Below are 120,384 nucleotides of genomic sequence, written 5' to 3'. Positions count from 1 at the left end.
TCCTGTTTGTTGCGTTTGTTATGTTCCTGTTGCACATCAAAAGCTCTAGTAGTTAGGAAACAAAGTTGGCATAGAAATACAGGTTAGAAATGGATTAATGCTATTATTTTCCTAACAGGATTTTCTCCTTTTTCCTCTTTAATTCTATACATAATGAATGCTTCTATGTTTAATTATTCTGTCTTAGAAGGAACAGTTATTAGTAAAGGTCATCTTGAGTTTAAGAAAGTTTGTACAGAGTGTTGCAGTGTGCTTCAGCTACCAAATAGAAGGAAATCTCTTAATTATATTGTCAGATTTCATGGGATGTGAAAATTGGACCATTCATGTAATCAGTTTAATCAGTTTAACTTCTAGTATCTTCTATATTGTTAGCAACGAGTATCTCCAAAGTAAACTGTTTCTCAAGTGTTGCATGTGACATCTCAGCCCATCAAGTTGTCACCTGATCTCATGGTTTTTTAAATGTTGTATCTCAGCTCTGTGGAATACACTGTCCTAGAAACTCCAGCTTGGACTCTAGTTAACAGCTGCCAAGTGGAATTTGAGTCTGCAAATGTTGGAATACAATTGCATAAGCATTTATTAAGATGCAAACTTCAGCTCTGAACTTGTGCAATTCATGTCTTAAGGGAAGAAAGGGCAGTTGGCAAGAACCAGAATGTATTTAATAGGGAAATTAGAAAATATTCCATAGTGCTTGGTAAAAGAATCAGTAGAGGCAGGGGTAGATTCAACAGAGATACTCAAGTTGTGTGTGGAGAGGGATTTTCATACTTAGGGACAAATTTTGGGAATATTATCAGTGTACTTATGGGACTTATATCAAAACAAGTCATGTGACTACTTTAGGCTTTAAATATGTCCTTCTTTGGTTCTTATTCTTTATGGAACATTTCAGGGTTTTTTAAAGCTATGTAACTGTATATATGTCATTGTACTGATAACAGGCTAAAGGAGGAAGGTCATGCATTTCTTTTTAATCTTGTATTTTCAAAATAGTGTTATCTGTATATTTTAACTGGTTCCAAAGGTTTTGACTACGGCATAATATTAATCTATAATGCAAAGTAATTGGCAAGCACTACGGCTCCTTCAAATCAAAGAACCACAGAATCAAAGAATGGTTGATGTTGAAAGGCACCTCTGGAGGCCATCTGGTCCAACCCTCCTGCTCAAGCAGGGATACTTAGAGCAGGCTGCCCAGGACCAGAGGGGTTTTGAATATCTCCAAGGATGGAGACTCCACAAGCTCTCTGGGCAACTGAAGTCAGTGCTCAGTCACCATCACAGTAAAAAAAAGAAAGTGTTTCCTGATGTTCAGAGGGAGCCTCCTGTGTTTCAATGTGGGCCCATTGTCCTGGTTGTGTCACTGGGCACCACTGAGAAGAACCTGACTCCATCCTCTATGCACCTTCCCTTCAGGTATTTATACACATTGATGAGATCCTCTCTGAGCCTTCTCTGCTCCAGGCTGAAGGGTCCCAGATCTTGGAGACTTTCCTCAGGAGAGATGCTCCAGTCCCTTCATCACCTTGGCGGCCCTTTGTTGGACTGTCTCCGGTAAGTCCATATCTCTCTTGTACTCTCTTGTACAGAATAGATATTGAATGTAAGAAATGTCTCTTTGAGAACTTTTAGGACATTATTACTTAGATGAACAAGTCCTGTTGACTAAAACACTTTAATGCTAGTTTTAAGATTTACTTTTTCAGTTTGACCTCATTGAACCTTAAGGGCCTACAATGACAGTAATGGTTAGCACTGTTTTCTGGATCCTGCAGAAAACTGGGGTTTTTTTCAAAGAACTGTATTTAAAGAAACAGAAATAGTGTTCTAAATAGCATGTAGTCAAAACAGTTTCAAATTTACATTTAAAAGAAAGTATGCTTCAGATTTCTTTTAGGAAAAAATACGCTTAATTGCTGTTAGTCAGCAAGTTTACAACAGTTTAAACTTTGCTCCACTATGAAAATGAGCCAAGAAAAGAATCTTTTGGTAATAACAGTTCTTGCAAGCACAGTTCTGTGGAAAGTTGACTTGAAGGACGGGATCTGAATTCGCACAAGTCTGAATGTAATTGCACAAAGGCAAGCAGTGCAGGACTGTTAGCAATTTTAATCTTGTTTTTAATTCATTATTCAATCAGTGGCCATCAAATAAGAAAGCAATCTTTACATTTATTCACCTGTATAAGCCTATTCAAATTTTTAAAGTTTCTTATGGAACTAGGTTAATTTTATCTTAATAAACATACATAAAACCAATACTGCGTATTTATACTATTCTACAATTTTGTACTGTTTTAACTAAATATTACACTTACTGTCATGTTTTGCTTGCTGTACTGTATAAAGAATTTAAACTAAAAGCTATACATTCCTATCCAAAAAATTAAAAAAAGTAAAATTTTGGGGTTTGTAGCTTTGTGTTACATCTTTACCATGTGTTGTTAAACCGCTAATGCAGATGATGTCGGTGGGAAATAAATTAGGATTTTTTCCTGATGTAATTCTAATGACATGAATGTACCTAATTTACTTACAGACAGACCTGAAAGCGGACTGTGAATTTACTGACTGTATTTATTTTCTCACTGTTTTCAAACTCCTTTCTTAACCTACTTGGTTTTAATTCCATGTTCTTGGTTATGTAAACTGCATAAAATTTGTGATCTCTATGTGGGCTTAGATAGTTTCTTTAAGCAGAAAGTTGGCTTAAACAAAAAACTGGAACTGAATTTCTTAGTAAGAAACAGCAGGAGGTTGGCTTGGTTTTCTTCATCTTTTCTCCTCCTTTTTTAGGCAACATAGGCAATGCCAGAGCCATCATTAATAGGAACACTGAGCTACTTTTAAGATTTCATAGCTGAATACAGATTTTTGATTACATTGCTGTCATCTTTGTTCAGTGTCTATACACATGTATATAGTCTTACAAGTCTGTTTTTTGGGTATGTCCAAACACCATGCAGATATATCTGAACAAGCTCTAAATGTCATTACTGCAACACAGAGCTCAGGTTGGGAAACATCTCAAATATTTGCCTTGGTCTAGGACAGATTTTGCAGCCTGCATGGATCTCTGTACTGCCACAGCTATTTCCTGTTAAGTCACAGAGACAGTTTTGAACTAGTTCAGGTATATTCTGACAAGCTCCTCATAGCTGTGCATAGCACAGCTGTACGCTTAAGCTGATAGCATAGATCTCTTTGTCTCTGTTGTCTCTCTTACAACTTAGATTAATTACCTTTGCTGTTCACAAGCATGGTTAATGCAGGAGACCATAGAAGTGAAGTAACATCATCTTCCAAAAAGGCATAGCTGTGCTTCAGACAAATTCAGTGAGCCAATGCTCACATTAGCAGCAGTTACAGCTTCTTCAGTTCCGCGCAGCGGTTTTTCAGGGAAAAAAAGAGCATAATGAGCTGCCACTGCAAGATGATTGCTTAGCCAATTTTGTGGAGTAAGCTATGAATCTAGAGGAAATGGTACGGAGTCCATAAATAAAGACTGAGGCAGTGTCTTGTCTTCAGAGTGCTTGTCTCTCAGAGCGGATTCTTCTTAAAAAGTTGTATTTCCACATAATGTGACACAAACTGGATTTTGTTATGAAGAATGAATGCAGAGGCTGCCAGTGTTTCACACAGGTGGCAGAGGAAGGTCTAACAGTGCGTAAGAAGCATCTGTGAAGTCCCACCTTTTCGGAGAGGTACGTGTACTTTGAGAGAAGTCAGTTCAAAGCAGAAGAATCACAGGAGTAAACACATCAGTGTGTATCAGTTTGAAGTTGTTTTCATTAAAACTAATTTGTCTCTTAAAAATCGATGAATTTATAACAATTTTTAAAAATCCTTTGTAAAATAATATAATCATTTAAATATTTGTGTGTAATGAACACTGATGGTGGACACTACCTAAAAAATCCCTAAATGTAAAAGCTGAGAAGTAACTAGAATTTTTTTAAAATTTATATGGCCTAGCTTTTTCAGTGTGTTTTCAGCTACAGATCTGATGTTAAACACCTGATCTTGACAGTTGCCAACATGTGCTGTTATGTAAACATACAGTGTTTAAAAACCAAAAAAATCCCCATATGGCTTTCAAGTTTCTGTTTAACAAGTGGGGTTGAATGGAATGTGCAGAAGTCAATCAGAGTCAATAAAAACAATGACAGTAAAGTTGAAATACAGAATAAAGAATGTAAATACAACAAACTGTGAAGGAATGTGGGAAATATGTGAGCAAATACCTCCAGTTAGAAAACAAAGAACAAGAAAACAATCCCCAAACCCTTGAGATATGTTGGGGGAAAAAAATAGAAGAAATGGTAGATAATATAGACTTCTGCAGGCTTAGTGCACTGAGAGTCAATACAGATGCAAGAAGAAATCCAATGCTGTTATGAAGTCTTATTTGGACAAGACATTTCCATTCTTATCTTGGCAATACTTGTCATTTTTGTAATAAAAGTAAGGTATGATTAAGTAGAAAACAGTTATAATATGTATTCCTTAGGGAAAAGGATATTCAATCCATTAATCCATTTATCTGAAAGCTATGTTGTTTTTAAATTGGTTGTATGCAAAAAAAAATCTCAACAGTTAAGGCCTTGATGCTCTCTGAAAATCATTTTGTAATAGAATTAGAAGAGGAAAGACCAAGTAACTCCATGCTCTTGCAGTGCCAATATTACTTTAAAGTATTAATTGCAGTGCATGGTTTCTGTCCTACAGGAAGAGGGGAGCTGAATATATATTCATGGTAAGTTACTGTTAGGTCATGAAGTCTAATGTTGTTGGCATTTCTCCTAACACTTATAACACAATATAAAAATCTATTGGAAAAAGATATAAAATGAAAATTGTCTTTTCAGTATCAAAATTACGCTGATCATTCAAATTAGATGTGCTGTGACACTGCCCTGCACAGCACTGACAATGGTTATGTTCTAAATAACTTTCAGTCTGTTCATCATTGTGTGTGTTATCCATATATAGAGCTCTTGAGCAGGCCTTATGCCCAAATTGATTTTCTTCTATATAAAATAAAGCTCTGTATAAATTACTTTATTAGGAACCACCCTTTTATTCTATGTTTGTGATGCAACTGCATTAAAAAACATAGTGTTACAGTGCTGTTGAGCTGTTACACTGGCTCCTTGTAATGCTAGCTTAGTCTCCTTTGAACATAAGTCAAAATATAAACAGAAACGGAGCAGAATATAACAGAAATGTTGTTAACCACCATATCATCAGCCAGACCTATCCAGCTGCAATGCTAACTCAGCCTAAATTCTATCTAAGGCCCAATGCCTTGAGTTTCCTATTGAGTAAGCATTCTGCATCTTGGTTCAAATGACTCTTCAAATGATTTTTAGAGGATTTATGATGTACATAGTTTTTACCTATTAGCTAGCCACATAAGCTTAGGTGGCATGTGAATATGACCACTTACCTCAACAGATACTTTGTTAAACGTGGAAAAAAAATGTTCTTTTTTCACTAGTCCCGCATGCTAGCAGTCAAACAACATTGTGTTCCACTCTTAGAATACAGTGTACTATTTCAGTTAGAGGCACTTGCCTAAATTTTATCCAGACGCACCTCAGGAACTAACAATGTGCAAAACATATAGTCAAAACTGTAATTAAAATTGCTCAAGTCTTTTCCATACTCTTGTTTTCAAAAGCATGTAGCTCTCTGGAAAAAATGCCTAGTTTAGTGAATCTGAGTGGAAGTGTCCATCAACATCTGAGCTGACCCAGGCCTCCAGTGGCAGAAAGGAAAAATAAATTTGGAGAAATAATCTTCAGTGGTGATTTCCTCTGAAACCAGCTTTTGTTCAATTGTGTGGGGTGTGTAGGTAACTTCAGGCATGATATTTCAGCATTCCTGCCAATTTTGAGACAAAAAAGGCAGTGCTATGTTTGAGTGTCTTAAATGCATTTGGGAATGTACAGAAGTGCTCTAAACAATCAGTTCACTAAGGGTTTGATGCTTCATGTGGTGATATGAGTTCAGCTAAATGAAAGGAGGAATCCTTATCTTGAAATATTTGTCAGCTGTGCTGCCCAGATTTATTCTACTACAGAGCAGTTAGCTCACCAGATGTTTGTATCAGATCCAGATATCTAGATATTTTTATAGTGAGTGGAGAAAAACAGGCATTTTCATGATGCAATTCATCTCATTTTAAGGTAAACACTCCTGGTCCTCTCACTGGGCACCACTGAAAAATGTCTGGCCACCTTTTCTTTATTCCCTCTGTTCAGGTATTTATACACATGGATGGGATCCTCCTCAGCCTCTCTTGTCCATGCCCAACTGTCTCAGCCTCGAGGAGTCAACAAGAAAATTTTCTTTCCTGGACTTGATACTTACAAACAAGGAAGAATTGGTCAGGGATATGAAAGTTGGAACAGCCTTGGCTGACTGGCCGTATGACCACTGGGGTCACATAATCAAAGAGAATACAGGAGGAGGAGTATCCAAAGAGGAGGAAACAGGGCAAAAATCAGGGCCACAAGTCTGCATTTCAGGAACTCAGACTCCAACTTCTTCAGAGAGCTTCTTGGAATAATCCCATAGGATATGACCCTGCAAAGAAGAAGGGTCCAGGAGAGCTGGTTGATATTCAAATATCACTTCCTTCAAGCTCAAGAAAGCTCCATCCCAGCAAGTAAGAGATCAAACAAAGGCAGCAGGAGACCTGCATGGATGAGCAAGGAGTTCCTACATTAATTCAGACATAAAAAGGAAGTGCACAAGATGAGGAAGATGATAAGTGACCCAAAGAGTAGTCAGAATGTATCTTTAATAAGGGTATATTTGTCAGAAAAATAGCAGAAGGTTCTTCATCTCGGTGCTGGAGCTCATTTTATTTTATTTTATTAGGATATCTCATTTGATTAGCCCCTTCTATCTGGAAAGTTGAGGAAAAGAATACTTAAGGGCTAATTTTACTCACCACATAATAAGTGGAAAGAGAAGAAAGAGGGAAAGAACATTTAAGGGTTTTATTCTAGGTATAGGAGACAAGCCTTCTGTACTTCTGGAACTTTATTCACATGACAGCCATATTCTCTTGGAGGTGAAAACCTTGCGGGCATCAACCACCGTGCAAGTTCTGCAGTGTGGCCGTAGCAGAAATAAAAAGAAACACAGACCAGGTGTGTATCTCAGAAAAAAGAACGACTGACTGAGGATCAGGACCATGGCATGTTACAGCCTTAAGCCTGTAATTACACTAATAAGAATTAAATGAGCTTATTTCTGTGACACTTGGAATCCTCTGCAGTGGGAGCTTGCAGGAGTGCTGGATTATGTGCTGACAATACTGTTATAAGGCTGTTTGCACTGACAAATATAACAAGAAGCAACATGGTGGGGACTGAAAATGGAAGCCTCTGTAAAATCTGTAGACAATATTAAGTCTCAGAAAGAAGAGAAGCCACCAGACAAGGAGAAACAGGTGAAAAAGAACTGGCAAGAACCTTTGGAAACTTAGAAACCAACAGATGGGAGAAACCATATTGCCTAAGATGCTGGCTGATACTTTGAGAGAGTTTGACCGGAACTAAGAAATATAGCCAAAACCAGGTATCTGATATATGTAGAACATACTGTACATAGTAGATTTTGACATAATATGAAATTTTGAACCAATGAATAAGGAGAAAGCAAACTGTGTTAGCAAGTACATAATAATGGCACTAAGCAGACCCAAGAGCAAGGAGGAGGAAACCATTGACACCAATATCCTATTTTCAGTAAAGAGAAGTAAAAAGCTGCCCTTATCACACCATGAATGATTTGCAATGACACCCTCCCCTCCTAAGCAGAAGCCATCAACCTTAGGACATGATCTCTCTGTCACCAGTGTGACAGTGGAAGGGTGAGCTTACCATAGAAAGGGACAATTACTATAAAGTTTGAATATTTTGATTTTCACTATATCATTACAGAGATGAGCTGTAATGTTTGGATTATTTGGAGTATAATTGATTTTATTGTTGTGTCTAGATTAATAATAATTCTTTGATTATACTATCAAGACTTTAATTAGACTAGCAGTAAATTCCCCGTTCTTCACCCACATAAACTTCACAGGTTGTATTGCACCAAATTGGCAGGGGTGACCTAAGCTGTAATTTAAATGTAACAAATTAGTAATAAGTTTATAGAAAACCTAGTTTGTGGGCAACCTAGGTTCTTAAGCCTTGGTGCAACTACAAACTCTTTTGATTTGATTTCCACAGACTCTAATGGGAGTTGGGGCAGCAATCTCATCTATAGGCATCTAGCTATGCCCTGTGCACCTACAGAAAGAAACCAAATGTGTGTTTTGACATTCTCATTGTATAACTGAAAAGATCCCGGGTACCAGCACTAAATTCATGGATGCTAAACGCAACAGTCAGCATCACAGAATCACAGCTTAGTCACAGAATCATAGTATGAGACATGCAGAAGTCAACCAGTTTAGAACTCTCTGCTCAAAGCAGGCCCAGTAAGGTTAGGTTACTCAGGCCTTGCCCAGTCAAATTTTGAATATCTCCAAGGATGGAAAGTCTGTTTCAACTGGAGTCCACATTAACTCTGTTCTCTTGGTTGCCCGTTAGAAGGACTTCTCTGCTAACTTTAGACAAGGGTTAATGAAACACTGAGGAACTCAATGTATAATCACTGTTGCGTGTGTCATCATATGTGAATCGGTGTCAGGGAGAGGATGCTGGTCTAAATGTTTGTGGGTTATTTTGTCTGACTCAGTCTAGTTATAATGCTTTTATACAACCTCAATTTTCTTCCTCCTTCAGCAGTTTTTGGAGATACAGTCATAACTCAGACGGAGGAAAGCTCCTCTCATATAAACTATTCATATATTTTTTAGCAGAAGAAGCCAATGGATGCAAAAAAAATTGGAATCATACCAAGGCATGCATATTTATAGCACCAGATGTTTGAATGAACTGGAGGACCCTTAACTCCATCTGAACCAGATGCTGATATGTGGTGGGTTGACCTTGGCTGGATGCCAGGTGCCCACCCAGCCACTCTATCACTCACCTTCCCAGCTGGACAGGGGAGAGAGTAAGATGGAAAACAACCCATGGTTGGGATAAGGCAGTTTATTTAAAACAAAACCAAAGCAAAAGCTTCTGCGTGCAAAAGCAAAGTGAAAGATAACACGGTTTATTCTCTACTTCCCATGAGCAGTGATGGTCACCCACTCGTGAGAAGCAAGGCTTCAGCACACATGGTGGTTCCTTAGCAGGCAGCCATTGGAGACAATGAATGCCTGTCTTCCTGCTCCTTGCCTTAGCTTTTATATCTGGTCAGTTTGGGTCAGCTGGTCTACCTGGGCCCCCCCTAGGATCTTACCCTCGATTAAGGAAGGAATGTTACAGTGCTAATGCTCAGCAGTAGCCAAAACACTGGTGTGTTATCAACAGCCTTCTAGCTACCAATGCAAAGCACAGCACTGTGAGGGCTTCTGGGGGGAAATGAACACCATCTCAGCCAGACACAGTACACCATAAGAACAAAGCAAAGAGGGGAAAAAAAGACAGCTTTTCAGGCTTTTTTTTTTTTTTTTTTTTTTTTCCAAAAAAAAAAAAAAAAAAAAGGTACTGCTTAAAGAGGAGATATTTGCATTGTGGGAGTTTAGGAATCTGTCACAGAATTATCTTCTACTAATTCTGAGAAGGCTGCTTATCACAAGGGTACAAAGTTCAGATTTAACAAAGGACAAAGCAGTATGGATTTCTGCTGTAACTTGTTACTTTGCTGTTTCTAAACATTATACCTGACTTATATTACTGAGAAATGTAGTGATTCATACATTAGAATAATAGCAAAGGAGTCAGAGAGAATAATAGTGAGGCAGTCAGTATTCAGGAATTCAGTGCTGGTATCCCCTATTTTTGAAATTGAAGAGGCTAATACCATAATCTCTTATACTACTTCTCTCCAAATCTGGCTGCCAAATTAATATTTCCAATAGATCAAGTTGCTAATTCATTTCACTATTAGTACTGTTGCCACTAAAGGTGAGTAATTATATTGAGTACCCTTTAGAATTGGTTTACGTGATCACCCTCTCACAACCAGGCTATAAGAGCTCTTAAATCTGAAAGACTTAGATTAAATACCTATATCAAGAAAAAAAAACCACTTCCAATGCAAAAAACAAGTCACTAAGGCAAAGATGACAATGAGTCAGTCTATCGATGGTCCCAATACTAAGTGACTGGCTTATTTTCCCACAGCATGAGTAGGAAAAAAACAAACCACTCTGTGGTGACTAGGCTTCTTGCATTCTTCATGTCTTCAGTACCAAAGTCTGGCAATATTGAGGACACAAGCACAGTCCCAACAGACACTGTTAACTAGAATATGTCTTAAATATGTGTACTATGCGCATCACAGCTGGAATATTCATAGACAAGTGCTCCAATATGGTTCTTCAGCAAAATAAACAACTATATGTTGACTTTGTATTGAATGTCATGCGTAGTTCAAGATTTGAAGAATCTGCCTCCAAATCCGTGACTTATTTATGTCCACAATAACCAGGAAAAGATGCAGATCTTAAATCACTCTGCTGTTTTCACAAAATGAAGCAAACAAAAATGACTGTAATGCTTGTGATTTTTGAATAATCCCTTCATGATTCAATATCTCTTTCAAAATCTAAAATCTGCTACAATTTAATCTTCTTTTTACTTCAAAGTGAAATCTAATTTTCTCTCATAGTAGCACACAAGCAATGATACAAACTGACCAACTTCCCATTATGAGACTGAAACAGAAAAGTATCCAATGTGGAGGCCCTCAGCACCAGTTATCTTGTCAAGAGGGTGGCAATGGGTGCAAAAAGTGCATAAATAGAAGTTATTTGGTGCTTTATGAAAGCACAGAGTTAGTTTACTAAGGCCATAGGAGAATCTTAAATGTCTGTCTTAATTTTAAGATAAATAAACACATGTTGTTGACAGCAATGAGAGATTAAGGTTATTTCTTAATTCCAGGTAAATACAGTGAAATTGCTATGAACTTTGCTATAGAAAATTCATAAATGCACAGGAATGAAATCTTCCTGAAAAACCATTTCCTTCCTGTAAACTCCTATGGAACAAAAGTGTAAATCCTGCAAAAGCTCTCATTCACCTGAATGGGGTACTTAAAAAGAAAAAAGGATAAAAACAAGGTTATGTAGCAGCTAACTTTAAGGGAAAGTATGTTTTCCCTGGCTACCTCAGAAGAGCTACTACATTGTCTGGCATTCTCCTGAAGCAGTGTCCTTGTCTGAACAGAGGCTGGATGAAAGCTCTGGCATTGCATTTTATCAGAGGGAGGCACAAATGCTGAAGATGTGCCAAAGTACACATTAGTATTTGATTTTTTAAAAATACCATTGTGTCCAAAGCTAAAGAGCAAATACAACTTTATATCTTGGTACAATAACATGTTGTCACTTCAGCAAAGTATGAATAATTGATCCAGTGAGTCATTATAATTTCTTTTTAAATTAATCTAGAGTAAAATAATAGTGCCTTTTGCAACTACAGCTAATACCACAGTAGTAGAACTTCCTATGCTTAAAACAAGCAAGGCTAAACTAAACACCTCTGAACCGTAAGGGCCAGATATGTCCCTGCGTGTCCCTAACTGCTTTCATATGCTCAAAGTCATGAAACAGCTTTAAAAACACGATTCATAAATACCAATGAAATAAATCCTCAGGTGTCATCGAGCTCCTATATTGCTCCAAACCTTTTTTTTTGGAATTATTATTTTCTGGAATAGAGTTTCTACCCCATGAATCAGAACACAGATTACTGGAGTTTAAAAAACATAGCCATAAAATAACTTGTGGCAGTTACTAGACTTGTCCCAGTTCCTGGGAAAGTAAGGCTGGATGACTGCAATTATTTCCTTTTATTGTCTCCCTCTGCCTAGTTGTGCTACACAGCTTACCAAACCAATTGGAAATAGTAGATTAGAAAGAGATAAACAAACAACCTCAGGCCCACCATTTTCCCATCATTTTAGTCTCTAGGTGAGGGTCATCTGAAATTCCCTGGGACGGTCAATGCATATCCCAGGGAATGGGATATGTCTTGGAATACAGGGCTGGCTGAACTTAAGGAATAGCTCAACTTTTTGTGGTGTCTGAGGGCATCTATCTGAGAAACCTGAGGGCCTTTGAAATGGCAGTTGAAAGTTAAGGAAAATGAACTGATCTTTTGTATCTTTTCTGTCTAATTCTCTTCCTTCTCCCCACCCAGCTCAGGAATCCCACAGAGCAACCTCATAAGAAATGAAGAAGGATATCACAGGATCAATTCATTTTTTTAATTGATAAAATGATCTTTCTGAAATAATTTTTTTAAAAGTTTTTAAAGTTTAAAAATGGATAGGCTAGCTTAAATTTTCACAGAAACAAATCATTAATAAGTGAAACAGAAACATGGTGACAACAAAGGCACAACAGATGAGTAAAATACTGTATAGATCCACTAAGAATGTGCTATAACAAGAAAAAAGACCAGACAAATAATGGGTGATTTTATCTTATGCAGATACAGGAGGAAAGGTGTGTAGGAAGGAAGAATATTCTGGAAAAAAGTCTGTTATGCCTGCCTTTTTCCCAGATCTAGCAGTTACCAAGTAAGTTAAAGTCTCTCTCCCACATGTTGAGAGACATTTGTCCCACACAAATAGAAATGTTGCCGCATTTCTATTTATGGGTGGATTGTCACGAAAATCATAACACTATTTCCACACATATTTTAAAAAAACAAACAAACAGTAAACTTTAGAGGAGATAGAGCAAAAGATCAAGAATACTGAGAACAGCCAGGACTTGAGCTGTCAGTCTCTTTTTTAGCCATTATCTTACTGTGTTGGAAAATAGCTTTTTTCCTGGGATTTTTTTGGACAATAAAGTATCAGAGAAACTTAGAATGGTTTTGGTTGGAAGGAACCTTAAAGATCATCTAGTTCCAACCCCCTTATTATGATCAGGGACACCTTCCACTAGACCAGGTTGTTCCAAGCACCATCCAACCTTGCCTTGAACACTTCCAAGAATGGGGCATCCACAACTTCTCTGGGCAACCTGTTCCAGTATCTTTCCACCTCTCTCAGTGAAGAATTTCTTCTTAATACCTAATCTAAACCTTCTCTCTCCCAGTTTAAAGCCATACCCCCTTGTCCTGTCACTACATCCCCTTCTAAAAAGACTCTCTCTGTCTTTCTTGTAGGCCTGTTTCAGGTGCTGGAAGGCTGCCCAGAGCCACCTTTTCTCCAGGCTGAACAACACCAATCCTCCCAAGCTCTCCTCACTGGAGAGGTGCTCTATCTCTCTGATAAACTTCATGCCCTCCCCACCCAGGACTTGCTCCAACCAGTCAATATCCTTCCTGTGGATAGAACTGGATGCAGTGCTCCAGGTGGGATCTCACCATAGCAGAGTAGAGGGGCAAAATCACCTCCCTTGCCCTGCTGGCCACGCTGCTTTTGATGCAGCCTGGGATACAACTGGCTTGCTGGGCTGCAAGTGCACTGTGCTGGATCGTGTCCAGCCTCTCATCCACCAGCACGCCCAAGTCCTTCCTGCAGGGCTGCTCTAAATCTGTTCATCCCCAGCCTGTATTGATACCAGGGATTGTCTTGACTAAGGTGCAGCACCCTGCCCTTGGCATATAATAACCTTGCATTTGGTCCTATAATATTTCTTCCTGGAATCTGACTGGGTTGCAATCAAGTATTACTGAAAATTAAACCCCATGGACAGTAATTACACTAGTCTAATAGCATCTACCTCCCAAGCATTTAATATTTAAGGAATATCCATAGCTTGCATTATTCATATTGACTTCTTTTCTATATTAGATATGTAGAGTTTACAGATGTGCTTTACATATTCAAAGTTATAAGTTCAAAAGTTACTTTGAAAAATTATGATGCCAGCTGGTGGCCACTTAACTTGTGTCTGTCAGAATACTAATAAGGGAAGTTAACTGTAAACCTGTGAAGCAGTAAAAGGGAGTGAAAAACAGCAACAACCAACCTTTGGCACAATAAAGAATGGGAACTTAACTGGGTTGCTCATAAAATATAGTGTTTTAGAGGAATTCCATTAAAGATAGGGATATCATAATAATATTAGTAAAATACACTTGTGGGGTTTAAAACTGTAGGAACATTATAGCTGATCTTGACACAAACAAGGAGGCCATCAGATGATATGTCAAGTGAAATGATAACAAGTAGCATTTTCATAAAGGCTGGAAAGAACAGCTGAGAACTGATATGCCTCACAGATCATATGTCTTTGGAAAAAGAATCTCTGGCAGATGAGAGGCCCAGGGTCAGCCTTGGGTTCGGGTTAGCCCTGGCCTCAAGGTTGCACAAAATGTCCCACTCCCTCCAGATCTTGCTCCCAAAATCTGCCAATAGTAGATGCTCAGAGAGGGGGGTAAGAACAAGATAAGCATATAGTGACACATCACAGGATAATTCCCCAAGTCCCAGCAGCCTGTTGCTTGCAAAACATATGCAAGTCTTTGTATTTAACAATTCCCATTGTTTTTCCTTCAATACATTTGTTCATTGCTTTTTGAACTCCTATGACATTTTAATATTCCAGTGCCACATGGCCAGGACTTCTACATTGTGTGAAGAAGTATTTCCTTTTCTGAAACCCTTTACTAGTTTTTTTCAAAATAGACAATCGGCAGTTGATCTCTACTCTCATTCTCCACCCTACTTATGTAGACTGCTATTATGTTTCTTTGAGTCTTCTTTTATTTTCAGAATATCACAAGTACAGAAGAGTTCCACCAGCTCTTTAGATATGTTAATAATATAGTTATGATGGAAGATATATAAGATGTGGAAAAAATAATTATTGGATTTGAACAAAAAATTTAAGATCAAAAAGTAGAAGAAACTTATTATTGTAAGCTGACAAATTATATTAGCCACCAGCCTGTAAACATAAATATCAGTAAGTTAAAAGTAACTTAAATGTCTACAAGCATTAACTGAGAATTCTTTGGGAACAGAGTAAACTAAGGCGTGGATGCAAAGGTAGAATGCTTATAATTATTCTTCAGATAATTTCAGCACCAAAAATTAATTTTTAAATACTTTCTATATAAAAGATACTTAAAAGCATTGGTTTTTACAGATGGAACATTTGAGTAAGAAAGATAATTCAATATATTATAAAATTTAGTATCTATTTATATTTGGGTTAGTGTATTTTGTTTTTCATTAAATTTATAGGGATGTAATTGTCATTTGAATTTTCCATCCCTTCTTTGAGAATACCTTGAAATAGTAAATAGGTTCAAAAGGAAGAATACACTCAAGTGTCATTTTCATAGGAAATAGGCTGGTTTCTCTTTCCCTAAACATTTTACACTTTGAGTTTTTGAAGGATCATCACCTCTCTAGGACCACTGAAGACTCTATGTTCTTTAATGGAACTAAAAATTTGAGACAGTTGTACCATCCAAAAAAACTAATGTAGCAGCATGTAATGCAATGCTGTACAATACCGATGCAGCTGTTTTTCTTACTGAAGCAATCTGAGGACTGATGAACATCAAAATACTGAGTTGCAAGTTATCCCTTTGATATTTTCACGGTTCATTGAAGCTGAAAGAAGCTGTGCACTTCAAGGAGTGAAATCTATGCAGTGTCTTTTTTTTTTTTTTCACCCTTTGAGCATTTAACATGAGGATATTTGCAGCCTGAAAGTTGTTAGTTTATCAACTAGTTTTTAGACATGACCTGCTTGAAAATGTATAACAAAGAGGGTAAAGGAATATAAGCAAACCAAGTCAAGTAATTTGTGTTGCTTTTTCTCAGAACTATTTGCTGATAGTTCTATGATAACCTAAGTCTTTTTGTGTGTATAAATTATATACAAATGGGCAATGGAAAGAGCATTTCTGGGCATTTACTGAGCAGACAGAGTAGGGGAAAGCCAGTACAGTCCTCAGGAATGATCCAACTGGCAGCTGGCATCTGGCATGTCTCCTAGCCATCAAGTTTCCTCCTGCATTAAGGAAGAACTCTTTGCCCTGCACTTATTCAGTTGTTCAAGCCAATGTATTTTTAAATATAGATCTATAATTAAGCCTAAATCCATACATTCAACTTGAAGAAATCAAACTTTCTAAATTATTAGGTATCTGGAAATTTCCCCATCATCTAGCTGGACTACATATTAAGAAATCAAACGTACCAAGGCTGTTCTCTGGAACTAAAGGCAATTGGCATGGAGCAGCCCCCACCCCCATAGCTGTGACACTGGGCTATCCAGAACAGGGTGGCCTGACCTAAATTGCTTGTTGGGAATGGTCCCTTACCCGTGGCATTACTCAAACCATGCCTGGAAACTGTTAAAAAGCTGGCAAAGTCCAGACTTCTCCAATGGATTGTACTTGCAGTTTAATGATATAAAGCATTAAATTAAAGTGCCTGAGTATTCTGTCCAGTGTTTTTCAATGGCTAGCACAGACATGGCTAGTAAGCACTCCAAGGCGATCAGGATTTCTAAAAACGGCTTCTTGTTTGGGTGGTTTTTTTTTTTTACTATTTACTATTTACTGTTCCTGTTTGGTAAAGCCTAAGCTACTTTGTTAAATTTCTAATATCGGTGAGAAATGACCTTCCATCATATCCTTTCCACTAGACTAGGATGTTCTTTCCAGCTTTTTAGCACCTCAGTTTCTCAGATATGGGGTTACACATTAGCCTGTGAAAGTTAAACTTTATGCAGTCCTGTGTAGATTCAGTCTTGTTGCATGTATTGTACTTTTTAGGCGGGCAGACTACAATCCTCTTGCTTGTATTAAACAACATCTTATTCTAAATAGTCCACTGGCATCAGTGTGGTTGCTTTTGGTGGATAACAATGGTGAAAAACACGGATACAAGTAGTTCCTTGGAGTCACTCCCCACCTGATTTTCCATGGGTTTATTATTTTTTCTGGTCTCTGTCACAGAGCAGTTGAAACTTGCAGCTTTCACAACATAGTAAATCAGTAAAGAAAAGGAAAAATTAATTACAGTGCTCGTTTAAAACTTAAATATTATTCACAGTTAGAGCGAAGCTATATAAAGAGGAAGAAAGATTAGACAGACAGGTATTTGCATCTCTTCATGCTTGTTTAAGCTTTCTAGCAAAAAAAAAAAAAAAAGAAAAAAAAAGGAAAAAAAAAAAAGGAGTTATTTGGTTTGAAAGACAAAACATCGTGAACTTTCCAAAGACAGATATGAGGACATGTCTGTTTATCCCATAGCTGACAATTACAATCTGAAAGTTGACTCAAACTGAGTTCAACAATTTTAAATCAAAATTTAATAAAAAAGCTTTCTTATCTTCTATTTGAATGAAAACTAAAAGGATTCGTAAAAGGATCTCCTATTCATCCTGGTTTGCTATTAAATAAAAATTTATTTTGTCAGAGATGTCTACTTCTGGTGTCAGTTTAAGGAGGGAATTACCTACACATGGGATCTTGAAACTAGTTTTTCTACTATAAAAGAGAGCAGCCATATAGCAACAAAAGCTAAGATTAAGGCATTAGTTTCCTCCATAAGAAAGTAAAAAGGCACTGCTTCCTATGGAGAGTATAGCAAGCCTTAGGATCCCTCAGAGAAAGGAAAAAAAAAATTGTGACAAAACTTTGAGGAGAAGATTTTAAACATCTGGTACAATTATTAGAGTGGCTTCCTATTGTGCTTACATCTCCGGTTGAGTTGCTTCAATACATCAGCTGTGCAAATACAGATAGAAAAGGAGGTGAAAAACATTTACTATATTTTTCTCTGTTCTTCAGAGAGGCTTTTGGTCTTTTTTTTTCTTTTCTTTTTTTTTTTTTCTTTTTTTTTTTTTTTTCCCCTGAGATGACAGGCAGGGTATAATTCATCCTTTCATTATGCAAGTGAAATAAAGAGAACTGGAGAACTGAACTGGAGATTATTTTTCCCAAAGCATGTAAATATTTATTGTTTATACTGAAAACTTCCTTATAAGATACAGTATGGTCAACTAGAATAATGAAGATATTTTATGTAATAAGAACTACAGAAATCTTGATTCTCATTTTTTTGTCTTCATGTTCAGGCTGGGCAAAGGACTGTACATTGATTTTGAGACTTCAAACCCCATTTGAAATATTATGTAATACTCAAAATGCATGTGTGACATCAGTGACGTAATTACAAAAAGAATGACATTACAAATAGGTCATAAACCTGTGAGGGGCTGGGAGCTGGACTCAATGATCCTTATGGGTCCCTTCCAACTTGGCATATTCTGTGATTCTGTAATTCTGTAAAATGGTTACATGTTCTCATATAACCACAATATTAATTTTATTTTTTTAATTATTTTTTATTTAGCCATCATCAAAACATGAAACATGTTATTAGGACCTCTTAATGGAAATTATAAATGACAATCAGAGTAATTATCTTTTCTTTTTCTGAAAAATGAAACAAGCAACAATCTGGTATGGTTTTTTTTATTGTCCATAGCCACATTAAAAAAAAAAAAAAAATCTGGCTAGTCACTCCAGATTACTGTTTAACGAGTTTTTACATGTAAATCAGGACTGAACTCCGTGTTTCTAAACATCTCTCCTCTCTCAAATAGTCACAGGACTTCAAGTGATAGTGCCCTGATCAAGGATTACTTTCTATTTTATCACAGCATATTTTCTGGAGGAGAGGTATAGCCATAATTGCTTACATATTTGAGCAGTGTCTTCTTCAATTACCAAGGACATGAACATCAGCTTTAACAATCAGGTCTTTAATGAAAAAATAAAGAAGACTTGTATGAGACCACATTTTAATAGTATTTATTTTCATTTTTGCCAGGTGCATTTCAAGCAGGTGATTATTCAGCATATATCCACAAAAAGTACTAACTGGTTCAATTTAATGGAAAGAGAAGTTTCAGAGTTCCATATCTAGAGATAGCTCAAAATTAATTACTGGAGTGAGTTCAGTAAAAATCTTGAGTAAAGACTGATCTGTAAATCTTAACAGTTTTCTCTGTCAATAAAAAGTTAAGAAAAATCTAAAGGAAGAAGAGAAGTATTTTAATCCTAAATGGATAATTATAACAATACCAGCATGAAAAAAGTAAACCTAGGCTAACAAGATCTGTCATAGGCCACTCATGTCAAAACTAGTATTTGAAAGAAAAATTCAGGTGATATAATAGTAGTTAATTTTGCTGAGTGATAAATACGGTTCCTACAGAGAAAATGTGACTCTCCTGCAGCAACCCTCAGGCAAAAAACTGAAGTCTGCTAGTACAGAAAGATTCCTGTGTATGGCAGATGTTCCAATGAAGACCTTGCAACAGTGACAGCATTAATGTTGTCAATTTTGAACAGTGTTTGCTTTCTATGACAGATCCATGGCATAACACAGAAGAGTTTCTTATGACATATAATAAAGCATGGATATTGAGTGAAGCAGGTAGGAGGGAAATTTGTAAAATATAACTCAAATATTCTTTCAGGTAATTCTTCATCAAGACTTTTCCTGCATATCTTTTCCCAAGAATGAATTTTACAGAATATTGAGATGTTTGAAATGTAAGAACATATATAAGTGTTTTCAAGGCTGAAGACAGAAAAATAGAATTATTTGACTTTTGAAGAATAGCATTTTCACAAAGTGAAAGTGAAGGCAACATTATTTGGATGGGTATTTGAGATGTAATTTTATCTACTAAGTTGTTAAAGGCTTGGGAGGGGTGTTTATGTTTACACTCGGTTTTAAAACAATTCTTTGCTAGCTTTATCTTTCTGTTCCTTTTTCTAATAATAAAAAATGGGTCCAAGCAAACAACTTTTATGCCTTTCAACCTAACCCAGGATAAAATACACTCTCATTCTAGAGACGTACCCATCTGAGTTCAAGTAGTATCCTAACTCTAAGGAAAGCTGAACACATCTTAAAGGTGCTAAGCATTCTCTGTTTCCTATGTACGTAACTAGTATTTAAAGCAATGCAAATACTCAAGCTAGCTAAATCTGAGACTTGGTAGGACTACTTGTATTCTTCAATTTAAGCACTCAGTTTCTGTGAAGTCACAGGAGTTACATATTTTCGTGGAATCACAGAATATTCTGAGTTGGAAGGGACCCACAAGGATCATTGAGTCCAGCTCATAAGTGAATGGACCCTACGGGGATCAAATCCACAACCTTGGCTTGTTAGCACTGTGCTTTACCCAGCTGAGCTAATCTCAGGTTTTCATCTGAAATACTGTTCATTTAATCTACATTATATATACCAACAAGCATGTTACTTCAATGGATATATTTTTTTTACCAGTTTTGTTATTTAGGAGGTATTTCCCTCACAATAGATTAGCAAAATAGATGCAAAGCAAAATAGATGCAAATCAGTCTCTAAATTAAAGTTTTCTATAATAGTCTAGTACAATACTAATCTGTCAACATGTATGAAGTCTACAATTTACAATAATCATGGAAACAAAATGTACATGTCTGTTGATAAGATGCTGAAATAAAAGACTGGTGATCAGTCCTTATTTCTGTGCTCAGGAATCCTGACTTTGCACCCTGTTGTGAATTAGCAATGCAATCAAAGTTCAAAAGGAAATACACATTCCCAAGTTTCAGCCACGTATGTGCCTTGGGGTGCTAATGTTTGAAGACACAATACACCACATAGAAACCAGAGACGTCTCAGGAAGACCTGCATTTTCAAATGCAGTATCACATTCTTGCTTTGAATTACTATGAGCAACGATGGTGTTCCTTCAATCACAAAGAAACATGGTACTAATGAGCAAAGTGATAGAAGAAAAGCAACATAAAATGTCATGGTATAATGAATATACATGAAAAACAAGTCAAAGCTCATAAAGCAGAGAACATTAAAAAGGCATGAAAAAACATGGTTATAATTAAGCTAAAGACAGGGTTTTGAAAAGTCTAGAAATCAGACTGGTATTGACACTCCATGGGATTTTTGGACTCTTTGTAATAAAAATAACCAAGAACAGCAAGGGTGCTTCTCGTAAGCTTAACTCTGGGATATTTTTCTCCTGTATCCACACAGTGAAATGGATAGAAAACTGCTGATCTTCTTCATACATATATAACCTGAATGGAGTATTCAAGGGAAAAATCAACAGTATTATCCCTATGATAATTTATTGATGTACTCAATTGTATTGTTTGTTGCCAACACATTTCTAGTAGCATAAATAAACATGCCAGTGTTTTTATGTCTATACTGACAGCTACAAAATGTACATATAAACAGGTTATGTTGACTTATTGTTACACTGGTAAAAAGAGCAAGGTGCTGTGGTAGCATGAATGTTATTTCTGCAGCTTATTTAAAAATTACATGAAGGAAGGTATATTTAAGCAATTTGATTTATAATTCAGGCTGTGTCTCTTTGCCAGAAATCAAAGTCCCAGCAGAAGCACCTAAATGAGCTATTTATAATTTTGTTGGTGTCAAGAAAAACTAGTAATAAGCTTCCTAGCAGTCATACATTTCCTGAGGAACAGGGAGAGCTGGTCCTGTGGTTTGTTCAGGAAGAAGCCATAGCTCCACAGAAGAGAGGGCAGAGGGCACAGCCCTGTGCAAGGCGTAAGGAGCCAGAGAAAGAAATGGTAAGAAAACAGTCAGAATTAACAGAGAGATGGAAAATTCTATGCTGTACATATTTATTAGTTTGGTATCAATGAGGTTTTGAATCAAAATATAAGAATTTGGGGAATGCAGTCCAGATTTCAGATATCTTTCATTTGGAGCAAGTGTTGTAACTGCTATAAGACTGTACAGAAATTACTTCTTCCTACCCTCCCTGGTATCTGAGTCCTTCAGGGAGCACATACACACAGATGAGATCCACCTGACCTAATTCTGGACACTTAACATGTTGATAATTAGATCTCAGTTAGCTGTCTGGACTACCTTCATAATGAAGAAACAGTTGTACAGCACCATTCCTCTCAGTTATAATAAATACTCATAATAAATAGGTCAAATTAATCACTTCCTAGAAATGTTGTTTGTCATAAAGGGAGACCAAAGTGACTAACAGAGACACAGATGATAAACACACAGGATCATTCAGGCTGTAAAGGACTTTAGTAAGGCGCCACTCCAACCTCCTGCTCACTGAAGTCAGATAAGGTTGCTCAGTGTTATGTCCAGTCCTATCTTGACCACCATGAAGGACAGAGATGGCACAACCTCCCTGGGCAGCCTGCTCCCCTACCCGACTGTCCTTGTGTGGAAAGAATTTTTTTTTATTTCCAGTCTGTTTCAGTTTGTGCTTGTTGTCTCTTATCATCTCACTGTGCGCTGCTGCGAGGAACAAGTGTTCATGTTGCTCACCTCCCACAGGCACTGGGGGCTGCTGTTAGGTGTCCCTGAATCTATCACTTCTGCAGGCTGAAATGAGCTCTGGTCCTCAGCATCTTCTGACAAGCCAAGTGCTTCAGCCCCAACTACTTTGGTGGCTTTCCACTGAACTCACCACACTTTCCTTCCAGTACCAGGGAGCCCAAAACTGGATACAGTACTCCTAAAATCATAAAATGTTTTGGGTTGGAGGGGACCTTTAAAGACATTCTGGACCAATGCCCCTGCCATGGGCAGGGACAATCTACACTAGAGAATGTTGCTTAAAGCCCCATCGAGCCTGGCTGTGAACACTTCCAGGGATGGGGCATCACAAATTCTCTGTTACCCACCAATCAGTGTGGGCAGCAGGAAGGGGTTAAACAGTAGTGGGAAAACTAAGGGACTTGAGGACTAAGTGATGACAGGAAAAGCCTCAGTTCAAAAAGTGTTTCTGCTTAGGATAAGGTTTAAGCAGCCATGTAAGTCCCTGTGTCTATGTCTAGCCTGACCGGCTGAGGAAAACCTGCATGGAGGTGGCCGTGGCTCTCTGGTTTCTGTTTAGTCTTAGTGCCTCTTTCTTTCCCTCAGAAATGAGTAAGATATGGATGCCACTATCTGCCTGTGCCTTGCAGCTGGCTGGCTGTAAACATCATCACTTCAGTCACATGCTGCTCAAGTGGTGAAAATGCTTCACCCAGTTTGGTTAGAGAAGAGAAATCCCTAGTACTGCCACCAGTGTGTCATGGCCAGCTAGGAATACACAACTGCCAGTCGCTACCAGGGAACCTGAACCACTCAATGGCCAAGTGATGGGCACAAAGCTTGTCTTGCACAGAAATTGCGAAATTGAGTTCAGGTCTCCTTGTATAACTTTGACCAACTGCTGCTCCTCACTTGGAAAATAGGGATGTTATTGGTATTTTCCGTTTAGCTTTTAAACTTTTCTGCTGCTATCTTTTGCTTTGCATTGACATTCTGACTGACAAAGTTCTCAGCATCAGCTGTAATATGTAGGTATTTTAAAAAATGGAAACAGTCAAGTAGAAAAACAGCAACGTAGCATTTGTTGCTGGCAACAACAGTGCTTCAATACTCGAGATGAAATGCTGACTAAAACAACAAAAAACTCGCTGCAGTATATAATTATTTTGAACGGCTGGAAGAATCCTCTTCTGATCCATTTGTCCATTACGCCAGGACCGTGACCTTGGATTTGCTTCACCCTGTGGACTTGCCTGGACATCATTGGATGGTGGCTGACCTTGGTTGCTGCCACAGGCACAATGCCCACCCACTCATCTGACTTCCCTTGACCCCAGACCTGCCTCATCCCCATGGACATGTCTAGCAGCCTGGATTGCTGGCTGACCTGGTTACCATCACCACCTTGTTTGGGTAATGGGGATTGCTGCCCTGCCAGCCCCAGCATTACTCACAGCTCCCAGCCCCACTGGCTTTGTGGAGTATCCACGGTTGATGCTCCCTGACAGAGCCTAGCTGTAAAGCAGGTAGCAAACACAGCTGTATATTGAGCACCAGGAGATGCATACGGGTAATCCTATTATAGGTTGTGCTACAGATGTTTAGTGAAGTGCTTGTAATTAATGCTATGAACCAAATAACCTTCCTTCCTCATCCAACTCTCTTCTTGTGTCTTCGTTGTGTCTCTCTCTCTTCCCCCAGTAAGGGCTTGTATTTTATTGTTTTGTGTATGTCTCAAAGTATAGTAGCTAATGTTGTGGATAATGTTTAGGCATGAACATGGCTACTTTCTATGTATTTGCACAAAACCAAACAGGCATTTGAGGATCAATAAATAACAGAGAAATATGACCTCTACCAACTAGAAAATGCCAGAACTACAGTGAAAAAAGGCCAAGTGTTGACGGTATATCTGGCCAACAGCTTTTTTCTTGTTTAACCACATGAAAGTCCTTTATCTTCTCTTCCTGCTCATTATCCTTTAATACAAGAATTATTGAATATATATTGGATTATTTTGGCTACATAGGTATTGGGCTATATATAGCCCAAATAATCTTGGGCTATACCCTTGAGAAAATCAATAGAAAATGTCTGCAGTTTTTGTTAAATGCTAAGATGTCACTTTAATTTCACTTATTAAAATGGTTTGTGTGTGTGTGTGTGTGTGTGTATTAACTGTACTCCACTTAAGTTGTAGTTTATTAGCTTTATACCTTTTGCTAAAGAAAAATTAGATTACCTCTTCCAAAGTCATATCGTGCCCTTAGCTAAAACTGCCCACTGACTCCATTTGCAAATTGACTTTAATAGGGCCATACATGAATTAATTTAACCCACTTAAATCTGGCTGGACTTCAAAGCCAGCTGGTATTTTCCTTGCAGGGCTTAGCTGAGACCTCCTCAGTCAGCAGAGCTGGGTCTTCTCTTGCTTCCTCCTAATTTGACATGGTATCTATCCACAGGCTTTCAAAACCCTCTTAAATAAACCAACAAGATTTTAATAAATGTTGACAGGAGTGGGATTCTGGTGCTGAAAGAAATCCCTTTCTCTGTTCCTGTGTCTATGCTTTCAGGGCAAGTAAATTTAAAGGAATTATTTCTGTAGAAGTTCTGTTATAATCTGTAAACTGCATTATTATCAGCACTTTTATACATACTTCCATCCTCAAAAATATTTTTAAAACTTCTGAAGTAATTTTTATGTGGGAGTTTTGCCAAAGCTATCTTATCTGACCATCCAGGAGCCACTCTGGCAGTCACACTCCCACCACCAGACTGTCAGTGCTGGGACCGAAGCCCCTTTGCTATGGGCGGCTCCTGTGAGCTATGGGTACCTCGCTTGACTCCCTACCCACCCCACACCGACACAGTCAGACCAGGTTTCTTCACTGGCTCAAACCCAGGTTTCCCACAGCAGAGTCCCAGACATCTGAATCCTTAAAATAATCACGGTGCAACAACACAGTAACAGCTCGAGCTGATGCCTCCGAGGAGGAACCCTGAACGAAGAGCTCCCTGGGCTTTAATACTCTCACAGTCTGTGCTGGTAAAGTCTGGTGTCTTCCAGCTGAGCTCTCGGCTCCTGCTGTCTCTGGGCGTCCGGTCCCCTGGCTGGGCCAGAGATCCCTGTGCCCTTTGTTATGCAAAGGGTCGGCAGTTCAGGGCTGCTTGCCTGGGCTTCCCAACACCCAGAGCTCAACCTTCAGCTCGCACTGCAACTGCAAACCGAGCTACCGGCACTACACACATTCCTCAACATGAATATCAAAATAATTTCCAACCATGATTTTCTGATTACAGATCAGCATGGAAACATAGAAAGGATTATAGCAAACAAATAAATTATTCTTTATAAAACATTCTTATCTCTAACTCCATCGTCTACATTTTAAAATGTCATCAGTTAGTTTGAATGAGTTTTTGGGAACCTCACCTGAATTATAAATGTGCCTGGTTTTGAGAAAATGCTACAATCAGAAAATACTAAGCAACCACACTCTGAAAATTTGCCCCTTTTCAAGTATCTCAGACAGAGAATTGAAATTTAAATACTTCAAATCAGAGGCTGATATTTGTAACTATTGGGAGAAATTCAATTCAGGTTCAAATTCTTCCTAAAATTGACTGACTTATGTAGGGATGGTATTGTACAAGTTCTTAATGTAACAGTTGCTCAACAAACAAGAAACTTTGTTGTTGACTTTTTTTTTTTTTCCCCAAGGCATAATATTAGGGAATTTAACTAGCAGAGAAGTTTCCCTTGAGCTTCCTTTTCTATTGATCCTACTTCCTCAATTCAAACCTCTGTCCTTTGGTTTGTTTATATATACTTCACTACATTAAACTAATCCACGTGCACCTTAGTATATTTATAGGAAATATCATTCCATCATGGATACCCCCTGCTGATGACAGTAATTTCTATTTTTAGTTGAACAACATTATTTACTGAGCGCTGGTGCAAGTGTTTGGCTTCAGATTTGTAACACAGTCGAGGTTTATTGAGCCAACAGTTTCGTGGACATATTACTACAGGTGATAATGAAGATACAAATACTTATGTACAAATTGTGTTTATTCTTACATTTCCAAAAATTATATATCTAAAATTTTGCCAGTTTCACTCCTCAGAGTGTGCATAAGGTGTTTTTTTTTAATATCCCCCCCCCAGTAAATATGTAACAAAAAAACCAAAACCAAACCAAACCAAAAAATAAAAGGGAAAAAAAGAGCAAATACCAATATCTAATTCTTTTTTTTTTCAAAACCTGACAGATATTTCATTTCATTTATTTAATTTTATTTATTTTATTTCACTTCAATTTATTTCACTTCATTGAAGGCTAGCCTTTACCATTGGCCCAAAACATTCCTATAAAGGCCTGTCTACAGCAGAAGAGTCTCTGTCCGTGGAACTATCTCCCATGAGCATTTTGGGAGAGCCCTCCCTCTAGTGGAAAAATAGGAGAGTTTTTGGAAGAGTTATTTTTCTGTCACACACATGACTGATATCCATGATGGGCTTGTGCTGCAATACAGGAAGAGGAAAGAAAAAAAGGCAATGTAATAAGACGTTAGTTGCAAAAAAAAAAAATCATTCTAGATCAAGTGCTCTATGGAACTGTATAAAAAGTGAATGTCATCTTCAGCTTTTCACAGAGGGGAAAGATAAAGCAACAAAAAAGCCAAACAAAACCAGGATTCTTGAATCAGATGTGCTGAATCTTTTCATTTTCTTTCAAATATATATATTTAGAAAAATCCTGCAGAACTTCGCATGAACAGCAGGTAGAAAATCCTTGTATAGTTATTGATTATTCTAGGAATTAGTCCAGTTTCAGGTAAACTCTGAGTAAATTCTGTGTTCTTGCTGTATCAGCATTTAGCATACAAGCCTTACTAAAATCTAGAAAAACTACATTAACTGCCTTCCCTTCACCCACTGTGATTCATCCATTCTGAGAGGCTTCATCCATTCTAATAAGCTAGATGCACCTTCCTCAGAGGCTGCAGAAGAAAATGTAAACATACTCTGGAAAAGGTGTTAAAAATGGGAAACCTTCATTTACTTCATATTACTATCCCAGCCATTCCCTACAACCCTTTGAGCCCTTCCGTTCAGCCAGTGCTTCACCCAGTGCACCATATACCTGCTCATCGCACAACTGGACAACTTGTCTAGAAGGATACTATGAGAGACAGTATCAAAAGCCTTACTAAAATCCAGAAAAACTACATCCACTGCATTCTCTTCATCCATGAGGTCAGTGACTTTGTCATAGAAGGATATCAAATTATAGTGAAACAGGACTTTCTCTTTGTGAGCTCTTGTTGATTGTGCCTGATGATTGTGTTATTTTTTAAATGACTTTCAGTAGCACTCAGCATGATCTTCGACATAATTTTTCCAGAAACTGCGGTTAGACTAAAAGGTGTCTAATTCCACGGGTCTTCCCTCACTCTCTTTTTGTTGATCAGAATAACTCTGTCCAATTTCCAGACATTAGGGACTTCCCCAGACTTCAAAGACCTTTGGTAGATGGTCAAGAGGGGTCCCGCCATAACATGCACCAGCACCTTCAGAACTCTGGGATTCATCCCACAGACTTGTGGATATTCTGCTGATACAGCTGGTCCCTTACAATTTTGGTGTCCGCAAATGGAGAGTCACTGTTCCTGCAGCCCTCTGACTCAGGTGAATGAGCATCCTGAAGTTTATCAGTAATATTAAAGACTAAGTAAAAAAAAAAGCATTAAGCAAAAACAAAAGGCCTCTGCCTTTTCTTTGTCACCATTTGTCATGTGACAGTCTTCATCAAGTATCAGCCCAGTACTTTCCTTAGACCTCTTCTTGCTAGGACTGTACTTTAAAAATCCCTTTTTATTGTCTTGACACATCAGTGGCCAGTTTCAACTCTTGGCCTTTGGTGTTTCCTCCCTACACGTGTGAGCTCTGAGATCCTCCTGCAAAGCCTGACCTCGCTTCCAAGAACATATGATTTCTTCTTCCACCTGAGTGGAAAAACAAGTTCCTGTTCAACCAAAACAGTTTTCTACCCCACTTGCTGGACTTATGATACCATGGCATTGCCTGCTCCTGTACTTTTAGAAGGTGGTTCTTCAAAACTGACCTGCTCTCATAGACAGTCCCTAAGCCCTCCTAAAGGGGGGGCACTGCAAATTAGCTGCCTGAGTAACTTAAAGTTTGTTCTCTTGTAATACAGGGTAGGGAGTCTGCTGACCTTTTTTTCTCATTACACTGAAAATTCTAAACTCCACCATTTTATGATTATTTTGTTACAGGGCATATCTGCATCCTAGAGTTCTCAATAGGCATTTACAAATCCTTTCCTGCAGGCTGAAGTTCCATTGGCTCCAACTATGCTAAGGCATAAACTTTTTGATTGGAGAATGTGACCATCCTGAGGTATCAGCACAGGAATATGTGCTCAAAATATAATACGTTCACTAGCATATCCAAAATATAGTGTAAGTAATATTCTCCCTATGTTATTTTGATGCCAACAAAAATAATTCTATTTGTGGAATTTTCTTGAGTTAATGCTTTTGGGACATCAAGTTCAAACCTAGTCAATAGGATCTATAAAATTAATTTAAAAAAAAATCATTACTAATCTGATCACCCATGTCAGTTCTGAAAAGAACACTGACATTAGGAATAAATTTGAAGGAACATGTATAGTACTATTTAAAAGACGGACATCAGCATGAAAGAAACCAAGAAAAAAAGCTGGCTTCATTTAAATCTAGAGCAAAATCTACTTACATTTCTGTGATGTCAAAACTCCATTCATTTACTAGGATGTAATTTATCTCATAGGGGTAATAAAAGGGCCAAAGTTTGAAGAGTAGCTGCATATTAAACTACATTTATTCAAGAGGACAGGACCAAGTTCATAATGCTACACTTTCCTTGCAAAGGTCTGCTCCCACAAATCCCACACAGAAGCTAGTTTAGGCAAAACCAAAGGCATAAGAATGGATCTTTTTTTCAGTACCACAGAGCCATCACAGAGATTATACACTTGATTTTTATTCAGGTAATTCTTAAAAAAAAACTTCACCCAAGTCCTGCTGCAGGAAAGCAATGCAACTCTCCTGTATCAACAGATTAAAGGCTAGAAATGACTGTCAGGGTGAAACAAAGCATTTTCTGATGACTTTCTCTATAAAGAACATTTAAGTGGTATGAGAAATTATAACTGAGAAATCTATGAAATTATGACAGGAGTGAGATATGGGAATTTCTAACAATGACTATTAAAAAGTTGGAGAGAATTTATGCACCTTTTGTATCTTTAATGTTTTTAATACCTGAAAATCCTGAGTAAATATATGAACCGAAGTTAGAATACAACCATAAAAACATGACATAAACCACTTTCTAATACTAGACTAAAATAAATCAAGTTTTTCTGCTATATTTGGATTCTAGTAAACTTCACCTTCTTTAGTGGCTGCAGAAGAAAATGCAAAAATACTCCTTAAAAATTTAAAAAAATTTTTATACCAGCCATTCATAAAATTGCAAACAGATTTTTTTGATTGATAGGAATTGATGAAAATATCAAGTTTACAATTTCCTCTAATTAAATAATATTAAAAAAGCTTGGGGGGAAGAAAGAGAGAAGGAAAAAAGGATTCCACAATGCCTCCTATAAAAACAAGTTTCGTGGTTTTCCTCTGGGATATAATCCAAATTGCCTCTACAGCACGACCAAGAAGCGGCAATGTTGTGCTCCCTCTACTGGTTCCACAACAACATTGACTTGAGCAAATCCTAACCAGGCTGACATCAGAGCTGAGGCCTGTGAAGAACAGAAAGAACAGGAGTGTAAAGCACCATGCTATTTCAGAGTCCTCAAAGACAAAAATTAAAATTAAAAGTTGCTTCAAATGGAAATCAAAGTAGTTTAAAAATATTTTATCTCCAAGCTTCCTGAAAGCTTTTTTCCAAGACCTGACAGTTGAAAAATACAAAAATGCCTTCCACAATGGACAACAGCACTTTTTGCAATATATGTAATACTGCAATAATTTTTAAGAATACATTCAGTTATAGAAATCCTTATCTCCCTGGTGGGAAATCTGAAAACTTTAGTAGTTTAGCTAATAAGTTGCTCACAAAGAAGATCTAAATCAACTTTTTAATGCTAAAATTAGAGCCTTTCTAAATGTGTAATTGTAAACTCCGTAACACCCTCAAAACCAAACAGTAACAGGAATAAAAAATAAATAGCCTCATCCTCTCAGGAGTAATTGATTTGTATATTTCTGTAGGAAGAACTCGTAGAACCAAGAATTTGTTGCTTCACCGTACATGATTCTCTATAGTCTATTGTGAAGAAGAATAGCGCCAACAATACAGCTTTCACCTCAAATATTACAGAAGGTATCCTTTAAAATGCTTTGCAGTGTTTCTACTACATCCAACATGGAGCTCTTACATCTGTAGTACCACGCTACCCGTGCTGGGTTAGTCAGAGCAGTCTTTAACATGGCTGGCATTCAGTTTTAACTGAAAAAATATTTATTTATAATTAAAACTAAATTAGTGGTTTCAAGATAAGTGGATAAAGTTAATTCTTGTGCTTATTGTATTCTTCATTTACTATGATTTTGATTATGATCTTAGATAGCTGAGCCATCTTGGAGAAAAAGGAGGTTCATACTGTGGCTCAGGAGTGCCTTATCTCCAGCACGGTGTACCCTGCACAAAACCTCAACAAAGCAATTCTCCTCTACCCTTTTTCAACAGGAAGGTGGTCTGGGCATACGGGGTAGCAGGAAGGGCAAAATCAAGACCCTGCTTTCTTCCTCCTGTGGTTTTTGTATTATTAACATCTGAAATGGAAAGGGTACCATGTCTTCTATTCCTGTGTAGGATTTGCAAAGCAAAATACACTAGACAGCAGCAACCCCAAATCTGCCACTCCAGGAATCAACTGTCCACATGCTGTGCAATGTGGCCCAAAACTGTACGCTTGTGACCAAAAATGGAACAAGGCATTAGGTGGCGTGTAAGACATACAGTTGACAGGACTTTGAAAATAACATTTGGGATGGACTGAGTTAATTACTACGAAGCCAGACTCTCTTCCCTAGCAGTAAATCCCACACACAGCACATGTGCTTCATGATATGAAAGCTGAGACCGCAGCACCATCAGCAGCATCATGGTTGCCTCCAGTCTGGCTCAGCCATCCCCTTCACAGCGATTTGCCCGGGGGAATCGGGGAACGTGGGCAGCCGCTTACCCCACATGCAGGTACAAATTCAGGTGTGGCTCTGCCCTGTAATCGTTTACTCGTGCAAACCATAATGACACGGATGGTAGCTGCTGACTGCCTTAAGAAGATTTCTGGAAGATGAAGTTCTGCTGGTTGGTGTGTGTCATAGGGGCAGAGTTATGAGCTATGTCCTTCCTTTCCTGCTCTACCACAATCTGGGAAGAAGAGGAAGTGTTAATTACAGTTGGGTCCTTTTCAAGTCATCCTTCCCATAGTCACAAGCAGGGACTAAGCTCAATTTTGCTGCCATTGGCAAAGTGGAGCAATCCTGCCCCTGTGTTAATACAGCTTAATGAGCAAGTACACAACAAGCTATCCTTGCATCAGTACAAATTAATGAGGTTCTACAACACCAGCATCTTGAATTACAAAACTGACCCTTTCTACTTTTCAGAACACAAGGCCATTTAGAGATACATGATACGGATTTAGCATAGTGTGTGCTATACATCAGAAGTGTGATGTATTCTGTTTAATACCCACTAAATATGCACTATTGGTCTCTATAGTTAAACAATAATTAAAACCACAGAGGTTGTATGTTTGACTTTTGACTGTAACAACTTGTTATGACTTTGGCTTTCAAGAAAACCTGTTGAACAACTGTTAGGTAATTTCAAAAAAGCAGTGCTCAATTCTATGACTTGCAATCTCAAGCTAAATGCTACATGCATCAGCTCCAAAAACTTCAAACACTTGTGGCTTTGAGACACTCTTCACAAAGCCTTTCACAGAACTGTGGCACGCTTGAGGTTGGAAGGGATCTCTGAAGGTCATCTGATCATCTGGAGGTCAACCCTGCTCAAGCAGGGCCATGTCAAGCCCTTTTCTCCAGCTATGTCACCTATCTGCTTCCTGCAGCAAGAGAAAGCAGAAGAGATACATAATCCCAAAGTTTAGGTCTGTTGTATAGAAAGACTATGGACAAGGAAAGCTGCCAAATGCCCACAGCTTATTTAATACTTAAATTTTTGTGGTTTCAAGATTAATGGAAGACACTGACATCTTACAGACCATCTGCTCTGAGAGCTTTTAAAGGCCCTGTTTATTAAGTGGCAATGGCTCTGTTTGATTCAATTCACTATGTAGGCATCAACGATAAAAAAGCAAAGGACTAAACATTCACATAAACATTGATCTTTTTGGGGCACAGTCAAGTAAGTGTAATAGAAAGCTGACCTGCCACTCTGTGGAAGCACCAGTAGGTGTATTTACCTATTACCTATTTACCAGTAGGTGTATAAGTGGAGCCCCTGGTGGTCTAGTGGTAAAGGCGCCGCGCTATCACCGCGGAGACCCGGGTTCGATTCCCGGTCAGGGCCACTCCCGGGCAGGTGGGGCTCGTTAGCCCTTAAAGGCAACCCACCTACGTCCTAAGGACCTCGCTGCCACCGTCCAAACTCGCTTGGCCCCGGCAGATGAACCTTAGGATTAAAGGGTGGGCTCAGTTCCGCGCACACTGTGTCTCACCTAAAAAAAAAATCCAATGCGCAGGCTGGAAGGTGGAAAGACCTTCCCCGGATCTTCGCACGCGAAGACTGGCCATTATTATATTTTTTATTTAGTAGGTGTATTTACGGGGAAAGGCAGAAATGTCTCCACTTTCAAGAACTGATAGACATTTGCTACACTGTGAAGGATGGAAGGGTGATTATTCAGGTCTTGGGGGAGAGGATCAATTCTGTGACATGATCCTCAAAACTCATACTGATGCCTTCTGAGGTGACACTCACTATAGACTAGTCAAGGAGTATCAGGAGGAATATCATTTGACCCTTTTACACAGAGCAAAGGCAGTACATCTACAGATGAGTGTCCATACATGTCTAAATAGCAACTAATAGCAAACCCCAAAACTCTATGAAAGCACAAACAAAAAATCTGAACAACATACAGGAATGTTTTTGTTCCATCAATCCATCCTGATGCCCTCCAGTTTCTCCGCCCTGCTGTTTTAGCCAGTGTGTTGATGCTAGGGACTGTGGGATGCTGCAAGGACATGGAGCCCTCTATGTCCACATCATCCACTGAGGTCTATAATGCTTAAATGCTTTTCCTGGTAGACACTAAGAGCCTCAAGTCTGGAACTGATGTATTATATCCACTGTGCCCAACCAGAATCACATTTAACACAGGAAGAAAATCTCCAATCAGAGATGAATGTTTAAATCCAATTTCAAATGCAATCACATTTTCCTAAATAGAAAGGTGAAGCGTTAGAAGGATAGATCGATGAATTTCATAATGCCATAGACCAATCTGGCAGCTTCAAAATAAAATTAAACTCACTTAAAATCAAAAATCCAACATCCAAAGCAAACAAACAAAAAAGAAGAATAATTAACCTTTCTTCCTGTATGACATAAACACTGAGTGATGAAGGTAGGATAGGTTTGGCAAAAAGATGAAAGTGCCTAAAAGTTACTCTCTTCTACAACTACTTCATGCATTAAAAAAAAAAAATTGAAGGGACAAATCTGAGTTAAAAAGACATCCAGGGACATTAAATACAATGTCATCTTTCAAAGAAAAATCTTTAACACTGGAAAACTGCAGCTTTACAAAGAAAATTGCAAATTGACAAAGATTGTTTATGAGCACAAGTACAGTGCCTTTACAGAGGATTCAGTGAAAATAAAATCTCAAGAAATGTAGGAAGGATCAATATCTCCCACTTTGCTGGCCACATTCAGCACTCACGTGAGCAGGTGATACAATAAAAATGTGGATAAGTACAACCCATTGTTTTTAGACATCAAAGGTCACTACACTGAGTTAGATAAGATTACTGCAAATTAAGTGCACACCAAACCTATGAACTTTGGGAGTTATATGTGAAAACATCCATCCTACTCTAAAGAACTCAGTAAAGTTTTCATAAACCGAAAGGGCTGTTAGGAATCTGTAACTGTGATGCCTGAATAAATAAGAGAATTAGATTTGTATTACTTTATTTACAAAACAATTTATTTATATTTTAATTTATTGATGTTAAAATGCACTTGTTATATTAATCCACAGAATATATATGTCTATTTTTGTAGTTTTGAAATTTCTATTATTTAGTTACTTAGTTCTTATGGAATGTTTGATATCCATAGATCATCCCATGATACAGAATATCACTATCATTTTTCAGCTGGAACTGATTTTTTAAGTGAAGGCATCAAATTGTTGAAACCTGAGGAAGTGTGTTCAGTTCTTATTTTGTTGCTTTCTAATCTTTTCAAAGATCCATTTTTTATCTTTGTTATCTTCTTCAGAGCTTTAATTGTACAGGTAGGGATAAAATCTAGGATCTGTTTTATTTTCCCCTGGACAGTTTTTGAGTTTTACATTGAACAGCTACAAGAGAAATAGATACTTATTTGTCTCACAGAAATATGACAATCACAGAAGCACAGAATATTGTGAGCTGGAAGGGACCCACAAGGATCATCGGTCCAACTCTTAACTGAAATAGCCCATATGGGGACCAAGCCCACAACCCTGGCATTATTAGCACCATGCTCTAACCAACTGAGGTAATCTCAGGGTTGTAGAAGTTAATAATTACTTAGACCCTTTGCACATATTCTCCATTATGTTGCATTAAATGAAACATGATCTTCATGATTTTATTTCAGTTAATGTCATGTGTGAGTACATTTTGATTTAAGTAAAGACTGTTCCTTTTCTTGTGTGTTTTAAAAACTGTTATTAAGAACCTAAAGAAGTTGTGTCTTAAATAGAAGCCACCTAATGCAGAGAAGCGACTTTATACTTCAGAGGAAATTATTTCCTCAGATACAATAAATGGTTTTATTTTGTACTCCTCTAATTCCAACTGTGAAATGAAATTAAATGAACCTCACTCGAAAAATGCTACAAAACATTGCAGTCACTTCTGAAGATGTGGGATGTAAATATTTATAAGGCTTTTAAGATTTCATGTCTGGAAACTCAAGAACTGGGAATATCAGCATTTATTTATTTATTTATTTGTTTATTTATTTCAGTTACTCTGAATATCACCACACAACTGTGCTAACAGCACACTTCTATAAAGACAGAAATGTTCAAAAATTACCACATGCAGACAATTCTTATCCACTGCATAAAATGTATTTGTGAAAACGTTTTAGTGATCACAAATTTAATTTGCTTACAGCTTTGTGCTTCTGAATGGATGAAAAGCAGTATAGAAAATAAAATATCAAACACAGAAAAGCTCTTGCTGTGATTATATCCACACATTTATATGAGGAAGTCTTAGAGGATGTGTTTTCTTGTTGCCTGTTGTATATTCAGGGATTGAAGGTAGTTACATGGATGCTAGTGGACTGATGCACTACTTGCTACAAATAATTATGTGCAGGCATCCTTAGCCCCCTCCAGCTCTCATTTAGCTATCTCTGATACTGGATTGCTTGGCAGACTCTCTGCTGAGGTCAAGTGGCTCTTGGGGACATGGAAAATTGGAAATAAGGGTCATAGTTACCAATGACCCTTGCTCCATTTCAGATGCAGCAAAGTTGAGCTTTTTCAAGCAGCAGTAAATACTAGTGGTGCATGGTGGGTTTCTGTGGGCAGGATGAAGCCAGAGAGAGACCTTGAAAGAGTTCCAATGCCCAAAGAACAGGCAGGTATCCTACCTTATATCCAAACACGACTTCTTGCCTTCATCCCTGTTCCCTTGGTCTCCTTCTGCTGTTATCCTGAAACGGCGTGACAATGGTTGGACTTCAGAATGCTCATAAATTGACAGGTCAGCCAAGACCATGGCTGCTATATAATCTAAGTGAATTACCTGAAGTTCCTCTCCTCTGAGAACACCAGGCAGGCAGCTTGAGAGTAATCCACTCTGCCCCAAGAAAGGCAGTGAATGATTTCCTTAAATACTTGCCTCTGTTCCCTGCCTATGTAGAATGTCTGGCTCAGGAGCTCAGGTGCGATGCAGGTCTTTCAGAAGTCCACCAAACAAACCGAGGTAAATTCACTGGGGATGTTTTCTTACAGCACTCAGTTAGCTCTGGGTACCAGTGAAAGCAGCAGAGTATGAAACTGGGACCCTCACATCAGGAAGACACGGGACTTCGCTGCCAACAATAATGGGGGAGGACTGGCTGTGCCTCCCTTTTGGATTGTGAAGGGTCCAGTTCCCTACAGCAGCAACTCCCCCAGTTACCCAGGAGGCTGGGGGGCCACTCTCCCATTGCAGGAAGGCACCGTGTCCTTGTGTTCAATAAGACCAATGGTATCCTGGACTGCATTAGGAAGAGCTTTGCCAGCACATTGAGGGAGGTAATCCTGCCCCTCTACTCAGCCTTGGCGATGCCACATCTGGAGTGCTGTGTCCAGCTCTGGGCTCTTCAGCACAAGAGAGACATGGAGCTCCTGGAGCAGGTCCAGCAGAGGGCTACAAAGATGATTAAGGGATTGGAACATCTCTCTTGTGAGGAAAGGATGAGGGAGCTGGGCCTATTCAGCCTCGAGAAGACACAACTGAGAAGGGACCTCATCACTGCTTCTAAGTATCTGAAGGGAGGGTTTCGAGAGGATGGAACCAGGCTCTTCTCGGTGGTGCCAAGCAATAGGACTAGAAGCAATGGGCGGGAACAGATGAACAGGAAGTTCCACCTTAACATGAGGATGAACTTCTTTACTGTACAGGTGACCATGCACTGTAACAGACTGCCCAGAGAGGTTGTGGAGTCTCCCTCATGGGAGATATTCAGGAACCTCTGGACAGATTCCTGTGCAATGGGCTCTAGGCTGATCCTGCTTGAGCAGGAGGTTGGACCAGACAACCCGCTGTGTTCCCTTCCAACCTGAACCATCCTGTGATTCTGTGACCACATAAGCAATGAGGGCTTGCAAGAAAACAAAAACAGCACATGCGCATCCCAGACACGAGCCGGTAAAACATAGTGTATTTTTATTGTTCTTTTGGCAGTGGAGCACCGTTCCGTCCACTCGCACACCCACAGACACCTCACTACGGACGGCACCGAGACCGCCCCCCTTCCCAGCCCCCCCTTTCCGGCCCAGCCCCGCCTCCCGACAGACCCCGCGCGCCGCCCGCCCTCGCGAGACTCCTGGTTCTCGCGACAGCGCGGTGCCGCCATCTTACCTGTTCGCTCTGCGCTCGCTCCGTCGGGCGCTGCGGCTCCGGCACCGCGGGGGCCGCTCCGGCCCGTCCTGTCCCGGCCCGCTCCGGCCCGCTCCGCACGCCCACCGCCCTCAGCCGCGCCGCCCTCCGGCGGGGGACACCCGCGCAGCGGCCGGGCGCGCTCCCTGGCGGAGGAGCGGCGAGCGCGGGGCCCGCGGGGAGCAGCCGCCGCTGGTGTGGTTCCGCCCCCTCGCTGTCGCTGGGCCTCCGGCCCCTGCCAGGCGGCTCTGCCGGACCGGGAGGCGGCCGCGGCCTCGGCGGGGGGTGCGGGGAGGCGCGGCGTGAGCCGGGGTGCCGGGCGGCGGGGCGGCGCGGACCCCGCCGCCGGTGCTGGTGCTGCTGCTGGCGGGGAGGTGGGGGGCCCGGGCCGCTCTGGATGGTGGTTAAAATGATCATAGAAAACTTCGAGGCGCTGAAATCCTGGCTCAGCAAAACCTTGGAGCCCATGTGAGTAACCGCGACCCTTCCTCCCCCTCCCGCTCCCTCGAAATAAACCTGCCCTTCGCAAAAGACAGGAACCCGCTGGGGAGGGGAAGGCGGTGCCGGAGGGTCCCTTGAGGACGCCCCGGGATGGTCCCCCCCCCAGCGCCCTTCTCCCCCGGCCCCTTCCGCGCGGGGCTGCGCCGCTCTCCCGCTCTCCCGTCGCCGTCCTCGGCCGGGAGGTAGGACCGTCTCCCTACGGAGGATGCATTTCCCCCCCCTAGCGACCGCGTTCCTGCTTCCCTTTGTAGCCCAGGGGAAGCGTGAGACGCTGTGTGTGTGTGTGTTGGGCTCGCTGTGCCCCCTCAGCCCCGGCAGAGGCGACTGTAATAACCACGACCCGCCCCCTGGCCGGGGACCTGCACCGAGACAGCTCAGGTGCCACTGGGACGTCCTGCAGGATGCTGGGATATTCCCGCTACTATTTGGTGTAGAGTCCTCGCACATCGTTGTCTGTTGTTTTGAGTATTTGGCGCTCTCTTGTTTTCCCTGCCCCCAAATAAAAATTGCATCATAAGAGAGCTTGGGAGTAGGAACTCCAGAGGATAATTTGGCTATTTGTGAATACCCGCGTGGCCTCTAAGCATAACATTCATGTGAGTAAGTGGGGCTCCTCTGCAAATAGTCTGCGTCTTCCTTCTCTGGATGATATTTTGGTTGAACTGAGGCGTGAACTTAAACGTAAAGGTTTCTTCTTCTGCAAGCATAGTGTCTGTAGACGTTTCAGATTAAAGCATTCAATTGTTTTGTCACTTTAACTGCTACTTTAACGTGTCTAAAATTGCTGGAGTTTGATTTAAGTCAAATGAATTAGAACTTCTAAATTCATTCTGCTGTTAACTTTCGCTCTGAGGTGTTTTCCCACATTCGGTTTTACTCTGATAAGTTTAAATGGGGGGAGGGGGGAAGTCTACTTTGTGCCATAGCCATTAGTTAAGTATATGTATGTACAGGTATAGTTTATATGGCTTATGCTAAAGTAACTTGAAAAAGTTGTAAAATGCTGTGATATTTTTAGAAGAGTTTTGCTTGGGTTGTTTTTTATTTGTTTGTTTGGGTGCTTTTTGGGTTGCTGGTGTTCTTTTGTTTTCATAGGGCCTCATCCAGACCACACTGAAATAGATGAATGTTAAAACTTAATTTCAGTGGACTTTGCCTGCAGCAAATTGCATTGAGTGTCTTTGTAATAAGAGGTTTGACTGTTAAGATTTTTATTTTGGGGGAATAAAAGAGCATCATCCTGTAAAGGTGTAGTCTTGGTAAGGTGAATTACTCTTCCTCTTGGGTCAATGTAATGTAATATTTGAATAACAGAGCATGTTGTGTTCTGGGATAGTAGATCCAGCTAGTCCTCTGCTGCATAATACTGACTGTTAGTCTCTGGATACTTTCTTGCATGATTATGGCAATCATCAGTTTGATGTCAGTATTTTAGAGTGTGCTGGTTAAGAGGCTTGGAACAGACTTGGGCTGTTCCAAGATTCTCTGTTTGAACATGAAACCATGAGATCTGCTAGCAATAGTCAGCAGTTAAAGGGTGCAATTGGAATTTTCAGCTGACTGGAATTTTCAGTGATCAGTGCAATTTTCTTTTTTTTTTTTTCCCTAAAAGGACCAACATGTTTCTGTTAAGTTAAATGTGGTTTATAAGCAGATCAAATGTGGTTCTTGTTCTCGAAAACTAGGAGGTGAGCTAGGGATTTGCTGGTCTGATGGATTTGGAGGTCTCTGAATTTTTAGGTTTGGGAGGAAACAAACCATCAGGGACTATTCGATTCAATTGTCATTCAATTTTCTTCAGTGTCCTATGTAACTGCATTATTGAATAAATGTTGGAATTGGTGGAGATGTACTGTATTTTGGAAACACCTCTTGGAGGTGTTTCTGATCTCAGTTATCTGATCTCAGCTTCTGAAATGTGCCTACAGTCATAGCTTCTGGCTGTATGTAAAGTTACTTCTGAAGAAGCAGCTGCTGTTGATACAGTACTGATACAGTGAGGCCCTAAGAGCTCATCCTCTGGAGGTATTGCCATAGCCTAAAAATGATTTTTGACTTGTGTTTTCCTGTTAATGAAACAAAAACAGGTGCCAGCTGTTTTTGTCTAGCAAGTCTTTCTGTAACCTTGAGCTGCAAGATATGCTACTTAATTTCGTAGCTAGACTAAGGAAGACACTACTGTATTAGATCATTATGGAGGTGGTGTCTGTGTAGTTTTAAGGGGAGAAGTGCATTTAAGAAGAAACATAACTAAATTCTCTACACACAGACATAGACCTGTAACTATGTGATAGTTATGTAGAGCTGAGTAGTTAGAACATGCACTTTCCAAGTTGTCCTCTCCAAGCAGCTACCATTTTTTAATCGAGATGTATAGCTTATTCCAAAGGCCATAACATATGTACTTCTGAAACATAATGTTTCAGATTAGAATATAGAAGTAGCCATAAAAATTGTTTCATTTTATATTTAAACTGTCTTAAAAATGCTGGCTTTTTGGTGTAATGAAACAAGTGTGTTACATAATTGTATGGACTGGACATCATTTGGTTGTTGGACTGCTTGCACATGGAGCCTCTGGGAAACTGTCCATAGACAAGAAGGGAGGAGAAGGGTGATGGAGGATTTAAGAATTGGAATTTTTTGTTTGTGGTGGGTTGTTGGGTTGGTTTGTTTGTTTTGGACTGCTCTAATGCCTGTGGCAAAGCCTTGGTGATCATCCATACAAAGAGGCCTTATCTGACTTTTGTCTTGTTGCAGTGAGGCAGAAACTACAAATGCTACCATGTTGGAGCATTTGCAGTCCAACTCTGCTTGAGGGGTGATGGGTCTCTAGTAACTTTCTACAGCTCTCCAAGGAGAGGCTGCTTTTTATTTTTGGAAATAACTTTTTGAGCAGCTTCATTGAGTGCCCAGAGAATTACTAAATATACACACAGAACCATTGCAGATACAGCTATGTAAATGCAGTACCAGTGTAAACAAAGTGGGAAGAGGCTTTTTTTTGTGCTGTGGCTACTCTGTGTTTTACTAGAACTATCTTGCATGTTCAACTCCAGTCAACTCTCTGTAAAGAAAGCATTTGTCACCAGTCGTCATCGTTGCTTGCAGATAGCAGTGCGTAGTTTCTAGTTTTACACACTTTCTTGTCGATGGCATGGTTTCTATCAAGTGTTGGAAAATAATGGTAGACTTGGAATATAACCATATGCCTGTTACCTCTTATTTCTGTGCTAACAAGGCACTCACTGAGCCATATCTACTGTGATGGGTTTCTTCTTTGCAAGTCCATTCCAGATACTATATAAACTGTGTACATTGTCCTTGCTGGAATATCAGGTTCTGGCTTGGCAAAGTTCCAAGTAGAGGTCTCTTCAGTTTGTTTTTTTTTCTTGAATTTGTTTGAATCTCTACTTGTGAAAAAACTAACTCTTTTGTACTAGTGCTGCACTCACACATTTTTGCTCTTAAGACATTTCAGTGTTCTCCCCCCTGCCCTAATTCTCTACATTGGAAAATTTTCTTGGTTTTAATTACTTTGTGTAAAATAAATTTAATGAATATCTTTCTGTGGCACACTGAATTTTACTTTCAACTTGATTAAGGCTCCTATATCTAATTTTTTCCACTTCACTGTATTTACAGGCTTGTTCCTCTACTAAATCAAACTTGCGAGGAAGATGAAATAATGTCTACAACAACGCGTATGCAGTATTTAGGCATACCTCATTGAAATGCAAAGGGTTTTTGCATTGGGTAATTCTTGAGGTGAACATGGTGTTGTAACTACTTACGTCAGATGGAATAGAATCAAAATTGTTTAAAGACTATTTTGAATATATTTAACACTGGAGTATTTTATGGCAAATGATCAGTGTTCTCTGGTGTTCAGTTATAGCTCCACTCACTATTCTATTTTTGTTTGTCGTGGTTTTCAACCCTTATTTTTTGGCTTGACACAGTTGCTGAAGAAAGGTAGCAAATAAAAAAGGTTTAATAGTGGTGTAAGGAATTATGCTAACAATCCAGGACATTGAGAGCATAGAGAAAAACTAAAATGAAAGCCTTGTCATTCCTTTATACAAACATGTCTCACACCATCCTAGCAATAACACTCGTTGGCCAATCAGGAAGTTTCTTTCATTTCCCATGAAACTTCCTAAGAAATTCAAAATCAATAGATGTTTCTCTTCATTTCACTTCCTGTGTTAACACTTTGCATGAACCTATTTATAACTAACATAAATAAAGCATAATACCCGTCACTGCTATTTTAACACTAGTTATTTTTCTACATTATGAAATTATGTAGTCTGTTCACTTCATTTATGTAGAGTTGCCATGTTTTAGAAATAGAGGTTCCTGGCTTAAAGTGCTGGTACTGCTAAGTTCTATGTAAAAATACTATGTAAGAATAAAATATTGGTATTTTGAGGTATACTTAAAAGCAGAAAATACAATGGAGAAAATTATTCCTGTTACAGGAAATGTTTCTTGTTCTTACAGTTGAACATCAGCAGTGAACTGGAACCCCTTGACTGCACTGCAAGTCATGAGATACTGTGATGAGTTTTATGTTCTACACTGAATGTGTGTTGGACAACCAGCAAGCTGACAGCTGTTCTGCCTCTCAAGAGCTGTCTTGAATCTGGGGGTGGCATTTTAGGCTGTCAGTTACTGGTTGCAGCTGTATGAATGTGTCAGATCTGAATATACTGTAACTTAGAACTGTTTTAACGACATCAGTAATTTACATAGCAGCATTGGAGGCTGTTGCATTCCTCAGTGTATTTCTGTTACATTAAGTACCGTTAGAGAGTTAATGCGAGTGAGCATCCTAAGAGTGGTCCTCATCCACAGTAGTGCCTCAAGATAAAAGATGGATCTTGCTGAATGAGTCTGTCACTCATTTTACTTACTGAATGTGGTAGCTTTTTATAGATTTTTTTTTAGTAGCAACACAACAGAATGGTACAACTGCCTAAATTAGATGAGCTGCACTGCCCAATACGCTGTATGTGTCTTTCTGCACCCACTCAGCCCTAAAAGTACAAAGCATTTCTCTCAGCCTTTAAACATAGCTGTGTCCACTTTGACTGATGTCAGGAACTGATCAGTATTTTAGCAATTAATCTTCAGGCAACAAAACCAGTCTCTGAAATTTAGGTTATTCATTCTCCAGATCAGAGTATGATAAATAATATGCTTCTGCATGTAATTTCCTTTACAGCAAGACCATTCACTGCCTAGAGGACTTCAGACATCCTTTTGAGGTTTCAGTGTGTTGTGGTAGTTAAAATTTGTCAAGGAACTAGTTTCAGGATTTGCAGCACCTCTTTGGTTTGCATATTAATTTTAAAACTGAAATAAAAAAATCCTTGTAGTTTTTTACTATCTTAAAGTTGTTTGTGCATACTAGCTGTGTCTAAAATGAAGTCTCAATTGAGAGTCTTTACATTAACTTGAAATAAAGAGGATGAAATATATCTGAAATGGACAAGCAGTGTTTTCATTACAAGGAAATTTTTTTGAAGTTTCTCTTTTGTCTTTAGTCTTCTCCTTCCTCCAAGCAGATTTTATCACCTAAGTTGAATAACTGTGTTCATTTTTTGGGAGCTATCAAGTTTACAGTTTACAGCTACAGCATGGGAATTTTTTTCCTTAGTGCTTCTCTTTCCCTGCCCCCTCTCCCCTCCCAAATTGTAAAATAGTTACATAATGTATAGTTAAATACTGCATTCGTGTGTTTCCCTTGGGGAATTTGCATACATTTTTCAGATATTTTCACCAGAGGGTAGACTTTGGAATACTAGATTTTTTTCATGGAAGAGACATGTAGAAAATTGGGAATTAGGTTACATTGCCCAAAACCTTTAAGTCAAATTCATTTTCTGTGTAATGGTTGAGTTGTTGTCTAATAACTGTAAAATGTAAGCAGCAGTTTGTTTTGTCATGTCACTGAGGTTTTTAGCAAAATAAAGGATTATCCTACTGTTAAACTGGCTTCTCTAGTGTTTGGTACAGCTCCATAGTACCAGATCTGCACCAAATATTGTAGATACTTCCCGGTCAGGGCCACTCCCGGGCAGGTGGAGCTCGTTAGCCCCATAGGCAACCCATCTACGTCCTGAGGACCTCGCTGCCACCGTCCAAGCTCGCTTGGCCCCGGTAGATGAACCTTAGGATTAAAGGGTGGGCTCAGTTCCGCGCACACTGTGTCTCACCTAAAAAATCCAATGCGCAGTCTGGAAGGTGTAAAGACCTTCCCCGGATCTTCGCTTGTGAAGACTGGCCATTATTATTACTGTAGATACTACTTTTTAAAAGATGAGCAGAAGTAATTACCCTTTTAAGGCTCCAGTTCAAAGTGACCAGTTCACTTATTCATCATCATCATGACTGGGCTTCACAAACAAAGATTTGGGAAGAACTCTACCCATGCTTGCTGCAAGCGCCGCTGATGGCTAAAAAGGCCAATGAATTGCAACACGAGGAACTTCACAGCACTGGAAATGTGGGTTTTTTCAGAGGAAAGTGTCTGGGCTTAGGTATATCAGACATTTCCTTAAGCTAATTATATAATACATTAGAAGACTTCAGCTTTGTATATATGTAGGAAATCTAGAATACATATGTTTACTCATTCTGTGCTTTGTCATGTTAACAAACATTTGAGGAAGGTAAAGGAGCAGTACAGGCAATGTTAGTAAGCTGTTTAAAAATGTGAGTTTTTCAACTATATTATAAACTTCACAACTATCAGTCTTGAGTCTGCTTGATGTTTTATAGTTCTTGGTATTTCTCTTGGTTTAAGAATTCATCACATGGTGTGGTGTTTTGTTTTTTGAGGAGAGGGTGTTTGGGGTTTTTTGTTTGGTGTTGGGTTTTTTTGTTTGGGATTTTTTTTGCTGTGGATCTGAGCATTCAAACAGGAGTTATAGTGGCCTTATATTCAGTATTTGTGTGCTGGAGAGTTCAGAGCCCTGCTGGGGAGACAGGCCCAAATGTTTCAGTTGATAGTGGAATGTTTAATCCAGCAGGTTTTCAGATCTCCCTTCCCTTTTCATACATTTTACATTGAAATTACTCAAACAGCATGCTGTGTCTTTCATTTGAATATGTTTCTGTAGTGATGCTGAAACACATTTTTGGGCACTAACCTGGCAAAATATGTCCTCGGCATACTGCATTAAAAGTTGGTCTTTATTCTCTCTTAAGGAGTGAGATGCTTCGATTCGCTATTTTTTAAAATAGTTCTTCTGCAGTATTTATGTACAAAGGTATTTTTTTAGCTGAGCTTATCTGCCTTTTAAGTTACTTTTAGCCAGGTCTTTCAGTTTAAGCTCTGTACTAATAAGGGCTTTTGTACGTACAGCTGTGCCAGTAACATTTTTTTGCAAACACCTTTAATATGCATTCCACATACACTGCCTTCTAAGTTAAGGCTGATGTCTGTAATTGCATAGTGATTACAAAAGTCAAAGTGTGTTGTCAGAACATATTTTTTGGTTTAAAATATGTAAATCTGAGTATTGGAAATGGATAGATTGACAAGTGTTTAATGAATTGCAAGGAGAATTCAAAGGAGAAGAAAAGACTGTATAGAGGTGAGTTTTCAGCCAAATTACTTTCCCCTTCTCAAATATTCATTATTAAAATATTTAAGACATAAAGTTACTTTGAGAGCTACAGCTTTTCTCTTCCAGTTTATCTTCTTTATTTGAAATGATAATTTCATATTATGACTGCAAAACTGGATGAGATCAGAAAAAAAGGATTTTGAACTTTCCTGTGAGCTTTGTTGCAACTGTGAACTCTTTGTCCTGTGATTGAGCAAGATACTTGATTGGATATTACTTTGCATTTTGAAGCTTTTATCTACTGCATAGCAGTTGGAGGTATCCATATAATTCTCTGATGAACATGTAGAGATCTAGCAAGAGAATTCTTCTTTCTTAAATATTGTTTATTAAAACAGGATTACATGAGCAATCTTCCTTGTTTAATAGACACTGTGTATTTTCTGAGTCAGAGTACAGACTTTGCAAAAAAGCATTACCAGAGTTAAAAACATTTAGCATTGCTAGTTATGATCATATATATTCAGAAAGTGGGTGTAAGAAAACATGTTATGGTGTTTAATGGTAGCACACACTGGGATGTACGTGCTGCAGTGCAAATGAATTCAGATTATTTGTGCCAGCTGGTGTTTGTTTGTTTGTTAAAGAAAACATGAAAGCAAAAACAGGAGGAGAAATGTGATTACAGATGCTTATTAGTGCTTGCAGCACATGGCTACAAAATGTTAAGGGGATGGAGAAATAGGAGTCAAAGTTGGGAAATGTTGTTTTACATGGTTCAGTGCATGGGAACATTTTCCTGGTAGCCAGATTTTAGCATAAGAATGAAGTTATGGATCAACTTCTGTCACACTTTTAATGCACTGATTGCATTTCTGATCAGGTCTGTGATGTACCACACCATGTTCAAGTTCAACTATGGATTCAAACCTGTATTTAACAATTGAAAATATGTATCATTCAGTGAGCACTAGAATCAAAATATAAATTTATTTTTAGTTTTGAGTGCAGCTTAGAGTATTTGAAATGTGTTGGTGGTATTCTGATTTTTCTGAGTTGTCAGTTATGGACTTTATCAATCTTGTAATTTGCAAGAATATAGTAAGGTATATAGTGTATGACAAATCCTTGTGCTACACAGCATATTTTGCTGGCATCAGCATGAGTGCCTTTCCTGTTTTCTTTAATCTCACATTAGTTGTTACAAAAAAATGTTGACTATAAGAGCATAAAATGCAAGACAAAGAGGTTTAGAATAACTGATAAAGGGATGAAAAATCCATATATGCACAACACAGATAGAGCAAGCATATTGCGTATTATTCACACACAAAGGCTGCTATTCTGTAAGAAAATACTGTCAACTAGAGAACATAAAAACTTGTTTATCAGAAGAACTCAAGGCCCTTGTAATCCAAACCAGCAGATTTTAACTAAACCAGTGGATGGAGAATTTATACACAATACATACGAATTCAGTTTGAATGAAAAAGTAGAAAGGAATTGCGTTTAAAAAAAAGCAACTCTCCCTCAAACAAAATAATTAAAATCCAGAACTCTAATAACTAAAGAACAGAAATTTTCAGGCAGACCTCCTGTATTCACAGTTTTGTAAACTTTAATTTTTTTTTTTTTTTTAACTTCATGAGACCAGTTACTCTTCTCTTTCACCACTTGAAGTTTCTAGCAATTTAATTTTAGCATCATCTGGAAAAAGGGCATTTTATAGGAGTTTGAAAAGGAGTAAAAGTCAGATTATAACCTTGCTAGATCTATCTAAAATACAGTTTCCAGAAACAGGCGTGGCCTTCACAGAAGTGTGGAGAAGACAGATCAATTGTTTGTGGGTTTTGTCAAGCTTTGAACAACAGCTATGGAAGAGGAGACTTCTTTTTTAAGTCAGTACTTGAGAAAGGAAGTCCGCCTATGTCTCTGTAAAGATTGTTTGCAGTTTAATTTTAAAAAGTAAAAAAACCAAATGAAATCATACTGTTGGTTTAAAAAAGCATCTTCTTCATCTCACTCTACCACAAAATGCATTGTATTCATTATTACTTAATTAGTATCAAATTGAAGTAATTAATCTGTTATTATTTTTTAAAAAAAATTTGTTGAATAACCAAAATAAAGAAAGAATTTTAACTTGAAAGCATATAAGTTCTTCCTGTTGTAGAAATTCCTCTGCACACATTGAAGAATAATAGTAGAATTCAGTACAGTTGTTTTCAGTTGTTCATACGCGGTTGTCCTGCATTCAGGCTGACAAATACTGCCACAGGAGAAGGTGATCGTGTATTTTGGTAATGAAAAGTATTTTTTCAGTGAGGATATTTTCTTGAGAGTGTTTTGGAAGTTGGTGGATGGATTCAAGACTGGGGTGGACAGTACTGGTAAGATTTCCAAAGTCATCAGGGCAGGGAGGGGTGAAAGCACTAATTGTTCATTATTTTTAAACAGTTTGTGTTTTGGAGTTTTGGTTGTTGGTTTTGTTTAGGTTTTGGGTTTTTTTGGGGGAATGGGGGTATTGTGAGGTTTTTTGTTGTTTTCTTTGTTTGTTTATCTTTGGGGGTGGTGATTTGTGGTTTGGATTTTTTTGTTATGTGTTTTGAAGGTTAGGTGGCTTTCCAGAGATTTGCCATTTTCTATCCTGCTAAGTAGAGAAGAATGGCTTTAAACTGAATATGAGTTTGCCATATAGTGAATACCGTAGGAGCTGGAGCATTAAAGTACATTGCAGTAACTAAAAACGGGGGTTTTACTTTCTAGATGACTTGTTTTTTTTCTTGTTTTGTTTTTTTTTCCTATTTCCCCTTCCCTACTAAATTTTGAGTGTACATGTGTCATTTAAATAAGTTGTAGCAGATTTTTTTGCAGTGACAGCTGACTGTATTATCAGATGAGAACCAAATTTGTGGAAATTGAAAAAAAAATTCAGCTTATAATTTTTTTTCCTGATTTTTGTGGAGAATAGAAAGGCAAAGAAAAACTGGGGATAATCACGTGAAAATAGTTCCCTTCCCAAAAATCGTTTTCATGTTATGATGAAAACAGCACACTAATTTTCCAAGGCGTGATTTTTTCTCCCAGCTTGAAACTGGGAGAGTACTGAAAATCTCCTGAAGTGCCACTGAGGTTGCATGAAGTAGCAGTAAAAAAAAGTTAGTAATTTTGCAAATTCAAGGATTGAGAAGTTATGAAATGCTGGTCTTAGGGCCTCCTGGGCGCTGTACTAAATGAAAACCCTCATTGTGGCCTGTCATGAAAACTGTTCAGCACTGGGCTTCCTGATAATCTGCTTGTCTGGTGTGCTCAGGTGCTTGTAGCGTTAAAGAGTCCCTGCAGTCCTTCTGCTCTCACTGTGGGAGGTTCTGTGCCTGCTTCCAAGATGAGTTAGTGGGTGCTTGGACAACATTTTCTTCTGGATAAAGAATTGTTAAATCTGAATGGAGCAAACCAGATGTGAAAAATTTCTCAAGAATTTTCAGTCCATGTGCAGTCTGTTTTTTTATTAATAGTATATATTTTCATTTTGTTTGTTCAGTGTGCGTGGGTTCTTTTGGAATGTAGACTGTGAACTCCCATAAATAATGTAGACTAATAGAGAATACTGTGGTACATCCACTAGCATCTCTAGTATCTTTTACAGCATGAAATTCTACTACTGCCTGCTTTCTAGAGGATGCTGAATTACGTTTGAAGCTCTGACCTTTAACTTCAGGGCACTGTGCTGGGCCCAGGCTGTCCATAAGGTCTCCTGAGGATGGATGCTGACAGATCAGCTTCTTTTGTGTAGTGGATATGTTTGCAGGGGGGATGTTGCTTGCTGTGCAGAAGATAAGTTTCTTTGGGGAGGGGAGTTAGGTGGTGTGATATGGTGATGGATCTGGTTTCTTCCAGTGTCCAAAACAATGATCAACATTCAGATTGATAATTGAGCTTCAGCATTTAAATTTTGTTTATTGTGGAAGAGATTTGGAAGTTCTGTTTTACTCCTTCATTGTGATGTTGGACATCTGTGCTATAACAGTATTTGTGTAATATTCATATTCAGTGCAACTCCATGACCACAGATTAATTGTGCCTATTTCTTGGTTATTTTTAGTAGAGAGAATGTGCAATTAGGATGCATCATTGCAGTTTTTTTCCTATAGTAGTTCTTTAAAACATTAGTACTAACTTTGATTACCACCCAAATAAGCTAGCTGTGTCTCTCACACAGCTGATGTGCATCCATTAAATCCTGCCTGATTTTATGAGGCCTGCAGTCTTCCTTTGGTTTATGCTAAATAGTGTATTCAGTGGTTTAAGACCAGTGTCTCACCATTTCATTAGTTACTGTCTTATGCAGCATGAAATGGTTTTCTGCAGTAGTCTCACTTGCCTTGGCAGGTTTTACTCTAAAGCACCGTTACAAAGTTCGTTGTAGATTACTATTTGTGAAACAGTATAAAAACTATGCCAATTATAGTAAATAATATTGTACTGAATGTGGATGTACGGCTTACTCCATTCTAAGGTCTTTGTTCACGTGCATGAGTCCATCAGCTTCAGCACTGAAGTGCTCTGTACTTAATTTTAGAATGAATTCAGATGTCAAATGGATAATGATCCCTTAATTTCCCTTTATTTTCAGAATCCTCTTATGGAGGTTTCTGTGATAATATATGAATTTGGGATTTTGAAACCAAGTTTTTTCAGTTAATCTACTCTTTATGGTGTTCATATGTAAGTAATAGTAATAGTAAGATTCTCTAGCATTCTCTATATTTGAGTCTTTTGAGAGACTGATTCCCCCCCCCCATTAACAGTCACTCAGTATTACATTTGGGATTGCTGATTTCATCTTTGGGAAATTATGGAAGTATTTGTTGTCTTTGTAATTGTTTTTAATACTATTAGGCAGTTGATACTGTTTCATTCATAATAGTTCATTCTAGTTTGCTCTGCTGTTCTCTGTGCAGTATTGTTAGGAAATATTCTAGGCAATTGTTCTCTTGAAAAGAAAAGTGGTATTTAACAGTCTTACATACCTGGATTCTGTTTTGAAAAACACTCCTGAGTATTTTTCTATTATTTTGTTAGGAAGTGTTTTTGCCCTGTATATGTACTGGTCATACCAGTTTCAGACATTGTTTCTATAATAAATTACCTTTTTTTTTTCCTAATTAATCTATTTGCAGATGTGATGCAGATCCATCTGCCCTGGCCAAATATGTTCTGGCTTTGGTAAAGAAGGATAAAAGTGAAAAGGAACTGAAGGCATTATGTGTTGATCAGCTGGATGTATTTCTTCAGAAAGGTATGGGCTTTGTCATAACAATTAAGATTGAGTTAAAATTTTTTTCTGTCTCATTCAGTTATTTCAAACAATCTTTTACCATGGAACTGTGCATTGACCTCTGTATTAGCTTTGTTGCATTGAAGAACGTGATGCAGTTTTCATGAAGCAATTACAAAAAAACCCAGGTGTATGGCTCATTATGCGTAGATTTACCTGTTTTGTGTCTGTTAGTAATCATGGAGGCATAGAATGGTTTGGGTTGAAGGAGCCCATAGAGATCATCCAGTTCCAACCCTCCTGCCATGGGCAGAGGTGCCACCCACTAGACCAGGTTCCTCAGGGCCTTGTCTAACCTGGCATTGAATGCTTCCATGAATGGGGCATCCACAACTTCTTTGGGCAAGTGTTTAAGCTCTGTATATATATTCCAGAACTATTCTTCCAAATGTTTTATTAGGAAACGTTAAATAATTCAAGAGTTGAAATAATTGAAGAGTTCAATGTTCACCTTTGTGAAACATTGTCATTATTGACATGTTTCTTGACTTTTTTAAAGTCGTTTTTTAAAATATAACATTAGGAACAGAGTATTTAAGGAAAATACTTTTCATTGTTTTAATTTTTTGCTGAATGCTGGTTTTGATTGATTGTTTTTTTAATTATTATTTTTATTTATTTATTTATTTAATGAAGAACAAGTGTTACTCATGGTTGTGGATAATGGATATTTTCACACTCTTTACTTGTAGAAACTCAGATATTTGTGGAAAAACTGTTTGATGCTGTGAATACAAAAAGCTACCTACCTCCACCAGAACAGCCATCGTCAGGAAGCCTGAAAGTAGAATTTTTTCAGCACCAAGAAAAAGAGTCAAAAAAAGAAGAGGTGGGCATTGATTTTCATTTAAATGTACATATTTTTTCTTCATTCATGTAATTTGCTTATGTGTTTCAATTTTATAATGTGTACTTGTTTATTACTAATAGTCCCATAAATTACATGACAGCATTAAAATATGTCAGAAGATTTGTGCCTGGCACACTGAACACTGCTACACAATTTTTCTCAACACAAATGGGTGCTTCAAAGTAAACCGAAGTGGTTTCAGCTAGCAAAGGTGAATGAAGTTACTGGGTAGTGTAGGAGTTGCAGTACAACCTAGATTAGTTCTCTGCTCAAGATTGCTGTTGTAGTTATGGTGCCCTTCAATTCACCATAAATCCAGACTGCAATTCTAAATGGTAATCCTCATTCCTTCAACTGCTTGATCCAGGCAAGCATCCTTCCATTGCAGGTGTTTACGTTATTCGCTGAGCCAGAAGAGTAGGTTTGTGCTTTTCGACAGCAACCTAGGTTTGCCTCCATGTAAGTGTTTAAGTGTGAACTAAACCAGATAACCTGCTGGTGAAGACAAGACTCTGCTGTCAATTTTTGGATATCCATGCCTTCCCATCCCAAAACATTAATAAGGTTTTTTGTCCACCTGTATCAAAAGCAGGTGTATTTTCAGTGCAACACTGTAAGGATGGATTATTCTACTTTATTTTCTCCCAAGCAGTGCTTTGAATATTCCTAGAAATAGAAATCTAATACATTATGAAGATTCTTTAAATATATTAAATGGTAAATGTTTCATTTCAGTGTTACTGCTGAATTTGCTTAGCATTTTGAGATTTTGGTTTTAGTACGCTTGCAGAAGTGTGGCTTTTAGTATACTTGTGTTTTGATCTAATGTATATGCTTTGAATTCAGATAGTTAAAGAGGAAGAGCGAGAGAAAAAGTTCTCTAGAAGATTAAATCACAGCCCTCCTCAGTCAAGTTCTCGCTACAGAGATACCAGGTAATAAATTTTGCTTAATCCCTTGTATGATATTAGTAGTCAGATGGATTTAGATTTTTATGATGTTACTAAATTAAATGTTTTGTTTCTTTATTGTCACCTAATAAACCCAAAAAGAAGACCTTAATTGCTCTTATGCATACATAGTTAAATGGCGAGTATATAAGTGACAATATAACCTGTCTCTTGAGTTGTGCACAGCTGTCACATGTGAGTTTTATAATTCATTTTAATGTCAGATTTGTGGTTTATATTACAGTACTTACTCTGCTCGATACTGAGGTTAAATTTTCATTTAGAAACTTTCCCTTCAATAACTCTTGGTGTTTTAAACTTGGGGAAGAAGCAGTATTGGGCAGAAACAGAAATTTATGTGTGTTTTAAAATCTTATGGATGGTAAAATGAATAAACCAAATTAATTTTAAAATTCTTCTGAGAAGAAGGGAATAGCCATAGTTAGATGAAATTTGTAGCTTTTCTCTAATTTTTTCACTGCCATTTCTTGAAGCTTTTAATGGTAGTTAAGATTTAAAACTACAGCTTTGTAATTCATGTAAATAATTTCATGTTTAGAAGCCGTGATGAAAGGAAAAAAGATGAACGTTCTCGGAAGAGAGATTATGACAGAAACCCTCCCAGAAGAGATTCCTATAGGGATCGATATAACAGACGAAGAGGGAGGAGTCGGAGCTACAGCAGGAGCAGAAGTAGGAGTTGGAGCAAAGAGAGATTGCGGGACCGTGATCGAGACCGAAGCAGAAGCCGGAGCCGAACACGAAGCAGAGGTACCAACAGTTGGTCTCTAAAATACGGTGAATGTTTCCTACAAAATTTAGACACTTAACTTAAAAACTGTGTAGAAGATGTACTAGAATTTCTTCTGTTGTTCTTGTTTTGTTCAGATTTAGCTGAGGAAATGAGGCATATGAGATTGTGTTCTCGAGGCTTGTTTTCCTCTCTTACTCTCCATTCTTCTTTAATACCTTTGTATTGAGATGACTATGCTGGCCATTTTTAAGCATTGTTGTCAGAGAGGCAGAAAAATACAGTGTAATTCCATTTCATTAAATTGTAGAGATTTTGGAGTCTGGTTTGGGGAGATATAGAAATTAATAGTCATCTACAGATGTACATCTGGCAGAGATTACATCTTTGGCAGCAAATGACTTGTCAAGTGGAACAGTAAAGCTCAATTCTTTTGGTCTCGTCCCCTCCTTGGTGTCATAGGGAGGGGCTGAAGTCATTACAGCAAATATTTGCATTTGTGCATATGTCTATAGGACTTAAGGCTTCAGTACAGTAGTTTTTAGAGGATGCTTTTTCCCTCAGTAGGTTTTAATGATAAATTGTAAAAGAGCATTGAGAGTGATTTTGTATCTTTTTCCTATCTTAGACATAACTGTTCTGTCTTAATCAGGACACTTACTGTTTATTTGGTGGTAAAATTAGAAAATTAAGAGAATAGTTATTATGTATTCAAAATAAAAGGTCGTTTTCCTTGCTGTATCTACCCAGGGGTGTTCCACACCTATCAGGCACTATTATTTCCCCTGTCGTGACCAAGTGTTGCATGCAATAAATATATGCATTTGCGTACCACATAAAATGAAGCTAAACAAAATTAAGATGTGACAATAACAGTGTCTTGAAACATTAAAGATTTGTAAGTTTTAAACTGTTTTCAGGTGATGGTTACCCTTTCCTGGTCAGTGCTTCCCCTTATTCAGAAAAACTTTCCATCTGAAGTTCTTAGAATATGTGCATCATTAAAAAAGATGTACTCTGCCTGAAATTAAATAGAGTATTTGCTCTACTCTGGATATAACTGTTATTAAAATACCCCAGTATCTGACTAGGTACTCCTCAGATTATTATTGTTCTGATTAAACCTTTGGAATGTAGAATCACAGAATATTTGAGGTTAGAGGAGACCTCTGAAACTCATGCAGTCCAACACCCTTTCTCAAAGCAAATAAACTGGAGCAGGTTGCTTAGGACCAGTTGGGTTATAAATAACTCCAAGAGTGGAGGCTCCACAGGCACTTTGGGCAACCTGTAAAACTTTTCAATTATCATATGTTTTGAGTTGATACAGAATAAAGATACTTACACAGGTTAGTGGCTGCTTCTGCTGAAAATGTGCAGAAGGGATTAACCAGTATAATTTTTATATTTTTGTTACAGAGAGAGATTTGGGAAAGCCAAAATACGACATGGATAGAACAGATCCGTTAGAGAACAATTATACTCCAGTTTCTTCTGTGACAAATATTTCATCTGGCCACTATCCTGTCCCTACACTGAGCAGTACTATTACTGTTATTGCTCCTGCTCATCATGGAAACAACACTACTGAAAGCTGGTCCGAGTTCCATGAAGAGCAACTGGACCACAACTCCTACGGAAGACCTCCCCTGCCAAAGAAACGCTGTAGAGATTATGACGGTATGCCCATAGTTTGTTAATTGTTTCCTGCAGCTATGATTTGCCCCTTTCTGAAAATATTGAGGTAATTTGCCTTTCTTTTCCTGATCTTCGCTGTTGTGGTGGGTGTTTTTTCTGGTACATAATTCTTGAATGCAAATTTTGTCCTGCTCCTTATTAAATTTAGGCAGCTTGCTTTGTTGGTGTTTGAATAATTTTTTATTTGCTAGAATTATTTTATAGAGCTGAAAAATACTATATTTATATTGAAAAGTTATTTAAAATGTCAGGTTTTTTCCAGGTTTTCCATCCTATGTCATGTTCCAGCCAAATTCTATATTTGATAGTTTTGACCTTACTGATCTCATCGTTTTTTATTCCATCTTACCTAAGAGACAATTTTCAGCTAGAAAGTTCTAGAACTGAAACTTTCTAGGCTCATGTTAACCAACTATTTTTTTCTGTGTAGGTGTTTCTTAAGACTGGCTTGGGATTTTTTTTTTTTGCTTATCTATATCTTACACTTTCATTTTGAGTGTCTTGTGCCAAAATCCACACAAGAGGCTGCTGCAACTAGCGGTGTCTTAGCTAAATTCAATCAGTCAACCTCTTAGCTTAGGAGAGCCTAAATTTCCCCATAAAGTTTTTTGTTGTTGTTGTATACCACAATGAGAAGTTTAAGATCTGGACCATTCGGTTTACATTCAGAACTCTGATAAGAATTTTTTTTTTTAAGTAAAGAAAACGAGAGACTGAAGTCTCAAGTGTTGGCAGAGTTATACTTGTGAAGAGTAGCTTTGTCAGTGTACAGTACAGCAATGCTGTAGAACAAGTTGGGTTGTAGAAGTGTAGTTTTGTTTTGAAGTTTCCTCTCTTCAGTAGCTAACTGGTTCCATCATACTGCTCTTCCTACCTGCACGTTCATGTTTTGAACTTCACCCTTTGCAGAACTTCTGTTTTGCTTTAACATTTCAATTTATGTGTTCTGTAACTCTTACTGAAGATGAGGTAATACATACTGCTTTCCACATCATATTTTGAGGAAGGAACACTCAGCTTTCTTCCTATTTTACCAGAGGGTGTTTTGACCTTTTCCCCTGTATTGAGTTGACTTGTATTTTGGTGTTTGTTTGTTTGTTTTTTGGGGGTTGTTGCTAAACAGGTAATCTAGATCAGTCTGGGTTAGAAGGACCCTTTAAAGGTCATCTAGTCTAGCACCCCTGCAATGAGCATGCTCATCTTCAGCTAGATGCTGTTGCTCAGAGCCCTGTCCAACCTGATCTTGAGTGTTTCCAGGTATGGGACATCTACCACTTCTCTGGGCAATCTATTCCAGTGTTTCTCCACCCTCATCATCATAATTTTTTTACTTATATCGAGTCTGAATCTACCCTCCTTTAATTTAAAACCATGATCCTTGTCCTATCACTACAGGCTCTACAAAAAAATTTCTTATAGTCCTCTTTTAAGTACTGAAAGGCTATAATGAGGTCTTTTGAGCCTTTTCTTCTTGAGACTGAACAACCTCAACTCTTTCAGCCTTTCTTTGTAGGGAGAGGTGCTTCAACCCCTCTGATCATTTTTGTGGCCCTTCTCTGGACTCACTTCAATGTTTTACTTGTGTGTAAAAGAAAAGAAGTCAATGTATATTAATTTTAATCATATATGTGTTTAATACATATGTATGCATATATACATGTAATACATACATCTGTAAATAAGGTTTTTTCTCTTACGTAATCGCATTGAACTATAGCAAAATATTCTAATTCTAATTGCAAAAGAGAAAAAATTAATTTTGTCTTGTTAGAATTTTATAACATTAGCTTTACAGAGGTTTCTCAATTCCAGTCTTTGCACTTATTACTTAGAAACAATGTGATTTTGTTGATGTGATGACATTTAGATTTCTTTCTTTGCTTTCCCAATTTGTTACAATTCAGAGTAGAATTTATTCTTCAAGAAAAATTGAACTGCTGTATTTATTCTGCTAGAATGTTGCTGCAATGTCCCTGAGTGCTGACTCTTAAGAATAAAGTTAAATGGTCAATTTCATTTTCTAATCTAAGTTTCTACTGGTATGTGAAACTCTTAATTTACAAACTGCTGCATTTTACATGGAAAGTCTTGTATCAACTCTGAATCAAGCTACAACTGTTGAATACTAACAACAATTCTTTTTGATGTTTCAGAAAAGGGTTTCTGTATGAGAGGAGACATGTGCCCTTTTGATCATGGAAGCGATCCAGTAGTGGTAGAAGATGTGAATCTTCCTGGCATTCTGCCTTTTCCAGCACAACCCCCTGTTGTCGAAGGACCACCTCCTCCTGGACTTCCTCCCCCTCCACCAATTCTGAGTCCTCCTCCTGTTAACCTTAGACCTCCAGTACCACCACCAGGCCCCTTACCACCCAGCCTTCCACCTGTAACAGGTAATTTAAAAAGATTAAACCTCATTTTTTAGTAGAAAAGCTTGGATGTTACTTGGGTTGTACACAGTGCAAAATGCTGTTTTCAAGAATGCAAACTCTACTTGAGAAAGTTGTACTGTGCTCTACTACGGTATAGCTTACCTCAAAATGATTCTTTTCGATGATAGTTGTTGCAGAGTTGGTTGTTGTAAAATTTGCATGCTAAATGTGAATCTTGAATATGGAGTAATATTTTAGTTGTATTTAAGCAGAAGCATGGCATGGCAAAACACAATTCCTTGAGTGTTATAGGAGAAGTTGTCTGAAATTGACTGCTGCTACAGAAGAAGGGAAAATCCTGGAAACAAAAGATACTGTTTCATTTGTACTGATAAATTTAAAGATAATTCATGGCCACATCAAATTTACACCTGAAAATGTCATTTGGGATTAATTTTGAAACTAAACTTCTAAAGTAACTAAGAAAAATTCTCCAGCTTGTTTATTCTTTCATTGGAAAGTACTTTAGCTGAAGCACTAAAAATTATGTGAAGACTTATGTGCCTGGCTCTCATTTATAAAATAGCAGTTGAGTATTCAGTTCCCTTGGGTGGTTTAAAAGCTGCTATGTTACTTTTATGTGATTATTCCTTTCTCTCTTTTTTTATTAACTTAGATGTCCCACTTGGTAAAATTATTCAGGAATAATTGATATTTGATATTGCTTGGAGGTTTCTTAAACTCTTTTAATTTCCTGCTGATAGTATATTTAAGTAAGATCTGAATATTTATTTCACTTAGTATAGAGTGTAACTTTGTTGGAGTGATCAGTTCTGCCTTGCATGCTATTTTCAGATCTGCTTGGCAAGTCCAAATATGTGACTGTGTATCTTTTTCCAAAACCTGATTTTGCCAATGGTTAAACTGAAAGTCAGGCTTGAATGCCGAGCTTTGAAAGTGTCACATTCCCTGTTGTAAAAAAAGTCAAACCAACCAAACAAAAAACCCTCAGTTTTAAGAAGAGTTCTACCAGAGTTGAAGGTTTCTTTTTTTGGTGTTTGGAAAAATAATTTCAGTCAAGTCATTGACTGGTTTTATAATATTAAAAATATTGATTTTATATTAAAAATAAGAATAGTGTCTTTGACGAGTTTTACAGGCCTTTAAAATTCTTCTGTTGGTAAAAATAAATACTGGGTTAGCAATCCAATTTTACTTGTAGAAAGAAGGTGTTTGGAGAAATGTTAAACGATTCAAATGCTTTTCTCTGTAATCCAGGCTCTGAGTCATTTGCTGATAGGATTGGTTTCATTTATGGTACAGCATCATGTCTGCACTTGTGCCCTTTTTTCTTAAATAACCTTAAAAACATTTCAGTTGAGTGTAGTGAAAATGTAGTGGATAATAAATGAGCGCAGTGTTTTCCTTTGTTTTTGACAGGACCACCCCCTCCACTTCCACCCTTACAGCCTGCTGGCATGGATGCTCCCCCAAACTCAGCAACTAGCTCAGTTCCTACTGTTGTTACAACGGGTATTCATCACCAGCCGCCTCCTGCTCCACCCTCTCTTTTTACAGCAGGTGTAGTACTGAGGCTTTGCCCACAAGGTTTGCTAAATAGAATATCATTGATCCATATTATACCGTACTTTATAGAGATTATAATTTCGTAGTGGGAGAATAAGTTTGTATTGTTTAAACTGTGACAGTAACTTACCATTCTTGTTTTTAAGACTTAGTTCAGGATGAAAGTAAAATTTACATATAAAATGTGAATCTTGACTGTAGAGTAGTATTTTCATTGTGTTTAAGCAGAAAACTTGGCACGACAGTTTTTTATCATAGTAGTTATACAGCTCTTTTATTGTAACTGTATCTTGTAATTAAATTAAATATTATATTTGAAACCTTAGGGGTTTTAACTGCAATTTATTTTAATTAGACAATTTCTTTGTTACCAGAAACGTATGACACAGATGGCTATAATCCAGAAGCTCCAAGTATAACAAATACTTCAAGACCTATGTATAGACATAGAGTACATGCCCAAAGACCAAATTTAATAGGACTCACATCAGGTGATATGGATCTACCACCCAGAGGTACGCTCTCAAGCTATACTTAGTTAGTTTAGCTGGTTTTCTTACATTAATGCAAATTGAGGGAGTTTTCAGAGAGTGTAATACTATACTGGAAAACATTGCATTTTTAAAAAAATCTTCTGGAATTGAGACATTTAATTGAATAGGGAAGTATATTTATAATTGCTTTGTGTGTGCATTTTTACAGCTAAAATTAAATCTCATGCTGGAGTATTGCATAGTTTACACTTAGCTGTACTAACTGGTCATTTGTGTATCTTTTGTACAGAAAAATGTTAAAGTTTCTGTAACAGAATCTTAGGATGATTTTTGCTGCAGAGAGAGAGTGTTTTTTATATGGTAGCAGACAGTTCTATGCATGAGTAATCTTAACCTCACAGTTCTGTGGCCCTGTGAAGAAGCAGCCGCATGCAGAATGGGAAAGGAAGAGGGATAAAACCATTTTTAATGTGGTTTTTATTTGCATTTGTATGTATTTCTGTTTAATCTTACTATGTTTCTGTTGGTGTATTTTCAGTGAGGAGTCCCCCAGTGTGATTCCTGTTCTTCAGCAAAAGTGACTCCTTTCCCACTCCATCCATAAATCTTGCTCCTAGGTCTTATGCCCCGGAGTATTGTGCATTTCTATCATGACTGTTTTTGTGTGTGCCATCTAATAGTAGAATGGAGGTGTTAGCAGAAGTGGTGTGAGCCTCAGAGTATTGCATGGGACATTGTGAATCATTGTGAATCAGAGTGCAGTCATCTTGAGGCAGATGCCTTCTGTCACACCTCTTTTGTTTTTCTTATGTGTGATGTTTCTGTGACAAAATGAATGCTATTAGCTATTTGGATCTGTCACAGCATCTGTTGATAGTTAAGAAGAAAAGTCTGTGACCAAGATTTGATTCAGACAGAACAAGGATCGTAGTAATTTCAAATGAACAGTTGTGCTTTTCAGTGCAAATTCAGTGTGAGCAGAATCCTTTTTTTGCAATCAGATACACAGGAATATACAAAATAAGAGTAAAATCTTCTCATCTATTTACAGAAAAACCTCCTAATAAAAGTAGTATGAGAATAGTGGTAGATGCTGAATCCAGGAAAAGAACAATTGGTGCAGGGGATGGTGGAATTCCTACAAAGAAGACTTGGTTTGACAAGTGAGTGATCATTAACACAAGGTTGGCGTAATAGTTGAAATTCTGTGAACCTCTTTACTGTAATCTGAAACGTTATGTGTATCTCTGTAAATGGCAAGCAAGTTAAACTGTGAGTATGCTGATGGTACTAAAATAAATCTCACACTAGTGTGATCTATATTTGACTGTCTTCTCTTAAAGGCTTTATTCAGATAGATGAAGTTGCTTTGGGTAGTGCTAAGATCTGTCCTGGAAAGCTGTAATGGTCTAAGAAACAGGAAAGCTGCAGTGTGATGGTTCTTAGAGATGACTGATTTTAGTTGTGAAATGTGAATTTTATCATTGCTATTTTGGTTTGAAATGCCATGTATGTTAGTGAGGAAAAACACAGGATGCAGTGCTTGGTGACCAGTTGTCACCTGACATGGTAAAAATTTGGAAGAGTTTTTAAGAGGTTGTGTGGACTGAGGAGAGCCTTGTAGTAAGTTATTTGAAACAGTAGTGGGAAGATTTCATGGAATAGCTAAGAATTAGTTTTTGGAGAGAAGCAATGTGGAAGTCAGGAATTACTGACATGAGCAAATAAATGTGAATTATCTCTCAGATTTATGTGCTGAGGTATGCGAGAATATCAGTGGGGAAGACAGCAGGTGTATGGGCCTATATGCTGTACTCTTCTACACTTTTCTAAGATGGCGTGTTTTTTAAGTTTGCAGATCTTTGTGGTTCATACACACGTGTTCCTGTGTAAGCGTATACAATTTAACATGTGTTTGCTAGCTTGCTATGGATTTCTGGCTTGATTTTTATTTGTTGCAGGCAAAATTTTAACAGAACAAATAGTCCAGGTTTCCAGAAGAAGGTACAGTTTGGAAATGAAAATACAAAGCTTGAATTGAGAAAAGTTCCCCCAGAACTTAACAATATCAGCAAACTTAATGAGCACTTCAGTAAGTTTGGAAACTTAGTCAACCTGCAGGTAAGAGTCAACAAAGAGAAAGCAGTATGTTTTGACTTAAAGACAGCAATAGTTACTAAAAGGATAATGCCAGTTGGTTTTTCCTGGTTCCCTAAAACTCTTCATTATTTTCCTAACTTGTTTCTTAAATATGATCTCATTGTTTTTAATGGAATTGCAGTTGAAGAAGCAGAAATGATTTTCAACAAATGTGTTTCTTACAGATAAGACTTTTAATGTACATTGTTTAAAAGATTGAAAATTGATTGCATTGTTTTTTCTTCACCCATTTTCTCAAGTTTGACTCTGATATCATAAACCCTTTGTAAATACGGAAAACCTGTATTTCTCATCCAGAAAGCAGTCCCTGTGATATAATTGCTTTCTAGTCCCATAGTAGTGGTAGTTTTTACTTTATAATTACTTTGTGGTTTGTTGGAATCACCCACAGAAATAAGCAAACAATTAAAGAAAGATAGGAAAGAGATAAAGGAACTAGGGCCTAACTTAGACTGATGTTAAATATTGCTGGCTGCATGTGTAATGCCAGTATTTCATACCCAGTCTCTAAAAGCTGCTCAGTCTGACCTTCCACTGTGCTTCATTATCAACAGGTTTGAGACAGTAGCTTGTGTTTTTCTGTACACTTTCCTGTTTGCAGTGAGAGCTGGAATGAAGACGCGTAACAGAATGGTTTTGTGCCTATCGATACAGTACAGAGTAAACCTTCTGTGCCTGTCCAAACACTAAGGGATTTTACATCTCTCTTAATTGCTATTAAATATTTCTTAAGCCTTTCTGTAGTTTACCTAAAAATATGGGTTTATTAGCAGACAGTACTATTCAGTAAGGCGAGTAAAATAGTGTTGTGGATGTGTAGAGAGAAACAAGATATGCATATAGATATTGCAAGCCCTGCTCTTCTTGCAAAGGGTATAATCTTGGCCTTTGGAGCTAAAATAATGTGCTAATGGTCAAAGGAGGAAAACCAAAATGAACTTTACTGTCTGGCTCTTGACAGTAGGTAGGACATTTTGACTAAATGACCCCTATATTTTTTGTAGCAGTTTTCTTCAGGGATGCTTCCTTTTGTCTTTCAAACAACTACTTATATTTGCAATTAGAAATACTGGTTGACTTTTGGGTATTTTGTTTTACTTTGTTTGTTAGCATTTTTTAAATGTTTTTAAAGTTTTATTAGCATAATGTCAAGGTGGCTTTTGACACCAGACTTTTCCAACAGAATCATGAATGGGAAGTATTTATCTAATGACCCATATTGGACTTAAATTGTAAGCTTTTAAGCCTAGAAAGTAATGATTTTATGATAATCTAGACAGAAATGAAAATCCTACATGTGTTAAGCTTTGTTCTTCTGTTTTAAATCTTAGGTTGCATATCAAGGTGATCCAGAAGGTGCCCTTATTCAGTTTGCCACACATGAGGAAGCAAAGAAAGCTATATCAAGTACAGAAGCAGTATTAAATAATCGTTTTATAAAAGTTTATTGGCATCGAGAAGGCAGTGCACCACAAATCCAAACTACCACACAGAAGGTGGAGGATCTAAGTCTGTTCTATTTAGAGTATTATGTAAAAGAGAATATTTTAAGCTTTTTAGAAAAGTGTTTATATCAAGTAAACTAAGTCCTTCTGAGATAATGAATACTTCATCTAGTTCATTTCCAAATGTTACTCTTTCATTGTAGGTTCTTTGACCTTAAATGGAGGGTTCAGGAATTGATTAGCAAGATAAGACCAAAGGCATTTAAAGAAAGCCCTTTGGTGACTTGGAGAATTTCACTCTGTCATCATCTCATGTGAAGCAAGATTTGATGCAACTCTGCTGAATAACATGTATTTTGCTTTAATTAGTATAGGCTTTTTTATTTCTTTTGGTGAGCGTAAGAAGGTTACATTTCTTCTCTTGAAAGATGATCTCATTTTTCTTCCAAAAGGTGTTGGTTTTTTTACTCTTTTACGTTAAGAGACTAATTTTGTGGGAGTGGACCAGGGATATTTTTAAGTAGGGAGGGAGTTGCTGATCTCCCTGGTATACAATAATGGAATGTGTGGGAATGGATTGAAGATGTATCTGAAGAGGTCCAGACTGGACATGAGGAAGCACTTCTTTGCTGAAAGACTGGTCAGACAGGGGAACAGGCTTCCTAGAGAGGTGGCTGATAGCCCCAAACCTGCCAGAGGTTTTAAGAGGTATTTGGGCAGTGCCAGATAGCAACATGCTTTAACTTTTGGTCAGCTGTGAAGTGACCAGCCAGTAGGACTAGATGATCACTGCAGGTTCCTTCCAACTGAAATACTCTGTTCTACATTTTTTGGTTGAATCACAGTGAAGCACTTATTGGTAGTTGTCATGTTTGTAGTAGCATTGGCAACACTTTAAAAAATAAAACAGCAATTACTGTTGTGAAGTGTAGATTCGTAACCTGTAGCAAGCCAGATCAGATTCGTGAGCAGGCACAGTGGCTCTGCTCAAACAGAAGAGGAACCTCAGGTTCTCCGAGGCTGTGTAGGTTGTTGCATACAGAGTCTTGTCAGCATCCAGTGTAGCAAGTCTTTGGAAATACTTGTGTATCCTGCTTTATTGGATTTGCTGTCAGTGTGGAACAATACATTCTGCATTTTTAAAATATGAGGCAGGCTTTGTAGAAGAAATGTTCACTTATTTATGTATGCTGATATAATGTATGAATGAGTTGTTAGAGGATTCTTTCAGTTACTACTCTAAGTTGAGAATTCCCTCTTTCTCCTGATGGTGTATGTCATCATTCAGAATCAGTGACCCAGTTTCCATAGCAATCCTGCTCTACAGCATTTTAAGTTTCCTTTCTCTCCTTTTGTAATAAATGCCCTGATTTTTACCTAAAAAATGCAGTTTTAATGACAGCTATCTCACTGTCTTAGTTACCATGCTTTAGGTTTTATAAATATCCTTGATGCTTGGTCAAAAAAGCTGCTTGCTACTCAAAATGGTATTTATTTTCGAAGCTTGATTTCCATCTCCTCAGCCAGAAGAGGGCAGTGGAGTACATACTTTGCATTCCCATAGATACTGCCTCTTGCTCGAAGGATAGCTTGGACTATGCTGTCATCTTATTTGCTGATTATACTGTCCAGCTTGGACTATTAACTGTGTATTTCCAAACAAATATCCAATTTATATATTTGCTATTTTAAATAGTACCATCACTTTTAGTGGTGTTACTAGCTTCCCAGCACACCACATTTAGCAAGTTAGCCTTGATGGTTTAAAAATTTTCTTCTTAGTACCAGGGAACAGTATTAAGTGTTCCTGCCTCACAAAAAACAACTGTTCAGCATGTGTCAGCAGACTAGTTTGAAGTCTGTTATCGGCAATAGAAGGCACACAGTGACAAGAAAAACTTGTAACAGGAAATTAAAGTTCCAAGTGCAGTGCTTCTACCCCAAAATCAGTTATCAAATTGTTAAATCAATAAACAATAAAAAAAATTTTTAGTTCATAAAGCTTTCAGGAACATGAATATTTACTTCCCTTTTCATTAAAATTAGTATCTGGTGTCATATCTACAAGTAGTATGGAAACTCTTCTTACAATTCTTCACATGCTATAAGTATGTGAATTTTTGTCAAGATTTCTGTTGTGTTAATTAATTACAGGTTAATTAATTTCACCTGTATTTATAATGGTTTCAACCAGATTTTGTCTGTCAGGCACTAAAGACAGGCTTTTGAATTTTCTTCAGTGTAAAGTCAGTTGGCTTTTAAGTTGTCCCTTCAGTAGTATACGGTCCAGCACCATTGCTTGAGCACTGCCTTTTCATCAGCAGGAGTACTTTGGAAAATATTTACTGTAGAATTTCTGAAAGGAGTAGAAGTACTTAGGTAAAGATGGTGGGAGTCAACCATAATAAATCATCGAATAAAAGGCTTCTGCCAAGAAGCTGAAATAATGTGCTCTCATCATCTGAAGTAGGTAAAACAGGAACTTCTGGGCTTAAAAGGCAGCATAAAGAGATTTAGGTTAAATATTAAAAAAATATTTTCTAATGCCAAAGGATACTAGAAACACTTTTGCCTAAAGAGGTGACAGGACCTCTTTCATCAGAAATCTGTAAGAACTAGATAGATAGATACTGTCAGTAGTGGCATAACTGACTTTGCTCTACAGTGGAGAAATGGATTAGGTGACCTCCTGAGGGTCATAAATATGACAGTAAGCTTGCTTGGAAGCATATTTTTACAGTCTTAAGTGTTTAATGTTTTTGTCAAAGAAAAAAGGAGAAGTTTTAGCTGTCAGGGTAGGTTCAAAGATTAGCTGCTTTATTTTCTTTTTCCTCAGTCCTGTGACTGCATGTTTCTATATGCTTTTTTTTTCTATTTTATCCAAATTAAGCACATAGGAGATGAAAAGTGATATATTGCTGTAAAAAGTGGGAGTCTTTGTAATTCAAGTTTGTATTCTGCCTTTTCATAAATAAATGGTTGATGATAAAAGAGTTGTAAGAGGAATCAGAAGACTGCTTCTTGTTTTTTATTCAGTTCTAACAGGTAGAATCTAAGTTAGTCTGAGTAGATGTGATTAATAGAAATAAAGCAGAGTTGTTTCATGACCTTTGTGAACTGCAAGTGCAAAATAGATGTTATGGCTGTTTCCACTGCACAAATATTCAGTATAGCATAATAAATCTCATCAAGTTTTTATTTTTCCTATCAGGTGAAAAAACCATTCAATGATAGAAAGGAAGATGTGCAAGTGTAAATGCCATTGCAGTAATTTTATCACGTACTTATTGAATGATAAATGTTGCAGTCTTTTGTTGTTAATATGATGATGCTTTCTGATGATGTTAATATGATGGTGCTTTCTTGGGGACGGGGTTGGTGTTACAGGTAATACAACCCTTAGTTCAGCAACCTAGTTTACCAGTAGTGAAGCAGTCGGTGAAGGAGCGACTAGGTCCAGTACCTGCAAGTAATATTGAACCTGCAGAAGCACAGAGTGCCAATACAGAAGTCACTCAGGTATGTATTATAGTAAGAAATTCAGTTGCCTGATGACTGTATCAGTTATAGTTACTCACGTAGTGCCAGTACACATTTACTACTTCTAAGTGTATCTAATTGTAATATGAATGGTGTTTTCATATTAAAGTTTTCATCAGTACATGATACTTGGCTTTTTTACCTGAGCACAGTACTTAATTTTTAAGTGTCCTGGCTTTTTACTTAGTTGAAAAACTGAAAGGCTCTGAATATATTTCAGTTTTGTTGTGTTTGATGTCTGGTTTCAGATTTCAAAGTGGATTTCTATCCAAAGGACTAAAAACTGTCTTTTTTTTTTTTAATATATTTTATCTGTTAAACAGCTAAAACCATTAGAGACCGATGGTCGGCATCTAGAAATGTTTTCAGAATTTGTGTGTCAACCCTAATACAAAGAAGAATGTAGCTGCAGTACCAGTGTGAATAATGACAGACTCTGACATGTTACTTCCCATTAGAAATAGCCTTTAATTTTTTACTGTGTTAGAAATATTTCATTATTAGCATTGTACCACTGCTATAGTTTTACTTCTGGAAAGTAAGACCACCACATTTCAGAACACATTTGTAGTCTAAATTCAAACAACTTTCTGCAGTTGATGCTTGCAAATAGCAGGTTACAAAACACAAAAACTGTAGTGTATTTTAAAGAGCTCATGCAGATAATCCTCTTCTAGCTGACATGTCTTTGACTTCTTGCAAACAATATATAGTATAATCTTTGATTCCAGATTTGGATTTACCTTTGTCTTGTCCAATCTGTAGGCTTATGTTAACTGCAAAATCAAATATCTAAATTTCATCAACTGCTTGAATATTTTTCTTGTATTGTTGCTTAAAAGTCCATAGTTTTATTAGTTAAATGTTTTTTCTAAATTGCTAATACTTGTAGTTACACAGGAAACAGTAAAGTATTCATAAAGTACATTTTAACTATAATTTTGCTTTGTTTTCTTAGAATGTGACTAAATTATCTGTGAAGGATAGACTGGGTTTTGTCTCAAAGCCAGTTACTCCAACAACTGAAAAGGTAAGAGAATGTCTCATATTCTCTTCTCTCATATTTAATTTCAATAGAATTAATTTTTTCATTGTGTCAATATTAAGTTTGTTTCGTAACTATGAATAAAGTCATTTGTTAATGATTAGTTTTAGGAAACATAATATATCAAAGCTCAGTGGATAGCTAAATGATTATAAGAAGAAGAAAACCTGCTAGGGCAGAAGCTGCTATTCTGTGGGTTCCTTTTATTAATTCATGAAAATAACTAGATATGTTCCATAATTCTGTGTTGTTTAGAAGTATACAGAAATAAATTTTAAAAATAAATAAGTTTTGACTATATATATAACACTATATATGAAACTATAGAAAGCAGTTCTATAAAAGTGTTTCTGGACTTCAGTGTCCCTTAAAAGGTGATGCTGTAAACATTTGTCCTCTTATTTAGTTTCACAATTCGCAGTACTTGTGAAAGGATAGAAGTGGAAATTAATCAGTATAGAAAGGACGAAGAGAGGTAAAGTGGGAAAGGTGTACCTGCATTGTGGCTATGAGTTATTTATTTTGCTCAGTGGTTCCAATTTTCAGAATATGAAGTTGTGGACATGTTTACTTTAGTAGCAAAGTTTGTAATACTTGTTTCCAAATCTGTTTAGCACTTAAGGGGACAGGCTTCCACAGGGGTTTTAGCGTTCATTTGAGAAGACTTGTAGTAGAAAGCAAGCAAGTTTTACTCTGTAACAGGATTCCTCTGTCTAGCTACATATCTCTTCTATTGGGAGTTGTCTTGACCTGAAATAAATGAAGCATCTGCTGCCTTTCCCCTGCACGCATCCCCCACCCTTTTTCAGAATGTTAGTTGATAGATTAGGTGTAATCTAACAAGTAAAATTCACTCCAGAGATACTGTACTGTACTTATGTACTAAGGTAACAATACTTAAAGTTGAGTTGTAATATTAGAGGACGTCTCTTTGATTCATTTCAAGGCAAGCAGTCTGCCTAAATGCAGTGATCTAGGCTTCTTGCCTGTATTTTGTTGTTGGTTTGATTAGTTCCATTCTTGTTGCCCAAAATTAGTTGCAGATAAATACCTTGCTGTGTATTCCTGAACTACATTTTACATACATACTCTCTGCTAACTTTAGAAATAGGAGGTCTCCTTGACTTCGCAGTTTGAGTGAAAATACTTTTTTTTTCTCATTCTGTAAGAGTTGAGTTATCCTGAAACACTTTTCTACTAAGAGTGAATTCATGCTAGAATGGTTTTCTGCTTTGTTGTCTTGCAGTATTTTGTTGTCTTATAATATTTTGATGAGCTCATAGATTTTGATGAGTTGCTGGGCTGTTTCTGAATTGGTTGTAAAACAACAGTTTCCTTTGACATTTTCAGTAGGGTTCTGAAGCTTGAATTGACCTGGGTTTACCTACTGCTGTCCCTTTACAAGGAAATAACTCGGTTAGTTTGCAGTGATTACATTCTACAACCATTAGAAATTAAATTATTTACAGCTGTCAGAAAACATAATGTCATGTCCTAGATTGTTTTTTGTTTCTGATGGAGTGCAAGAACTTTCTAATGAGAAAAGAGGTAACTGTGCTTCACAAAGAACAGGAGGAAAAGGAAATAATGTGATGCCTTTCAGGATCTATGTAATTGTATCTTACAATTCGTGAACTTATGAAGAGATTCGCACTATTCTTTCTCTTGAATAGTATTAAGAGATTTAGAAGACATTAGTGTAGTTTTTTACTTGTCTGTGTTAGCTGATGCAAGTACATCTGCTGTGGCATCTCTACTTATATTAGAAGAGATGGCGAAGTGTGGTTCACTCTGCCATGAAGACAGTTCTGGGCAAGAGGAGTGTGTCAATATTTTTGTCTTTGCTTCCCCTTTTGCTTGTTTGTGATGTAGCCTGTCCTAAAGCTACTTCACAATAGAAATGGTATGATTGGGACATGCATACTTTAATGTAAGTTTAGAAAAAATCCTTCATCTTTGTAATGGCCTTCTGAGGGCGTTTTATACCACCATTTATAGTACCCCTTAACATGTGTTGATTTTTTTTTTTTTGGCTTTTGTTTTCTCTGCAATGCCTACTCTAGAAAACACTTGAATGTGGGAAGAAATAGTATATATAGCACACTGAAGTGAAAAGGGTTTATATAAAGCATTCCTGTTGTAAATTCTTCTGATCTCTTGGTCTTCTCTGTCGTTCTGTTTCTTGGCTGTCTCTTTTTTTTTCCTTCTGTCGGTGGGCATTGTATCTGTTTTATGGAGTGCATGGTGACTAGTAGAATCTGCATGCATCTTTTAATTTTCTACATATATAGAAAATATTTTTAAACTCATGGAGATGATACCAATTGCATAATTTCTGTGTTTTGCTACAAGGTGAACAAGGTCATGCCTATATTATCTCTAGGACTTAGCCGTGGATTTTTCAATGCTAGCATGGCCAAAATGTTCTTTAAGGAACGTGCTAAGAAAACAAAGTAGTCCAAATCTTCAGGTGTTGTTGAGATGTACGTAGTATACTTTACAGAGATTGTAAAGCAGGCAACTATGTTCTCAGTAAGTCATGGAGAAATTTCATACCTCACTACAAATGTAGGAAAAAGAACAGAGAGACATAGGAGTCTCTTCCTTTGCTGTATGATGTTGGAGACTTCCCTGTACTTGAGTTACTTCTTGCTAATTGTGCAAACTCTACTTTCCACAAACTGCATTTGAAAAGGAAGTGTTATCTCTACTTTGGATCTTATTCTCTAAAATTATGTTGAATTATTACTTGGAGAATTCGTGCAGCCATAAAATACTGTATTTCAGAGTTCAAAACAAAAAAAAACCAGCAGTTATTCTTGTGAAAATCTCAATCTTCCATTTCCTTTATTATGCTCAAATACGTAAATTTTTATGTATTTGAAGCTTTGAAGTAGATATGAAATCTCAGTGGAGAGGATTTATAATCTGATTTTTATAACTTACATATCTGATATTGTGCTGCCTCTTCAAAAATTGTTTAACTTCAGCAACTCCAAATTGTTACACCAAATTTTTATATTCCATATCATCAAAACAGACAAAAGAAAAGACACTTACATATTTTAAGCACTCGTGGGTTTTTTTAAAAGATTGAAATTCACTGGCAAAAAAATAAAATGATTTCCTCCTATAGGTTTTATCCACTTCTACTGGCTTGACAAAAACTGTGTACAACCCTGCTGCTTTGAAGGCAGCACAGAAATCTTTGCCTGTTGTTTCCACTTCCGTGCTAGACTCTAATGAAGCACAGAAGAAAAAACAGGTAAATTAAATATGCTTCTTTATAAAATGGACCTAGGTTGGGAACTTGTGACTTAGAGATAGAACACTATGTATATTCGTCTCAAGAGCATAGATGAAACTAGTTGTAAGCTTAAATTCACTATGTTTTTTTTCCCACAAAGGACAAGAGACAGCATTGTGTTATTATTTTTTGGTGTATGTTCAGGCAGCGTAAACAGGTTTAATTGTAGAAATTAAAAATGTTAAACACTTTTTCCTGGAATCAGAGTCTCCATGTTGAGGTATGAATTGTCTGTTGTGAGTGAAAGGGAGCATAGTGTAGTCACTGTTCTTCTCTCTTAAACCTCTCTTCTCAGTGTATTCTGTACTTGTGACCAAAATTGCTTCTTCACTTGAGAGAACTGAGAATTGTATGACTTCAAATTTTGTTGTTTCCAAGCTATGGTTCTCTTGCACCCATTTTTATTTTTACATAGTATTAGACTTCCTCTTTTTTATTTGTATTAGAGAGGAAAGGCAACAAAAAAATATTTGGCCTTGAATAGATCGCTCAGTTGTAGTTTAGCTTGCTTAGAATTTTCAAAAGAGCCCAGCAAATGTTCTTTTTCAGGTTTATTCTCATCACTTAGAAACACTAAATATAGGACAATGTTTATCTTTCTGGTTTTGAACCACAATTTGAGAGTTCAGTACTAAGTTAGATACAAACATAAGTATTGAAAGCAATACACTTGTTAAACAAAGTTTTTGGTCTATTGGTAAATTTCTGTAATTCATGTCTAATATAATTTGAACCAGCAGTTTGTTAGCTGCTTGTCAGTTTTGGTATTGGTCCACGTTTAAAAGAAAATCAGTTCTAATTTTGGCATTTCATTTCATATTTGTCCCCTAATACATATTTTTCAGAATTAGAGCCTTTACCTTTCAAGTTAAAATGCTAAATGCCCGTAAAACGGCATTGGAATTTTATTACAAGGAAACTTGTAATAAAATTACTGACTTGTGATAACAGCTGTAGAGGTATTTTGAAAGAAGACACTGAAGATGTGCTAAGTGATTGTCTCATTTTTCATGTGATCTTGTGCTCCTACCTGCCTTCAGAGGTTTCTCACAATATATTAGCACTTGTGGAAAAACATGATTTTGTGGGACTCACTCTCTTCTTTTCCATCTGTCTCCCTAGTTTTTCTTAGCATTCATCCCCTTGTCACATCTTCCCTTTCCCTTCAGAAAAATTATTTGCCCCCTGTATTGCAAAACTAACGTTTCATGCAACAGATTTTGTCAGTATTTGGGTAGACACAGAAACTTTACTGTCTTTTTCTATGGCTTTTGTGCATTGACACTCTTTGTAGAAGATATTCCACTTGCAGTGATTCCAGTTGATCATCTTCTGCCTCTCCACTTTCATTCCATTAAATATGTGCATATCAAAACTCTGAATGGTTTTCTGCAAGTATCCTGCTGTCTAAGACTTCTTCATTCTGTATGCAAGAGCAAGAAGCAATTGCTGTCTCACAAGCAACATTTATAGGTGCTGAGCACAGCAGCGGTGGCATCTCCTCCTGCTTCTCCTTCCAAATGTAATATGTCACATACTGATCAGTTTCAGTTCATTCCGAGTAGCCCATTGCAATTCCAAGGTTCTGTTGTTGGCAGATTGAGTATTTGTCACTTCCCAGTTAAAGCAGTCAGATGCAAAAGAGGTGGTTTTCTTTGGCTAACTTTAGAAAAGTGTTAAGAAAATAGAATGTGTTTTCTTTTTGCTTGTAAGTGTTTCGGAGAATGTGTTTTAATTGATGGACTTGATTTACATTTGCTTTCAAGATAACTGTCCTTGCACATTTAAACTCTTGCATGCTGTACGTCTTGAGGTAGTGTAATATGTCGGCTTTCAGCTTTCATTGGGGTTGTGTAAGGTGTTACTTTGTATGTAAGCAATAATTAATCTTCCCAGCACAGATCTAACTGAGAAAGATAATTATAACTTTCAGTAAGTTGGTGACATGTTGTTTTCCAAAACAAAATTGGAAATATTGCCTATTAGTACCTTGAGTTTCTGTTACTATTTTTTCCCTGTTATTGTGAGTTACTACTGTGTAATTGCCAAGTATAATACATTATTATTCTGGCATTATGTTTCAAAGTCTAGAAATGTTCTGTAATCTTTTTATGCTTCTAGGAGGCATTACGACTTCAACAAGAGATGAGAAAAAAGAAGCAAGAAATCTTAGAAAAGCACATTGAAACACAGAAGGTAAAGTGTTAGCATTAAAGACAGTCAGAAATTCAGTTATAGAATCTCAGTTCTCTTCAAAATATTTCAGATTTTGTAAGCACAAGCTAAAAAAGGCCTATAAAATAAGCATTCTCTTAGAATGGCATTATCACATTATTTTAAGTTTAGAGTTTTAATCTGACTTATCTGGTTAGTTCACTTCAAAAAAACCCTACAAGCTTATACAATTTAGGTGTAATTTTAGTAGAAATTGCCTAATTTGGGTGCAACATGCATATGTTTATTGGAAGAAGGGAAAGTCTGAGTTCTGTTGGACAACAGCAGGAGAGGGTGATGTAGAAAAGTATATATGACTGCACTTAGACTTAGGAAGAGGAAAAAGGCCAAAATGTCATTTAAGTTGAATAAAAATTTTGAAATAATTGAAGTATGTTGAGCAAATGTGTCCAACTGAAATGGAAATACCAGATGTTAATTAGGAAACAAGAGATTCAGACAAAGAAATTAATGCAAGCTGCTAAAAACCCTATATGTTGAGTTTGTAGGTTATAGCAAAAGAAATGCAGTATTCAGTTTTCCCATTAGTTGTACTGAGTACTGGAAAACAGATCTGTATAGTAGTTGCTGAGTAAAAAGATGGTTTTTTTTAAATTGGACAGATGCTGATTTCAAAGCTGGAGAAGAATAAAGCCATGAAATCAGAAGACAAAGCAGAAATCATGAAAACACTGGAGATTTTGACTAATAGCATTACCAAGTTAAAGGATGAATTAAAAGGTGTATCACCCGGAGGAGGGACTCCTTTAAAAAGCATGAAAACTAAGACTCAGGTACTCAAGTTTTGATCAGCTTTTAATAAGATGACTTGATTTGTTTGTGTCAGCAGAATAAAAATATACAGTCACATCAGCAGTATTTAGAACCATTAGCAGTTTAATTTTCAAGTCTTCTTTGAAGTGGATTAGTTTTGCCTTCTCTTTAAAGGAACATAGTTAATTTTAAACCCATGCTGTTGTCTGAAAGGTTAATCTTTAGTTACACAAATACTGCATCATATGGAAAATCAAAAAAAATCAAAAGTTTATGCTATTTTTCTTTTGTCTTATTTAATTCTTTGTGTATAATCGATTACTTTCTTAAATTTTTAATTGAAATGATGAAAATGTTGTTTCTAACATGAAAGGATTATAGTTAGGCTACACAAATACCTTCTCTTCAGGTTTAATACATAAAACAAAAAACTCAGTACTCAGACCACATTTTTCACAACATAGTGTTCCTCTTGCTGCTGAGAGATGTACTGAAGCCCTTCTTCTTGTATCTGGCAAGGGGGGTGAGAAACAGCTCTTGGTGGGCTTTGGTTTTCCAAACCAGTGCCTGCATGCTCAGACAATTTCTCTATGTTCCCTTTGTACTCTCCAGTCCTTCCATCTCTTGTACAAGCTTGTTTTTTGATTTAAGTTTTGCCAGGATCTCCCTGTTCATCCAGGCAGGCATCTTGCTGCCTTTATTTCTTGCATGCCCTGGAACTTGGAGGATGCAATTCTTGAAAATCATCCTGCCTTTCCAGCAGATACCCAGACCCAGGGTATTGAAACAGGAGACCTCTTCCAGTTGTCTGAAGAAGGCCTCATCTACATCTTTTACCTGATTAGACAGTGTGTAGTACACACCCATTGCAACATCACCTGCAAAGGTCTGGCATCGTAAACATACTGACTCATAAACTTTCAGCTGGCTCATTGTCTGTCCCCAGGCAGAGCTCTGTGCACTCATACTGCACTCTCTAATAAAGGGCAACTCCTGCTCCTTGCCATCCTGGCTTGTCCTTCTGAAGAGACTCTGTCTGTCCACTGTACCACTCCAGTTGTGTCAGTTTTTCTGCGACGTTTCAGTAGTCCCAAGGAGATTGTAGCCCTGTAACTGCACACAGAAACCTAATGCCTTCTCTGTTTCACGTGTTGTGTGTACTCATGTATAAGCTCCTCAGAGAGGTACTGATTTCCCAGAAAAGAAAAGGAGATCTTCCCCCCCGATACTGTTCTGTAGGCCCTCCCTCATTTATATGGATTGGTATGTGTATGTTTGAGGTGGTCCCCCTTCAGCCCAGTTTTATTGGTCTGGAGGTCTCTTCTCCCCACATCACCCTTTGCTTACATGGTCCACCACTTCCTTACATGATTCTTGATTTTACTAAGCAAAAGTGAGGCAACATGCTAATTTTGAATTGCAGTTTTAATGAAGTTTTTTTGCTGCTTTTCTGTTTTCTTTGTAATATGGAAAATGAATAAACATTTACAGCAAACCCACTTCATAGTAGAGAAAGTATCCAAATTGTAGAAAAAATTGATTTTATTGACACCTTTCCTCTCAGGGATATTGTGCATTAACTGCGTGAGCATTGTTTTGTTAACATTTTGAGGAGAGAAAGCAATCAGTCCCATCTAACTTCTGTGAAAGTGAGGATTTTACAGAACCTTCGGTTAAAGTTTACAACTTCGACAGTTTTTTTAAAAAGCCTTTGCTCTAGGTTCTCTTTCATTTTCTTACTGTTTAAAAATGGGCATCTCTGAAGCTTGGAAGCAGTCTTGGAAGATGAGACCCATGTGACTGTACCTTTATCTTTACCTATTTTTGTCCTCTTCCGGTTCATTCAGATTACAAAATGCTCTTCCCCCTTGAATGAGAAACTTTTACTGCCTCTTGGTGTATCTTGAAGAAGGTATTTTCTTCTTGAGACCTGGCACTGCTCTATAAAATTCTTCATTAAGAGCAATAAAAGTAAACCTCAAAAGTCTTTATGACACCAGTGTCTGTCTCTGGCTGCTCTGTGAGTGCTAACTGCTGGTCATTATAAAACTCTGGAAGTGTTGTTTTGCGATGTCATTGATGTATTGCAACACAGTGTGTTTTGAGAGAAGCACTGGTTCCAATTTTGAAAACTTGGAAAACCATTATACAGGAGATAAAAGATTTTTTTCTATGGTTGCCATAGATAATCAGAAAATTGGGCTGAATGGGCTTGAGGTTGAAGTTGCCAGTTGAATAATCCAGCTTTTCTTCTTTTAAAGCTTTCAGGAAAAAAACAAAGAAACAAACCCACCCTTCTTTATCAGTGGTGATACTTGGTTTCCAACTGTCACAGCTGCAAAACCTTAATCTCTTGACATCCAACCTTTGAATATATTATGTTCTGTGCTTTTGAAACAATAGGTGTAAATGTAAACTGTTTCACAGTCATCTATAATTTTATCCTTTATTTGTGATGTCACTGGAACATTTAGGTGCTGCTTCTTCCATTAAAAAAAAAAAAAAAAGTCGTTTCAGTTTGGAACAAACTTCTAATTAAATTTTTGTGGTTGCCTCAAGTCTTTCCCTGCACCTCAGTGATTGTAAAGAACATGTTTAAATTGGGGTTCAGAGACACCTTTCAGTTTTCATATATATTTTACAAACTTTGTAATAATTTTTTTTAAGATTATGGAAGGCAACTACATCAGAGAGCAATTTTTTTTTTAGCAGATGTCTTATTACTTACTGTGTTCTTATTACTGTGGTCTGAACAGAACTATCATTTGTTCTTTTGCATTATGGAATTGTAATAAATTTAGATACACTTTCTCAGTACTGAATATAGATTTTGTATTCATTCATACTTGTACTGCCTTTTTTTTTTGTAGAATTCCTTGTATCTCATCATTCTTACCATATAATATCTTGCATTTTCTACTTAATGTATCTTCAGTTTAGAAAAAATTCCATTGGCTTCGGCTTTGCGTGGTAGTCCAAAAAGGTTTGACATCACAAAGCTCAGAGTATGCCATTGCACATGGAATTTTTATCTTGCCACAAAGGCTCCTAAGCTTGTACTTGGTTTCTTTTTGAAGGTGGAAATGCAGCGTACCTGCCAAGTTAGAGCTTTTTGCTGAAAAATTGTTTCGTTAGAAAATGTGAACTGTGGAACTAATAATCTACCATAATGGTTTCTTAGATGCAGAAAGAATTACTAGATACTGAACTGGATTTATACAAGAAGATGCAAGCTGGGGAGGAAGTTACTGAATTAAGGCGAAAATATACAGAACTACAGCTGGAAGTATGTTTGCCTCTTCTTTTTTAGCAATTAACTTTAAATCAAATATTTTCCTATATGTTTATTAACCTGTGTATTGTATCATAAACTGTTTTTTCTAGAGTGCAGTATTAATTACTCGTAGATGGAGACATGCAGTGATAATATTTAAGAAAAAACAGTTTCTCTACTTCAGTGGCATCCAGAAATAGTATTGTCTTTAATTTTGATTGCTAATCTATTTAAATTCTATAACTATTTAGGTGACGTGGTGTTTTATAGATCTGTGGTAGTAATGCTTCCTTGAGAGCATGCAGTGTTTTTTAATTGTTGCCTGTAGGTTGTGTTTAATATAGAAGAGTTAAATAACAGTGCCTGATCTTTTATTCTTAAGTGTTAGCATCCTCTTAGTGAGTTGTTAGCATCCTCCTAATGAGATTAATCAAAAAGCCAGATATGCCAAAAGTAATATTGTTGCGGCATTAGTTTCAAGAAAGACTTAACAAAAGCAAATACAATGTTCCAAGGAGTATTCAATGTATAGAAATACACTTTTTCTTCAAGTGCTTACTTTAAAAAAAATTGAGATGACTGTGCAAGATTCTTTATATCTGTGTCTAATTTTAAGAAATGATGGATGCTGTGGGTGCTATTCTGTGTTATATTGCACTGTCTTAAATCGCACGATAATCTCATCCTTTTTACTGTTAAGCAGGGTGCTGTGTCACTTAAGTCCCTCTTGTCTTAATGAAGTTTGGTCATGTCTTGTGTATAACTACATATGAATACAGCGCACATACGTGTGGTGAACTTGCATTAGCATCTTGCTTTAAAACTAGGTTGTTACACAGGTTTGGTAATTGTGAACATATTTCGTTAATAAACCAAACCAATTGAATAGAGATGACACAAAAGCTTATGTTAACAATATGTATGCTGATGGTGAGTAATATTTCATACTCAAGTGGACTGAAAGCTTATTCATAAATTCTGCGTTTCCGAAAATATGTGAATTGAATGACTTGTAAAATGGCAGTAGAAAGTGGGTGCTTGTTCAAGATAAAGTTACACCACAGTTGAGTGCGCTAATCCTACTTCATCTCTCATTATGTCTGTTTGTATTTTGAGTTGAGGGGAAAGAAAGGGTAGCTCTTTCAGGAAAGTAATATTTGCTAGTAAAATGAATTTTCTGAAGCCTTTAGCAAATACCAGGCAAAGTAGATGAAGAAAAACAGACTTATTAGTGATGCACATCGATATGTTTCAAGGAACAGCATGAAAATATATCCCTTATACAATTTATAAAAGGGTAGGGTTTTTTTCCTCCTTAATGTTTGTTTGATTCTTAAATATTCTTACAAATTCTTAAGAAAAATATTGATATTCACACATTGTGTTTGTGACTCTGACTTCCACAATATTTCATGTGTTTCCTCTTTGGCTCGTAATCTGGTGTTCTGTTCCAGGTAACCCTGATTTTGCTGTAAGAAAACCCAAATAAGTTACAGCTTGTTTGTAGAGTCAGCATACCTTGAATTATTCATTTAAATATTTTAAAGTGTTTAAAAAAACTGACAAAAAAATAAAAAACCCAACACCCCCCCCCCCCCAGGATTCTCTTTATAAAAAATAAAAAGTGAACTAGATACTATTGTAAAATTATCTGAATAATTTCATTAATAAAGCCATAACATATTGATCTCGTCATGGGTGCTACCACTGGCATGCATTAAAGCAGTGCCATCACTGCTTGAGTTGTAAACATAGTTATGGTGTTTTCATTTAATTTTTGATTCCTATGGCAGATTCACTTGAGTTTAAAAAGGAGTTTTTTCTAGTTAAAAGCATGGAAATTAAATACCTGACAGTGCTTTTTGAAACTCAAAGTAACTTTTGCAGATTATTTTTTAAATGCCTGTCAGTCACTGTCATTGTCCTTTTGACTGTTCTTGGAGAGTGCATGGCAGTTCTTTAGAAGGGATACACAGCTATTGCAGGAATGGAAATTACTGAGTGCATAGAACCAAGTGTTAGTGAATACTTGGTGCCTGTTAAAAGCCTGTGTTTCACACCTTGCAGTTCTTTGGCCAAAAACTCTTCTGCTGCATCAGAATAAAAGTCTTCCGTGAACTTTGAGACTAAATAAAGAAGTAAAAGCAAAGAGACAAATCAAGTAATTAGACACTGTATCAAGAAATTTTGCTAATGAAATTTCAGTTGTACTGCAAGTTGTACTGCAGTTACTTTTCCTTTTGACAAGTTAATGCTCACAGATAAGGGCTCTATTGATATCTGTGTTTAATACCTAATTCTTTTTTCCTATTTCCATCCTATTTTTAGTCTATTAATAATTAGCAATATTAGCTTTTGAATGGCATTAAAATGTTCACCTTTTGTTATTTTAAGACCTGCAAGCTGCTCTTTCTGGGGCTTTTTTGAGGATGTGTTTTTAGGTAGAAACAAAATATGTGTTTGCTGAATTTGTATAAATATGTAGATTATGAATTTTAATATATCAATATGTTATGTATAAACATCTTAGGCTGCCAAACGAGGGATTCTTTCTTCAGTTCGTGGTAGAGGGGTTCATGCAAGAGGTCGGGGTGCATCACGTAGCAGAGGTAGAGGAATACGAGGCCGGGGTAGAGGCAGAGGAGTTCCTGTGCATGCAGTTGTGGATCATCGACCTAGGGCATTAGAAATCTCTGCCTTTACAGAAAGTGATAGAGAAGATCTTCTTCCTCATTTTGCGGTATGTTGCAATTTCACCTTTTTTGTTCTTTGGATGACATACTCTATTGAATGACTTGTTTTCTCTTGATTCAGGTCATCTGGAAATATTATTTAGGAATGAATCTTTAACATGATATGCAGAGGATGCATCAGAAAAAGGTGTAACAGAAAAATTACACCATTGATTCAACTAGTTATAAGTGTAATCTTAGCATTTACAAGGCTTCTTGATTTTTTTTTTCTTAAAAGGAAAGGAAAACGACTCATAATATTTATTTTTTTCAGGATATATGTAAATTGTTTACAAATTTTTAGGTACAGAAGATAAAATAACTGAAGAGATAGTGAGAACATAGACTGTCAGTGCGATGGAAATATTCTGAGCTGTATTTCTGTTTCTGTGATACGATGCTGCAACTGGGCACATCAGCAGTGCAGTCCACTTGCACAGACGTGGTTGTTGGGCTTTACAGCTCACAGTGATGGTAGCACTAAAGGTAGTGATACCATAGCAGCCATTACTGGAATAGATGGGAATATTAAAATGCCAAGAATAGATGGGAATATTAAGATGCTGACATACAGTTAAGTTTTGAAACATTTTCTACAGTCCTTGCCTCTTAATAAACCTTTTGGTGGAAGAGTGTCACAATAGGCTAATGGAATAATCTTAGGATTCCTTCTTTCTAATAAAAAGAGAAATATTGAAGCAGAGCAACATCTTTCTGTCATAATTTTACTTCATACCTGTAGGAATTAGGAAACTCAGAGACGAGCACTTGGGTGTTTTAGAAATGCAAGTAGAAGGAGCTGTATTCTTGGCTAAGACAAGCACTCTGGCATTAAAACAGTGAAATATACACCATTCTAATTTTCTGTTGTTTTTTGAGGGCATTTGTTGTAGGACTGCATTTTTAGAGGTGGAGAATTATTTTACTGAACTTTTTTTTATTATTTATCAAAAGCAATATGGTGAAATTGAAGATTGCCAGATAGATGACTCTTCTCTCCATGCGGTGATTACTTTTAAAACAAGAGCAGAAGCCGAAGCTGTGAGTATAGACTTTCTTAAAAATATTCTGCAACATTCAAGTACTTTCTGGTTATGTTACACTTCTATATTTGATTAAATATAATACTACTAGCTATTTTAAAACTATTGACACAGAAACTTAATTCTAAATAAAACAAAGTTGTCACAATGCCATGTTACTGAAATATTTAGGAAATGAGGAAGTTTAGCAAAGTTAAGTGCGGGATGTAAGAGAGAAATTAAGAGAAACACTCAGGAATCAATAGTTTTATATCTTAGTTCATTTTCATTTAATTGCGAGGGTTTTTTACCTGAAGACTTGCTACCCTCACAGTCTTCCTGAAACGTCACTGATATCCTGTAGAGTGAACCTGTATATTTTGTTAGTCCTTGATTGGATTTACCTTTGCCTGAAAACCTGTGGTAGTGTAAATGTGATTTGATCTCTTGGGATCTCTTTGGATCTTTTTTTTTTCCTTTCCCACCCCCTTTTTTTTTTAGAAATTTATGAAACTACAGAAGCACAGAATTATAGAATTAAGACACTAAAATCCAGAGTTGACTTATGTTGTAATTCAACATCCTTACATTTGGATCATGAGGACTTTATACATTTATCTCAGTGGGACTCCTGCCTTAACCGGTCCGTAGTACAGTAAAGGCATAATGTGAACCTGCACAAATAATGAACATAGTTGTTCTGCAGATTATTTTGTTTCCTTTAAAATCCTTGCATCACTGTTGAGAGGGAGCATCCTGAAAATAACAGGGACTCCAGAAAGAATGTGTTCATATTTATGGTATGGTTGTTATGGAGAGCTTTCATTATATGTTTATATTTTGCACAGAGTTCATCTTGTGCAGTTTACCTGAACATGATTTTCATACCTGGCCAGACTATTCTCTTTCTCATCTTAAGACACCAGTGACTTGATTGACAGAAATACTTGTATTTGCAATGCAGATTAAACCAATGGGGACAATAGTTTTGAACACTTAGAATATCATTTATGGTTACATATTTTGAGAAATAGTTGGATCCATGTGCCAGAGATGTTTTACTGAAACTTAAAGTTTCGTTTGTGAAACTCTTTAGTTATAGCAGCAAAGCAATGCGCACTCACTGTATGGAGATTGTAATCATTCTGTAAAAAAGGAAGAGTAATTAAGGGTATGTCATGGATACTGACTGATGGGGAAAAACAGTATTGTACAGATGTATCGAAGGAACACAGTTCAACAGTTTTGTGGAGAACCAAAGTTTTGTGGAGAATGAGAAATACCTGTTCGCAAATAAAAGCAGTTGTAATTAGTATATTGTCAAGTAAACTGAAGTAAGGTTGGGATTTTAGCTTTGGTGCTTCCTGGCATGGGATACTTCATTTTGCAACTTCGTATTCTTTAACATTTTAGTTTAAAAGAAATACTCCTGGGTATTGAGGGGAATGTCTGCTTCTCTGAAAAGTTTTATGGACTATGCAAATAAAGGCTTTACTTCTTCCAGATGGAGTATGATTCACTACAAGGATCTTGTCAGTATCTTGCTAAAGATATTTATTAGTAAAATATGTTGGAACATGTTTAGAATGTGTTTTGCTTAAAAATTGCCAGGGAATGTCTTCTCTGCCTTACCTAAATTTCTGCATGTAAAAAGCAGGGAATGGTAGTATTTTAGAACCAAACATAGAAGTGTAGAGACAAGAAGCACCTAAAAACAAAGGTAACACAGAATAAAGAAAGATGTGGACAGGGGGAGAAGGGACGTATGTTTGGTGGAAAGGTTGAAGTCTACATTATGTACTCCTCTCTCTTTTTTTTGTGATGCATTTCAGTGCATTTAAAAAGCAGTATAATTTTCCTTAATCATTCGCAAATAGAATATGTGGAGTTTTCAAGCCTTATTAAAGGTGAGGTTCAGATTGCACTTCTGAAAGTGGGCATATTGCACCTTCATTTTTAAATGAAAGTGTTACAAAAACTAGGTTCAATCAAATCTAGTAAAATATGTATTTTTCTTAAGATAATCTTATGTATTAAATATATTTCCACTGGAATTTCTGTGTTTATGGCTAAAGCAGAATTTAAGGCTGGCAACTGAAGAAGTTGTAGCAGGTAATCATTAAAAACCTCTGTTGAGGCCAATTGTGAAGTAAATGCAGCTAGTATTTTACCTTCTTAAATTAAAATAGGCCTTGGCTTTATGTTCATATATGTTGTAGCCTGGAAGGAAGAGGAAGATTCCCTGTTGTAAAATGTTGCATTTTTATGTAGTAGTAATTTCTTCCAAAGATTACAAGTTGTTTCTGGACCTAAATGTCACGTATAAGTACTTTTACAAATTCTGGTTGTGTGACATTGTGATGAGACCATGGACAAAAAGCTCCTGAGCTGCATTTTAATAAGCATGGAATCTTTTAAATTTATCATAAATTTATATGTACAGATTTAAAATTTATACCTGGGGACTTTAATATCACACAATTCATGTTCAGATGTCATTGAACATGTAATTGTTTCTACATTTCACATTATGCTGTGCTTTCAGATTGTACTATAAATCTTTTGTGACCATGACGGTTATTTCGGAATGTTGCTAAAGCTGATTTATGCTCATTCATGTTACTTTAATTTGAACATACTATTTCCAAAGCAGCCACTTAATGTAGCTGATACTTAGAAGGGCATGAATATCCCATAAGTTAAAAATTTTTACATTTCAATTACAATGGCTTTACAGGAAGTGGAGCGTTTTCCAGTAGATTAAATTGTAATCACAAAGGGGCTTTTTTTTTTAGTTGTTTTGTTGTTGGGTTTTTTAAAATAAATAAAATCATTTATGGGATGTCTCACTTCTTTCACTAAGTTATGCATTAGCAGTTTTGTGTCCTGTCTTTGAAAGGTTAGGAACCCATCAAGATGAGATTAAAAAACAAGGTGTTATTTCAGTATGTTACATCACCAAATGACTGATGGTTTTCCAAACTTATTTTCTTCTGAATGTATTTTGATCATTTTCCTCATAGAATGTATGAATTCCATGTGCAGTGAATGAAGTTCTTTAGTTTAACCTATTAACAGTAATTCAGTGTTGAATATATTACAGCTTGGACATTCTTTTGTAAAATCACATATAACTAAGATGTTAAACTTGTTTTAGGCTGCAATTCATGGATCTCGTTTTAAAGGACAAGAGCTAAAGTTGGCATGGAACAAACCTGTTGCTAGTATGTCAGCTGTTGAAACAGAAGAAGCTGAACCTGATGAAGAAGAAGTAAGCTTGCTTTTTCTTTATTATTTATTTTCATTTTTACTTTTTTAAGATAAAATAGCTTTTTCGAAAAAAGTTGATTCATGCTCCTTTTTTTGAAATTAACTCATATTTTGATATCAGAAAGTGTATTTGTCTATAAATATATTTTCGGGGGGTTAGGCTGTTTAAAGTCTAGATATTTTCCTTTTCTTTTGAGAAATGTTTCATTTCTTGCACGACAAAAAACTCTAGAAGATGTATCTAGAAAATGAAAGTGGTGGGTTTTAACTTTCATGAGAGAGATTGAGGATTTTGTCCAAAACATGGTTTTGTGCTGTTTACATTTGGCACTAATTTCTTAGGGGATCAAATTTCAGACTCTGTTTTTCCTTTATGGAGAGATATGGGCTTGGAGGAGACAGGTGAAGGAGTAATTCAGACCATTTACTGAATTCATTCAGACATCTAAAGTACCTCTGCTGAGTGTTAGTCTTTATCATTGTGCTTGAAAGATACTAAAGCAACATGTCATGATGCAATCTAACTCATTACATTCAAAATACCACTGTTTGTGAATTCAGAAAAATAAATACCACTTGGGGATGAGGTCAAGCAGTCTTTTTCCTAATTTATTTACCATAAATTAAATGTACATACATTATTGCCATAGAATGGCTGAAGTAGGAAGTGCACCTTGACTTACTCGATGATAGTATTTGTGTGTATCTTTTTTCCTGTAGTATTTTGACACATCTACCTTAGAAGCAGCTTCACGAGTTTGCTTTGATATAATCAAATCTGGTTTGTTCTTTTACACTTGGTAGTGTTCACTTTCTGGTTTTTCTGTGTATTCATATTAGGCATTTGTGCATTGTCACTTACCAAATGCAACTTTCCTTGTGTGCACAAACCTCAAACATTATCAAGTAGTCATGAGCTGTGAGTGAACAAGAGACTACATTACAGAATCTTCAGAGCATCTTAGATATTTTGTCAAATCTCCTTCAGGGATGTGTTACCTAAGAAGATCAACAGCAGTGTCTGTTGCTGTAAGGAGTGCGCATTATTGAGAGGTCTCATTGAGTAACCACTTCATTGAGACTTGGGTGATAAAGGAAGGGCATTCAGGGATATGGAAAAACTTCAGCAGAGTAGAGGAAGGAAAGTACATACTCGTTGGTAGGTGAAGTATGGAGAGATTTGCCTTCTAACCACCTTCCCCTTCCCAAGACACTGAGTGTAGGAGGGAACCTCTGGGATGTAGACAGTGGAGAAAAAGGGGAAGAAGATAGTAAAAGTGACATGCCCTGGCTGCCCTGGCAAAGAGAAAGAAACAGATTTACAAACTCAGACCTAGATGTGTGATGACAGCTTGTCAGCTGAGAAGTGCTTGTGCTAGTGGGATATATCTATTTTAGGTGACGGTTCTCCTGAACAGGAGTCATCAGGCATGGAAAGAAAACTCAGGGAAAAGGCTTTATAGGACTGTTTTCTGAAGTTCTTAAATTGATGGACTCATCTAAAACTTTCCAGATTTTCAAAATTTAAGTAAAAGAGGAAGTAACTTGTTTTTAAATAAATAATTTAATTATTGGAATGTTTAACTTTATTATAGATATTTTTTCCCTGACCTATTTTTCTAACACTTTTCTTGAGATCCAATTTTGTTCTGAAATTTAACTGCTTTTAGTTGTTTCAGAACAGTTTTTGCAGTCATTCCTCAGCTAATTATTCTTGTGGAATATATCTTGGAGCTGATCTTGGGTCAAAACCCTTAGCTGTTCATTGGTTTTGTCTGCTTGCTGAAATCTTTGCAATAACAAATGTGTAATATAAAAGTATTAGTTTACCTATATTTTTGTTAGTAACATTGCTGGATTCTTATTTGGCCCAGGGCTTACAGATATTTTATGTAACATGATTGATATGCTTACCTCTAACCCTTTTTCAAAACAAGCCAAATATATGTAGCTCTCCTATCTTCTTTCTGTAATGAGATTGGAGTTTATTTGGATATTCTACAACTGAATTAGTCCTCCTAACCCTCACCAAATTTCTTTTCATGAGATACTTCTGCTGGATAATCTTTGGGAAATTTTACTTTTAAATCACATGCTTTATTTCTGTGAGCTCTGTATTACTTCTAACATTTGATTAAGTTAGTATTTGAAGTGTAATGTTATGATCCCTGTGTCCCAGATGAATGAGGTTAAGAACTTCATGTTCATGTGCTGAAGTTGCAAAAAGAAACTTTACATAGTGTTACTGTTTAAAATTTATACTTAGGCAGGCTTAGTTTGGGCTTGGGCTTGTAGTTGGTGACCTGAACTTCAGTCATACATTCTTTATACATGTAAAATGTCTTGAGTTTCTGCATGCCTGCTTATTTAACTTGATTTTATAACAGCTATTGTAAACACGTGAAGAAGATTTCCTTCATTTTTCCATGTCTAAAGTACTGTTTTAGTTCAGCTGAGGAGTACTGATGGTAAAGAGGGATAGCAGATGTAGGACTTGAGTGAAACTGAGTACCTTGACATTTAAAAAAAAAAAAAGAAAAGAAAAGAAAAGAGCTTCATCATTCAGCAGAGTGAGATTCTTAGTAACAAAACAGGGTTCCCAGTCCATTTATGAAAGTAAGAGGAAAGCATTCTGGACTTGAGTGCTTTAGAAAATCCCTGGTGAATAACCAGCTAATTATGAAAGCACCTGGTCTTCCTAGATGCCTTATTTTCCACACCTTGGGTGCCTAACAACAGAGGTGACTCTACTGAGTCAACAAGTGATGCTTAGGAAGAGCACAAAACATGTACTGTTTACCTATTAAAACCCAAATTTTTTCTTTACCAAATTACAAGTATCAGAGATTTGTATTTTGCCTTTTGATTTTTAGCATTTTCTGGTGTAACATTGTCACATTTATCTCTTGAAGTTTCAGGAAGAATCTTTGGTGGATGACTCACTGCTTCAAGATGATGATGAAGAGGAGGAGGAGAATGAATCTCGTTCATGGAGAAGATGATTCAACTGATCAACGACAATGCTAGAACTGCACCTGTGTTGCATTAGTATTACCTAATGTACTTCTGCATCTTTGTATTAAAAGGGGTTTTGTGATGAAGTTGGATTCAGATATAGATTAAAAAGCAGCTGGTTGGTTATACATTTTGAGAGATTGATGTTTGAGTTACATTTCAGTAAATGATTGCTAAAGACATCATACTAGGAACATATGCAATGTTTTTATTACATAGTTCTACAGAAAGTTACAGAATTCTTTGGGTTCTTTGTAATTTACTGAATTGGTCGAACACAAATGACCAAAAGTTGTTATAACATAGATAATTTTTGTTCTATTCCAGATACGGAATGAAAATTTGCATTTAAAATCTTTGTGAATGTTTTCAGAAATGAATAGATAACAGTACTAAACCGAAGTCTCTAAAGTTATGTATTCATAATATTGCATAGTAGTATGCTTAGGCTTTACTATGTACTAGCCTTTTGTTGGATTTGTGTACGTATTTTACCTATGGGTTTTAATGATAAAGTGTATGACTGCTTTGCATATAAGTCCTTATGACTTTAAGATGTTAAAAAATAAAGAAATGGAATGGTCTTCAAAAAAAAAAAAAAGAAAAAAAGAAAAAAAAAGCAATAACCAAAAAAGCTATGGTCCTTTGTGATGAAAAAAAAAAAAAAAAAAAAAAAAAAAAAGAGAAAAGACCATTCCAAATGGCAACCCCCACCCCCATGTTCACAAAAGGAGCTTGAATCACTATCACTTATACTAAAATAATACTGAATATATATATAAAATCTAAATCATGTTTCATGTGCATTAGCACAGGTGTACTCTACAAAAAAATTTTGAAATTTGAAAGTGATGTAAGTCAAACGGTAAATAGAATAATATTCCAACAATAAGGAATTTTTTTCTATAACCCTGCACTGTGCAACTGTAGAAGAAAATTTGATCCCACAAAAATAATATGCAGTACTGAAATAGAATTTAAAAAAAATACTTTAAGTGGAATATTTGGTAGATAATATTCTAAATAATTTGACTGTGCACACTAATGCAACTTTTATATTCATGTGTTTCTGTGATAACATTTTTGCATTTCAAAAGTAACACTCAGCAAATAATAAGTTTGCACAATCGCATATATTCACCATTCAAAAATACACATACGTGAAATTTTAGTGTGCTCCACAGAACTACTTCATTGGCTCTTTCTAACAGATCATTCTGTTATGTGAGGTCTGAAGTTTCTCTGCTTCTTGAGAGGGAAACTGCCTAGTCCTTTGCAGTAAAGGACCTCTCAGAAAGACTTGTTTTTATTCCCATTAAGTGGCATTTTGCTGCACCATTTTCAAAAGAAAATTCATTTATTGACTATTAAGTCATGGGTTTTATTTTTGTTTTGGAGAGGGCAAGGGGGTTGTTTTGGTTTTAATTTTTTCTTTCCTTCCCATCAATTCATTAGTGAGTGTATCATAAAACCATCAAATAGATGGACATGAACCCATATGACCATTAACTTAAGAGTTGGACCTGATGATCCTTGTGGGTGCATTCCAATGCAGAATATTTTCTGATTCTGTGATAGTATTTCAGTTAACAGGGTATTTTCTTTTAGTCCATGATTTTGTCTTTTCCTGGGGAGACAGGAGAACTAGTCTTAAGTCATGTCCCTGCCCTTTTTTTTTTTAATTCCAAAATAGGAATGTAGGAAAGTAGAAGTAGTAGCACTCCAGAAAGAAGATCTCCAGCTGTAGAATTTCTGTTCATGCCTTTGAATTACTTGAAGGAATTTTGAGACCTGGATCATAGTTTGGGGTTTTTTTATTGAGGGATTTTTGTTTGATTTGGTTTAGTTCTTTTTCCTCTATCCCTGTGTGTATGCAGATCGTGTGGCAAAACAATATGCACTTGAAGTTTTTGTATAGTCTTAGTTTCACATTGAAATGTCACAATTGACAGCCATGCCTGTTACAGTAAGTTCTAAATTTTGCCTTAAGGAATTGAATTTGGGAAATTGATTTCCTTTTACACTGAATTTCAGGCAAAATAAAATATTTTAAAAACCTTTTTATACAGAGGTCTCAATGAGCTGTTCTGGTTCAATACAAGCTTTCCTACTTTTGTTTTTTAAATAATATAGTACATTTGAAAAGTGCCAAATTGACAGTCCAGGAAGTGGAAGTTTTTTATGTGTTGTCTTAGAGAACAAGTACAACACAGGAAAAGACTGTCCATGCTGCCTTCAGCATGGCATGCTTTTATCAGCGTGTTTTTTATATGGGTGCTTCTTACAAATCCTCTGAAATTGCTGTGTCACATCATTTTAAAACTAGTATTCCAAGTTTGCTTGTTTTAAATTGAGCTTGGTAATGCATCCATGCAAGATTCATATCATTAAATAACTTTGCACCTTGATCTACTCATAAGGGGATGAAACCTTTTAAAATTCTCTTTGCCACCTTCCTCCTGCTAACTTCCTATTGGTCTGTATTTTGTCCCCTGTTGTTCTCTTGTGACATTGAATAGTTGAAGAACACCTGCATCACAATAGCTTGGTTTATTCTCACTTTAAAAACAACCCCAAATGTTTCTTTCAGTTGAAACCCATCTGTGGTTGTACATCATTCAGCATAAAGAAACAGTGTCCCTGTTGCAATCAGAATGGACTCTGTACACGTTTCTGTCATTATGAAATTACCTTCTTCGTTTGATTTCCTTTTGGCTTGCTCTGTCTTCATATTCCTTGTCTAGCTTGCTCTCCCCTCCTTTTTTTCCCAACTATTGTAATTTCAGTTCAGTCAGATGCTTATTAACATAGCCTTCAGTGAAATCTGTTGTTAACTGGAGCAGCATCCTTCCTTGTTTGAATCAACAAACCAAATATCCTGCTGGCTTGGTTTTCCTCAGACAGCTTTTCAAAATTTCCATGGAAAAAAGGTAAACATTTAAGAAGGTATTTTCTTTTCTGCTTGGATAGGAAAGGGCTTGAATAAGATGTGAGCTGACATGCAGTTCAACAGCAATATGATTTTAAACCACATTTGGTTGAACTACAAAAAATTTGAAGTAATGGGAGTCAGTAATTCAGAATATATTTTAATCTCTAAAAACCAGTGAAGTAACAAGGATACTTTCGTGAAGCGTCACTTAGGGCCAGTACTATTTATTTTTTTCTTCTGTTAAAACTCACTTGTTTCAACTCAGAATTTCAACTTCCGTAAGAGAAATCAAATACATTTATTAGTGTAACACAAAGGTGTTAGGCTTACTTTACAACAAAATCTGGACAGGTCTATTTCTTAGATAGAAAAAGCACATGTTGAAAAGTAGTCATGTAACTTCAGGCACTTAATTTGTGTTCTAAACTACACTGGAAACAATCTATTCCTTAACTAGAAAAGAAGTCAAAAAGTACTATCTGGGTAACTTAAGTATCTGAGAACAGCGTAGCATAATTGTACTTAATTAAAACATCTGACTTCATTGTTGACCCAACTCTGAAGAGGACCCCAGGCTTTCTAAGGTTTACTGTTCTTGTCAGCTCTTGAGTAACTTTAAGAGGCTGTAGATTTATTTGAGGGTTTTGTATGCAGAACAGATAACTTTTAATTGTCAGTTATTGCATGACCGTAAAAGAGAACAAAAAGAACAAAACTTTGGGTTTGACTCAAAGAAGTGATTTTGGATGTTCCCTGTATTTTTTTTAACTAAACCATGAACTAGTAGGTCTCATCAAAAATAGATGCAGAGGGAGGAAGGAATATTTTTTTCTTCCAGCAGTCATAGACTACGGTTATACAAACACAAAGTAACATGAAGGGGCAGAGACCTTCAATGAAGCACCTCATTTACTCTAATTCAAAATTACTGGTTTTGTGTTGAAACTAAAGAAGACAGTCAAATATAATCCTGTATTACTTATCTTTTACTGCCATTAGAAAAGTAAGTTACAATTAACAAATGAGGATCAGAACAGCTGGAACAAATAGCAGAAATTTGAGGGATTTCTGGAAAAACAAGTGTGAAAATTGAAACAATTTTATTATTCTTCATCATACATTTCTGAGTGAAACTGTTTCTTACTGTATTGATGTCATAGCACTCGATTACTTTCAAATGAACCTGATAAGTAAGACAAAGTAAAAGTTCTTGATCAAGATTAAAGACAAATATACCTTTATCAGTTGAGTAAATAGAGCTGTAAACTGATTCTTGGGGAAAATGAACCCTTGGTTTTTGTGGACTCGTAAAATGTAGACCTTTCTAAACATGAGTGTTCTTGTCACACAGTTGCCTAAATGCTGTAGTTTTATATAATAATTACTTTTTTTAAATGTGCCTTTTCATGTTTTATCTTGCACCATGTTTTAAATCTGTAGACATCAAAAATACTTGCAACAAAAACAGACTTTGGTGATTTCAGTCTTTTATTTGAATCCTTTGGGGATCTAATTTTGATGCTAATGAGAGGGATTTCAAAAACGTACTGCACAAGAAATTTCTTTATTTCCTACTAGATTGTTATTTGTAAAATCCTTCTATATATGTTAATGCTAAAACTTATCTGAATGGTGGTGCTTTGCTCTTGGTTCATGTGAGTGAAGATTAACTTTTTTTTCTTCTTCTTGCAGTAAACTCATAATCCTGAGAGCCGTTGATGTCTTTGAAAATCATCTCATCTGACCCTGTGGTATTTTGTAGTAATTTTGATGTTACAGTTTGAATTCTTGAATTTCCAAGATTTTTCATGCTTTATTAGCAGAACAGACTAATTCAGTTTCTCACCTTTCTCTTTCAAAGACTGGGGCATCACAATCAGTAAATGTGTGTCTGCACAAGCTGATGAACTGGATTTTAGTATTTCTCTATCTGCAAATACAAGAAAATATTTTGAGGCATGTACTCTTCAAAATTCATTTTTCTGAAAAACATCTGCAGTAGACTTATTTGTTTTATTTTGGCATTTTGGATACAGAGTGTAAAATTATCTTTTTTACTCTTACACTATTTTGCTTTTCTGTGTTGCGGATTCACATACATTCTTTTATAGTAATTTGGTAGGTAAAAGTTTTCTTTAAAGTTCAGATCTTTTTGTATCATCTAGCATATACTTTTATTTTGAAAGGGGAGGAAAAAAAACCACAAATGTATTTACAGTTCCTTCTGACAAACTCTGGAGATTGTTTGAATTCAAAAACGTTTACAGGCCTCAAAACTTCAACAGTGCAGATGTCTGTTTCCTGGTTGCTGAAGAATGGCTTCTGTTTCTTAAGCTTAGTGTTCTTTTAAATGTGAAAGGAAAGAAAACACATCTCAAAAATGTTTTTGTAATGATCTGCAGCTAGACAGAATATTTCCAAGCTCTAAGGCATATGAACTCTTCTCTCTAACCAATAATTTGCTCTCTAGGGAAATGAGAAAAGTTTCTTAGGTTTTAAAGGTCATAATTTATTCTTCTCGCCCAAAATTTGGTGCAGTAAAGATGCTTGAACCAAAGAGAAAACAAAGACTTCACAAAAATGTGTGTTGATATATGCATGTAAAAATCTATATCCTTTTGCCAAAATCCTGTGCATGTTGCTAATGCATGTATGGTGTAGTTGAGAACTACAGAATCACAGAAATGCCTCTAGGGTACAAAACCTGTCATTTTTTTACAGCTTCCCAGTTCTGCAAAGCTCAGCTGCATAAAAGCCGAAAGAAGTGTCCTTTCCATTAAAGTACCTTGTTTTAACATGAAGGAGTGTTCTTCCTCGCATTTTCAAACTATCATTTCTCTGCTTAGAAAATCCCAAACAACCTAGTTCTGATTTTGTGTAATTTCTTTTTCTGTGAGATAAAGCCTTGTACTTTCTCTTTCGGCTGCTGGAGGGCACTATGGCTACACAAGTGAAACAAAAACTGGAAAGAATTTGTTACCGTTTCAACACTTCTGTGATATTTTTCCTGTTTCAGTTCTCATGCTAATATTTGCATTTCTTGCAAAAACTTGTATGCATCTCTACTATGTCAGCAGAAATTCTGTTTCTGTGAACTGAAAGTATCTCTCTTTGGATTTAGGTACCAATAATAAAACATGACTCCAGGTGTTTAAATCTGAATAAAAACCAGAAGAATGTTTCTGTGTTGCAAGAGGCATGTATCCATCTCCTTTTCTGCTCTGGGAGTTGAATTAGTGTTTGATAGGTTACAATTGAATTTATAGAAAACTTTGGGCAGCTACATCCTGTTGTCAAAGCTTTTGTAAGAATTCATCTTTTAGTCATGTTTGTGCTCTGGAATAGGGCATATGCAGTGAATGGAAAGCTGAAATTTATTGCTGGGAAGTTGAGGGGGGCAGAAATGGCACACAACATTGTGTTTTTATTCAAACTACAAAAGAAATCACTGGCCTAACACCATGTAAACAAATTTCACCACCATAGCCAGTTATCTTCTCTTTATGGTAGGCTCATCCTAAATACCTCAACTAATTACTACTGTAGCTCCACCAATTGGTGCAGTGTAATTACACAGAATAATTTTTCACCTGTGATGTGTGAAATACTTCCACATCCTTGTACACCCGATATCCTGTCTGTTACTGTCTTGCCTGAGTGCATCAGGAAGCTCCTGGTACCTCCTGCAGCTCTACACTTAGAACTCTGAGTATGTAACACCCATGCACACAAATCACATTTAGGCCAACAACATGCAGGATGCATTTGTGACTCATTCTGTGTTGTTTTCGTTGTAATACTTTACCTTAGAAAACAGAGCATTAGAATACTTTTTATTTATTTGCACAGTTCTCCAATCTTGACCTTTGCTGCTGTTTTCAAAACTCCCCTATAGGTTGTACCATCCTTCATGTATTAGGCAAAAAAAAAAAAAAAAGTTCTGTAAGGTTAAGGGTTAAGCATAATTAAAAGTTTGTCAAGAACACAAAACCAGAAATATCCAGTAACCAGTAAGTGAGCAGGTTTAGAAAACTTTGCTGCAGCATAGAATTTTGCATTATTGATGTTCAGTAAAATGGACTTTGTATACTTGACTAATTGAAATCTTGACCATTTTTCAAACAAGTGCTTATGTGAAAGGGAAATATTACCTGCCCACACTTGAAAACTTTGCTTCCATGCATTGTTCTAGTAATTGAATGGGCCTGGATGTGGAAGCATAACTGCTTATCTACTGGAACATATTTTAAATGTGTTAATCCTTCTACAGAGAGAATAGAAATCTGCTTTTGCTGCTGTATGCAAGAGTACTTATTCAGTATCTTTGGGGAAGGGAAATCTGTCTACTTTTAAAGTACAAAGTCAGTGATTGGTGAATATTTATTTGTTTCTAGTATTTCTATTCAGAAGTTTGCAAAACTACCTTTTGGAATATGAAAGAGGCATTTTCTGGTTTTATAATTCAGAATTCTTTGTCCCCAGAAGCAACATCCTGTGTATTGTGTAATTAAATTTGTTAATGTGATGTAGTCAAATTTATCCATGGGAGTATTCTGTTACTGAAAAATGGAAGATTAAAGAGCAAAGAGCAATAGTGCTAGCCCTTTCAATGGAAGAAGCAAAGTGCTGGTCAGCAGATGTACTGCATGACCTGAATTACAATATAAGTTTTCTATTAGAAGTTATGTAAGGATATTGACAGTACAGAAGAATGAAATGGAGCAGTTTTTGCTGTTGATATATAGTGAAAAATTAAGGAATGTAAGCCATCATTACACCTTGTTAACTTTTAATAGGTTACTTCTGTCTGTATTTGCAATTTTGTATTGACGAACTTCCTGATATTATTTGCATGTCTTCATTAAATTTATATTCTAATAACTTTAATATTAAAATAATTTAAAATATATCTGTTTCTTCAGTTTCTATGTTGAACTTTCTCTAAATATCCTTGCAAGTGATTTTAAAGTAGGTACTTTTTCGTTTCCATCCTCACTTACACTAATCCTTCCACTACTAAAAATACTGATGTCTTTGCTCTTTACAGGCCGTTGTCTGCAAATCTACTATATATTGAGTTTTTTGAAGACAGCTTGCTGGGACAACACAGAAGAGATAGAGAATAAATTAGAGAAATTGGAATCTGAAATAATAAAAAGATTAACCAGCAGCATTCGCTCCTCATTTTTAAGACAGCAGTATATCATGCTATAATACTATCTGTAGATAAGCTTTTTTAAACTTTTAAAGTAATTTGAGTAGGTAATTACTAGTGCGTTAGTAGTCTAGGGCAAGATTGATGACAGCTTGATTGGCTGTAGCAGTTACTAAAGTTCACATTTTATGACCTCCTTAAAAATATTAATTTAGAAGCTTATGAATTACTCTCTGGAGTTATCCTGAATTAACAAATACTGAGCTATCTTTTAGCTCTTGAATCTATCTGTGAAATAATTTCTGACTACTATTGAAATTTATAGTGTGTTTCAAGAACTCATTTTCTAGATAAAGCAGTATTAACTCTTTGATGTCTAGGACTAAGTTGTGAAAAATGTTCTCATAAATAGTCTTGTTCCATGCCAGCATCAGAGGAGACACTGGCTATTCACTCCTGCCCATCCTCTGTGCTTGGCACAGCAGGTATTTGAGTGATAATGTACTGATTGAGGAGCTGGCTATGCTTTTAAAAATGAGATAGTGCAAATGAATAACTTTCCTAATCTACTTCACCAGAAGGCTGAAAAGATTTTAATGGTGGGGAATACTGGGGCAGGAGTGAGGACAAAACATTTAACAACACATGTAGTGAGCATAATGTGGAAGCTGAAGTGCTTCTACATAAGTTCAGATGAGCAGTTGAGAACAGAAACATTGCACTTGCACAGGGCTCCTCAGAAACACAAGGTGTCCTGCAGTTCAGCAGTGACCCACTAAATTGAAAGCTGCATGGCCCTGCATTTTTGGGCTGACTCTGTACCCATTTGTATTCTTAACAGCCTTATAAACAGAGACTTTGCTGTAGGAGCTCTTTTGGCAAATCCCTTTTGGCAAATCCCTCAGTAGTTCTGATGGGAGGAAGGCAGTCTCAGATCAACCAAGGATCACCTCCAAAGGAGGTGTGAGAAACCTTGAAAGAATTTTGTCAGACCTTTTGGGTCTTCATTTAGCTTATTGTGAATATAGTAGCTTTGTGTCAAAGGCTGTGTGACTTGTGTTAGTGCAGTGGTAAGGCACTAGCAGCAGGCTACTGAGGAGATGCTTCCTTCTCTACTCACCATGGTGTAGCAGAACCACTGCTTGCACTTTCACTTCCTAGCAGAACTCAGGTTTGCCACCTGGGTAAAGCAGCCCTGAGGCTAGGCTGGCGCAGGAAGAGATAATTTTCTCTAATGCATCTGTGTAGACAAGCTAAACCACTGTCAGGAACACAGACAATGCTGACAGCATTTAGGGACCTTAGCCAGTCACGGAACCAAGTAGATGGGAAGAAAGCAGAGTAAGTGTAGGGATGTACCATGCACTATAGGACTTATGATTAGGTTAGACAGCAGAAAGGCTGGTTTTGTTTAATTTTGTTTGGTGTTGGTGAAATAAACCAATATTAAAATTTTAGAAGGAGGTGCTGAGGCAGATGGAAGCTGAGATTTCAAGTTTTTGGCCAAACAATTGGTGATGTGCAGGTTTCATTTCCTGCAATCTACCCGCTCTCTGCCATACCTGTGGGTAGCTTAGTTTGTTGCAGACAAGACACGCTATAAAAAATTTGCTAAATCCACAGAATAGGGCCAGAATAGAGAACTGGTTCTTTGCCTAGTGCTTTCACAGTGGCTTCCATCTAGAACTTCAAAGTAGCATCCAAGATACCCAAAAGTTTAGAGAAACCTCCCTTTTAAGTGATTGCTTCTAGATGGCTTAGTAATCACAGAATTCAGTGTTCCTTGCTATGAATCCCTATGGAGTATGTTGTGTCAACAGTCAGCTGCTGTTTTGAAAGGCTACTTTTCCATGCAAGCAGTGTTTGTGTGTTCAAACCAGTTTGTCCGAGTTAGGTAGATTAGCTTCAACAAGTCAAGTAATGGATCTTTCCTGTTTTTCAAGCTGTTTAACCTGTTTCCTGAGTGAACAAGTTAGGAAGCAGTTACATGAGCCACTTAATGGGCAGATCATAATTTCAGGTGGGAAACTGCATGATGATAAGTTATTGTTGTGATACAGGAGTAGGGCCATCATGGCTACAGAATAAGATGAAAACTACTGGTCTAAACTCTCAATGGTTACATTAACTGGAGCTTGTGTCAACTGAACCTTTAGAAGCGGACTCTCTATTGCAGTGCAAAGTACTTCAGTGCCTAAGTCCTTTCAGATACCTCTCTAGCTGTACGAAGAATCAATGGTCCTGTCTTGCCCTTCCTTCTCTGACTGATTTGAAATTGTTCTGAACATTTAAAGTGTTAGGAGCCATCCTTAGTGCTGTCTTATCTGAGAGAGCTTGTGTATGCTTTGATGACTGCTTTCTAAAGTCAGGTAATCAAAATCATTCACCAATAAAATATTTATGTGAAAGGAAAGGTACACTGTAACCTTAAGTCTTTGTTGGAGTCCAAAAGTCACAATGAAAAGTAATTTTCTATATTTATCTCCATGGATCCACTGCTCAATTTAAATAATTCTCAAAGTGGTTAGTAGCACATATGCAAATCTCTAAAATATCCCTAAATACCATATATACTATTATTTGCAAAAATAGGCGTTGGCTTTTGAAGAATTTAACAGTTTGTTTTCTTTCAAATGTCTGAACAAACAATGAGTGATCTTCTCTAACCACTCTGTTTAGTATTGTTTAGTGGTTATGGGGACAATGAGTTAGGAACCCTTAGTGTGAATTCCATAATCTTGTTTACAAAGACACTGAATGAAATTTTGAATTGATGTAGACATCTCAGGCCCTTCTGAATTTTTCTTCTACCCCAACAACCAAATGAATGGTGAGAAAAGCCCATCAGTGTTCTTGCAACACAAGCTGCTTCTGCCTGTAGCACCTTGCCTAAAGATTTTGCAAAGTGGCAGGCTGTGATGGCTTCCAAATGCCTTCATGTCATACCATAATGCTGTGGTTTAGTCTGCTGCCTATCCAGCACTATCACATTTCAGCGTGTCTTTGTTGCTTTTGCTTTTAGCAGAACTCACTGGAGACATAGGTTATTTTAATGTCTTGTTCCCTGTCGAAATGTTGGTACTCAGCCTCCTAGTCTACATAAATACTAGTAAATTAAACATGGATGGGACTGTTCTCTGACGCTGAGGCCAACTGGCATGGAACAACTCTCATACACACTATTAGGCTTCAAAACAGAACAACCACATCCACGTTCTCCACTGGAAATGGTCTGTCTTGGGATTACTGATCTGGGTCTCTGTGGTGCTAAGGCCTAACAACGTAAGAGTGCCCACAATAGAGTTCCAGTGCCTATGACATGTGCTGGACCTGTTCATTTCACTAATTCAGGTGTGTCTGTAGTTGCCAAGCTTTGTCCAACAGCAGCAGGTTATATGGTCTGTTTCCATCTGTAGACAGAGGAGCCTTGATGAAAATCTGTTCTTTGGAAAAGGAGTGACAATTGACAACAATTGTCTGCAAGGAATCCATTCCTCTCTAGCGATAAAAGTCACTAGCTAAAAGCATGAACAGGTACTTAAAAAAAAAATCCTAGTACTTTTGCTAATGGACAAATAAATTACAATTAGCAATCAAAAATTTATAGACCATAGTAACTACTGGATTCAATGAGAAGTGTAAAATACATGATGGTCTTGAGAGATACAGTTAGAAAAAGCCTTATTAAAGAAAATGAATATCTTCAAGTTGAAATGCACATAGGTAATTTTATTCAAACTTTTCTATCATCAGTCAGATTTGGAGGTCTCTTGAACTATTCCTAATTATTACCAGTCATCTTAAAATTTAATCCAGCAGTGATGCAATGATTTAATTGAAGGGGCAAACTGCAATACTCTTCTGGCTCACCTACCTATAGAATTTCAGTTTCCTATAAACTGACAAAGAGAGAGCTCTACACAGATAATTCATCTTTTAGCCCTTCCTGTGTAAGTATGTTTTTAGCACAATGCATCACCTTAATTATTATACCTTCTACAGCAAGATAGAATTCTCTGACCTGATCATTTTTGTTGCCACATTACTTGTAAGTACATTGTGAAAATATTTTCTGTGTCTGTACATGTATTTCATCAGCCATGCTCCCATCTGTCAAAGTAGAGTGAATGCTTTAATTGCCTAATCAGCTTTCCGGGTCTCCCACGCAGGCACAAGAACACCACATGAGTTGTATAGTTACATGGTGGTGCATAAGTAATTATCAGAGGGAGTTTTTTCAAGTTTTGTATTCTAGGCAAGAAGTGTGTTGGATTTAGTTAGATTATAAGCATGATTATTTACTAGCAGAAGCTGATGTTTTTGTCCCCTCTATTTTTACATTTCAAGATAAAGTACAGTTTATGTTCTGGGCATCATCTTGTGGAAGTTCTAAATCACTTCATGAGGCTTTCAGCCTGGGTTATGTCATTTATCCATCAGCACTCAGTCCATTTAATCCAGACCTCTCAGCTGTACAGACCTAGCTCCTGTTGTGAGTGATCGGCCTGCTTGAGTGCTCCCAGCTTCTCCTGTCACATCACATTTGCATAAAAGAGGACAGATAACCAAATTTGAGCACACAAATGAAAATGCTAAGCGTTGAACCTGTCACAGTTGTTGTTCAACTAATTGTGAAAAATTTGATTTGCTGGCTTTTCACTGTTTATCATGTGGACCCCCTTCTCAAATTTGCCTTGGCTTCTGCTTCTGTACATGTAGCTTTTAAACTCTCTACACAAGCAGCCCACCCTGGGGATTACTTACCTCTCCTACCAGCTTTTAATGTTGGCTCATCTACTTGACTAAATTAGGCCACCATGGCAAACAAACACATAATTAAAAACCTGGGAAAGACAACTGCAGTTGCACTTCTTAAATTGATTTTGCAGTCTATTACTGGTATATGCCTTTGCATTTTGCCATTTTTATCTTGTCCTCCTGTAAACCCTGAAAATGTCTTTGCTTTTGATTGTATATGGGAGGGATATATATTATTTCAGAATGAAGACTAAAATTTTCCTCTGAAATGGGAAGAGTAAATAAAAAACACGTTCTTTTTTCTGAGTATTTTGTCGCAGCTTATTACAGAGGTGCTGTATTCATTTGAAATTAAGACCCATTTTTGAACTGGCATTGGAAGGTCATGGGTGAAGTATTGTTCAAATGATTGTGATTTTCTAAATTCTGTGGTTTGACTTTGCTTTCCAAATGTACTTACAACTGCTGTCGTATTTCTATTTCAGGACACCTTCTCTTAACTTAGCTGTATAATTTGCACATCAGCTCTTAGGGTTTATACCGAAAAGTCACCAATTAGAACAGTTGGATGTCACGTTGCTTTTTTGTGATGATAAAGAAAGTTCAGACAAACAATTATATGTGAAAAAATAAGATCATCTACATATCCAAATCATCCATCCTTTTGGTATTGGCATTATTTGGTTATACTCTGAATGCCCATAACTGTCATCATTTAAGAAGGTGCATGATAACATGGGCATAGTGTATATATATCTATACAGACCATTGAAGGTTTCTAAAAAGAACCTGATAAGAATAGCTCGTATTTAGATGTATATCAACAATTTATATTTTTCTAGCAGTTCTAAAATATCAAAATAATAGCTATGAAATAAAAAAATAATTTCTCAGCAGCTATGGGCATGAACTGTTGTTGACTAAAATAAAATCTTTACTTAATATTCTTTTAAATTTTATTTTGATTGTATTTGTGAAGGGGGAAAAGTCCCTAAAGTGACTTTTGTGTCAAACCGAGTTCACTGAAAACAGCTGTAGTAGTAGGACATAATCACTTTCATAAACTGACCAAAATGTGTCTTAAAACTGTTTCTCTGGTAAGGTTGTACCAAAAAAAAAAAAAAGAAAAAAAAAAAAAAAAAGACGTTTTCTTCTGATTATTATTAAGAATTAGATGATTTGTAGCCTAAACTGACTTACATCCAGGTTATTGTGGTTAGCTGTCCTTTGTTTTAAATGTCTTTTCTCCCTTAATGACGTTTTACTTCCTTGAGATGGTCATTAACAGCTGTCATGCTGTTGCAGCCTTCATTTCACTAGGCTAAAGGGGTTAAATGCTTAAAGGCCTTTGACAAAGCCTGATGTATTTAATTGCAGCAATAGCAGATCACAACATTCACAGATCACTAGGCTGGAGATCACTGTCCTTCTCCATTAAATTTTGCTCTTTTCCTAATTTTTAAGACTGAATTCTACTGTAATTAAAATGCATGTGGAGAAATAACTTGTGCCATACTCTGTTCTGCATTTGGTTTGTGATCACTAGAATACTACCAGTTTCCTTTTCCATGTCCTTCCTTCATATCATACTACTTCATCTCCTTCCTCATTAACAGCTTTCCAAAGCTGACCTCCTCTCCTGCCCTCTTTCTCGAGTTTGCCAGTGAGTTACACTAAATACACAGATCATATTTTCAAAATAAAATATTTGGAAAAGTGGGATACAGACATGTTTCAAAGAGACTATTCATTAGTATATCAGCCCACAGCATCAAACCGAGGATCAGCAAATATTCAAGAAATTAGTTATTTGACAAAAACCCTTCATTTTGTACCTGACGAAGTGCAACTACACTGCCAGCAGGTTTGATTCTGAAAATCACTGAAGTGGCAGCTCTTGGTCCAGATCAAAAAGATCGCTTGCAGATTTCTAGAAGGTTGTTGCATCTTTTAGGTTACTCTGAGTAACCTTCAACAAGATGCTCCAGAGTGACTCTAATATTCCCTCCCAGCTTCTTCCATTTGCAAAATACATCCCAATAGCTGAAACGTCCTGAGATATCTTGGTGACCAAAGAGGCTGAAGAAGATTTATCTACCCTAAGAAATTGATACTGTTGTCAAAATCCATTTTCTTCATATAAAGAGAAGAATAAAAATTCCTTATTTACCCTGTTCTTCAACAGTAGGGCTAATGTTTATTAATAAACTGTTATCTTACTATTTATTGATAAACTCATTTTACCATGCAATGATTTAATCTGGTAATCTCATAGATATGTTAAAGCTGATAGAACTGAATTAAGTATTTGGGCTTTTACGCCGTATTGGTCTTAGAAAAAATTATGCTTACAGATAAGACTATTTTCTTAGATTTTAACAAGAAAACAATGCCAAACAATGTCTTGCTTTGTTTTTAATTTAACTTATTGAAACATGGAAGTTTTATTGTTAAATCCTGGAATTTTTTGCATTCATTAAAAAAATAATCATTATCCTTTGTTTTGCCTCCTTTACCTCTCAACTTAATTATGTGTATTATTAGTTTTCTTCTGAAGTAGTACAAGAAAGGGAGCATGGAAGGGAGCAAATACAACAGCCACAAAACTGAATATCAGCTCTCAAAGTAAATTTTGCAGTCAAAATACCTGTGACAGTAAAACTTACAGGGATTTTCTGAAAAGAGGCTATGTTCTAAACTTTCTTCATTAAGTTAATCTGTCTCCTAAGTAAATATGAATATGCAGATCTCCAAACTGAGATAATTTACTTGATGTAAATGTCTGATTTGTAATTTCAGAAACTACTTTGCAGAATTTCTTTAAGTTCTACATCGTTCAATATCCGTTTCCATAAAATTTTTTGCTAGGCAAGTCAGACAAAAATGACAGAGCAAGTGCAAGAATGTGTTTAAAATTTTGATCAAGTCCTAGTGAAAAATGTTTTGCCATATTCCCTCAGCTCTAATAAAATGTACCCTTTCCATTTATTCTTCAACTAGATATCTATTGATGTTTGATTAAAAATAATCTCCCCTGCTTCTGTAAGTACCGTCATGCAATTCATGGAATTTTCTCATTTTCCCAGGTCTGCTTGGGTAAATAAAGGTTTCTTCTCAGCTCAGTTTCTTAGGTTGGATGTTGGAATAAACAAACTTCCATTAACTTGCTTTTTGATTTGCTTTAGATTGCAAGTAATTCATCAGCATTTAAGAGAGACAACTGCTCCATCTTTCCCTATATATTTTGTTACACAAAGATGACCCCCTTCCCATGAGCTTAGCTCCTGACTGTAGATAAGTGCAAAAGAATGCGCACACAGAGAAATGATTAGCAGCTTGCACATACACATCTCCATGGTCTGTAGCTATATACAAAAGAAAGACGTGTTAAATTGCCTGTTCTTTTTATATAAAAAACAAAACTTATTTACCCTATGGGTAAAATGTGAGTTGACCTACTGCATTACAGTAGAAGCGTGAACAAGGTTACTCATCCCCCCTTTCTGCTAAATAACAAGGCAACTCATGCTGAGGGTGCACTTAAACTATATCTATAACTCTTGGAAATTCATAGATCGTAAGGCCAAATGGGACCATTATGATCATCTTGCCTGACCTCCTCTATAGCACAAGCCATAGGGTTTCGACAACATAACAGTATTTGTAATTTCATGTCCATTAGAGTGCTATTTATAGGATATATATTGTATTGAAATGGCAGAATATTCATTGCTCTGAAATTCTGCTGGATAATTTTACTACTGTAATGTTAACTACAGGGTTCTCGGTACATATTAATAATGAAAAAAAAATCAAAGTTTCAAGTAATTTGCTAAAAATGTGACCAACTAATAAGCAGATTGCTTGGGAAAACAGCTGCAAAAACATATATTTAATGTTGATATAAAAGAATCCAAATAATCTGTTAATTACCAAGTGCTGAAGAATCTGAAGTCTAATTAAGAAAAGAAATGGACCAACTGGTCCATTGCAACAACTGGAGTATTTTAGCAAGAACAGAGAAAACTAAACTAAAATCTGTGTACTTTTCACAAGGCTTATTCTTCTCTGCTGAAGCTCTTTTTTCTTTGGAATGATATCAAGAACCACGGTGCCTAATTTTCATGGTACCATTCCTATAAAATATTTGCTACAAATGGAAACTGATTTTAAATAGTGACTAGGGCAGAAGTAGGCATCTGCACTGTTATTCATGTAAAGTGAACTGAACCTCATCTCCTGCCTTGCTTTGTAGAAATATCATTATTAGCCCTCAAGTCTCATTTCCTATCTATCTGAAACACCAGAAAATGTCCTCTGCCTTCTCTGTAGGAGCCACTAATGAATGTACTACATTGAGCAGTCCTAGAGGTCCCCATCAAACCAAACCACCTTCACTGCTCAAATCTTGGAAACACATAATATACCTGATTTTTAAAGATATGAGTCCAGATATCACCCATGTTTGTATTTGCTGCTGGGAAGGCAGCAATGAAAGGTCGATTAGGATTTCTAATGATCATTGTTTAAAATGATTTAACTCATCTTTTAGCAAAGTAATAAAGGTCCTCAAAGTAATTACGTCATTTTGTTAAATGCTAAGAATGATGAGAGAAAACAGCATGGATGTCATTGGTCAAATATGTTTATCTGTGTGTATTAAAAAGTTTTAAACATGAGCTTATAGAAAAGCCTATGCCATTCAGTTCAGTCCCCCAATCTTCTCTAAAATTATACAAATTCAGACATATGAACAAGGATGCCTTAAAAAGAGCATGTATCACTTATGTATCACTTAACAGAAACCTTTGGGAATTCAGTAAAATAATCAGGAAAATATCTGTAAAATAACCAGATTTTGTAAAATCTGAAATGCTTTGTTCAGAGGTTCTCCCTGCTATGCAGGAGCTTTGAAAAACTCTTATGACAAGTATAGGAGGAGGGCTGTATCTCAAGGTTTTCATTTTGATCTGTTCACTAGTAAATTCTCCAAAAGCATAGGTAATTACAACATTTAGCTAAAAAAGGTTAGTTTAAAAGCATTTTTTAAAGGTATTTCAATAGAGGGAAAGAGAGGAGGAATGAAGAGACCAATTAACCAATTTTTCTTGGCCTTTCTCTCATACGCAGACACATTCTGTACAAACCTCTGTTTTGATGTATTATTTTAATTAATCCCGGTCTTTTGATTTCTGCAAAAAAGAAGGTTAGCAAATGTAACAATGCTCGAGAGTTTCTTTATCGTAAAAGACACATAATTTCAAGCATTTAATAAGGTAGATTTATTCTGGGTAGTTTAGTTTGCACATTCACTCAAACAGCCCTCCCCAAAGACAACATTAAAAATGTGATTAGTTAGCTGCCATCAATAACACAAAATAGGAAAACACTCTCTGAAGGGACAGCTTTGTGGAGGGCACTACACAGTGTGTAGTAAAAAATATATGGCCTAATAAGTTTACATTTGCAGGCTCATTTGTTAAAACTCTTGAATTTCTAATTTGTGTCAGAAAGATAAATGGATGGGGCCTCAGTAAAGTGTAAGATTAATACTGATGGATGGGGATTCAGATTTTTGCTAGCCTCTTACTTCTGTACAACCCAGTAGGCAGTTCATGGGGAAAACCAAATGTAAATAAAAAAGAGGACATTATTTACCTTGGTCAAGGCCAATTACCAGTTATATTGTTCTTTTCAACTTTATTGTTTGGATGTAAATTATCCTTATCTAATTATTGTTTAATGCATTTTGGTAATCAAGCCCTTACAAAGTGTAATTAGACGCTAAAAAGGACAGGCACCCCATGGTTACTTTGAAACACTGCAAATAATCAAATGGTAGAAATTGAGACCTCTGGGACCTTTGGGGATATAAGGTGGAAGAATAATAATAAAGCATACTATATAATAAAAAAACTGCCTCACACCTGAATCAAAATGCTCACACAAAATGAAAATGAGCTGGGGTTAATATGAATAATAAAATAGGTGGGATATGCGTATACTGTGCGCAGTTGATTTCACCAGCTTTCCTTCCATGTGCAGTGCCTGTGCAGTGCTACCACCATACTGCATTTTCAGCTCCTGAACCTGAAGCTTTGGAGTAACCTGCCTCACTGCCTGTTTTGTATCGAGGACAAAAAAGGACAGGATGCATCTTCCTCCTGCAACTCTTTCCTAAGTGCTGTGCTGTAATTCAACTGTAAATTACTGTACATGATGCAGAAACTACTGACTAAAATTCTACAGCTGGTATTAATATGGAGGTCAGAATAGATGTGCTCGTGCCACTTCTTACTACCTTTGCGCACTCTGAATCTGTTAAAACAAATTCAGATTATAATTGAAGAAAACTGATGGCTGTTATTATCACACAAGTTTAGCTCCAGTTTCTGTATGAGTCATGCGTTGATATGAGTGCATGATTAAATGCATGTTAACTTGAAAAGGTCATGGCACTAATGCCAGAACAGCCCTTTTGCTGTGAATAAAGTTATTGCCTTATTTTTAACTGACTGCAGCTTTACATTCTGGCTAGATAAAGGATCCATTTGTATTACAGAAGCTCACGGCTTGAAATTTGAATTTCATCACTGGAAGCAATTACAGTATCAGTGCAGTCCCTGGATGTAATCTCTCATTTAGTAATTTAATTAAAAACAAGTAGTACCACGAGCACCAGAACTAATGAAGCTTAGTTTCCAATAGAACTGTGTTCACATGGTTGATTGACTTTTAACTGAGCTACGAGGAAGCTTCTGTGTAAGTCCCTCCTCTGTTTCTATCATTACAGAAAATACCCAGTTTCTAGTTCAACAACACTGAACATTCTTTATCGCTACTGTTCCTGACATAGCTCAGAGTTGCAAGAAGGAAGAAAGTTTGGTTGGGGCAGCCACAGTAAGAAAACGCTCCTCAGAAAGAACTTGGCACCCCAAACCCCAGCAACCACTGCTTCAAGTGTACCTGTGCAGTACACTTGCCACGGCTGCACCAGCCAAACTGGCTTCCTTCTTGCAACTCCGAACTGTGAGTCTGCATGGAGAGAATGCATGGAGCTTGCATTCTCTCTTACATGAGAGAAAGTATCCATTAAATATGACAAAGGGGAAACGTTTGCGAGTTAAGTTACACAATGTACTGAATGCAAGTTCTCAGTGCAGTGTTTCAGCCACATTGAAACATACACATCTGTCACGTGCACATGGCACATGTGTTCAAACCAAGGACACCATACCGTTATAGGATGTGATGTGGCGGCTGGTAAAGTGTGTTCGGTTGTGGTGCCTCCACCCCCGGAAGGGTGTTAGAAAAAAAAGAGGTAGCTCAGCATGCGTCTGTCTGTTTATATACCAGATCTTACTGAAAGCTGGCCATCCATTCCATGATGGAGAAATTGCTGGTATCAAGGGTTCCCAGAACAAAACAGTGTGAATATTTGCTAGTGGGATGAAGCACAAATACTTAAGACTAGAATTGACAACAGCTTAAAATTAAGTGTAAAATTGTCATCAATTTAATCCTTCACTTTAGAAAGAAAACACTTCGTGCTTTTTTGTTTGATTTAATTCTAGTGATAATGAATCTTTTATTCTAGACTTGAGTTAATGGTTACTAATTATAGTTTTATTTGGAGATGCCTCCAAAAATATTTATTTTTATAGTCTCTTGAGACAACTGTTTCTGGTAAAATTTTATTGATGATAGCACATAGGGATTAAAACTACACATCCACTGAGTCTGTTGTTTTGTAATGTAATCACAACTCTAGAAAAATAATTGAAATTACATTCACATTGACATCCACATTCAGAAAGTCGTATATTCAAGTCCATACATATTCAGCAAAGAAGGTAGTCATATCTTTAACATTACACATGGATTTTAAGTTCTGTCGTTTTCACCAAGATTTAAACAGAGTATTGAGTGCTTTGCTGGTAAGAGCCTAGACATAAGCTTTCTGTCTAGCACTGACAATGTCACAAATGTTGTATCTTCAATCTATTAACCACATTAAATAACAAGTTTTCTGGATGCTTTCAGATCTTTCAAGGCAGAATTTTGTACCTCTCATTCTGTATACATCATTCTAGTCTCGCTAGTGCAGTTTTTAGGAAATGTTTATTAAAATGAATAAATAAATTCTCTACCTGTTCTCTGTGTGACTGATCAAAAAATATGGTTCTTTGGATTAGTTTGAAAGAAACAAATTGCATTTTGTATTACATAATTTTAAAATTTCCAAACCTATCTATAATATCAGGCTGTTTAAATGGAATACTGGATCTAAAAAAAAAAATATGGTTTTCCATAAAATAAAATAGTTGACACTGTTATTAGTTATTCCTACTGTGCTTTATTCAGTGAAAATACAGTGCACTATTCAGCTGTGGAAAAAAATTTCCAACTCATCCTTACAATTGAGATGAAGTCATATATATGATGGGTGTTGGCCTCTTCTCCCGGGCAACTAGTGATAGGACAAGGGGAAATGGCCTCAGGTTACACCAGGGGAGGTTCAGATAGGGTATTTGGGAAAATTTCTTCACTGTGAAGGTATGGTTTAGTTGACATGGTAGCCAAAGGTTGAACTTGATCTTGGAGGTCTTTTCCAACCTTGATAATTCTCTAAAATTCACCACACATCAGGCTGTGTCTAGTGTGCATGTTTATAAATAATCCCTTTTTCCCCAATCAGCAGAAAACTATTAAAAAGTCAAATTATTCAGAAATAAAATCGCACTATGCTTTGTTTTCTTTTTTTCTTTTTTTTTTTTTTTTTTTTTTTGGCACCCACTGTTTGCTGCGACAGAGAGAAATGTTTTTACAACCTTCTCCAGATACCATCCATACTGAGAGTTTCAGCTCTGGTAGGACTTTCAGGTTCTCCACTCTTCCAATTCTTTACTCCAGTATAATTTTAGTTTTGCTTTGTCCCACACAGTGTTCACTTGGGGTCAGGAAGCTCAGCTGTTTATTACTGTACAGCATAAGCCTGTGCAAGAAAGTCAGTAACAACTAGAATCTTCCAAGAAATTCCATCTAAGAAATTACATAGTCATTGGAAGTGCTCATGTAATGCCATCACAATTCCCAAGAAGTATCGGTTTCTACAGAAATCATAAACTGGCTGCATATTCCCAGAGTTCATCAATTTCCCAGCTACTTTTGTACACAGAACTGGTGAGCATGAATGCTTTATTGGTAGAGACCTCTGGCTGCAGAAGCTCAGCTCTTTTGTGGAACTCAAACATGGCTCTAGGGAACTTGGTTTAGCCTCTTCCTTTAAAAATGCAACACAAGACTAACCTGCTGGAACGAGTCCAAAGGAAGGCCAGAGTTGACCAGAGGGCTGGGGCACCTCTCCTGTGAAGACAGGCTGGGAGAGCTGGGCTGTTCAGCTTGGAAAAGAGAAGCCTCCAGGGAGACCTTAGAGTAGCCTTCCAGTACGTGAAGGTGGCTTACAAGAAGGCTGCAGAGGGACTTTTCACAATGGAATGTAGTGACAGGACAAGATGGAATGGCTTTAAACTGAAAGAGAGTAGGTTTAGATTACAAATTGGGAAGGAATTCTTTACTGTGAGAGTGATGAGGCACAGAAACAAGTTGCCCAGAGAAGCTGTGGATGTCCCATCCCTGGAAATGTTCAAGGTCAGGTTGGATGAGGCTTTGAGCAACCTGGTCTAGTGGAAGGTCCCTGCCCATGCCAAGAGGTTTGGAACTAGATGATGTTTTGGGTCTCTTCTAACTCAAATCTTTTTATGATTCTAGGATTCTAAAAGTGTATTGAGGGCTATATGCTCAAGAGTTTCAGCAACAAAAGGGTCAGGAGGGGACTTCAATGCATGCCTGAATAAGTGTTATCCAAAAGGTAGGTATCCTTCTCAGAAGTTAGTAGAACTTACAGAACTGAGGTTGGCTGGTTACATTGTTCTTCATGAATTTTATGCAGAACAGGTATAAATTCTGTAAGGAATTCATGTGCAATTGCTTTCAGTTCTTCTCCAAGCAAATAACAATGCTGTGTGTGTTCATCCACATTTGCAGCTCAGATGGATCACTGCACTTGACATTTCAAAGGCTAAAAAATAAACACACTGCAATAATTTTGAAGGTTGATCAGCCTTTTAATGTGGTGTCAGTTGACTGTTATTTTGTAAATTAGGCAGAGATTTGATTCTTTATCAATTTTTAGCGGTGTTTAACATCACCTAACTCGTGATGAACGAAGCATTGGTAGCCTGAAATGTAATGATGCTTTTATCTACTTTAGAAACAATGACAAGTCTTTAAAATATTTGGGATGACTTAAGTACTCATTAAAGAGATGCTAACACAGATACCATGCCAGCATGCCTTGTGAGCTTCCAGGCAGAGCTCTGACAAGTCCCCTCTGTCTGCCAGCAGGAGTTTCAGTAAGGGGTATGTGCTCGAGCAATGAATCTTGTGGAAAAAGGGGAATTCAAAAAGGATGATATGAATACCAAGTACCCCTGCATTTGGGACTTACTTTACTTTCTTCAAGTCTCCAGTAATGGAAAGTGCACTCCCAAGACACTTAATAAGGAACTGGTGTTGGTGGTTTCAGTATAAGACTCAAGTCTCAGTTTTGAGGAATGAGTACAGTTTCATTAATGTGACTCAGCCATTGCTACTGGTAACCAGAATCAAAGCAGCTGTTTTGTGTTTTCTGTTCTTTTGAGGCTTTACACAATATAATAGATTTTTTAAAGAATGTTTTATTTTATTTTTGAGGGGTTCTAGATCCTAATATAAAAACATAACAGGTGCCATACTGTAGATGTATCAACTTTAAAAAAGTTTGCCTGGAAAATAAGTCTGGAACATAGAATCATAGGATATCCTGAGTTGAAAGGGACCTGCAAGGGGCATCAAGTCCAACTCCTGGCCTTGCAAACGACCACCCCAAGAATCACACCATTTGCCTGAGAACGTAGTCCAGACACTTTCTGAACTCTATCAGGCTTGGTGCTGTGACAACTCCCCTAGAGATCCAGTTCCAGTGCCCAGCCACTCTCTGGTTAAAGAACTCTTTCCTAATATCTGACCTAAACATTCCCTGGCACAACTTCAGGCCATTCCCTTGGGTCCTGTCACTGGTCACCACAGAGAAGAGATCAGTGCCTGCTTCTCCTCTTCCCCTCACGAGGAAGTTGCAGACTGCAACGAGGTCTCCCCTCAGTCTCCTCTTCTCCAGGCTGAACTCACCAAGTGACCTCAGCCACTCCTCATACGGTTTCCCTTCAAGGCCCTTCACCATCTTCCTTTGGATGCCATTCCTAAAAATGATAAGATATTTTAAAAACTTCTGCAGAAGACCTTTGCTTACAGAGAACTCTTCAGTCAAGGCTATCCCAGCACTTCTGTTTACTTCTAAGTAATTTTGTCAGTGACAGAACCAACTCTACTCAGAGCTTCAACACAATACATTAGCACTGAAATTGCTGTCAAAGTATTTTCCTTTACAATCTTGCTTTCATGGAGGTAAAGAGTATATTTTGGATTAATTTAATTTACCATTAGAGTTGTCATTTAAATTACTTGACCATAAGATAACTGTTCTGTGGGAGGCAGACAGCTATGTGTTAGTGTAGAAATAATTTGAGTTGTTTGAATCAATTATAATTTCAAATAGAATCATAGAGTCAACCATGTTGGAAAAGACCTCCAAGAGCATAAATTTCTAGCCTTGATCCAACACTGCTGTCATTACTAGACCATGGTACTAAGTGCCACATCCAGTCTCATCTTAAAAACCTCCAGGGATGGTGAATCCACCACCTCTCTGGGCAGCCCAGTCCAGTGTCTGATTACTTTCTCTGTAAAAAATTTCTTCCTAATATCCAACCTAAACCTCCCCTGGCAGAGCTTAAGCCCATGCCCTCTTGTCCTACTGCTGGTTGCCTGGGAGAAGAGACCAACCCCCACCTGGCGACAACCTCCTCTCAGGTAGTTGCAGAGAGTGATGAGGTCACCCCTGAGCCTCCTCTTCTCCAGACTAAACAACCCCAGCTTCCTCAGCCTCTCCTCATAAAACTTGTGTTCAAGTCCCTTCACCAGCCTCACTGTTCTTTTCTGGACCTGCTCCAGCACCTCAATATCCTTCCTGAACCAAGGGGCCCAGAACTGGACACATTCATCCAATTGTGGCCTCACCAGTGCTGAGTATAGGGGCAGAATCATTTCCCTGGTCCTGCTGGCCACATTGTTCCTGATAGAAGAGGTGGGTTTGAGGTCTCTGGAATGGACAAGCAAAGAGAATATAGTTTTCATTAAAGTGCACAGTTTACTCTGCATGTAGTTATAGACAGTGATGTGGTTGATTACTCTGCAGTAAAATGGTTAATGCAGCCATCACCAAGTGATGTTGATAATCCTCCTTATTTTAAAAATATTTTGCAAGAAATAGGAAGTTTAAACCCTCTATGCTCATGCTGTCAAAATGGACCTTTGAGTTCTGCTTGAAGACAGAAAAATGTGTCTTGTATGAGTTTTTAGCATACTTTGTAGGACTTGTCTCAGCAAGTCAGATGCATCAAAACGGGTTTTATGAACCAAAAACTGCCCAGGTGTTTGATGGAGACATATAGGTGCATTTAGGACATGAAAATAAAAAAGGCAAGTTCTGGCCTCTTCTAAACCTTTGTGAGCCCAAAACAATTCTACTGAGATGCATCATGGATGAAGAAACAACAGCATACACTTGAGGACTCTTATTCTGGATTGCAGTGTTGGGACGATGGCTTGGTATTTGTGTGTACAACTCTTAAAAGTGATTGCTAATAGTTTCAAATGTACTTTCTTTTTAAAATGGTGGGATAATTACCTGTAGGTAGTGAATATTAGGAAGTATATGAGCAGCAAATAATTTACTACTGGCATTATCTAATAATTATCTTTAGATGAAATTACAAGACTGCAGTGTTTTTAGAGCCCATTTGTGACCCATAAAATATGGGTTAAAGCCTCACATTCCACCACTTGCTTTTGCAATTATTACCGCTAATGGTGGGAAAGTACAAAGCAATCGCCAGTAGAGGAGATCTTTTAACTACTATAATTTCTAAAACTATTAAAAGAGATAGAACTTACGCCAAAACTTGATACCTGATCTCATTTTATTCACCAGTGAGACAACATTGTAGTAGTAGCAATCTCTCTTTCCAAGTAAATCTTCTTCTAAGTGATAATATAATTTTTCTACTATAAGAGACAATAAGACAGGGTCTAAGCCTACATTTAGAAAGGAAATTAAGAGAATAAAGTAAGGAACAAAAAAGACTGCCTTTTAGAAGCCTATCAGTGTAACTTCTGGGAGAAACAGAAGAACTTCAACTGTGTAAAAAAATAAACTTGGCTCATAATAAGCGTACATGAGAGATGATAATAGTTTCTTCTTTTGATTACAGCAACAAGAAGAAAGCTTTCCCACATGAAAAAGGGGGGCAAAGTCCCTGAAGGAACACTTTTAATGTAGAGTTTGACAAATTCATTACAGAGACAATGTGTTCTACCCATCCATCCTCAGTAATATTGAAATAAAACCTAAAGTCAGAGATTTTTTTTGTTTTTATTTTTGTTTTTTTGTGGTGAGTAAAGCACAGTGAGTCATTTCCCTCATGCTCAGGACAATAACAACAAATAGGAAACCTTACATCACTGGCAGTGCCAAATATAAGGGATATTTATGCTCTTGGAAAGCTTACACAGTATCAAATCCAGAGAACATAGCCTGGGACTCAAGACACAGTCAAGACAAAATTTAGGAGCTCAGATATTATGTCCTAGTTCTGAAGTTTATTTTCATTGCATTCAGTAAGATTCAGACAAGCTACATATCAGGTCCAAAGACAACTTTAAACACAAAATAGGATGCAGGCAAAGCTTGAGGGAGAGATGTCTGAAGAGAGTGTGTAAATATACAAGTAAAAGGCTTTAACCTACAAAGCACATTGAACTTCAACTGGTATTATTTAGTCTTATAAACTCTGATGACAGGAACAAAAAGATTATCTCCAAACTATTTGTGTAAAAACAAACCAAATCCAGTTGAAACCAGATCAAATCACTGTGCCTCCACCCCTAGTAGAGTGAAAATAAATGAACTGATTTATGGCAGATGTCTACCCCTTCATGGAAGGCAAGTTCATCTCCCTTGCCATGCTGCATTCCTGTCACTAAATGGCAGTATGTTACAGTAGATACACAGGCAGCACCACAAGTAAGCACTTGCAAACCCCATTCGTCTTTCCCTTAACCTAAAATGGCTTCATGCCAACGTGTCTTTCCCTAACTCCTCAGAAAAATACTGACCTATTGGTGTAAGAAAAATTTTCTCACGTCTCCATCTTTTAAGACCCAAAGTAGTTAGAAGAAACTGACTGTGAAGCACAGTGACTTTGCAAATGGATTCATGCTTCTTTCTTTTTCCTCTGAGGTCTTCCCTAAAACTTAGTCTAAGTTTTAATACAAAGACCTGTGTTTTGAAATAGTATCCAGATAACACCTTGGTTTCCATGTTCCTATAATAGCTTAATCTCTCATAAGAAATTCTAGAAGAGGTGTTAACAGAAGGAACTGAAACAGTAGAGGCATTGAAATAGCTTCTTGGAAGCAACTGTAACATCTATTGACCTCAGTGGAAGAGTATTTTATGATAGGATCTCAAGCTACTCAGGTAGAATGAGCCTGGCAGACCCAAAAGAGACCTACATAATCTATGTAGCAGTGGCTTCCATGGAAGAGTCTTGTGCCAACCTGCAGTAGAAACTCTCTCCTCTAGACTCTGATGAAAACATATGTCTTTGGCAAACAGCCACCATTTTGCTGGTGAATTGTATAGGGGTAGGTACAAGCTGAGTGGTACACTATGAATTTGGTTCTTTTGTGTTTGTTTTTTTTTTTTTTCCAGAAAGGCACATGACCAGATCACTAAGTGAAGTTGTAATTGAGTTATCCTTGAGTTCTCTGCAGTTTCTCATTTGATCATGCCTCTACCTCCTTTCTTGAAACCCCTTTGGTTTAAGACATAGCTCAAAGGAAGAGGTACTTTTGCTATATAGTACAGTGGAAATGAGTCTGACAGAGTAATGCCCATCTGCAGCACCAGATCTGCAGCAGGTACCAGAAACAGGGGATACAGTGCCTTCAACAAGGAATTTTGCCACACAGCAAGGAAGAGGGAAGCAGAAAGGAGAAGAAAGGAAGTGAGATCCCAGAGTTATGTCTGACCCATTCATGAATCATGAGCAGGAATCTCAGGCATGTCACCTGCAGCATCAGCTTTACAAAGATCCTTTTTGGGGATCCAAAACACGTTACAATGGGCATTGTCTCTAGTGTCATCAATTACTCCATTACTCTTAAAAAAAACATAAAAGGTTGATATTACCTGATTAAACTCCATAGAAAGAAAATGAGATAAGGTCAGGAATCCCCTGTCTCTGACATTGATGAGTGCAATGAAAACAAAATTTCACTGTCCGTTCATCGTGGTCCTCAACTGCTGGTCCTCAAAAAGAGAATTTGTGGTGCCTCACGCTTTAAAAATTATTTGCTAAAGGCAATTTGCTAGCATCTTTTTAACTTTCCCTATGTATAGTTTCAGTAGGATAGGAAAAACTCCCAGTTAAGCTTTCTGAATAAAATATAAACATTTAACAGCAGCACAACTCGAGCACTGATGAAACCTGAAACAGCGCACATAGGAGAAAACTGTTGCTCTCTCTTTTCCAGTGAAGGTGCCGGTTGGCTAAACATGTTTGCACGGAGGAGAAAGGGAGGGAGGGAGGCTCTGACCCTGAGATGGATAGCAAGGGCTAATAGTCACCTCTTCCACTCTCATCTCCTGCAATGCTGTTTTGTCTTTCCCTGTCCAATGTGGCTCTCACTGAAAGAATGCATTCTAGGATCTGACAGTTTCAATGGCTCCCACAACGGTCAGGCACAAATTTGCACAGATTCTGTTTGTCTTCATACTCACTTCAGGGAAGGTAAGGAAGGGAAATGGTGAAAATCCTTTTTCCAGAAATGATGTCTTGTCCATCTGTCTAAGAGGACATGGAGAGATAGCAGCATGCATTCCATCTCTATGGCAGAAAGGCATCCTGATTCCCAAGACTCCAACTGCAACAGCTTGTAAAGGGAGAGAGGAAAAACCATCTAGAAATCTGAATCCATAGTTGAGGTTCTTTTGTTGTGTTTTTTGTTTGTTTGTTTTTTTTGGTTTGGTTTGGTTTGGGTTTTTTTGGTTTTTTTTGGGGGGGGCTATCCTTTGTGGGTTTTTTTCAGATTTACATTTAATTTTTTCACTGAAGTTTTGGAATGGGCTGAGAAACACAAAGTTGGCAATACTAAGATAGTCCTGCAAATACTTTTTGGCAAAAAACCCACCAAAACTAAAAGTATTAAAAATATCTAAATAATTTCCAGAAGTCTTCATTTATGACAATCTTCTTGATACTTTTCAAACAGCTCAAACTCTCAACCTTTCAGATGAACATGAGACAAACATAATTATTTTCTTTGGAATGAAATTTTATAATTTATCTGGTTTCCAAGGGTATGAAAGTCTATGATAGCACCCTGAGATCATCATCTGTGTATGTATATGTTGTCACACAGGTATGCATATGTATCTGTCCTCTTCACCATAATAATTGCAAATACATTACCCAGTTTTAACTCCCTCTGATGAGATGCTACATTTTTACAAGTGTTGTAGAAATATGTGGTTGCAGAAATAGGCAAGAGTTCCTATTCCTACCCTAAAGGAAAGGCTGCAATGCAAGCACTGACACTACAGGCAGAGGTGAGCCTGAAGATAGAAATTCTTAACAAATCATCTACTCTGCTGGTGGAAAATCTACCAGATTTCAGAACTACCAAAAAACCAATTGGTTAGTTTGTTGAGAAACCAGTCTCTACTATAAGGTATCATGAGATTATTTTGTCTTTTCTAGACACAGTCATCTTTCCCACCCAGAACACCTTGAATATCACTTGGGTTTGGCTTTCTTTCTGAGCTATGAGGATGTTCTTTAACACAGGAAAAAAAAATCATCTCATTAGCAATGCTGAAGGGCTCACTTCTTCCATATCCCTCTAAGATATTCCAGTTCAACTCCCAGATGAACTTCTCCAACAGTAGGGTTACTAGTCTGCATCAAAGAAAAATAGTTCCAGTTGAGTTCTTCTTGTTTGGAGCTCTACTTCCTATTTCAATTTCCCCTTTATCCATAGCACTGGTTTAAACATTCTTCTTTGATAGCAGTGTTTCCATGCTCTGTGTGTGCATGAACACAACTAAAACTTGGACCGTATTTCCCTGTGGCCACACCTCAGCAGAAAGCAGGTGATGCTTCATACTAGGGAGTCCTGAAGTGCAGAAAGGAGCCTTTTGGTACTGAAATAATTTATTTGGGGGACAAAGGACAGCACTGACCACAATTCTCTGTCTAAAGGTTTCAGCACACTGTCTTGAGAGAGAAATTTTCTTCCCTTATATTTCTGACATTTCTGCAGATCCCTTTATTTCACATGCTGTTCTTACCTTCTGACTGCTGACCTTTTCTCTACCAATTCACCTTTCTGCTTAAGAAGTCTCTCTCCCTCCCTTTAGTTGTGAAAGGATATACTGTCACTTCACAAACTGCTTGACATCAAACTGTGCATGTGACTTAGAGAGGTTTGATTTCCAGCTCCATTAGGTCAGCACAGACCGGTTCAATATTCTTCAGATACCAAGCTGGCTCACTCTTCTGCATGGAGCTGGCAAAGAAATGTTCCCTCCCTCTCCTCTTCATTTTATGTGCACATTAAAAGTATCCATGACCAAATCAAAAATTGTGCAGCTGTTTCAATAGCTGCAAAACTGCTTAGAACAGAGAGCCCAGAGTACAGAGAAAGAGACCTTTGTGAATTGAACGCTCTCTGAACTAACTTGTTTGTGAAAATCCATGTATAATTAAAGCCTCTCTTGTTAGTGAATGGAGCCATACTTAAATACACACAATGTATATCTTTATTTCCAGCTCAAATTTTTTTCGAGACATTTTCCAGCAATGTGTATTATGTGGCTTTGGCAACTGCCGTGCATCATCATCATCATCATTCAAACAGTGGAGCTCCCAGCTTCATTACGAGCATCTTTCCCTTAAAATACTTTTTGATGGACTACAGTATAGGCAGTCTAGACCTGAACTGCATAATAAATGGATGCTATGATTCCTCTAATGGCAAGGTCCTTTCTCCCACTGCAAATGGAGATGTAATTCAGATGCACACTATCTCACCCTTTGCATGCTGAGAGACAAAATAAACAGCAGCATTCATTTGTCTGTTTCCATTTCCCTTACCAAAAAGTCAACTTGCAAGGAAAATGTTTACCAAAACATTTCCCTGAACAATCTGAATAATATTTTAATGGACCACTTACTTAGTTAGTATCTAATTAAATTTTGCATCATGAAGAGCATATTCAAATCACTGTGGTATTGTGAATAAGGTTTCAATAAAAAATACAGGATAAAAGAAATCTGCAAAATAACCACCATTAAACTAATGAGTAAAAATTCAGCAGCTATAATAAAATCCACCAGAGAACAAATAAACTGGAAACAACCATATTACCAAACAATATTAGTCAGGTTTCATCTTGTTCCCTCACACATCCCAGCACAGAACAGGAAAAAACCCAAATACTCAGAGGAGAATATTTTGACAGAAGTAAGGGCCAAACACACAGACATGGGGAGATGCAGTAAACACTAGCAGCTGCATGGCTTAAGGTACCAAATAGTATAAAATCTCTTAATTAAAAAATGAATTAATTGTGAGTGTATTTCTCCTGACAGAGCACATTTTCACTTCTGCAGAATGCAATTGTTAACACATTTAAAAAATAAACTCTTCGAGAGTTATACCTGTAATATAAGGGGATAATATTAAGAACAAGGAAGCATGCAATCAGTCTTTCACTTGAAATTGGGCTTATCACACCCCACCTGGATCCTATAAATACTTTCCTAAAGGTTGTTTGGTTTCTGCACTGCTCTACAACCCAATTCAGCAATAGACATCAGTAATACTAAGCTTGAGCTGCTCCCCTGATTAGCTGCTGACAGTGCCTCGTGTTCTCCCCATTGACACCACCATTCTATACTGGCTCACTTAAAAGGTGCAGAGCCCTGCAAAGAGGTTCTGTACCCTGAGCTCCAGGTCTGTTGGTAGTCTGATTTCAGCTGTGCTGCTAGTGCTTAAAATCAAGCAGGCATAAGCATTTGGAGTGCTTGAGAAAATGGAGTATTTGCAGGATCCAGATTTCAACAGATTCATAAACTAGGAGTTCAACCAGCATAAGAGAGGGGTTCGCTACTCTCAGTTGTTGTTCCAAGTAAAGAACATATTTCTGGAAGAATGACATCCTGTACTCAATGCTCCCAATTTTTGGGATGTTTTCCAGTCCACTTCCTCTTGGCCCATATTTGGGCAAAATGCAAACTGCAGATATCAGAAAGCTCTCTGTGTATATTGGTTTGCTGCAGTTGGTAAAGCAGTACTTGCAGGTAAAGCAGTAATTCCTGAAGAATTTCACTTATATTGCTATTCGTCTGAGCTCTCTTTAAATGTCTGCTCATCATCAAAGAGGTAGGGGAGGCTGCCAATGTGTGAATACCCTGTTGTAAAGTCCTATAAAGAAATTCAGACCAATCTTACAATTTAAATACACAG

At 37.1% G+C, this 120,384-nt stretch overlaps 1 protein-coding gene and 1 long non-coding RNA gene across 4 annotated transcripts; both read left to right on the top strand.

Moving 5' to 3' along the window:
- The first annotated feature begins 1,329 nt into the window (after window positions 1-1,329).
- On the top strand, window positions 1,330-10,499 carry LOC126649605 (uncharacterized). Its single transcript, XR_007631085.1, has 2 exons — window positions 1,330-1,563; window positions 6,275-10,499. It is a non-coding gene; the product is annotated as an uncharacterized LOC126649605 (long non-coding RNA).
- Window positions 10,500-37,993: 27,494 nt separating this feature from the next.
- On the top strand, window positions 37,994-89,851 carry RBM26 (RNA binding motif protein 26). 3 transcript variants are annotated; one of them, XM_050333912.1, is made up of 22 exons: window positions 37,994-38,336; window positions 51,130-51,248; window positions 51,980-52,116; window positions 52,984-53,072; window positions 53,647-53,858; window positions 55,258-55,518; window positions 57,690-57,929; window positions 59,349-59,489; window positions 59,870-60,010; window positions 61,041-61,152; window positions 61,951-62,110; window positions 63,481-63,645; window positions 66,982-67,113; window positions 68,093-68,164; window positions 71,316-71,444; window positions 73,608-73,682; window positions 74,324-74,494; window positions 77,656-77,760; window positions 80,279-80,488; window positions 81,435-81,521; window positions 84,660-84,773; window positions 87,685-89,851. In XM_050333912.1, exons 1-22 carry the CDS (start codon window positions 38,266-38,268, stop codon window positions 87,772-87,774), a joined length of 3,033 nt encoding a protein of 1,010 aa, XP_050189869.1. In that variant the 5' UTR covers window positions 37,994-38,265; the 3' UTR covers window positions 87,775-89,851. The 3 variants fall into 3 exon arrangements, with proteins under 3 accessions (XP_050189869.1, XP_050189868.1, XP_050189870.1); XM_050333911.1 differs by having other exon boundaries at window positions 59,349-59,516; XM_050333913.1 differs by lacking the exon at window positions 71,316-71,444 and having other exon boundaries at window positions 59,349-59,516.
- Window positions 89,852-120,384: the final 30,533 nt, after the last annotated feature.

The sequence above is a fragment of the Myiozetetes cayanensis genome, unplaced genomic scaffold (assembly GCF_022539395.1).
Source record: "Myiozetetes cayanensis isolate MyiCay16 unplaced genomic scaffold, myiCay2020 scf5-8, whole genome shotgun sequence".
Classification (NCBI taxonomy): Eukaryota; Metazoa; Chordata; class Aves; order Passeriformes; family Tyrannidae; genus Myiozetetes; species Myiozetetes cayanensis.
The sequence above is the reverse complement of the archived record's forward strand: the minus strand, read 5'-3'. Positions and strand labels throughout refer to the sequence as shown.

Coding starts and splice junctions, on each gene's coding strand:
- RBM26 (XM_050333911.1), top strand. CDS start 38,266: ATGGTGGTTAAAATGATCATAGAAAACTTCGAGGCGCTGAAATCCTGG. Junction 53,859..55,257: donor GAGCCGAACACGAAGCAGAG/GTACCAACAGTT, acceptor TTTTTGTTACAG/AGAGAGATTTGGGAAAGCCA. Junction 62,111..63,480: donor GAAACTTAGTCAACCTGCAG/GTAAGAGTCAAC, acceptor TTTAAATCTTAG/GTTGCATATCAAGGTGATCC.